The 144,179-nt window shown below is 38.2% G+C and overlaps 5 protein-coding genes and 1 long non-coding RNA gene across 9 annotated transcripts in view; 5 read left to right on the forward strand and 1 right to left on the reverse strand.

Moving 5' to 3' along the window:
• Positions 1-138, forward strand: part of LOC130469924 (uncharacterized) — a 780-nt gene extending 642 nt beyond the window's left edge. The window contains exon 1 of the mRNA XM_056839453.1: positions 1-138. This exon is cut by the window's left edge and continues 642 nt beyond it. Within this exon, the coding sequence (XP_056695431.1) occupies positions 1-138 (138 nt within the window).
• LOC130469925 (uncharacterized) lies at positions 135-803 on the forward strand. Its single transcript, XM_056839454.1, has one exon. It carries the CDS (start codon positions 135-137, stop codon positions 801-803), a length of 669 nt encoding a protein of 222 aa, XP_056695432.1.
• Positions 804-38,432: 37,629 nt separating this feature from the next.
• LOC110794224 (serine/threonine-protein phosphatase 2A 65 kDa regulatory subunit A beta isoform) lies at positions 38,433-56,921 on the forward strand. Of its 3 annotated transcripts, none has more exons than XM_021999175.2 (13): positions 38,433-38,574; positions 39,094-39,490; positions 40,134-40,380; positions 43,520-43,632; positions 44,811-44,890; positions 47,599-47,740; positions 47,851-47,931; positions 48,248-48,352; positions 55,000-55,182; positions 55,417-55,509; positions 56,120-56,259; positions 56,341-56,407; positions 56,502-56,921. In XM_021999175.2, exons 2-13 carry the CDS (start codon positions 39,107-39,109, stop codon positions 56,619-56,621), a joined length of 1,755 nt encoding a protein of 584 aa, XP_021854867.1. In that variant the 5' UTR covers positions 38,433-38,574; positions 39,094-39,106; the 3' UTR covers positions 56,622-56,921. The 3 variants fall into 3 exon arrangements, with proteins under 3 accessions (XP_021854867.1, XP_021854868.1, XP_056696589.1); XM_021999176.2 differs by lacking the exon at positions 38,433-38,574 and adding an exon at positions 38,591-38,741; XM_056840611.1 differs by lacking the exon at positions 38,433-38,574 and adding an exon at positions 38,746-38,876.
• A 9,235-nt stretch (positions 56,922-66,156) lies between these two features.
• On the reverse strand, positions 66,157-67,938 carry LOC110794225 (uncharacterized). The gene is made up of 2 exons (XM_021999177.2): positions 67,418-67,938; positions 66,157-67,276 (listed from the first exon to the last, which is right to left on the reverse strand). Exons 1-2 carry the CDS (start codon positions 67,936-67,938, stop codon positions 66,157-66,159), a joined length of 1,641 nt encoding a protein of 546 aa, XP_021854869.2.
• A 3,041-nt stretch (positions 67,939-70,979) lies between these two features.
• LOC110794223 (alpha/beta hydrolase domain-containing protein VTE7) lies at positions 70,980-90,361 on the forward strand. 2 transcript variants are annotated; one of them, XR_008930804.1, is made up of 11 exons: positions 70,980-71,273; positions 83,101-83,198; positions 83,280-83,377; positions 83,504-83,553; positions 83,794-83,889; positions 84,026-84,115; positions 84,327-84,419; positions 84,508-84,603; positions 86,294-86,864; positions 89,592-89,657; positions 90,067-90,233. XR_008930804.1 is itself a non-coding variant. In XM_021999174.2 (10 exons), exons 1-10 carry the CDS (start codon positions 71,085-71,087, stop codon positions 90,208-90,210), a joined length of 1,020 nt encoding a protein of 339 aa, XP_021854866.2. In that variant the 5' UTR covers positions 70,982-71,084; the 3' UTR covers positions 90,211-90,361. The 2 variants fall into 2 exon arrangements, 1 of the variants encoding a protein (XP_021854866.2); XM_021999174.2 differs by lacking the exon at positions 86,294-86,864 and having other exon boundaries at positions 70,982-71,273; positions 90,067-90,361.
• A 21,448-nt stretch (positions 90,362-111,809) lies between these two features.
• Positions 111,810-116,622, forward strand: LOC130469212 (uncharacterized). The gene is made up of 3 exons (XR_008929614.1): positions 111,810-112,079; positions 116,078-116,170; positions 116,257-116,622. It is a non-coding gene; the product is annotated as an uncharacterized lncRNA (long non-coding RNA).
• Positions 116,623-144,179: the final 27,557 nt, after the last annotated feature.

A 144,179-nucleotide genomic window follows, 5' to 3' on the forward strand; every position in this document is an offset into this window, starting at 1 on the left:
CAGAGAAATGCTCACGGCTCCGAAAAGAGCCAATACAAGAAGAACAAGTCCCCTGTCTCACCTACAGAGGGAAACCACAGCGAAGGAGGATTTGTAGCCGTCATTTCTGGGGGGCCAGCTGCTGGGGGGGCACTATGAGGGGACAGAAAGACTACGCCCGCCGCCTAGGACAAGTGATGATGTTAGGAAAGTCACCTGTAGACCAGTTCCCTCGGATTGAGATATGCGAGTCGGATGGCGGACGAGTAGCCACCCCACATGATGATCCTCTGATAGTCAAAATTAAAATCTCCAATATGAGAGTCAAGCGTATCCTGATAGATACAGGGAGTTCGTCCGACATAATGAGCATGGAGTGCCTCAGCCGTCTAGCTCACGATCCAAAGACCATTGAAAGCATACACTACCCCATCATCGGTTTTGGAGGAAGCATAATACATCCCGTGGGCGTCATCAACTTGCCGGTTCGGATTGGGGATCGAAAAGATGGACGAAAGATGGGAGTAAAATTTTTAATTGTCAAGGACTTGACAGCATACAATGTCATCTTGGGACGTCCCACCCTGAACAAGATTAAAGCAGTAGTTGTCACCCACCTCATGCTCCTGAAGTTTGTGTGTGATGATGGGGCAATAGGAACTATACATGGAGACCAACAGCAAGCAAGAGACTGCTACCTCACAACCCTCAATCCGTCAGCATGGATGAAAGATTTGGCCGAAGCAAGAGGCAAAAGAAAGCATGAGGAGGAGCTACCTACTGCCAAAGAGAGTATCCCAGCCAAGATAGAAAAAAGTGGCTAACAAATAGAATGTCATTAGATTAGCATAAATTATGTAACTCGAGCCTACTAAACGACCTAACAACCGTGCCAGGGCCTATAAAACGGCCTGTAATGCCTGCCTACAAAGAGGCCAATTTAGTTTTGCTACTTAGTGAAATGATAATCTCTATGATAATGTTTCCTTAACTGATGAACCAATGACTCAATAAAGTCACTCAAAAACTAAGGGGTGAAACACCCCCACATTGAACAAACCCTAAAGGGGTGACGTCACTAGTGGCCAAAATAAATGACGGCCTGAAAAGTGACCTGTATTAACAAAGACGTAAAAAGCGCAAAACAAAGCTCAAACAAGAGCAAAAGACACCTTCTCCTTTGAAGGCGTCTCAAAGAGACTAATCGGTTGACGGCCTGAGAAGTGGCCTAGATTAGCGCCCCAAATTAGGTTGATCGCCTAAAACACTGGGGTAACCGTCCACAAATGGACCAAAAAGCATGTTCCTGAAATATCAGTAATAAACTGAACTAGAATAAAAAGCAAAGTGCACAAGAGGCACTAAATATTCTTACATGCGCACAAGGCGCAACAAAACCAAATAAATAATGCCCAAAAGGCATCAATGTTATTACAAGCGCTCACGGCGCCACTCAACACCAACTAAAAATCCCCTATGAGTGAGGAGCTGTGGAGCTCCGTCATGGACATCCTGGCCTTCCGGGGAATTCACCTCCTCTTCCTCCGCGTCCTCATCCTCCCCCTCACTAAAGAACTCGGGAGGATCTAGGCCAAGGCGTCTAGCATTCGAGACGGCCATCTGATACGAGATGCGACGTTTAAACCAGGAGAAGTCCTTCCCATCCATTGATTAGTCCCATGCCCGACGAGCATTCTCCAAGATGGACTCTTCCTAAAGCTTGAAAGAGCTAGCGGCTTCCCCCCGCACGGTCTCAATCTCTTCCTGGGTAGCCTTGAGTTTTTTTCTCTAAGGCGTCCACTTTGGAGGAGAAGTTGGTTACTCGCTCCGAGACTGAGGAATAGCCCTTCCTCAACGCAGCCAACCTCCCCTCATGCTCCATCAACTTTCTCTCAAACTCCTGGGCGTCTTCCTCAGCTTTCTTCAGAGCATCCGTCTCCGACTTGATCTTAATATCCGCATCTTCATTGATATGTCTAGCCTTTTTCCCAGCATACCTCTCATGATTCTCAATCTGGTTCTTGTGCTTCAACATCTCCTTATGCATATCAAAGCGATAATGCCGACTCTCGGCGCAACGGATGAAGAGCTGCCATAGCCAAAAATGAACTTAGTCCCACACAAAAAAAAAAAAAAAAAAGAAGAGAAGAGGAAAACAGTAAAGTATATCTTACATCAAGAACGAGGGACTGCATGGCCCCAAAATACCCCAGATCAATCCCAGGAAGCGAGCTCACATACTCCTCAGGAATTGCGGCGTAGACGTCCGAAAGGATTTTGTCCTTTTCTTCTGAACTATATCTACCTGATGAAGGAACGTTCGCCACTTCAGCACGCCGCATCCGCTTGAACATGTCAACTAAACAAACATCAAAATGTCAAATGTAGTACTAAAACTACCAATCATGACACCTGAAGTACTAGACTACTAACCAATCGAGGGAGATGGTGGAGGAATGGGGGCGTCCCCGGCAAAAGGACCTTGAGACCCCTTGCCCTCCTCCTCTCTGGATGAGGACGAAGAAGCCCCTCCAACCTTCGCAGCAGCGCCAGAGGCGGCAACCTGGTCAGCGACCCCTTCGTCCACGGCCACTTTGAACGCGGAGTCTTCCTCAGCGGCCGCATGGGGAGATGCTTCTTTGTGCTTAGGAGGAGGGCTGGATGCCTGAGGAAGAGGGACTCCTTTTTCAGCCAATGGGGCAGACGGCTTCACAAGTGACGATTTCGCTGCAACATCAGCAGTCCCCAGTTTCTTGAAAAAGGGGCGCTTGGGCTTAGGCCGCCGTCGAGGACGCAGGACGTTTCCTCGCAGCCGACGAAGTGGGCTCCTATAAAATGCAACAGGTGAACAACCGAACATAGGCCTTAGAGCAATGCAGAAGAATATCAAAGAACAAACAGAACATACCTTGGTAGCGTCACCAGAGGCACCCTCGTCTGACTTCTTCGAGGAGTCCTTCTTCTTAGCCTCCACGGCCTTGAGAATATCATCTGTATACACCTGGGACAACTAGGTAGGCACGTCCACCAAACCCTTGTCTTCAGGGGATAGACGATCCATGGCGGAATCTACACAGAACTAAGAAGGTTAGTGAAAGAAAAGAAAATAAGGTTTTGGTAAAAAGTCTATAAAAACTACCTCTACTCAGATAAGGACAGAGACCGACGGCCGCGAGAAAAACCATGTTGGTAAATTGACCCATATGGGGAAGCCAAGTATTGGGAACCCACGCGTGACTCTTCGAAGACAGCCGATACATTTCGGCCTGAAATAAAGGCTTTATGAGCCTCCAATCCCTCGACAAAAGACGAAGGTAGGCGTCACCTCCAGACAAATAACGGGGACGACAATTCCACCGGGAAAGACGCCCTGAAAGGGAGTGGTCCTCCATTCGGATAACAGACCACTTCTTCCTCCACCAAACCCAGCTAGAGGTCTTACCCACCACCGTTTTATATCCCCGCCGGCTATATAGCGTGAACCACCCCTGGGGAGAATGAGAGAAGGGGGCAATATCTACAAGCCTAATGAAAGCAGGAAAAGAAGGAGTGATGCTGCTCAATGCACACTTGGCAATGAACCCAAAGATGTTTGCCCAAGAGTTAGGGGTCAGCTGAGCAAGACCAGTGTCATACCCCTCCAAGACGTCCATCACAAAGGGATGCAGAGGAAACCTAAGACCCAATCTAAAAGCAGTTGTGTAGACAGTGACCTCACCCAGAGAGAGTTTGTCTACAGAATGATGAGGACGTGGGCATCTAAAACTAAATCCTTGAGGCATGAGTTGAAGGAAATAATGCCCTTGGTCCAAGTATGCATTCAATGTTAAAGTCTAATAAATGCGGTTCAGTATTAATTAACAAGTTAATAATTCAGTGAGATCAAGTGAGCTGAATGCCTAGCTAGAGGCCGCTTCAGTTCAAGTGGAATTAATGATATTAATCCACAGCTTACTCTTGACTGAACCCGTAGGGTCACACAAATAGTACGTAAACGGATCAAGTATTTAATGGCGTTAAATACTCCATCCATGGATATTCGGAATCGACGGATCTTGGTTTCAGTGGGAGCTGAGATCGTCACAGGCAAGAAAAGAATACTCCGGAAACGATGATATTGCCGGAAACGGAAATATGGATCGTATCGGAAATATAAATATTATCTAAGACGTAGATGTTGCCGGAAACGGAAACATGGTACGTATCGGAAAATATTATCGGAAATGGAAATATTGCCGGAATCGGAAATATTGCTGGAAACGGAAATATTGTCAGAATCGGAAATATTATCGGAATCGGAAAATAATTCCGGAAACGGAAATATTAAATAATTGTTCGAAACGGAAATTAATTCCGGAATCGGAAATATTAAATATTGTTCGTATCGGAAATGAATTCCGGAATCGAGAATTTAAACGGAAGCGTATTGTACGAATTAGCATCGGACGAGGCCTGCCAGACGAAGGCCCAGCACGAAGCCGGGCCATCGCCCAGCAAGCCAAGCGCAACAACCACACGCCAAGCATACGACCAGGCCCAGCGCAAAAGCCAGGCCCAGCCGTAGCTTGGGCGCGCGCGCGGACAAGGCTGCGACAGTGGGCCTTGCGCTGTGCGCTCGGCGTGGGCCGCAAGGCCTGCGTGCAGGCGTGCGGTGCTTGTGCGCCACTCGTGTGTGTTACTCGGAATCCTAAGGCTACCGGGATTCGTAAAATGATTAAATCTAATCCTAATAGATAAACTTTGTTTAATTAGAATCCTAGTAGGGTTATAATTAAATAGATTTGTATTCTAATAGGATTATAATTCCTTTCCATAAACTCTATAAATAAGTGCCTAGGGTCACATATTTACGACGAGTTTTCAAGTATTCAAAGTGAGTTTTTGAGAGAAAAATTCAGTCACACATCTTGCCTAAAAGTGCCGAAAATTAATAGTACCTTAAGGGCGATTCTAGTTGGTCAATCTTAAGGCGGATCCGGACGTGCTGTGGACTATCTACGGAGGGACGACACTTGGAGTCCTAAAGACTTGTTCTTGTTCGGTTCAGGCGCAGCTAGGGAAGGCACGCAACAAAGAGTATGCATCTAAACTATGCTATATGATTATGTGTAAATAATATGTATTCCTGGCTTAATGGTTGTTTCCGCATAATTTATGAATTGTCATATGTATCATAACCTAACAGTGGTATCACGAGCCTCTTATTATTTACATAATCTAAATTGCATGAACATGGTTAAATATTACAAATTTGCAAGAATTAAAAGGGGTGATTAATTTTCGTAATTGTTAATTAATTGCAAATTGCGTTTATTTAATTATACGTACGCAGTTTTTCGGCAGTTTCTTCGTTACTCATCCAAATCGAGTGATTTTTGTGTCAATTCCGCATGTAAAAGGCATTCTAAAATGTTGACAAAATTAGTATTTTTCGGCCGAACCCAGAATTCTCAAATTCGAAGCCTAACTATGACTTTTCGAAGGTTTTAGTTTTTCGAATGCAAAATTTCGTAAATTTAAGATGTTAAATTAAATATTTGCGATTCTTGTTGATAAATCTTGAATTTTTGATTGACCTACTGTATATGTTTAACAAGTTTGAATGCCTAGCCTTGTTAATTATGCAATCTAATTTGTAATTATGATTAATTTGTTGAAAATTAGAATAATTTAGAATTAATTTGATTTTCATAATTAATTATAATTTAATTAGATACCTATGATTAAAAACCACCATAAAAATTGTAAATTTATGATAAATTTTAAACTTTTATGACCTAGACTTGAATCCATGTTAATCAGAAATCAATTGAATAATAAATTTTCGATTTTTCGCCCTAAAATTATGAAATTATTATTATTTATTAATTTGTCATTAATTTTAAATATAAAATTTTAAATTTTATGCGATTCGTTCGTATAACTTGCACGCACAAAGCAATGGACGCTACGTGTTACCCTTAAGGGGTGTTGTATAGTGCGGGCATGTGACGACGAGCAAGGGAGCTCGTCGCCCATGCGGCACGAATGCAATGAGCAAGGCCATGGTGCACGAGCACAAGGCAGCAGCCCTGCCTTGCGTCGTGGGCTATGAGCAATGGACGAATGGGCATGGGCGAAGGCAAGGCACGGCAGTCGCGTGTGGGCAGCAAGCGAGCTGCGCCACAACGCGCACTGCCTCGCGCAAGCGCGCGCAGCCTCGCGCGCAGCGAGCGCAAGCTCGCGTGCCACGAGTGCTGCGCCCAGCGTCGATGCCGCGCGCAGCGAGCGCTGGCTCGCATCAAGCGAGCGCTGGCGAGCGCGCACAGCGAGCGCTGGCAAGCGCGCGCAGCGAGCGCTAGCTCGCGTGCATCGAGCGCTGGCGCGCGCGCACCTAGCACCAGCTCGCGCGATGGCTTGCGAAGGATAGCAGCAGCAGCTATGCGACGCAGCGCATGGGCTGCGCGCACATGGCCAGCGATGGTTGTGTGCGTGTGGCCCATGGGCGTGCGATGCGTGAGGTGTTTGCGTTGCGATTAGATCGTTTTGAAATTTTAATTTGAAATTTTCAGTTTACGTAATTTTAATTAATTTTAAAATTAATAATTTAAATTATTTTCTTGGATTTTAATTTTGAATATTGTAATTATAATAAATTTTATTTATTCTAATTATTTTACTAAAATTAAAATCATGAATTAATTTAAATACGACTGAAATTAAATTAAACTTTTTGGATTCAATTATAAATTTATATGAGCTTTAACTTTTAATTAAATTTGTATGTTTCCGGTTAGACTAGAAATACATTTTTATGTTTAAAATTAGTAAAGCATATGAATTTATTGGTTTAAGTGGTAGCGCTTTTAGTCATAAACTCTTGATTAGGTCTACAAATCCTTAAGGTTAAAACAACTTGATTAGAATTAATAAGGACTGAATAATTGGTAGATTATTGGTGCCCTTGATTAATTGCTGCAAATGTTTACGTGATGCATAATGTGTTTTACTAACCAGCTATGTGGGCCATTCATGATAATGAATGGGTGAATGGTATATATTGTATATGTACTGTTTTGCAGGTTATGAAGTGACTAGTATGGCCCAAATAGGATAGAAAATATGGTCTGCGTACCATTAATTTGAATGTAATTGGTCTAAAGTACCAAAGTTGTTTTTCAATTCAAATATGGTCTGCGTACCATCAAATAGTTGTAATTAGTTTTAATTATAGCTTATCCTATTTGAAGAAAATGGTGCCTCCCACGGAGATTTTCAAGACGGACTTTGAAGTTAAAGCTTCAAGATGAAATCGGGCCATACTAGATCACATTTATCTTATGCATGTTTTAAGTTATTTATTGCTTTTAAATATGTCTTAAAATGCATGAGATCAAAAGCTTGATTATGTTGCATGATTATGGATTTTAGTTCACTTAAAATCTAACCAACATAGTAAGAGCCTTAAGTTCCAAACTTAAAAATTGAGTTAAAAGGTGCCATGCCAAAATATACACTTGCTTGGATATCCTTTACATCAATCTAGTAATAGTTTTCGCTCAGCGAGGTGTTACTTATTGGTCCTAAAGGGGCAAGGTACACAAATAATTGTGAGTACATGTTAGTTTTGGTGAAACTCAACGATATAAGTAAGGAGTCCTTTTATGTCGTGGCAAAATCGATAGGTTTACCTAATAAGTTCTTAGACGTACCTATCAACCAAGAATAGTTTCTAGACTATTAGCAAAAGGCTTTTGCTTACCTAAGATGTTTTAGGATTAAGTCGACAAACTGTGCTTAGTTCTTCAATGATTTTAGGATCTTGGAATCATTTTATTCACACCTGCCGGAACACATAACTTGAATAAAATGTTAAAAAACATTGAATTATGCATGTATGCTAGAATTTAAGTTTATTAAGATAAACTGTGAATGGTTATTTATTTGTTTATTCTTTTCAATTGTATTTTTTAATATGGCAAACAACAATTCATTCAACATTCGATCAATTCTCGAAAAGGAGAAGTTGAACGGGAAAAACTTCCTTGACTGGCAAAGGAACTTGCAAATAGTTCTTATGCAGGAAGAAAAGGAGTATGTCCTAGAAGAGGCGATGCCCTAAGCCGCAGGCGACGGGGTCACTCAGGCAGCCCTCAATCGTTGGATTGATGCCAACAAGGATGTGAAATGTCTAATGCTCGCCACCATGAGTGCGGATCTGCAGAAAACGTTCATCAACTCAGATGCTTTCACAATCATCAGTGAGTTGAAGAACATGTTCCAAGATCTGGCTCGAGTCGAAAGATTCGAGACTCATAGGCAAATTCTTGAGACCAAGCTTAAGAAAGGCGAGCCCGTAAGTCCACATGTTCTCAAAATGATTGGACTCATTGAGAATATGAGTCGGCTGGATCAGCAATTTTCTCAGGAAATGGCTATAGACACCATCCTCCATTCTCTTCATACCGGGTATGATCAGTTCAAACTGAACTACAGTATGAATAGTCTGGACAAAACGCTCACTGAGCTTCACGGTATGCTGAAGACCGCTGAAAAGACGCTCAAAAGTGATAAGCAGGATGTGCTTATGGTGCGTGGGGGCAAGTTCAAGAAATCTGGAAAGAAGAGGAATGCTAAGAAAGGTGGCAACAAGGCCAGCCCAACTAAGCAAACTGGTGCCAAATCTGTAAAGAGGAAGGTCAGTCAACCCACTTCTGAATCCGAATGCTTCTACTGCAAGAAGAAGGGGCATTGGAAGAGAGATTGCTTGAAGCTAAAGGAAGATCAGAAGAACGGAACAGTCGTTCCATCTTCAGGTATTTTCGTTATAGACTGTATACTTGCTAATTCAACTTCTTGGGTATTAGATACAGGTTGTGGCTCACACTTATGTTCCAATCCACAGGGACTAAGAAGAAGTAGAAAGTTAAGCAAGGGTGAAGTCGACCTACGAGTGGGAAATGGAGCACGGATTGCTGCATTAGCTGTAGGAACTTACTATTTGTCGTTGCCCTCCGGGCTAGTTTTGGAACTGGAAGAGTGTTTCCATGTTCCAAGTCTTACTAAAAACATCATTTCAGTTTCTTGCTTAGATGCTAAGGGATTTTCCTTTTTAATAAAAGACAATAGTTGTTCGTTTTATTTTAAAGAGATGTTTTATGGATCTGTTAGATTAGTCAATGGACTTTATTTATTAGATCACGACAAGCAAGTATATAACATAAATACCAAAAAGGCCAAAAAGGATGATTCAGATCTTACCTATCTGTGGCATTGTCGATTAGGCCATATAAACTTGAAACGCTTAGAAAAACTTCAAAAGGAAGGAATTCTAGAACCATTTGACTTAGAGGATTATGGTAAATGCGAATCATGTTTACTTGGCAAAATGACAAAGCAACCTTTCTCTAAAGTTGGAGAAAGAGCAAATGAACTATTGGGTTTAATCCATACAGATGTATGTGGACCAATGAGTACAAAGGCTAGAGGTGGTTTCAGCTACTTTATCACTTTCACTGATGACTTCAGTAGATATGGTTATGTTTACCTAATGAAGCATAAGTCTGAATCCTTTGACAAATTCAAGGAATTTCAGAGTGAAGTAGAGAATCAATTAGGCAAGAAGATTAAGGCACTGCGGTCTGATAGAGGCGGTGAATATCTGAGCTATGAATTTGATGACCATCTGAAAGAATGTGGAATTCTATCAGAATTGACTCCTCCTGGAACACCACAATGGAACGGTGTGTCGGAACGGAGGAACAGAACCTTGCTAGACATGGTCAGGTCAATGATGGGTCAGGCCAAACTTCCATTAGAATTTTGGGGACATGCACTAAATACAGCTGCACTCACTATAAATAGAGCTCCGTCTAAAGCTGTCGAAAAGACTCCATACGAATTATGGTTTGGAAAGCCTCCAAATGTGTCTTTTCTGAAGATTTGGGGATGTGAAGTATACGTCAAACGATTAATTTCAGACAAACTTCATCCAAAATCTGACAAATGTATCCTTGTGGGCTATCCAAAGGAGACAAAGGGGTATTACTTCTACAATACATCTGAGAACAAAGTGTTTGTTGCTCGAGATGGTGTCTTTTTGGAGAAAGATCACATTTCCAAAATGACAAGTGGGAGAAAAGTAGACCTCGAAGAAATTCGAGACGAACAACAAACTCTAGAGAATGCTCAAGATGACATTCAGGATGAAACTCAGAGATCTTTAGAAGAATCTGGTGAGAATCATGGTCAATCTAGAAATGTTACCCCGCGTAGATCGCAAAGATATAGATCTCAACCGGAAAGGTACTTAGGTATTTTGACGAACGAGAGCTATGACGTTCTATTACTTGAAAGTGATGAACCTGCGACTTACAAACAAGCTATGACGAGCCCTAGCTCCAAGCAATGGCAAGAAGCCATGCAATCTGAATTAGACTCCATGTCTGAAAACCAAGTATGGGATTTGGTCGATTTGCCAGATGGCTACCAGGCCATTGGAAGCAAATGGGTTTTCAAACTGAAAAAGGACAAGGATGGGAAACTTGAAGTTTTCAAAGCTAGATTGGTTGCAAAAGGTTACAGGCAAGTCCACGGTGTGGATTACGATGAAACCTTTTCACCAGTTGCAATGCTAAAGTCTATTCGGATAATGTTAGCAATCGCTGCATATTACGATTACGAAATATGGCAGATGGATGTCAAAACTGCTTTCTTAAACGGCGTTTTAACAGAAACTGTGTTTATGACACAGCCTGAAGGTTTTGAGGATCCAAAGAATGCTAAAAAGGTATGCAAGCTAAAGAAGTCAATCTACGGATTGAAGCAGGCATCCAGGAGCTGGAATATACGTTTTGATGAAGCAGTCAGAGACTTTGGTTTCATCAAGAACGCAGACGAATCTTGTGTATACAAGAAGGTCAGTGGGAGCAAAATTGCTTTCCTAGTATTATATGTCGACGACATATTACTTATCGGAAATGACATTCATATGTTGAACTCTGTCAAGATTTGGCTTGGGAAATGTTTTTCGATGAAAGATCTAGAAGAAGCACAGTACATATTGGGCATCAAGATTTACAGAGATAGATCTAAAAAGATGATTGGACTTAGTCAAAGCACTTATATCAATAAGGTGCTTGATAGGTTCAAGATGGCGGACTCCAAGCGAGGCTATCTACCCATGTCTCATGGAATGACTCTAAGCAAGAATTAGTGCCCAAAAACACTTGATGAGCGTAGACGAATGAATGGGATTCCATATGCATCATTGATTGGTTCAATAATGTATGCTATGATATGTACACGCCCGGATGTTGCGTATGCACTCAGTGCTACGAGCAGATACCAGTCAGACCCAGGAGAGGCGCATTGGACTGCTGCCAAGAATATTCTGAAGTACCTGAAAAGGCACAAAGATGACTTCCTGGTCTATGGTGGAGATGATGAATTAATTGTTAAAGGCTATACAGACGCAAGTTTCCAAACCGACAAAGATGATTTCAGATCACAGTCTGGGTTTGTCTTCTGCCTCAACGGAGGAGCAGTAAGCTGGAAAAGTGCTAAGCAAAGCACCATTGCGGATTCTACAACTGAAGCGGAGTACATTGCTGCACATGAAGCAGCAAAGGAAGCTATATGGCTAAGGAAGTTCATAGGTGAACTTGGTGTAGTCCCCTCCATTAAAGGACCAATAGCCCTGTATTGTGATAATAACGGAGCTATTGCACAGGCAAAGGAGCCTAGACACCACCAGAGAGTCAAGCATGTACTTCGTAGATTTCACCTTCTATGAGAGTTCGTTGAAAGAAAAGAAGTCGAGATAAGCAAAATTGGAACTGATGACAACATATCAGATCCATTGACTAAACCTCTGCCGTAGGCGAAGCACAACTCGCACACTGCAGCAATGGGAATCAAGCATATTGGAGAATGGCTTTGATGTCTCTGTTTAATGTTTTAAAGTTTTAGAGTTTAAATCTTTGTAAAACATTATTGGTTAATCATTCACAATAAATGAAAAGAATTCATTTTTCCATTTAATTTGTGGTTTATTAAATGATGAGTCCCTTCAATTTGACAATATATTCAAGATAGACTGTCAGGACTAGTCCTGTGACTAAGAAATGTCTATCAAGTGAACTTGAATGTCAAAAGATGAAAATGGTCCCTAGTCGGAGTTTTCTATAAAATTGGACGCATAGAAAACGTTAGACGATTAGAATGCAAGATGACTAGTAGTTCTGTTTCTTGAACTATGTGGACATGGCAATGTCATAATCATTTGCATAGATACTTACTTTGTGAAGACTAGTATCGGACAAGACCTATGAAACTTTACTGTAAGAGATGAAAATCTGTCATAAGTAAATTTCATTAAAATTATTAGACACTAAATCCTCAATACCTGAGTGATTTGAGATTACTTGTTTGAGAACTGGTTACTTTGACGTTGACCAACTGTCGCACCGTAAAAGGAGGCTATAAAGGCAACGCTCAGGTAATCACCTATCAAACGAAGTCTAATCTCAAGATCGCAAGATTGGGATTGTCCTCCCATAAATCGGGATGAGATGCTTAAAAGTTGTACAAGGCCACTCGGAGAGCTAGAAACTGTGAAATGCATGGCCGTGCTCGGATGAATCATAGGCTATGATTATCTGTTTATTTGATCTGTTGAACTCTGAAACCGAGGAACACCTCTGGACATAATAAGAATGACAACTCTTACCTTATGTTCAAGAGCAAGCATCGAGCGACAAAGGAATTAGGAAATGCACACTTGTCCCTAAGGACAAGTGGGAGACTGAAGGAAATAATGCCCTTGGTCCAAGTATGCATTCAATGTTAAAGTCTAATAAATGCGGTTCAGTATTAATTAACAAGTTAATAATTCAGTGAGATCAAGTGAGCTGAATGCCTAGCTAGAGGCCGCTTCAGTTCAAGTGGAATTAATGATATTAATCCACAGCTTACTCTTGACTGAACCCGTAGGGTCACACAAATAGTACGTAAACGGATCAAGTATTTAATGGCATTAAATACTCCATCTATGGATATTCGGAATCGACGGATCTTGGTTTCAGTGGGAGCTGAGATCGTCACAGGCAAGAAAAGAATACTCCGGAAACGATGATATTGCCGGAAACGGAAATATGGATCGTATCGGAAATATAAATATTATCCAAGACGTAGATGTTGCCGGAAACGGAAACATGGTACGTATCGGAAAATATTATCGGAAATGGAAATATTGCCGGAATCGGAAATATTGCCGGAAACGGAAATATTGTCAGAATCGGAAATATTATCGGAATCGGAAAATAATTCTAGAAACGGAAATATTAAATATTTGTTCGAAACGGAAATTAATTCCGGAATCGGAAATATTAAATATTGTTCGTATCGGAAATGAATTCCGGAATCGAGAATTTAATCGGAAGCGTATCGTACGAATTAGCATCGGACGAGGCCTGCCAGACGAAGGCCCAGCACGAAGCCGGGCCATCGCCCAGCAAGCCAAGCGCAACAACCACACGCCAAGCATACGACCAGGCCCAGCGCAAAAGCCAGGCCCAGCCGTAGCTTGGGCGCGCGCGCGGACAAGGCTGCGACAGTGGGCCTTGCGCTGTGCGCTCGGCGTGGGCCGCAAGGCCTGCGTGCAGGCGTGCGGTGCTTGTGCGCCACTCGTGTGTGTTACTCGGAATCCTAAGGCTACCGGGATTCGTAAAATGATTAAATCTAATCCTAATAGATAAGCTTTGTTTAATTAGAATCCTAGTAGGGTTATAATTAAAAAGATTTGTATTCTAATAGGATTATAATTCCTTTCCATAAACTCTATAAATAAGTGCCTAGGGTCACATATTTACGACGAGTTTTCAAGTATTCAAAGTGAGTTTTTGAGAGAAAAATTCAGTCACACATCTTGCCTAAAAGTGCCGAAAATTAATAGTACCTTAAGGGCGATTCTAGTTGGTCAATCTTAAGGCGGATCCGGACGTGTTGTGGACTATCTACGGAGGGACGACACTTGGAGTCCTAAAGACTTGTTCTTGTTCGGTTCGGGCGCAGCTAGGGAAGGCACGTAACAAAGAGTATGCATCTAAACTATGCTATATGATTATGTGTAAATAATATGTATTCCTGGCTTAATGGTTGTTTCCGCATGATTTATGAATTGTCATATGTATCATAACCTAACAGGAGTAAGAAGCACTCGAAGTCACGTCCCTGGTCTCTCAGATACCTCAGCCATTTCATGCCGGGAAAGATGTCAGAAGGAAGCAAATCTACATCTTCTTTTCCCCGAACCATAGGAGGAAGGTTTTTTTGCAAACTCCTCGTCAGAAGAACTAGAGGAGTCATCCTCAAAATCCTCACGAGGAACACGAGGACGGCGAGCCACGCTCTTCCTTCTCCTTGAAGAACGTGCCACCCTTACAGCCCCGTCTCCCGAATGATGGGAGGAGCTGACTCCCCCCCTATTTCCCTGGGACGGGCTCGAAAAAGGAACCATGTTGTCCCTCTCTCGTGGTGCTGCCCATGCACCCACATTGGTTGTTTGCCTAATTCGAGCCATGCCGTCCTGCATAAGGAACAGGACGTCTGACTTTAGCAAAAAGAAAGAAAAAAGAGTGCCGCAACTAACCGGACGCCTCCCCAAGAAATCGTAAACGTAAAGGAAAATCCATAAACATGTAGAAACAAGAAGTCGATAAAAATGCTTACCAAAGAGTGATCAAACTGACAGAAAGGCTAAATAAAATCGTCCAAGCTCCAAGAACGCTGAATGAAGAATCCAAGAACACCAAATGAAAGCACAAAAAATCTTTGACAAAGAATTCGCTTTCTCTCTCTACAAAATCACTTTGAAATAACAAAAGGAAAATGAGAGATTTCTGAAGGTTTAAAAGGGGGAAGTTAAGCTCTGAAAAACAAACCACACGTGGCACTCCACCATGTCAAGCAGCCTACCCCACATAGGCGAGGGGCACCCTCCTTGAGGGGCAAATGATGTGGCCTGGAGAGCGCCACCTGGCCGTACTATGATAGCCTAGAAAGAAGGCCCAAAGGCCCACCACGAACCGTCTCATAAACTCACATACACCTCCAGGTCAAAGGCCCATCAGTAGGTCATGAGACCCATCTGCTCAGGAAGATCCTGATCAGCTATACCCAAAAAGCCCAAACGCTCAAGAGGCCCACCAGGCCTAAACCAAGTCTCCAATATAGCGGACACGTGTCCCAATTTAGATTATGAAAATAATAAGAGGCTCGTGATACCACTGTTAGGTTATGATACATATGACAATTCATAAATCATGCGGAAAAACCATAAAGCCAGGAAAACATATTATTTACACATAATCATTTAGCATAGTTTAGATGCATACTCTTTGTTGCGTGCCTTCCCTAGCTGCGCCCGAACCGAACAAGAACAAGTCTTTAGGACTCCAAGTGTCGTCCCTCCGTAGATAGTCCACAGCACGTCCAGATCCGCCTTAAGATTGACCAACTAGAATCGCCCTTAAGGTACTACTTATTTTCGGCTAAATGGGCAAGAGTTATGGCCGATTTTTCTGCTTAAAAATCCTAGCTTTGAATACTTGAAAACTTGTATATAAATTTATGACCCTAGGCATATATTTATAGAACCTTGGAAAGGATTTCGAATCCTGTTAGAATACTAATTAATTAATTAGAATCCTATTAGAACTCTAAATAATTAATTTAATCTTTTAGGATTAGGATTTAATCTATGCACGAATCCCGATAGCTTTAGGATTCGTATAGCACGTACACACGCACCGCACGAGCATCGCACGCCCATGCGCAAGCCTTGCGGCCCACGTTGTGCGCACGGCGCACAGGCCCACTGCCCGCAGCCCATTTGTGCGCGCGCGCCAGCCTTGGCTGGGACTGGCCTTGCGCTGGGCCTGGTCGAGGCATTGGCGTGTTGTTGGATGCGTGTGGCTTGCTGGGCGATGGCCTGGCTTCGTGCTGGGCCCTCGTCCGGCAGGCCTCGTCCGATGCTTATTCGTACGATACGCTTCCGATTAAATTCCCGGTTCCGGAATTCATTTCCGATACGAACAATATTTAATATTTCCGATTCTGGAATTAATTTCCGTTTCGAACAAATATTTAATATTTCCGTTTCCGGAATTATTTTCCGATTCCGATAATATTTCCGATTTTGACAATATTTCCGTTTCCGACAATATTTCCGTTTCCGACAATATTTCCGATTCCGGCAATATTTCCATTTCCGATAATATTTTCCGATACGTACCATGTTTCCGTTTCCGGCAACATCTACGACTTGGATAATATTTACATTTCCGATACGATCCATATTTCCGTTTCCGGCAATATCATCCTTTCCGGAGTATTCATTTCTTGCCTGTGACGATCTCAGCTCCCACTGAAACCAAGATCCGTCGATTCCGAATATCCATAGATGGAGTATTTAATGCCATTAAATACTTGATCCGTTTACGTACTATTTGTGTGACCCTACGGGTTCAGTCAAGAGTAAGCTGTGGATTAATATCATTAATTCCACTTGAATTGAAGCGGCCTCTAGCTAGGCATTCAGCTCACTTGATCTCACTGAATTATTAACTTGTTAATTAATACTGAACCGCACATATTAGACTTAACATAGAATGCATACTTGGACCAAGGGCATTATTTCCTTCAGTCTCCCACTTGTCCTTAGGGACAAGTGTGCATTTCCTAATTCCTTTGTCGCTTGATGCTTGCTCTTGAACATAAGGTAAGAGTTGTCATCCTTATTATGTCCAGAGGTGTTCCTCGGTTTCAGAGTTCAACTGATCAAATAAACAGATAATCATAGCCTATGATTCATCCGAGCACGGCCATGCATTTCACAGTTTCTAGCTCTCCGAGTGGCCTTGTACAACTTTTAAGCATCTCATCACGATTTATGGGAGGACAATCCCAATCTTGCGATCTTGAGATTAGACTTCGTTTGATAGGTGATTACCTGAGCGTTGCCTTTATAGCCTCCTTTTACGGTGCGACGGTTGGTCAACGTCAAAGCAACCCGTTCTCAAACAAGTAATCTCAAATCACTCAGGTACTGTGGATTTAGTGTCTAATAATTTTTATGAAATTTACTTATGAAAGATTTTCATCTCTTACAGTAAAGTTTCATAGGTCTTGTCCGATACTAGTCTTCCCAAAGTAAGTATCTATGCAAATGATTATGACATTGCCATGTCCACATAGTTCAAGAAACAGAACTACTAGTCATCTTGCATTCTAATCGTCTAACGTTTTCTATGCGTCCAATTTTATAGAAAACTCCGACTAGGGACCATTTTCAACCTTTGACATTCAAGTTCACTTGATAGACATTTCTTAGTCACAGGACTGGTCCTGACAGTCTATCTTGAATATATCGTCAATTTGAAGGGACTCATCATTTAATACTAAACCAAGATTAAATGGAATATGAAAATACATTTCATATATGATAAATGTTCAACCCCAATGTTTTATAACCATGGGCCTCAAACCCATCTTTAAAATAGTTCATGGAATTCAAAGCTATGCTTGATTTCCAGTGCCACAATGTGAGTGTTGTTTCTCACTTGTTGCATAGGTTTAGTTATCATGTTTTGCCAATCTTAATATCCTTTTCATCGAATGTTCTTCGAGATATGATGATAAGAACTTTTGAGTATGTTTATTTTGTGATCTAGTCTTTCTTGCTACAATAGTGGTTCTACGCATTTTGCAATGAAGAACCATTAAGTCAACAGACATGTGATCTTCCCAAGTTCAATGAAGAACTCATATAAACAACTCTATTTTATTGCTTCTTAGGCAATAATTACTTTTACTTCAACTGTATAGGTTGCTAGTGATGCTTTGTTTGGATCTACTTATCCAAGCAGTTCACAGATATGTGGAAGACTCTCCAACTATATCTTAGAACATAGAAATTATTATTTTAATTTCCCACGCAACAACTCATGGTCTTCAATCCATGTTGCCATTTCAAAACACGATGCTCTTTAGCTCGTCCTTGTCAATGGTTAACTCCAAAGGTCAATCAAAAATTCAAGATTTATCAACAAGAATCGCAAATATTTAATTTAACATCTTAAATTTACGAAATTTTGCATTCGAAAAACTAAAACCTCCGAAAAGTCATAGTTAGGCTTCGAATTTGAGAATTCTGGATTCTGGGTTCGAATTAGAATGCCTTTTACATGCGGAATTGACACAAAAATCACTCGATTTGGATGAGTAACGAAGAAACTGCCGAAAAACTTCGTACGTATAATTAAATAAACGCAATTTGCAATTAATTAACAATTATGAAAATTAATCATCCCTTTTAATTCTTGCAAATTTGTAATATTTAACCATGTTCATGCAAATTAGGTTATGAAAATAATAAGAGGCTCGTGATACCACTGTAAGGTTATGATACATATGACAATTCATAAATCATGCGGAAAAACCATTTAGCCAGGAATACATATTATTTACACATAATCATATAGCATAGTTTAGATGCATACTCTTTGTTGCGTGCCTTCCCTAGCTGCGCCCGAACCGAACAAGAACAAGTCTTTAGGACTCCAAGTGTCGTCCCTCCGTAGATAGATAACAGCACGTCCGGATCCGCCTTAAGATTGACCAACTAGAATCGCCCTTAAGGTACTATTATTTTCGGCACTTTTAGGCAAATGTGTGACTGAATTTTTCTCTCAAAAACTCACTTTGAATACTTGAAAACTCGTTGTAAATATGTGACCCTAGGCACCTATTTATAGAGTTATGGAAAAGGATTTGGAATCCTATTAGGATACTAATTTATTTAATTATAATCCTACTAGAACTCTAATTAAATAATCATTATCTAATAGTTTTAGGATTTAATCATATTTCGAATCCCGATTGCTTTAGGATTCCCGCACAAGCATTGCACGAGCACCGTACACCCGCGCAAGCCTTGCGGCCCACGCTAGGCGCACAGTGCTCGGCCCACTGTTGTTGTGCTCTCGCGCGTGCGCCCCAGGCCTTGGCTGGGCCTGGCCTTGCGCTGGGCCTGGTCGAGGCTTGGCACGCGATGGTGCGTGTTGGCTCGCTGGGCGATGGCCTGGCTTCGTGCTGGGCCTTCGTCTAGCGGGCCTCGTCCGATGCTAATTCGTACGATACGTTTCCGATTAAATTCCCGATTCCGAAATTCATTTCCGATATGAACAATATTTAATATTTCCGATTCCGGAATCAATTTCCGTTTCGAACAAATATTTAATATTTCCGTTTCCGGAATTATTTTCCGATTCCGATAATATTTCCGATTCTGACAATATTTCCGTTTCCGGCAATATTTCCGATTCCGGCAATATTTCCATTTCCGATAATATTTTCCGATACGTACCATGTTTCCGTTTCCGGCAACATCTACGACTTGGATAATATTTATATTTCCGATACGATCCATATTTTCGTTTCCGGCAATATCATCGTTTCCGGAGTATTTTTTTTTTGCCTGTGACGATCTCAGCTCCCACTGAAACCAAGATCCGTCGATTCCGAATATCCATAGATGGAGTATTTAATGCCATTAAATACTTGATCCGTTTACGTACTATTTGTGTGACCCTACGGGTTCAGTCAAGAGTAAGCTGTGGATTAATATCATTAATTCCACTTGAATTGAAGCGGCCTCTAGCTAGGCATTCAGCTCACTTGATCTCACTGAATTATTAACTTGTTAATTAATACTGAACCGCATTTATTAGACTTAACATTGAATGCATACTTGGACCAAGGGCATTATTTCCTTCAGTCTCCCACTTGTCCTTAGGGACAAGTGTGCATTTCCTAATTCCTTTGTCGCTCGATGCTTGCTCTTGAACATAAGGTAAGAGTTGTCATCCTTATTATGTTCAGAGGTGTTTCTCGGTTTCAGAGTTCAACTGATCAAATAAAAGGATAATCATAGCCTATGATTCATCCGAGCACGGCCATGCATTTCACAGTTTCTAGCTCTCCGAGTGGCCTTGTACAACTTTTAAGCATCTCATCCCGATTTATGGGAGGACAATCCCAATCTTGCGATCTTGAGATTAGACTTCGTTTGATAGGTGATTACCTGAGCGTTGCCTTTATAGCCTCCTTTTACGGTGCGACGGTTGGTCAACGTCAAAGCAACCAGTTCTCAAACAAGTAATCTCAAATCACTCAGGTATTGAGGATTTAGTGTCTAATAATTTTAATGAAATTTACTTATGACAGACTTTCATCTCTTACATTAAAGTTTCATAGGTCTTGTCCGATACTAGTCTTCCCAAAGTAAGTATCTATGCAAATGATTATGACATTGCCATGTCCACATAGTTCAAGAAACAGAACTACTAGTCATCTTGCATTCTAGTCGTCTAACGTTTTCTATGCGTCCAATTTTATAGAAAACTCCGACTAGGGACCATTTTCAACCTTTGACATTCAAGTTCACTTGATAGACATTTCTTAGTCACAGGACTGGTCCTGACAGTCTATCTTGAATGTATCGTCAAATTGAAGGGACTCATCATTTAATACTAAACCAAGATTAAATGGAATATGAAAATTCATTTCATATATGATAAATGTTCAACCCCTAATGTTTTACAACCATGGGCCTCGATCCCATCTTTAAAACATTTCATGGAATTCAAAGCTATGCTTGATTTCCAGTGCTACAATGTGAGTGTTGCTTCTCACTTGTTGCATAGGTTTAGTTATCATGCTTTGCCAATCTTAATATCTTTTTCATCGAATGTTCTTCGAGATATGATGATAAGAACTTTTGAGTATGTTTATTTTGTGATCTAGTCTTTCTTGCTACATTAGTGGTTCTACACATTTTGCAATGAAGAACCATTAAGTCAACAGACATGTGATCTTCCCAAGTTCAATGAAGAACTCATATAAACAACTCTATTTTATTGCTTCTTAGGCAATAAGTACTTTTACTTCAACTTTATAGGTTGCTAGTGATGCTTTGTTTGGAATTACTTATCCAAGCAGTTCACAGATATGTGGAATACTTTCCAGCTGTATCTTAGAACATAGAAATTAATATTTTAATTTCCCATGCAACAACTCATGGTCTCCAATCCATGTTGCCATTTCGAAACACGATGCTCTTTAGCTCGTCCTTGTCAATGGTTAACTCCAAAGGGTCTTTGCTTGATCCTTTGCCAGTATTTATGCGTGTAGCATCAATATTTAGCATATCTTTATTTCCTTGAATCAAGAACTATTCCTATGTACCTTTTCAAGTACCATAAGTATTCTTGATCTCAATCTAGTTGATCTTCACTTAGATCAATAGAGACTGGTATATGTTCGTCATGCCTAAAGTCATACGATACGTTTTTGGCGATCCTCATATTATATCATACATGATAAATTCTTTTGCAGAATAATTCTCAATTGAATTGTATTCATGTAACTTTAACTCATTCAATTTCAGTAGATACTGAATCCAGCTAAATTCTTTGACATATAATATAGGTTAAGAATCTCACTTAGATCCTTTGATGTTTTAACTTAGTAAATGCTTATACATAGTTCAAACATTCTTTACTTAGATTTATTCACATGAGTCTAATATCTCCAATGGAGTATTTCGTGTTTGATTTAGTAAATGCCATTACTTAATCCAAAACAATATTCTAAGATCTTTGTAAATGGATCTTAGTACCCAGTATGTACTAAGTTTCGCCTTGGTCCGTCATTGATGAATAATTTCAAATCTAAGTCATTAGCATTTGAATGTTATTTCACAATAGAGAGATATGTGTGTAATACACATAGGACCAATTAAGTTTTATGTACTCCCACTAAACTTCTTATATATCTATAAGAATCATGTACATTTTATGAAACTAAAATACTTATTAGCTTCACTAAAATACATTTCTAATTCCCAATTGCTTGCTTAAATCTGTACTTAGATTTTATAAGCTAGCTTTCCTTTTCAAGCATTTATTTGGATCCACAAATCCTATGACATACCATGTACATAGTTTCTTCCAACATTTGACTGAGGAAGATGTTTTGTCATCCAATTTCCATATGTACCAATATGCAATCATTTCTTGAATTATAGACTTAAGCATTACGATTTTGCATGAGGTTTCAACACAATCCACATCGTGAATTTGCTTGTAACCTTTAGCAACTAATCTAGCTTTGTGTGTGAACACAATTTCATGTTTGATGGTTTTTATCCTTAAAACAAACTTTGCAACCAATAGGTGTGAAACTATTCTTGCAAATCAACAAAATTTCAATTTTGTCATCAAAACATTGAGTATGTTTTATGGCCTCTAACCATTTAAAACATTTGAGTCTATATATGGCCTCTAACCATTTTAGGGAATCTGGGTTTCGTCATAGCTTTCTTACAAGTCACAAACTCATTAATCTACATGATAATAGTTTGACTGCAAGTTGTAGGTTTCTTCACTATCTAATGGAAGAATCGCATAGCTTCAATGACCTGAACTCCATGTTTCTTCACTATCTAATAGAAGATTCTCATAGTTCCAGTGACTTGAACTCTATGCCTACTAGGGTATAGAACATCAAACAATAGAATATCAATAGCCACTTGAAAGTCCTTTGAATATTCTGTTCTCCTTGAAGCACTTGTAAAGTCTTCTAAGAGATGTTTATTCTTTAAAGCCACTTCTAAAGTCCTTAAAGAATAAGTTCGGATTTTCTGAAGCACTTCGAAAAGCCTCCGGAATGTCCGTTTATGTTTGTTGTTCGCCTCGAAGACTTTCGAGGTCTATTTTCTCCCACTTGTCATTTTGGAAACGAATCTCCAAAAGGACATTATTTCGAGCAAACAAACATTATGTTCTCAAAAATTCGTGGTAGAAACAATACCCTTGTGTCTCATTTGAATAAATCACAATGAAACATATATCTATACTTGGGCCTTAGTTTGTCGAATGACAAACACTAAGCTCCCACTGAGTTTAGGAACTCTCTAGATATATTTTATGAAAAGTTATTCTGAAATTACTTTTCAATAGCTTTGACGAATTTGGTTTAGTTTGGTGGTAGTTGAGCATTTTGTTTTAGAAATTATAGGAAAAGTCTTTATGATCCATCATTGATCGAATCAAGTACTAATTGACTTCGATTATTCCAACGTAGATATGCCATATCTTATGGAGCTAGATTGTGAAATTACAACACACAATCATTGATGATCATATTTGGTCTCAAGTAATCATCAACATGATCTAACCTAGATCTTTATGATTTCTTGCCAAGTGGATTTTATACTTCTGAATCTTTGAACTAGCCAAACAGATTCAAACTTATATCACATTGAGTAAATAAACCTATATTCACTCAAATCTGTGTGAAATAATAAAGTCATAAAACCTTTCATTAGCTTTGAACTCTATTGTCTAGGCGTTCTAACAATAGTTCATATCTTTTGTTACTTTCAACAAGTAAGACTAGTTGTCTTAAATTGATCTAGAAATCAATGAACTTTCAAAAGTCCATCAAAATAGAGCTTTTGAATATTAATTTGTTGATATGGTCTAAGCAACAATGTCAAATGTTAGTGGAACTCAAATCAAGGGGTTGATTTGAACCTAGTAAAGTTCTTTAAAGAGTTGTTTGTTTTAATCAAGCATATTGACTCAACCTGTAATTGACAATTTCATTCAAATAAACAAACAAACAAGCATTGTTTTTGTTCTTCTGAATGTGAGTCTTTCTGTGTTTGAAGCAGAAATTTAGGTATGCTGATTATGGAACAAAATAGCCATTTAGTTCCAGCCTTTAAAACAAACTAGATGACCCTACAACTAATGTAGCATTGCCATGCTTCATTTCCCACTTGTAGGCCATTTGTGTAGCCTAGCTTCCATTATTTGAGTTATTACCGAAGTAAGAACCTCAAGCGGTATATGATACCAAGGAAGTTTGATTCCTAGGTCACTTCTCTTTAAACATAAACTTATAGGTAGAAACGGAATTATAAATTCCTTTCATTTGTTCCTTTGTTTTCCTATTTCTTGTACCCTTTCTTATAGCCTTCAGAATTGAATTCTTTAGTGTTGACTTTTATACTTTGTTAGACATGTCCAATGTCACCAACAAGGTTCTTTCCATTTAATTTATGTTGAACATTCTGTTTCAACTAGATGATCTTACCAGAAGCTTCTAAAGTTCTCTAAGCATCGATCTATTCGAATGTCTAGGGACTAGACTCATTCGAGAATTAAATGGACAAAGATGTTTAGGTTGTTAACCATTGGTAAAGCTGAGCGTTTAAGCTCAATGCTTTATGAACTCAAAACTACAGTGTATTTTGAATTCACAAGCACCAATTGGTTTTCCATTCGATTTAGATACTCGAAAACAACCATAAAAGTCGCTATAAGAAACGTACATTTTAAATTGCTCATTTTCTCTCATTTCCGTGAATCGTTCTTGGATTCACTACCAATCGAGGAAATTTACTGTTACCTTTCTAAAAGGATTTATTGCAGTGCAAGATATTTAATTATAAACAATAATTAAAACATACATTGAAGCATGCAAAGTCTAAACATTTATCATGAATAATAACTTGAAAATTAAAGCAATCATGCAATTTAAACAAGTCATTAGCATTTTATTCGAATTATGTGTTCCGGCAGGTGTGAATAAAATAATTCCAAGACCCTAAAACCATTGAAGAATTAAGCACAGTTTGTCGACTCAATTCTAAAACATTTTAGGTAAGCAAAAGCCTTTTGCTAATAGTCTAGAAACTATTCTTGGTTGATAGGTACGTCTAAGAACTTATTAGGTAAACCTATCGATTTTGCCACGACATAAAAGGACTTTACTTATATCGTTGAGTTTCAACAAAACTAACATGTACTCACAATTATTTGTGTACCTTGCCCCTTTAGGACCAATAAGTAACACCTCGCTGAGCGAAAACTATTACTAGATTGATGTAAAGGATATCCAAGCAAGTGTATATTTTGGCATGGCACCTTTTAACTCAATTTTTAAGTTTGGAACTTAAGGCTCTTACTATGTTGGTTAGATTTTAAGTAAACTAAAATCCTTGATCATGCAACATAATCAAGCTTTTGATCTCATGCATTTCAAGACATATTTAAAAGCAATAAATAACTTAAAACATGCATAAGATAAATGTGATCTAGTATGGCCCGACTTCATCTTGAAGCTTCAACTTCAAAGTCCGTCTCAAAAATCTCCGTGGGAGGCACCATTTTCTTCAAATAGGATAAGCTATAATTAAAACTAATTACAACTATTTGATGGTACGCTGACCATATTTGAATTGAAAAACAACTTTGGTACTTCAGACCAATTACATTCAAATTAATGGTACGCAGACCATATTTTCTACCCTATTTGGGCCATACTAGTCACTTCATAACCTGCAAAACAGTACATATACAATATATACCATTCACCCATTCATTATCATGAATGGCCCACATAGCTGGTTAGTAAAACACATTATGCATCACATAAACATTTGCAGCAATTAATCAAGGGCACCAATAATCTACCAATTATTCAGTCCTTATTAATTCTAATCAAGTTGTTTTAACCTTAAGGGTTTGTAGACCTAATCAAGAGTTTATGACTAAAAAGGGCTCCCACTTAAACCAATAAATTCATATGCTTTACTAATTTTAAACATAAAAATGTATTTCTAGTCTAACCGGAAACATACAAATTTAATTAAAATTTAAAGCTCATATAAATTTATAATTGAATCCAAAAGTTTAATTCAATTTCAGTCGTATTTAAATTAATTCATGATTTTAATTTTAGTAAAATAATTAGAATAAATAAAATTTATTATAATTACAATATTCAAAATTAAAATCCAAGAAAATAATTTAAATTATTAATTTTAAAATTAATTAAAATTACGTAAACTGAAAATTTCAAATTAAAATTTCAAAACGATCTAATCGCAACGCAAACACCTCACGCATTGCACGCCCATGGGCCACACGCATACAGCCGCCGCTGGCCAAGTGCGCGCAGCCCATGCGCTGCGTCGCATAGCTGCTGCTGCTTTCCTTCGCAAGGCCTCATGCGAGCTGGTGCTCGCTGCGCGCGAGCCATCGCTCGCTGCTCTCGCTCGCCAGCGCTTGCTTCATGCGAGCCAGCGCTCGCTGCGCGCGCTCGCCAGCGCTCGCTTTATACGGGCCATTGCTCGCTGCGCGCGCTTGCCAGCGCTCGATCCTGCGAGCCTCGCTTGCTGCGCAAGGCATCGACGCTGGGCATAGCACTCGAGGCACGCGAGCTTGCGCTCGCTGCGCGCGAGGCTCCGCACGCTTGCGCGAGGCAGTGCGCGCTGTGGCGCAGCTCGCTTGCTGCCCACACGCGACTGCTGTGCCTTGCTTTCGCCCTCGCCCATTCGTCCATTGCTCAGAGCCCACGACACAAGGCAGGGCTGCTGCCTTGTGCTCGTGCACCATGGCCTTGCTCATTGCATTCGTGCCGCATGGGCGACGAGCTCCCTTGCTCGTCGTCACATGCCCGCACTATACAGCACCCCTTAAGGGTAACACGTAGCGTCCATTGCTTTGTGCGTGCAAGTTATACGAACGAATCGCATAAAATTTAAAAAATTTATATTTAAAATTAATGACAAATTAATAAATAATATTAATTTCATAATTTTAGGGCGAAAAATCGAAAATTTATTATTCAATTGATTTCCGATTAACATGGATTCAAGCCTAGGTCATAAAAATTTAAAATTTAACATAAATTTACAATTTTCATGGTGGTTTTTAATCATAGGTATCTAATTAAATTATAATTAATTATGAAAATCAAACTAATTCTAAATTATTCAAATTTTCAACAAATTAATCATAATTACAAATTAGATTGCATAATTAACAAGGCTAGGCATTCAAACTTGTTAAACATATACAGTAGGTCAATCAAAAATTCAAGATTTATCAACAAGAATCGCAAATATTTAATTTAACATCTTAAATTTACGAAATTTTGCATTCGAAAAACTAAAACCTCCGAAAAGTCATAGTTAGGCTTCGAATTTGAGAATTCTGGGTTCGGCAGAAAAAAATTATTTTTGTCAAAATTTTAGAATGCCTTTTACATGCGGAATTGACACAAAAATCACTCGATTTGGATGAGTAACGAAGAAACTGCCAAAAAACTGCGTACGTATAATTAAATAAACGCAATTTGCAATTAATTAACAATTACGAAAATTAATCACCCCTTTTAATTCTTGCAAATTTGTAATATTTAACCATGTTCATGCAATTTAGATTATGAAAATAATAAGAGGCTCGTGATACCACTGTAAGGTTATGATACATATGACAATTCATAAATCATGCGGAAAAACCATTTAGCCAGGAATACATATTATTTACACATAATCATATAGCATAGTTTAGATGCATACTCTTTGTTGCGTGCCTTCCCTAGCTGCGCCCGAACCGAACAAGAACAATTCTTTAGGACTCCAAGTGTCGTCCCTCCGTAGATAGTCCACAGCACGTCCGGATCCGCCTTAAGATTGACCAACTAGAATCGCCCTTAAGGTACTATTATTTTCGGCACTTTTAGGCAAATGTGTGACTGAATTTTTCTCTCAAAAACTCACTTTGAATACTTGAAAACTCGTTGTAAATATGTGACCCTAGGCACCTATTTATAGAGTTATGGAAAAGGATTTGGAATCCTATTAGGATACTAATTTATTTAATTATAATCCTACTAGGACTCTAATTAAATAATCATTATCTAATAGTTTTAGGATTTAATCATATTTCGAATCCCGATTGCTTTAGGATTCCCGCACAAGCATTGCACGAGCACCGTACACCCGCGCAAGCCTTGCGGCCCACGCTAGGCGCACAGCGCTCGGCCCACTGTTGCTGTGCTCTCGCGCGCGCGCCCTTGGCCTTGGCTGGGCCTGGCCTTGCGCTGGGCCTGGTCGAGGCTTGGCACGCGATGGTGCGTGTTGGCTCGCTGGGCGATGGCCTGGCTTCGTGCTGGGCCTTCGTCTAGCGGGCCTCGTCCGATGCTAATTCGTACGATACGCTTCCGATTAAATTTCCGATTCCGGAATTCATTTCCGATACGAACAATATTTAATATTTCCGATTCCGGAATCAATTTCCGTTTCGAACAAATATTTAATATTTCCGTTTCCGGAATTATTTTCCGATTCCGATAATATTTCCGATTCTGACAATATTTCCGTTTCCGGCAATATTTCCGATTCCGGCAATATTTCCATTTCCGATAATATTTTCCGATACGTGCCATGTTTCCGTTTCCGGCAACATCTACGACTTGGATAATATTTATATTTCCGATACGATCCATATTTCCGTTTCCGGCAATATCATCGTTTCCGGAGTATTTTTTTCTTGCCTGTGACGATCTCAGCTCCCACTGAAACCAAGATCTGTCGATTCCGAATATCCATAGATGGAGTATTTAATGCCATTAAATACTTGATCCGTTTACGTACTATTTGTGTGACCCTACGGGTTCAGTCAAGAGTAAGCTGTGGATTAATATCATTAATTCCACTTGAACTGAAGCGGCCTCTAGCTAGGCATTCAGCTCACTTGATCTCACTGAATTATTAACTTGTTAATTAATACTGAACCGCATTTATTAGACTTAACATTGAATGCATACTTGGACCAAGGGCATTATTTCCTTCATAAGAATCATGTACATTTTATGAAACTAAAATGCTTATTAGCTTCACTAAAATACAGTTCCGATTCCCAATTGCTTGCTTAAATCTGTACTTAGATTTCTTTAGCTAGCATTCATTTCAAGCATTATTTGGATCCACAAATCCTATGACATGTCATGTACATAGTTTTCTTCCAACATTTGACTGAGGAATACGTTTTGTTATCCAATTGTCATATGTACCAATATGTAATTATTGCTTGATTTACAGACTTGAGCATTAAGATTATGCATAAGGTTTCAACACAATCCACGCCATGAATTTGCTTGTAACCTTTAGCAACTAATCTAGCTTTGTGTGTGAACACAATTTCATGTTTGATGGATTTTATCCTTAAAACAAACTTGCAACCAATAGGTGTGAAACTATTCTTGCAAATCAACAAAATTTCAATTTTGTCATCAAAACATTGAGTATGTTTTATGGCCTCTAACCATTTAAAACATTTGAGTCTATATAAGGCCTCTAACCATTTTAGGGAATCTGGGTTTCGTCAAAGGTTTCTTACAAGTCACAAACTCATTAATCTACATGATAATAGTTTGACTACAAGTTGTAGGTTTCTTCACTATCTAATAGAAGAATTGCATAGCTTTAGTGACCTGAACTCCATGTTTCTTCACTATCCAATAGAAGAATATCATAGTTCCAGTGACTTGAACTCTATGCCTACTTTGGGTATAGAACATCAAACAACAGAATATCAATAGCCACTTAAAAGTCCTTTGAATATTCTGTTCTCCTTGAAGCACTTGTAAAGTCTTCTAAGAGGTGTCTATTCTTTAAAGCCACTTATAAAGTCCTTAAAGAATACGTGTTCGGATTTTCTAAAGAACTTCGGAAAGCCTCCGGAATGTCCGTTTATGTTTGTTGTTCGCCTCGAAGACTTTCGAGGTCTATTTTCTCCCACTTGTCATTTTGGAAACGAATCTCCAAAAGGACATTATTTCGAGCAAACAAACATTATGTTCTCAAAAATTCGTGGTAGAAACAATACCCTTGTGTCTCATTTGAATAAATCATAATGAAACATATATCTATACTTGGGCCTTAGTTTGTCGAATGACAAACACTAAGCTCCCACTGAGTTTTGCAACTCTCTAGATATATTTTATGAAAAGTTATTCTGAAATTACTTTTCAATAGCTTTGACGAATTTGGTTTAGTTTGGTGGTAGTTGAGCATTTTGTTTAGAAATTATAGGAAAAGTCTTTATGATTCATCATTAATCGAATCAAGTACTAATTGACTTCGATTATTCCAACTAAGATATGCCATATCTTATGGACCTAGATTGTGAAATTACAACACACAATCATTGATGATCATATTTGGTCTCAAGTAATCATCAACATGATCTAACCTAGATCTTTATGATTTCTTGCCAAGTGGATTTTATACTTCTGAATCTTTGAACTAGCCAAACAGATTCAACTTATATCACATTTAAGTAAATAAACCTATATTCACTCAAATCCATGTGAAATAATAAAGTCATAAAACCTTTCTTTAGCTTTGAACTCTATCGTCTAGGCGTTCTAACAATAGTTCATATTCTTTGTTACTTTCAACAAGTAAGACTAGCTTGTCTTAAGTTGATCTAGAAATCAACCAACTTTCAAAAGTCCATTAAAATAGAGCTTGTGAATGTTAACTTGTTGATATGGTCTAAGCAACAATGCCAAAGATTAATGGAACTCAAATCAAGGGTTTGATTTGAACCTAGTAAAGTTTTTATTTAAAGAGTTGTTTGTTTTAATCAAGCATATTGACTCAAACCGTAAATGACCATTTCATTCAAATAAACAAACAAACAAGCATTGTTTTCGTTCTTCTGAATGTGAGTCTTTCTGTGTTTGAAGCAGAAATTTAGGTATGCTGATTATGGAACAAAATAGCCATTAAGTTCCAGCCTTTGAAAGGACTTAAAACAAACTAGATGACCCTACAACTAATGTAGCATTGCCATGCTTCATTTCCCACTTGTAGGTCATTAGTGTATCCTAGCTTCCATTGTTTGAGTTATTACCGAAGTAAGAACCTCAAGCGGTATATGATACCAAGGAAGTTTGATTGCTAGGTCACTTCTCTTTAAACATAAACTTATAGGTAGAAACGGAATCGTAAATTCCTTTCATTTGTTCCTTGTTTTCCTATTTCTTGTACCCTTTCTTATAGTCTTAAGAATTGAATTCTTTAGTGTTGACTTTTATATTTTGTTAGACATGTCCAACGTCACTTCAACAAGGTTCTTACCATTTTATTTATGTTGAATATTCTGTTTCAACTAGATGATCTTACCAGAAGCTTGTAAAGTTCTCTAAGCATCAATCTATTCGAATGTCTAGGGACTAGACTGATTCGAGAAATAAATGGACAAAGATATTAGGTTGTTAACCATTGGTAAGGCTGAGCGTTTAAACTCAATGCTTTATGATCTCAAAACTACATTGTATTTTGAATTCACAAGCACCAATTGGTTTGCCATTCGATTTTGATACTCGAAAACAACCATAAAAGTGCTAAAAGAAACGTACATTTTAAATCGCTCATTTTCTCTCATTTCCGTGAATCGTTCTTGAATTCACTACCAATCGAGGAAATTTACTGTTACCTTTCTAAAAGGATTTATTGCAGTGCAAGATATTTAATTATAAACAATAATTAAAACATACATTGAAGCATGCAAAGTCTAAACATTTATCATGAATAATAACTTGAAAAGCAATCATGCAATTTAAACAAGTCATTAGCATTTTATTCGAATTATGTGTTCCGGCAGGTGTGAATAAAATGATTCCAAGACCCTAAAACCATTGAAGAACTAAGCACAGTTTGTCGACTTAATCCTAAAACATCTTAGGTAAGCAAAAGCCTTTTGCTAATAGTCTAGAAACTATTCTTGGTTGATAGGTACGTCTAAGAACTTATTAGGTAAACCTATCGATTTTGCCACGACATAAAAGGACTCCTTACTTATATCGTTGAGTTTCACCAAAACTAACATGTACTCACAATTATTTGTGTACCTTGCCCCTTTAGGACCAATAACTAACACCTCGCTGAGCGAAAACTATTACTAGATTGATGTAAAGGATATCCAAGCAAGTGTATATTTTGGCATGACACCTTTTAACTCAATTTTTAAGTTTGGAACTTAAGGCTCTTACTATGTTGGTTAGATTTTAAGTGAACTAAAATCCTTAATCATGCAACATAATCAAGCTTTTGATCTCATGCATTTTAAGACATATATTTAAAAGCAATAAATAACTTAAAACATGCATAAGATAAATGTGATCTAGTATGGCCCGACTTCATCTTGAAGCTTTAACTTCAAAGTCCGTCTTGAAAATCTCCGTGGGAGGCACCATTTTCTTCAAATAGGATAAGCTATAATTAAAACTAATTACAACTATTTGATGGTACGCAGACCATATTTGAATTGAAAAACAACTTTGGTACTTTAGACCAATTACATTCAAATTAATGGTACGCAGGCCATATTTTCTATCCTATTTGGGCCATACTAGTCACTTCATAACCTGCAAAACAGTACATATACAATATATACCATTCACCCATTCATTATCATGAATGGCCCACATAGCTGGTTAGTAAAACACATTATGCATCACATAAACATTTGCAGCAATTAATCAAGGGCACCAATAATCTACCAATTATTCAGTCCTTATTAATTCTAATCAAGTTGTTTTAACCTTAAGGATTTGTAGACCTAATCAAGAGTTTATGACTAAAAAGGGCTCCCACTTAAACCAATAAATTCATATGCTTTACTAATTTTAAACATAAAAATGTATTTCTAGTCTAACCGGAAACATACAAATTTAATTAAAATTTAAAGCTCATATAAATTTATAATTGAATCCAAAAAGTTTAATTTTAATTTCAGTCGTATTTAAATTAATTCATGATTTTAACTTTAGTAAAATAATTAGAATAAATAAAATTTATTATAATTACAATATTCAAAATTAAAATTCAAGAAATAATTTAAATTATTAATTTTAAAATTAATTAAAATTACGTAAACTGAAATTTTCAAATTAAAATTTCAAAACGATCTAATCGCAACGCAACAAACCCATGCAACGCACGCCCATGGGCCACACGCACACAGCCATCGCTGGCCATGTGCGCGCAGCCCATGCGCTGCGTCGCATCGTTGCTACTCACCATCGCAAGGCATCACGCGAGCTGGTGCTCGCTGCGCGCGCCAGCGCTCGATGCACGCGAGCCATCGCTCGCTGCGCTCGCTTGCCAGCGCTCGATCCATGCGAGCCATCGCTCGCTGCGCGCCTGCCTTTCCCGCACGCGAGCTTGCGCTCATCGCACGAGCCAGCAGTATGCGAGCTGGCGCTCGCTGCGCGCGAGCCATCGACGCTGTGCGTAGCGCTCGTGGCACGCGAGCTTGCGCTCGCTGCGCGCGAGGCTCCGCATGCTTGCGCGAGGCAGTGCGCGCTGTGGCGCAGCATGCTTGTTGCCCACACGCGACTGCTGTGCCTTGCTCTCGCCCTCGCCCATTCGCCCATTGCACACAGCCCACGACACAAGGCAGGGCTGCTGCCTTGTGCTCGTGCACCATGGCCTTGCTCATTGCATTCGTACCGCATGGGCGACGAGCTCCCTTGCTCGTCGTCACATGCCCGCACTATACAACACCCCTTAAGGGTAACACGTAGCGTCCATTGCTTTGTGCGTGCAAGTTATATGAGCGAATCGCATAAAAATTTAAAATTTATATTCAAAATTAATGACAAATTAATAAATAATATTAATTTCATAATTTTAGGGCGAAAAATCGAAAATTTATTATTCAATTGATTTCCGATTAACATGGATTCAAGTCTAGGTCATAAAAATTTAAAATTTAATTTACAATTTTTATGGTGGTTTTTAATCATAGGTATCTAATTAAATTATAATTAATTATGAAAATCAAATTAATTCTAAATTATTCCAATTTTCAACAAATTAATCATAATTACAAATTAGATTGCATAATTAACAAGGTTAGGCATTCAAACTTGTTAAACATATACAGTAGGTCAATCAAAAATTCAAGATTTATCAACAAGAATCGCAAATATTTAATTTAACATCTTAAATTTACGAAATTTTGCATTCGAAAAACTAAAACCTCCGAAAAGTCATAGTTAGGCTTCGAATTTGAGAATTCTGGGTTCGGCCGAAAAAAATTGTTTTTGTCAAAATTTTAGAATGCCTTTTACATGCGGAATTTACACAAAAATCACTCGATTTGGATGAGTAACTAAGAAACTGCCGAAAAACTGCGTACGTATAATTAAATAAACGCAATTTGCAATTAATTAACAATTATGAAAATTAATCACCCCTTTTAATTCTTGCAAATTTGTAATATTTAACCATGTTCATGCAATTTAGATTATGAAAATAATAAGAGGCTCGTGATACCACTGTTAGGTTATGATACATATCACAATTCATAAATCATGCGGAAAAACCATAAAGCCAGGAAAACATATTATTTACACATAATCATTTAGCACAGTTTAGATGCATACTCTTTGTTGCGTGCCTTCCCTAGCTGCGCCCGAACCGAACAAGAACAAGTCTTTAGGACTCCAAGTGTCGTCCCTCCGTAGATAGTCCACAGCACGTCCGGATCCGCCTTAAGATTGACCAACTAGAATCGCCCTTAAGGTACTACTTATTTTCGGCTAAATGGGCAAGAGTTATGGCTGATTTTTCTGCTTAAAAATCCTAGCTTTGAATACTTGAAAACTTGTATATAAATTTATGACCCTAGGCATATATTTATAGAACCTTGGAAAGGATTTCGAATCCTGTTTGAATACTAATTAATTAATTAGAATCCTATTAGAACTCTAAATAATTAATTTAATCTTTTAGGATTAGGATTTAATCTATGCACGAATCCCGATAGCTTTAGGATTCGTATAGCACGTACACACGCACCGCACGAGCATCGCACGCCCATGCGCAAGCCTTGCGGCCCACGCTGTGCGCACGGCGCACAGGCCCACTGCCCGCAACCCATTTGTGCGCGCGCGCCAGCCTTGGCTGGGACTGGCCTTGCGCTGGGCCTGGTCGAGGCATTGGCGTGTTGTTGGATGCGTGTGGCTAGCTGGGCGATGGCCTGGCTCCGTGCTGGGCCCTCGTCCGGCAGGCCTCGTCCGATGCTTATTCGTACGATACGCTTCCGATTAAATTCCCGGTTCCGGAATTCATTTCCGATACGAACAATATTTAATATTTCCAATTCTGGAATTAATTTCCGTTTCGAACAAATATTTAATATTTCCGTTTCCGGAATTATTTTCCGATTCCGATAATATTTCCGATTTTGACAATATTTCCGTTTCCGGCAATATTTCCGATTCCGGCAATATTTCCATTTCCGATAATATTTTCCGATACGTGCCATGTTTCCGTTTCCGGCAACATCTACGACTTGGATAATATTTACATTTCCGATACGATCCATATTTCCGTTTCCGGCAATATCATCCTTTCCGGAGTATTCATTTCTTGCCTGTGACGATCTCAGCTCCCACTGAAACCAAGATCCGTCGATTCCGAATATCCATAGATGGAGTATTTAATGCCATTAAATACTTGATCCGTTTACGTACTATTTGTGTGACCCTACGGGTTCAGTCAAGAGTAAGCTGTGGATTAATATCATTAATTCCACTTGAATTGAAGCGGCCTCTAGCTAGGCATTCAGCTCACTTGATCTCACTGAATTATTAACTTGTTAATTAATACTGAACCGCACATATTAGACTTAACATAGAATGCATACTTGGACCAAGGGCATTATTTCCTTCAGTTGGATGAACGTGTTGAACATGGATTTTATTATGAGAATTATAACATGTTAGTATGGATGATTGATGCAAACATGTTGGTTGGGAACATTATATTATTTCATATATATTGGTTTAGATCGATTGATCGTTGTTCCCTTTTTAAGCATTTCACTACTTTATGAGGGTTGAGGACCTTGTTTCGTAAGTTGATCCTTTACACCTATATAGAGGTGGTTAACCATTGGTAAAGGAAAGGTTGAATTAATTGTAATGGGTTCTTGATTGATAACTTTGTGATCGCTTACCTAATTCCAAGATAAAAACAGTTGTGAATACTTGTTGAGTTTATGATTTATGTGATTATCGAGTCATAACAAAGTATTAATTGGTAAATCATGTAAAGTGAAACTGAATAGCAATAGCTTTAGACTGTGCACGTCTGAAGTGACGGACAAACAGGAGTTGGGGTTCATGGTGGTAGCCCATGGCCTTTTCTGGGACCGGATTGATCACCGTGTTCTATTTTATTTAAAAAGTTCCTCGATATCGCAGGTCACTGAGGTTACGGAGTCGCGCCCGTACCTCGTCTTCCTTAGTGAAGACTTTTGGGTTGGACAACTCGGTCCATTGACTATTTCAATTAAAATAATGTTATTAATACAAAGGTCTAGTCTAGTCAAATGTGGTTTTCAAGTTAATATGGTTGGGTCGTCCTCACTTATGTTTTGTTAGTATCATGTTAGGACTGTTCGTTTTATAGAATCATGTTGGGATTACTATTGATTTAGTATGTAGTACTCAGCTTTGCTGATTACGTGCTTTGTTTGTGTGTGTTGATCATGGCTATGCCTTATTGATCATGTGATGACCCATTTTGGTGAGCAATCTCTAAGGATCAATAAGCGTTGTCCATCTACAGGTTTGAAAATGATGCATCATTGTGATCGGGATTAGAGAGCTTGTATTTATTTTGTTTTGCTAAGTGATTTGGGTTTGTTAAATTGGACTTTAAACTTGTCGTACTATTTACATTTCTTTATTTTCGTTGCTTGGTTTTTGGGATTAAATCTGTAATCGATTATTTATAAACCTAAAGTTAGTTTTATTTTTTCCGCTGCAAAATTCTGAATAAGCCGTTACGTTTTCACACGGGCGATAATACTTTGATAATTCTCTATAGTAATATTTATAGAAAGGGTTATTTTAGAAAAAGGGAATTGTCGGGGTGTTACATACTTCGTATATATTAACTATTATAAGCGTGATTAATTTCTAAAATGCTAGTTTATCATGTTTTTTTTTTTCCTGAAATGGACTCTTCTAGGACCATGTAGGCATACCTTGGTTTCTACACTTAATAAATGCCCTTTAACTATTTAAATGCTTTTCTTACAAAACATACCCACAGTTCCTTTAAAAAAATATTAGCAATCAACACGCACGCGGTTATAGAGTTGACTTATGTAATATAGATTACCGATGCATTCTGTTCATTAAAAAAAAGTTTCAACTCAATAAATAAGTTCAGAAAAATTATAATTAGATCAATAAATTCCAATCAAGTTCCATAAATATCAATTAGGTTCTTTAAGTCTATAACTTGCGATCAGAGGTCAATCATACAACTAGTGTGTGGCCCGAGCGATGCTCTGCTTATTACTTTAAATAATTAAAATTTGAGATTCTTCTTCAGCTAAATATTTTGACCAAAATACATGTATTTCCATAGAAGTGGAAAGATTCATTAAATTCATCAACTACATATGTACATTACATCATTTATTATGCCAAGTAATATTTCAATTAGATCATCTTACAATTCATTTAATTATTTTCTTACGGAACTAAGTGCTTCAAATAAACACCAAATTAGATACATGCAACACATTTCTATAGTTGATGCTTATGAGACTTATGATAACATGTTTAATTCTATCGCTTTCTTAATACTTTAATTGTCGTTTTATTCCAATACAATCCATAAGAAATAAAAGCCAAGGGCCCGTTGGACATCATTTTTTGTTTCCAGTTTTCTATTTTTTACAAAACTAAAAATCAAAATATGAAAACCACAAAAGTAGTTTTCAGATTTTTGTTGTCAGTTTTCAAAACAACCCAATTACTATAGATATGACTATTTTTTGGTTCATGTTTTAATCTAAATCATATAACTTTTGAAATTCAAAAAACTGAAAACTGGCAGTAATATCGAACGAGTTCGTAGCATAACGATTTAGTTGTTTGAGACTTAATGTTAATTTATATAGTTATATCTATTACTTTATACTAAAACAGTCATCAGGAATGGCACATGTCACTTCCTGATGCAAAATTTTCCCTCTAAAAAATTTCCTAAAAATATCTTTACTTTATTTATATTTTTAATTTTCTATCATTTTTATCAACTATTTATGTATAGCAAAAAGAATATATATGTTTATGGAAATAATAGATACTTGGTTTATTTTGGCAATAATTTAGTCAAATCAATATGTTAATAATGGAAAATATGTTTACTTAATATTTTGGTCAAATTAGCGAATTAATATATCGAATATTTTGGTCTAATTAGCATATAAAATATGTAATATGTAATCAGACTGAAATTGCAAGATGGTTAAATAAGTAATGTTCAAGATTTATTAATTATGCAGTAACGTATGGGAGAGAAATATTTCAGTCAAATATACTATAAAAAAATGGTTAAATAGTTTTAGAAATTCAGTGCGTGCACGGGACCTAATCTAGTACATGGATAAATAACAGTTAATAATTAATTAAGATGATAATAAAATTTATTCTCTAGACTTGAGGTGGGAGAGTTCTATGTGGCATATATAAAGACTTTCGTGATTAGTGATTCGGTTCTCCACTTCCCCTCGATCACTAAACTCTGAAGTTGGGGAGCGCAACTTCAAGATCGCGCCTTCGGATCAGCCCGGCGGGAAGAACCCTTTCCAAACGGTTTTACCTCTTTCTCTCTCCTCCTAATCCTTTTATAACAAGTACAGTACATTTTATTTATTTTTGTTAAAAAAAACTTTCACATTTTCTTTTGAGAAATTAGGAAATAAATTGAGATTTGAAACCCTTCCCAAATTTATTTCTGTCGTCGATATTCCGATTCATAGGTATGTTGGCTTGGAAATGTTAGCTCAGATTTTTATGGTTTTGAGCTTCTTCCATTGTTCTCTATCTTTAATTGCATGCAATTCTCCTCAATTTTGTTGAGTCAGCACGCCTTTCGAGGGTGGTAAAGTTGAATTGTAGGGTTTTCTTTGGATCCCATTTGCCTATTTTAATTTTTTGAAGCTCAAACCTTTAGCAGGAGTCGAAAATTTAAACCTTCATGAGTCGAAAGATTTAATCTCAGCCTTGTTTTCCCTTTCTGGGTTATAGAATTTGGGGGAAATTGCTGGATTTGATTTCATCAAGTCTTTGTGAAGTTGTTGAATGATGTTTTTTTATTTTGATTTATTACAGGTGAATTTCTACAATGGATGAGCCATTGTACCCAATTGCGGTTTTGATAGACGAGTTGAAAAATGATGATATACAGCTACGGCTGAATTCAATCCGGAGGCTGTCTACAATTGCTCGTGCACTCGGGGAGGAACGAACCCGGAAAGAGTTGATTCCGTTCTTGAGTGAGAACAATGATGATGATGATGAGGTTCTTCTTGCAATGGCCGAGGAATTGGGTGTTTTTGTACCCTATGTTGGGGGTGTCGAACATGCCCATGTGTTGCTTCCACCCCTTGAAACACTTTGCACCGTGGAGGAGACTTGTGTGAGGGACAAAGCTGCTGAGTCGTTGTGTAGAATTGGATCCCAGATGAGGGAAACTGATTTGACTGATTATTTCATTCCTTTAGTGAAGGTATGTTTTCCTTGTCTATTCTATTGTTGCATATTTGGTTATTGCCGCTGGCTTCTGTTTTTCTTTGGATATCGAGGTTATTTGAAATAGAATTCTTTCATAGAATGAAGCTCTTAAAACTATTGTTGGGATTGGAATTGGATTAGACATGTACATGATTAGAAATTGAGGTTATTTGTTATAGAACTCTTTCATTGTTAGACTGAAGCTCTTGAAAACTATTGTTGGGATTGGATTAGATATGTACATGATTGGAGCGTTTTTAATGTTGAACTTGGTGCTGTGCTAGTTAGTCGTTACTTCTTCAGTTTTGCTGGTGCAAGATAATATCTCATATTCTCATTGCTATAACTATCCAATGATTATTAGTCTAGATTCTAGAATGCACCCTGTTAATGCCCAACTTTTTACTTAATAGGAGTGATTCAATTGATCCCACAGAATGTGCCGTCTGAATCTAATACACTTAAGTACTTTGAAAACTAATACTCCATAAAAAGTGCATCTCGACCAATGTTTTGGAATATATCTTGTTATACACAGATTATTTCCTTATTGGTCAATCGTGTTACCTTTGGCAGTAATGCATGGCCATGTGCTGTAGTTATGCTTTGAAATCTTACAAAGGGTTTCAACCTTACAGAGACTGGCAGCAGGAGAATGGTTTACAGCTCGAGTATCTTCTTGTGGACTTTTTCATATTGCTTATTCAAGTGCCCCGGATATGTTGAAGACGGAGCTAAGATCGATATACAACCAGTTGTGTCAAGATGACATGCCAATGGTGAGAAGATCTGCTGCCACAAATCTGGGGAAATTTGCTGCAACTGTTGAACCTACTCATCTGAAGACTGATGTTATGGCAATGTTCGAGGATCTGACACAAGATGGTTAGTGATGCTCACCTGCTCTTCCACTTCTCTGGTCCTTTTTTCTTTTATCATCTTGAGAAAATGATCTTCTGTCTGAATTCACTTTGATTTTGTAATGAGAGGAACTTTTTGTCGCATACTGAACTGATATTTTCTTTTATAAAAGAAAAGTGACAAAGTTAGGGCAACCTTCTCTCAACTATATCCTAACTTATCTAAGGAAATAAAGTAAGAAATTTAAATATCAATAAGAGGAACTATATCTCTGTAGGTCTGAATGTGGTTACCAATGGCTCCAAACATAGCGCGTTGCTCCTTCCTGATATACATGGAGCGGAGTATGAGTGTCAATATGTGTAAGCAGTTGTTTGATGTCGTCCATAAACAACTTAATTTTCCACGGGCAAGTTACACATTGCCGCAAAATCTAAATAATTAGTAAATTATCTCCTTCAATGAAAATATGCCTAATATTATTTTCAATTGCCAATAGTAACCCGTTTGCGGAGGGCAGTAACTTCTGTACGTAAAGGGGGCGTGTCTCCTAGATTGTAGGAGCAACTAGCGACATTATTTCCTAAATGATCCCTAATAACCACCCTCACTAAGCCATCAAAGTTGAGTTGAAGTGTGTTTAAAATAGTTGCATTTCTTGTAGTTGAGTTGAAGTGTGTTTAAAATAGTTGCATTTCTTGTTTTCCAGATGCTCCATAAAGAAGTTATAAATTTTATAATTGGTAAGCCAACATATTTTTCGTATACTACGGAGCAAAAAAAAAATAATTTTGCTCCAAGTTGAGTACCAAGGCCAAGAATCGTTAAAGCAGAGTTCCAAAAGTGTTTAGTGACAAGGCAATTTAAAAACAAGTGATCTTGGATTTCATTATGAGTGGCACAAAAAGGGAAACAACCGGGAATATCAATGTTACGGTAAATTAATTTGTTCCCTGTAAGAAGATCATTATGCAGATGTTGCCATAAAAAACTTTGGAGAAATATCTAGTTTCCAGATCCATTAGTATTCCCATTGTATAGGAGAAATCTCGTTATGAGCTAGCCGGGTGACAGATTAACAGTAAATTCCTCATTACTAGAAAATCCCCAGCATGGTTCATCTAGCAAATAAGTTAATAAGTAACAGGTAAGAGAATACCTTTGATAACATGAACTACTGAAGGGAAGAACCACCATTGAAAGGCCATGTTCGTTCCCTGTGAGTCGGAGTAATGATCGACCGCCATCAGAGGTATCTAAATTTAATAACGAGACTAAATTAGTGGAAAGATACCAATTGTCTAGCCAAAACGATTCCTATTTCAGATCGCATGCCTTTAAGAAACAGGGGTTGAAATTTGTAAGATCTTTTTCCATATCCATGAATCTTTAGTTTGAGGCTTACATTCAAAACACGAATGTTTATGTATTATTTGTCGTGGATTTTTTGAACACATAAGTTTGAATGATCAGATATATCTTTTCATCCTAGATCTGCCAAAAACGCGAAATTTACCGCATCGGTTTACGTAAACCGTGACCACTTTGACTCCTGGGTTGACAAATTTTATCCCAAAAAATAAAAGGTATACCTTTCTTTTCTGAAGATTGTTTGATCTAGGGAATTAGAGATGATCTTTCAAAGATAAGTCGTCATTGTAAAGGAAGAGCCTCCAAATGACTTTGTATCAAAACTGTTTTTCCAGCTTTGAGACCCAGTATGAAGACCAACTATTCATTTTTTGTTCCGCATTTGTTATAAAATGCTGAATGTTCTGTTTAGTGAAGGTCTTAGAGTTAAAAAATACTCCTAATTAATGCCCAAGGAAAGATTTTGGAGTGATTTGAAGTACCTAGCCAAATGGTGTTGGCCACAAATTTTGAAAAGGAACTGAAGACTTATGGAAGTTAACCATTTGTCCTGACATATTTGAAATTCATTTAAAATGTCTAAGAGTAGTACAATCTGTCGATTTACACATAATGAACTGATTACTTGTCTTGAACTGTTTCCTCTCATCCTATTTTTTTTTTCTATTGGAGACTGTAGCTGAAGTGTAATATGGCATGACTTGCTAGTTTGGGCATAAAGTTGGTGGGACCTGATGGCTCAGTTTGTGAAGCTATTAAAGCTGAATAAGTTTTTAGTAGTATGTAGATAACAAAAGATAGGTGTGAAACCATGGTAGTTCATAGGCATTGATTAGAAGATCATTAAGGTGAAACTTTTTTATATGATTAGGTGGTATAGCTAGCTTTCCTTGATTTGCTAAATGCTAGGAATAAATTTGGTCAGTAGGACGCAGATTTTGTTTTCCTTTTGGGGGGTACGCTGGTGGGGGGAACCAAATAATAAGAAACTGATGTTTTTTTGGTAAACAAAAGTTTAGGTGTAAAATTTGAACCTATATTATACAATTATATCCTTTGGTTGTGCCTTGACACGAATTTTTTATGCATGTACGTGCCATTAATACTGAACAGTGAACAGAACCCAATTGTGAAAAGAACAAAAGCACTGAACAAAACGTAGTTCATTGGAGTTGATAGCTCGGTATTTTCTTATGATCCAAAATTGAATTGTCAATCATTCAATGATGATAAAAGTTTCTGTTTAGAAAAATGTAGTAATTGTGACAGGGAGGGAGGAAGTGCAGGAGCAAGAGTTGGTGATGATTTGAGGAACTTCCTATATGAAGGGAACACTTGATTGTTTCAGAAGATGAGGATAATGTCAAGACCGAATCCAAGCATGGGATGAACCTCTATAATATAACACATTTAGAAATATAAATCCATCTTCTATAATTCTCTGAACGGATGGAGGGGTTTTTCTTTTAGAAATTTGTTAGCAGTGAATCTGTTAGTTGTATTTGAGAAGTCGAAGGAAAATGTTTTTTCACTGCAAGCTTATCCAATATAGAAGTAAAGCCAATTTACATTACATGCGCCTTTTTGAACACAACCCTTATCTTGTTTTTATAGAGGGAGAAAAGTGTTAGGGTTGAGGCTATGAGATTAAATTCAACAACCTTTTGATCCGGGCAGAAAATTTTATCTTCTTTTGTCTTATGCAAATCCTTTTATTCCCCTTTCCATATTTTACAACATTTTAAAAAAAGTTCTTGATGGTAGTGATCATTTGAAACTTTTTCGACTCTAGATCAGGATTCTGTACGCTTATTAGCTGTCGAGGGCTGTGCTGCACTTGGAAAGTTGTTGGAGCCGCAGGACTGTGTTGCACATATACTTCCAGTTATTGTTAATTTTTCTCAGGTACTTTTCTTTCAATTAGTTTATTGTTCTATATCCTTTCCATCATCCCAGTAGCAAATTTATTCAACTGTGAGTTAATCACGGTCTTAATTGTGGTATGTGGCTATTACTTTCACTGAGTTGTTGCTTCTGCTACCCATTATTACCTTTTTGGAGAAGATGCAGTGGAACTTATTATTATTCATTAACCTTTGATATGGAATGACAACAAATTATTTCAGAAGTTTTATGGAATTTGCTTAACTTTTTAATTAAAACAATTGTTCTTTTTTCATGTAAAATCTGTTTATTTTTTTGTAAAATTGTACATTCAGGTTAAAATAATACGATACACTCTTCTGAGCTCCAATTTCCTTCTATAGTTTTTCGGTTCATAGTGAGATGAAAGACATATGCATGCTATCGAAATGGCCGGGGGAGTTTGAAAACTGTGCTTTGGAGTATCTTGAGTTTCTTTTCCCCATTAATGCTGTTGTTTGTTTTGGAGTTTGTTGGTTCTTAATTTCTTATGCTATATGTATATTGTATGAACTTATTATACTCTTCTATCACAGACACATAATCATGTGATGTGTAAACTTGTTATTGTATGGCTAATCTTTTAATTATTACATAATATGCATTGGAATATTGGTGAGATGGGAGATTTTCATTTAGTGCTTGTCTAAAGTCATCGTTTTTCTTGAATAATTGGCAGCTGATGTTGATCTACATACTTCCGTGGTTCTGGAGCTTTTTTTTCTTGCTGTGCTTGTAGTTTAAAAGCTGCTAGCTTGTGCAAGTATTTATTTTCTCTTATTCCTATGGTTGTTGTTAGAAGGAGAAGGATGTAAAAATTTCATATACAGTTACTGTTTTATTCTAGACTTCTATTAAAATGGTTAGAGCACATTTTCATTTTTTTTAGTCCTATAATTGTTATTTGAAGGAGAAGGATGTAAAGATTTCATATACAGTTACTGTGTTATTCTAGACTTTTATTAGAATTGTTGCAGGATGTAATGCTGCATTAAATGTCAGGTATTTCCCCTCCTTCATGTCATGAAAATTTTCTTGCTTTTCAAAAGCTTTCTGTATGGTCACTATGGTGTGTATGGATTCTGTGTGGGAAGAACTTTTGGAAACTTTAGTTTTTTTTTTTAAAGTTCAACTTTTTCTGCCTTTTGGTATTGGTGCAGGATAAGTCTTGGCGTGTGCGGTACATGGTTGCCAATCAACTGTATGAACTTTGTGAAGCTGTTGGCCCTGAGCCCACCAGGTGATTATTGGATCTCAGCTGCTCTTTATTGCTTTTCTTGGAATCTTCACTTTCAAATGAAGGCTTATCTTATATGTAGTAGAATTGAAAGAAATTTGTATTGTTTGTTTCGGACTTTCTGGTTTTGACCCCTGCACTTTAGTGCTTTTCTTGGGTTAATGAAAGGTTGCAGGATCGATCTCTGGGGAGTTTGTATCCTTCTTTATTTTATTCCTGCCCCATGCTGTGTTTGAAGTTTATATCTTTACTAGTACTGCCTTCACTAGGAATATGCCTTTGATATGAATCATACCAATTATTTTCTATTTTTCTGAAAGGCATTAGGCCCAACTAAATATGTCTTTATGTTTTTGTTGTGTTAACAAGACTTATCTACTGTTGAATTCATCATGTGACGCTCAGCAATTATGAAGATTGTTTGGGGGAAAATTAAATTCAGAAACTTCCAATTAAATTCAGGTGCAGTATAGAGGAAGTTGCATTGTAAAACTTTTCTGGTGTTTGTGTGGTATATCTGGACAGATCTGGCACTATCAGATCTTCCATGAGAAGCCGTTTCATGTTGCCCATCTTTTGGACTGAGAGCTCTTTTTAAACTTCTGGGACCATTTTGAGTGAGCTGGCTTCTTTATTTGGGATCTTTAATCTCTTACTCCTTTTATTCCGTTTTCTTTAAGTGTTACCCTGGCCTAACATTTTGAGTGAGCTGGCTTCTTTATTTGGGATCTTTAATCTCTTACTCCTCTTATTCCATTTTCTGTAAGTGTTACCTTGGCCTAAATCAACCGCTTTTATTTAAGTGTTACACTTCCATATTTGGAAACTTACTCCACTATTAATTATATCTCTCCCCTCATATCCCCACTCTCAATTATATTAATATTTATATCTCTCACATCCACTCCACACATCCTTGCACCATCTTTTCTTACAATAAAACAATAATCCACTATTAATTTTATACATCAAAGAATTAACTACTTACCCCACTTGCATATTATTTTAACAAAGTCAACTCAAATCCTCCTAAAACTATGTGCTAGTCAAAGTGTAACAATTAGGGTTCGTTTGTTTCAACTTATTTTAACTTCAGCAAAAATTAGTTCCTATAAGTTCCTTAAAGTTCAGTTTAGATAAGTTCAGCTAATAAGTTTGTTTTCAGACAATTTAGCACACTCTTTTCGACGAAAATAAGTTCAAATAAGACTAGATAAGCTCGGATCATATAAGTTCAGATAAACTTGGATAAGTTAGTTTCAGCAAAATTCAGTTGAACCAAACAAAGCCTTAAATAAAACCTGCAGGAGAATTCTCTATGTCTTGGTATTTTTGATTTAAGTAGCATTTTTCCCATCTTAATTGTGACTTCAACGTCTTGTTGGTACTTATTGTTATTCCCTCCAGTTCAAAGATTATTGACCTTAAATTTGCATGACCCAAGAACCAAGTCATAGCCTGCCAAGTCTAACAAAAATTTGCATGACCCAAGAACCAAGTCATAGCCTGCCAAAAACTCCAAGGTCTTAAAACCAAATTCTCGACCCACAATTTGAAAAAATGAAATTTGATTTGAACCTAAAGCGACCCGAAATCTGATCTGCACGGAACTCTATTTTACAGGACCTGAGTCCCTGACAGACTCATTTGGATGCTTTTTTGTAAGTTTATGCACATATTTAGAGAGTTTTTAGTTAATGCCTTTAATGGCATGTATTGTTGACAAGTATAGTTGGGAAGTATTAAGTAATAAAAGATTGATGTTTCTAGTGATTAATAATAAAACGTAATGCCCAAAAAGAATAATTAATACAACATAAAAATAGTTTGGCTATTTGAACAGATAAAAGTATGTCTTAGGGTATTGCTTGAAGATGTCTTAGGGTATTGCTTGAAGATGGACTATCACTCGGAAGCGGTGCTAGGACACATTGGACATGGGTTGTATGCTAGTTAACTTCATCTTTTTGCATTTCTTTGTCTTATACAATGCTGGTTCCCGTTTTATGTTTTGGCTGGGAGGTATTTTATTGGCAACTCCACTTTTGTGAACATTTTCTACTATCTCCAAAATGGAAAACTTTTGTTAGCTGATTCGGTAATGGCTCAGGAGGCTTAAAGCTAAAAAATAAGAATAATTTAGACTTTCAATTAGAACTTAGAGGGCGTAATGGCATATGGTGGATATATAGATGCTTCTTCGAGGATGAAGGAGCAAAATTCTTCAAAATTAGAATGACGAAGGAGCTTTAAGTATCTCGAACTTGTGAAAAGTATGCCTTTTTAGAAAAGGGAGAAATCTTAGCGAATACGTGACTGTTGGTCATTGTCATCATTTCTCCATAGCAGGTTTTGTATTGGTTATCTTAGATTCTTAGGCATGAGAATAGCTTGTTAAAGTTTCAAGAGTTATCATATTTGGTGCTTGGGTACTTCTGCCTTGGTCTTGGGTGTTTAATGGGATACAAGGGACTTGTGTTTTCGGGGAGTCATCTGCTTCGCCTTTGTCTACAACTCTTGAGTTATATTAATATTTTATTTGGTTTGAACATTATGTGTTGATAAACAATGGGTTTTCTATTTCCTTGTGTATATCTATTTATTTAATCTATAATATGTTGATCTTGGACTCCCCATAGGTTAAATTAACAAATTTCTGTTATCTAGAGGATAATTCTTAATTTAGCCTTTTTACTTGTCTTTTGTCTTAGGACGGATCTAGTTCCTGCATATGTGCGACTACTTCGAGATAATGAAGCTGAAGTACGTATTGCAGCTGCTGGAAAAGTAACTAAGTTTTGTCGGATTTTGAGTCCTGAGCTGGCAATCCAACACATTCTGCCTTGTGTTAAGGTGTGTTTATTTAACTTATTTAACTATATTGTCTGTAGATTTTGGTAATTTGTGAACATTTTTATTACAGTAGGTATGAATTCTCAATTTCTTATTGTGATATTGTACAGGACTTGTCATCCGATTCTTCTCAGCATGTTCGCTCTGCTTTGGCATCTGTGATCATGGGAATGGCTCCTGTTTTAGGAAAGGTAAAAAATATTAATAGTGTTAACTTGTGATGAATTGTATATGCTATAGAAGGGCATTAATCTGCTTACTATTCATTTCCTTCAGTAATGATGGCAGACTTCAGGAGTGTGCTCCTTTGTTTCATTTTAATACTTTCAGTTACTCCGTATATTTTTAGTACTCTATATGCACTGCAATTTTGTCTCTTTTATTGCTTAGCTTTCCGTTATGAATTTCTACATCTATGAATTAGGAAATTTTACTTTATTATTCTTCACCTGAGTGCTACTTACTTTTACCACGTTCTGATTTGGATTTGTTTGGTCCTAAATGCAGGATTCTACAATTGAACAACTTCTTCCAATCTTTCTTTCCCTCTTAAAGGATGAATTTCCAGATGTCCGCCTTAATATTATCAGCAAGCTAGATCAAGTAAATCAGGTCTGTTTAATAGTGTGTTTTTCTTTGTTCCTTCCCTCGCATCCTCTTATGTTTATGTTTATACAGTCTCTAGATTGTAAGTGTTGCAAACTTGCAAATGTAGAATTGGTGATGGGTTGTCCTGGTGCTTTACCAGCAGGCCTAGCACGGTCCATTCTCTGTGCACCATGGCAAGGGCCAGAATAAGGCATGTCATGGCTTACGTATCCGGCGGGCGGAGCCTGTGCTTGCTCAAGGGCCTTACATGCTTGCAATATACTTCCTCCATTATTTTTAGTCGACACGCTTTATCACATCTTAAGAAAAGGTGACAAAGGAAGGTAATAGACAACAATATCCCTACCCACTAACACACTAACCATGGACCCACATACCCACATACCTATGTAAGGGTAAAATAGGAATTTTACTTCACAAAACTTACCCAAAAAAGAAGTGTGTCAACTAAACATAACTTTTTCAAAAAGGAAAGTGTATAGGGTAGTATTTTCAAAAAGGTGAATAGGGTACAAATCTATACCTAGTATTTAAAAAGCAAAACCATAGATGTTTAGATGACATGTGGTATCCCCTTTTCTCATTCATCCTTTGACATGTGGCATCCCTTTTTTTCATCCATCATTTATTTTTTCAATTGTTTCTCATGTTTATATTTTACAACTCTAGCACCTCTTTCACTTCATCTTCTCCATTCAATTTTAATTCATATAACATTATTCAATCTTTTCCACTTCATCTCTTTCTTTAACACTATTATTAATTCATCTATAATTTAATTTTATATATTCTTTTAACCTTCAAATTTCTCACCTCTAGTAAATCATGTATTTCTACTCAAATACAAGCCCTCCAAAAATTAGAATTTTAAAAGACAGTTCAATAACCACTAATTGCCCGTTCTTGGAACGGGCTCAAGAGCTAGTTTATTTTTAGGAAAATTGACCGGAAAACCACCCGTTGCTCTCTCTGTCCCTATTTATTGCCTCAAGACTGAAATGTAAAGATAAAATAGAGAGAAAGAGAGTGGCGGCTGTTCTTATTAACTTGAATAGGGAGCCGTCATGCAACCTATTGTGTACTTCCTCCGTCTCTTTTTACTTACAACACTTTGTTTTTGCACTATTCACATACTCTACTTTGTTTATTTTTCATCTATATTTAAAGAAAAACGTATTCATGTGGGATCTTGTTAGATTCGTCTTAATGTATATTTTCCGAATATATATTTTTTATAATTTTTACTTATTAAAGATATTAGTTATTCAAGTTATCCATTGACAAACGTGAAATGCAAAGTGTGGCAACTAAAAAGAAACGGTGGACGTACTAGGATGAGAATGTCACCAACCTTAACATGTCATCAAGGCATGATTGTGACAGCTGTCTTATCAGCACATGATCCCAATTAGATCATGGCAGAAAAAGGTAACTACCAAAAAAGTCCCTAGAGGTTTTATTTGCTAATGTTGCTTGTTGATGCTTGCTTGAATTTCCTCGTTACTCCCCCTCAAGCTGAGTGAAGGCTTGCTGTAACTCCAAGCTTGGAAAGAAGTAGTTGATGTTGTGAGACTGATATAAGTTTTGTGAAGATATCAATCTCCTTTTCAGAGCTAGGAACATGATTAGGAATTAGTTTGCGTTCTTTGACCATATCTATGACATAGTGACAGGCAATCTCTATATGTTTGGTTCTTTCACGCAGCACCGGATTTTAGGACAGTAAGTGTAAGTGAGTGCAATACCATCTCCTTCAGAAGACCATTTAACCAAGTGACTTCACAGACAGTCATAGCCCTGTATTCTGCTTCTGCAGTTGATCTTGCTACAACTGATTGTTTCTTTGCCGTCCATGAGACATGAGACTTGCCTAGGAACACACAATAGCGAGTTGTAGACCTTTTAGTGGTAGTACAACTAGCCCAGTCACTGTCACAGAATGCATATGCACAATTGTAGGTTTTCGCATGAATTGAGTTAAAATCTGAACTGTAAAGGCTATATCAGGCCTTGTTACAGTGATATAGATCAATTTTCCCATGAGAATCAGGTAAGATATCTCCCTTATCTGGAGTTAGTTTTGTGTGACTGTCAAGTCGCAATTTGAGAGATCTAGCATTCCAAATTGCTTCAACAGATCATATAAGTACTTCCTTTGTTACACAAAGAAGCCATCAACAGACCACTTCAAGGCCTAGAAAGTAGGAAACTGGACCCAAATCTTTCATGTGGAAGTATTTTGATAGTATGGATTTGAGACTTGCAATGTCATCCTTACAATTTCCTGTAATGAGCAAATCATCAACATATATTAAGACAATTGTAAGGTTTGTGTCTGTTCCTTTTGAGAACATACTGTAATCTGCTTTGGATTGAACAAACCCGAAGCCTTGAAGTGTTGTTGACAGTTTTGAGAACCACTGTCTAGGTGCTTGTTTCAGTCCATACAAGGACTTTTGCAGTTTGCAAACCACAGCTCTAGCAGTAGTTTGTTTCTACAACTCCCCCTGGCTCACTACAATTCTACTTCCCATTTTTGTGTAGCCTTTAGGCATGCTCATGTAGACTGTTTCTTCCAAGTCACCACGGAGAAAGGCATTGGTGACATCCATTTCACAAGTTTCTCAGTTGAACATTGCAGCTACAGCCAATAGAGTTCTAACGGTTGCCATTTGTGCTACAGGAGCAAATGTAGCATGCTAGTCTTCTCCAAAGATTTGCCTGTAACCTAGGATTACAATTCTTGCTTTATATCTGTCAATGCACCCATTTCATTTGTATTTTGTTTTTAATATCCATTTACAACCAGTTGCCTTTTTTTTTTTCTTCCAAATGGCAACTTAGTGATTATCGAAGTGTTATTCAGCTCTAGTGCATCCAGTTCCTTGTTCATTGCATCCACCCAATGAACATGAGAGACTGCTTGATTGAAGGTAACTTGATTGATGGTAACTGGATCTGTAGAGTACACAATTGTTGCTGCAAAGGCATGAAACTCTGATTCAGCCAAAGTAAAGGCTAGGTTGGAAATGGGAAGAGTAGGCATGTCATAGTCTTTGCCCAGCTAGGTGGTTTTCTACTTTTCTCAGTCTAGTAGACTGTCTTACAGGTACATGTTCAGTTGAATTTATCTATGTATCTCTATCTGTACCTGTTGTTGTTCCTCCTCAACACGTAGTCTAGCACCTGCAGAGTTTTATAGGAAGTCATCTCAAATGAGTCAACACCAAGAGTTGAGGGACTAGACATCTCCGTAGGCATAGAAGTCGTATAGGAGGAATCACTGTTGTTGTTGAAGGGGAACAAATGCTCATGAAACACAACATCTCTTGACACAATGACATTCTTACGTCTTAAGTTCTTAGTGAGAAGGTTAGGCAATCTGTATCGTTTCTGAGTGGAGGGATATCCTAAGAACACCGAAGGAACCCCTCTTGGTGTCGGCTTATCTTGGTAATTGTCGGGATTGGTAATAAAATCTAGGCAGCCATAGACCTTGAGATGGTCATATTTAGGTGGTTTGAGACAACATCTCAAATGGAGTTTTGTTGTGCAAGACTTCTGTCGAAAGTCTATTAATTATGTGGACCTAGGTCATTACACAATCTCCCCCAAAATTGCAAACCCAAACCAACCTGAAACATGTCTATGACTCTTGCATTCTGTTGTGGCCTTTTAACATAAGAGGTCTGATGTACAATTCCATTTTCTGCAAAATAAGCTTGGCAAGGACCATTATCAAACTCAAAGGCATTGTCTTTTCTTAGAGTTTTTATTTTCTTTTGAAAGTGAGTTTCTGCATAGTTGAGAAAGGTCTTCAGTGTTGACAAGGAGTTGCAACAAACAAACCCAAGCATGTCTTGTGTGATCATCAACAATTGTCATGAAAAATCCGCACTTTCCTGTAGTTATGACTTTTTATGGACCCCATATGTCCATAACTCCATATGCACAAGCACAAATGATTCTACAGCATGAGAATCACTCAATTGAAAGGGCAACTTACTTTGTGAACTTTGCCATGGACATATGAGGCATACTTATGTGTTTGATTCAGCATATGGTTTCACAGTCTACATATCTCAGTCTCGAATGAGAGGCATGGCCTAGTCTCTTGTGCACAAACTATACTTGTTCTGAGTGTTTTGTTGAGTGTTTCAACTGAGATCTTGCGCCTCATTTGGAGGAATGTTGAGCAAATAATACGTGCCATCTTTGGCTTTTCCCAGGCCCTTTATCACCTTAGATTCACAGTCAATAATTACACAATGATCAGGATATAGGATGCTGACAATTGTTGTCTTTCATCAACTTATTCACTGAAAGAAGGTTGTGTTGAAAACTGGGAACACATAGGACATTGTCCAGTACTATATTGTTTCACAGATTAACTGAGCGAATGTGAGATATGCTTGTTATTGCACCTGTTGGCAAGTTTATTTTCAGTTTCTTCGAGACAGGTACAGAGTGAATCATGGCTCAGTCTAGGTGTCATATGATCACTAGCTCCCGAGTCACTGATCCACTCATAGACTACAGTCTTGGCGGACAAACTAGTTACCATTTTTGGGAAGTGACTATCAATCTCATCATCAGATTTTGTTCCCTTTGAACAGGATTAGATGTTGTTGGTAACATCTTTAGTATTTTGTTCAATCTATTGCTGAGTGAATCACACTTGCTGTCATTTTCCACTTAGAATTGCCTCCTCTGCGTCCTTGTTTATGGTGCCATTTTGGATTTATCCAATGACATTCCAGCATCTATCTGCAGTGTGTCCTCTACCAGAACATACCAATGATTTTTCATAGCCGCCTTTGTCACCACTTCCTTTGCTATACATAGCAATCGCTTCATTATCAAACTTTTAACCACTAAGAATGTCTTTTGAGATTCTTCTTGAAAGAAAGAGTTCTATTTTTTCCCCTACTTTTTGGAGTGTTGTTGTGTAATTGCATAAAGGAGTTTATGCTGCATCAACAACAACCACCAAGCCTTAGTCCCAAATGATTGAGGTCGGCCAACATGAACAGTCATAAGGCACCGTATGCGGAACGTGAAGTAAGAAAAATAAAAGGTTACTTTAAAGAGAGTAAATACAGGGCACGAAAACGATGGAACAAGAAAACAAGATAGGCCAGTTTAAAGAAGAGACGAAAATATGTTTTGAAAAATAATAAATAGAAAAATAGACAACGAGAGAAGTTTGCAAAGAAAATAGAAAAAAAAAGAGGGAGAGAGGAAAAGAAGTCATGTTAAGTCGTTAGTATTTATTATCTCTCTCCGCTCCGCCCTATGTAACGCTATATATAGTATGCAATAATGTAAAAAAAATGTAAACATAATAGTATTTTATAATGTTTTTGTTAGATTTAGTTTCTTTTATTTCATATTACAATATTCCACATTTGCTCCAATTAGTATTTAAGGGAGTCAATTGCACATTTATTACATGCCTTGGGGGCTAATGCGGCACATTGCAGGCAGAACCATTTCGAACAATATTTATAGGAAGCCATGCACAAGTAATTGCTGCCTTCAATAATCATAATACCAACTTTTCGCCCATTGGAAATTTTTGTGCATGATTTCCCACATTTGCCCTTTATTATTACCGCTATTATTTGGAGATGGAAGGTTTTTTGGGGGTGGGTTTATATAGTTATTCCATTTAAGATGGTTTTGGTTCTTTTGGATTTTGGAATAAGTTGTGCACTAAGACGACTTGTTTTGGGATTTTAATTTTTCTCTTCAAGTATAGTTTTCTTCTTCTTGAGGAGTTGTGGCGTTATCTAGGGGTAAAGCTACGTATGGGCCCAAAGAGGCCCCCTGACTCTCGTCACATATCATGAAGTTTCTATATAGCCTACATTACTTGTAAGAGTAGAAAATGAAACAAGGTTTGTTGTATTGGTTGAGAACATGAGTCTCTTTAGAAGGTCAGTGGTTCGACTCCCAATTTTGCTTTACTTCTTTTCTTCTTTCTTGCAAATTTTATTTCCTTCGTAACTTCTTTCACAAAGAATACTTATAAAATTTACATATCTTAAAATCATTTCTTAATTTCTTCATTATTTTTACTTACGAAGTACTCCCTCCGTCGCTTAATACTCACCCCGGATTGACCGACACATAGTTGTAAGCATTTAATTGACTTATTAATTTATTAGGTGGTAGTTAATAGTGGAGTATTTTATTAATATAGTTAGTGGAAAATGTGGGGATGGGGTAGGGGTGGCCTGGTGGGTGGGGGTTTTTTAATGTTTTTTTAGGAAGTAAGGAATATATGTGGATCCATTTTTAAGTGAGAAATGATATAGTATTAGTAAAAATATGCCATTTATAGAAACGGGGCGAGTATTAAGGGACGGCTTTATAAGGAAAGCAGAAAGTATTAAGGGGACGGAGGGAGTATATTTTGAATATTTTTGGTTTACCATTTCTATTTTTTTTTATGGTTGTGATAATTTGACTATTTTTACAAAATAGTTAATAATACAAAAAAGTGAATGAAATTGTTCGTCCCCCGCTTCGTCCCTGTCTGTATCTGTGAATCATATGCTTTTCGAAAGTTCTGCTCATTTTCTGTTCACTCTACTTACTATAGTTTTCATACTGCCTCTAATCATGTTGTTAAATCCATTCTGTAGGTTATTGGCATTGATCTATTGTCTCAATCCTTATTGCCTGCCATTGTGGAGCTAGCTGAGGATAGACATTGGAGAGTTCGACTTGCAATTATAGAGTACATACCCTTACTTGCAAGCCAACTGGGTGTTGGATTTTTTGATGATAAACTTGGTGCCCTATGCATGCAATGGTTGCAGGATAAGGTTAGAACTAACTTTCTTGATCCAGTCTCTAATTTTCTTTTGATCTCATTCATTAGTTGTATTTACTGAGATTGTCTCCTTCCATTTACTCCAAGAAAATGATAAATCATCAAAACTTCTGCATGTCTCAAAAATTTCTTTGCACAATCGTAGTTATCTGAAAATGCTATTTGTGATGATAATTTTAGTTTCTTCTCAATTATTGAATGATAATGGACAAGGCTCATATTATAGGTGTACTCTATTCGTGATGCCGCTGCTAATAATGTGAAGCGCCTTGCAGAAGAATTTGGTCCTGAGTGGGCCATGCAGCATATAGTTCCACAGGTAATGGTTCTGAAGTTTATACTATTTCTACGTGTTTGTTTCTTTTTTAGTTGCAATACTTTAACTTTTGCACTACTTTGACTATATTTTTTTTACTAATATTTAAAAACAAATACTATTATGAAAAAGTTGTTTGATTAGGGAGATGTCTCTGTCAAAGATAATTGAAATAGAATTTTTTTTGTCAAAAACAAAAAACTAACTACTCCCTCCGTTTCCGAAGACTCGCAACACTTGTGTTTGCATGTAGTTTTAAGAATGTTTATGGACATTATACGGAAATAAATAAATTAATGTGCAAGTGAGGTTAATGATGATGTTTTTTATTGTTTATACGAGAGAGAAATAATAATAAAAAATAGGTGCAAGAGGGGTAAAAAGGAGAGAGGAAATATCAAGAATTAATGGTCTCATTCCAAAGAAAGAAAGTATTGCAAGTATTTAGGACTGTCGAAAGAGCAAGTGTTGCAAGTATTCAGAAATGGAAGTATTTGTTATGAGATTTAAATGTCCAACTATAAGCGACCCTGCAGTCTATGAGGTTTTCAAAATATATTTTCATATTTTGCTGAGATTTTCTCTTCAATGTTATGAAATGTGAACCTGACAGGTTTTGGAGATGATGAATAATTCACACTATCTGTATCGGATGACAATTTTGCATGCAATTTCTCTACTTGCTCCTGTCATGGGTTCTGAAATTACCTGCACAAAACTACTGCCAGTTGTGATTACTGCTTCAAAAGACAGGTAATAACTCTTTTAACAGTAAAATAATCTCAGATTTTTTAGGTGTTGGACTCCTGACCAATTCCTGTAATATTTGTATAGGGTTCCCAACATAAAGTTCAATGTAGCAAAGGTTCTGCAATCCCTTGTACCAATTGTAGATCAGTCTGTAAGTAGATGCATATCATACTTTTAATACATTTAGTCTTTATCCTATTGACCTGCATACCTAATTATACATGATCCCGTTACTTTAAATTCAGGTGGTAGAGAAAACAATTCGTCCCTGTCTAGTGGAGTTGAATGAGGACCCTGATGTGGATGTTCGTTTCTTTGCAAACCAAGCGCTCCGATCCATTGATCATGTGATGATGTCTAGTTAAGGCAAACTAGCTGAATGATGGTTCTTAAGGTTGGTATACTTGAGACTGCAGAACCGCACTGTGGTTTCTTATAGCTTTCAGATGAACCATATCTTGTAATCTTGAGTTTTAGGTTCTGCTAGTTGCTTGTATAATGAGTATGACAACCTTAGAGAGCCTTCTGAGTGCACTCATATATTAATTGTACCATTTCTTTCTTCTATGTATCTTTTACCAAGCTATAATTATAATACTCCTAGATGAATTTGGTTCTCATTTGTTCCTTGTAAATTCTTTTTTGAGACAATTCCATTTGGTTAAGATGGTGTATAGTGTATTATTAGAAGTACCATGGTTTTTCTTAAACAGTTCAGTCAGCACAAATGCACCTTTTAAAATTTTAATTAACTTTTGGCAAAACCTATCTTATGGTACGCCATGGAGTCATTGAATATAATGGTACCCATATGTGATGTTACCTCGATGGAAATGTATTTTTTTTCTACTTGTATCATCCAAGGTAGAGGTGGCGAAAGTGTGGAAAATTATGGATAGACTCACTTCAATGAACATTTTTTTTTTTTTTTGAGGGGGGGTCCACTTCAATGAACATAAGATAATGAAATGGAATTGTCAAATAAGGTAATCCGTATCGCAATTAATTTAACTTAAACGACAAGTTTGCAGAAGAAAAGGAGTAAAGAAGTTGACCAACGGCCATAACAAAACCAGTAGACTTTTACTTTCTTTTAGTTTGTCCAAATTTCCGATTTTATTTGAGATTTTATTGGTTAATAGTGGGTAAGTATAACCCGTTCAGTCTCTAAATTGTTTATTACTCCCTCTATACCTAAAAGATAGTCATATATCTTTTCTGTTTGTAATAGAGGGGCCTGCTTGTCTTGATTTTTCTGTTTGGTTGGGGGAGCCGACTGACAAGAGGCGTAGAGATGTTGTTGAGCAGGTTGCTGTGCTTGCTTGGTTCATATGGTTTGAGAGAAATAAAGTGAGGTTGGGTGGCGAAGCGAGAAAGTCATGTGAGGTGGTGTCTAGTGCTATGGGACTGCTGCAAACATATCATGAAATGGAAGGGACGCATATCAGGTCAAGTAGCACCGTCATGAAGCGCGACTCGGTAAAGTGGCATCCACCAGATGAAGGGTGGCTGAAAATAAACTCTGATGCTGCACTGTATGGGGACGAGGGATGTGGAATGGGTGTGGTTGTGCGTGATCATGAAGGTGGAGTAAGAAGAGCAGCATGTCAACAAGTAAAGCACCAATGGCCTGTTGATATTGTAGAAGCAAAAGCTATAATTTTGGGCTTGCAAATTGCTTTACAATGCCATGAAAAAGCTGTGATAGTGGAGAGTGACAACTTGCCAATCATTACAAAGTTGAAGGCTGGAAACCCCGAAGGCTCGTACTTGGGTGTTACTTTGCGCGAGATATTACGGTTATGTTCTTTGTTTGATTTTATTAGTTTTTTCCATGTTTATAGAGAAGCTAATTAGGCGGCACATATAATGGCTCACTATAACCCTCTACACTACTAAAGTGTGGGTTGGAAGTGTTCCTAGTGCCATAGAGAATGTAATTGCTTCGGACTTTTGTCTTGCGTTTAATGAAAGCTAATGCCTCTTTGGTGTTCTTCTCAGAAGAAAAAAAAAGTCATATATTTCACAAACAATAGCGGATCCAAATTTAATGTATAGGGTATGCAGAATTATGTAAGTTGACTGGTTGAAGTAAACGAATAAGGGATAAAAAAACGGATTTTTCATGAAATGACCCCGAGGTTTGCGTTAATGCACCAAATGCCCCTAATGTTTCCAGAATGCACCAAATACCCCCGAGGTATGGGATAATAACAAAAAGTGCCCATTAGGCTAACGGACGTTAACGCCGTTAGTCATTAACGCCTAATCAATTTATTATTGATTCAATTTAACCCTAATTAACAATTTAACCTACCTTTAATAAAGTCTTACTTTTTATTTTTTTTACTCTCCTCCTCCTTATCTCATCTCCTCTTCCATTTTACATCTCCACTCATCATCATCAACAACATCATTATCTCCTTTGAACAACAAAAATCATCAAACTAGATGCAGAAATCAATGGAAGCCCATATGTGAATTCTAAATTTCATCCCCAATTCGATCTCACTCTCTTTCACTCACTCCCACTCTCAATTCTCAAATCCTGCTACTGTATTTCTATCCCCTCAATTTCATTCAATGACCATCTTTGGTCCCTCATCTTTTCTTCCCCTTTCTCTCTCCTCCAATACCAAATTCCACTACCAAATTCAACTTTTACACCAGATCTAGAGTTCAATTTTTACAAAAGCATTGATGAAAAAATCAGTAATAGGCGGAAAATTGGAAAGTCGAACTGTGCTAGAGCGATGATGGAGGTGGCTGGGAGGAGAGAGGGCGGGGTGGTGGTGGAGATGGCGGTTGGGAGGAGAGAGGGTGGAGTGGTGGTAGAGATGGCCGAACTGTGGGTAAGTGATGGAGGTGGGTAAGTGATGGATCAGAGAAAGAGGAAAGAGAAAGGAGGTTTGGATTTTAATGGTAAAGAAGAAGCGTAGCATAAGGAAGAAGAAGAAGGTTTGGGGTTTGTTTTTTTTTTTCCAGTAAAATTTGGGTTTTAATTAGGGAAGAGCCCAAACAAAGACACCCCATCAACATCCTTTGATTATCTCTCCTCCAAATTCAATTTGTTTGAGGTTGAAGATTTATAATTTGGGTTGAAATCAACTGGGTTTGAGGGATAATTTGGGTTTGAATTAACAATCTGGTTGAGGAATAATCTGGGTTTGAGGAAATAATTTGGGTTTCAATAATTTGGGTTTGAGGAAAGAGAATGACAAGGTGGAAGAAAGATTGTAGAGATGATGATGGTGGAAGAAGAAAAAAAAGAAGATGATGATTGATGATGATGATGAATGTTGGCGTGAAGGGAAGAGTGTGAAGTGAAGAAGAGCAAGTGAAAGAAAGCCCCAAAAAAAGTTTTGTGTTTTTTTAAAATAATAGTAGTTAATTCTTTTTTTGGGTTTAATTAATATAATTAAGGGTTAATATTAGGATTAGTAAAGAAAATGGTTGAGTAAGGGCAAAAAAGTAAATTCATGCTAACGGAGACTTAACGGAATGGACGGGAAATGGTCAACAAGGGTATTTTGTGATATTATTGCATACGTCAGGGGTATTTCGTGCATTCGGAAAACATTAGGGGTATTTGGTGCATTAACGCAAACCTCGGGGTCATTTCATGAAAAATCCGATAAAAAAATGCAAGTGCTTAAAAACGTATGTAAACAGATTTGAACACCAAGCCCTCAAAACCAACACACTACCACACTAAAGTACCAACTTCCCGCACCCATTTATTTGGTGTAAAGTTGCTTCAAATACCTTTAACTAATGCCAGGCTATGCAACTGCCTGCATACTTTTGTACATGTTGCATCGGCCTCTGATCACAAATAGATGTCCCTATATGTTAAAGCCATATATTATCATTGTGGTTCTCACATGTCTTTTCTCACACACTACTATTTAATTTTAGTAATAACCTATCTACTGATTTGGTTTTGAGTAAACTCAATTCTTAATCAAGTGAATAAAAACATTCGGTATAATCTTTTAGGGACCGAGAGAGTACAATATTTGCAGCAGCCAATCAATGTTAAATATTCTTTTGTCCCAAATTCTTAATTACATCCGGACCCCGGAACAAAATAAATATTTTAAAGAAAATTTAAAGTTACCCCAAAATTTAAGTTACCATGATATAATATACAAAATATTTATTTATTAGTGATAAATTATTTATTATCAATAAAAATTATCCCTTCAAGATTGTGGTAAAATGACTCTAAGAAACTTCGAATTTGGATCCAACTCCCTGGATTGGAAGTGAAGTATTAGGGTGAGAAGAGTTTGATCAAAATAGCAGGTGATGTTGGGTTTGTGATCAAATTTAAACAAGCAACATTGTATACCGACAAGTTCATGTTTGCAATAGTCCTAGTTGAGCTCAAAATTAGTCAGGAATTCCCTGAATACATGCACTTCTTGAATGAGAATGACACCAAAGTTGACCAAAAAGTCAACCATAACTGGCTACCTATCTCATGTATTGTCCGTAAAGGATAAGGACATGGCCAACTAAATGCAAAGAGAACCACTGGGGGAAGCAACAAAATGTGGTCTAGGAAGGCTATAAAAAAGCCAGCTAATCATAAACTTGCAGGGGAGATTGTGCCCCCAACCCAAACCATTGATGGGCTAGTTTAAGAAGCTAGCTTCAACCTGAGCAAAGGTCAACAACTTAAGCCCATTATTACCACCATCAAGTTCCAAACTTTGAGTGAAATTCATTCTGATGAGGAAGAGGTAATGGAGGATAATATGTTGGTGTACACAAAAGAAGGAGAGACAACATTAAGCAAGGGGGACAACCCCTAGTCCTAATGGGTAGTGTGCTTTGTTGGAATGTTAGGGGGTTGAACATAAAAGATAAGCAGGGAGTGGTGAGAAAGATGATTTATTCCCACCTAATAAAAGTTTCCAACCTCCTTGAAAACAAGGGTGAAGACACCTATGATGGGAGACTTGTACCTCAATGTTTGTCCAGCAGCCAATTTGGTGCTTCACTACAAACCTGAGTTGTCGCAAAAATGGTAGACCGGTGCTTCCTTAGGATCTTGATGCATTCATAGTTGACACGGTTCATATGGAAAGTCAACTTATTTATTGTTGGGTTACTCCTAGCGGAACATTAACAATTTCTTGGGCTCTTTTATTTATGGTACATTTTTTAACACTACAAAAGAGAGAGGGGCTCTCTGGTCCACTCTTAAAAAATATTCAATCATGTGTAAAGCATCTTGGTTATAATGGGAGACTTCAATGCAATCATGGATATTGAGGATAGGATTTGTTGTGGGATCTTTTCCGGTGATGACGTGTCACGCGTTCCTCGGAGGTATCAAATATGAGTTGGCACGAACCTCTGGCAACCTGCAAAACAAGAATATTCCCGTAGGAATATTCCCTCCAATGCCTAAGTAAGTATAGGCTAGAGAGAGAAGTAATTTAGAGAGAAGGCAGAGCAAAGATAGTTTTTGGGTAGGTGAGAATGAATTGATTGCCCCCTTACCTTGGGATCTGAGCTATTTATAGGGCTAGGGTTTCTTGGGAATTGATCCCTCAACCCTAGCTGCCAGATGTGTTACTTTCTTGGGATTTGGGACACGTCTCCAGGGGTAAGAATGGATGGACCCTTTGTAATTTGGGCCGGGCCACAAAGAAAGTGGGCTTTTAGACATGTTTTGACCAGGATTTTCCAATGGGCTCAGCATGTGTTGTGGCGATCCATGAAAGGATCTTTTGTCTTCTTGATTTGGCCATTGAAGCAAAGCCAGGTGGCAGTCCACTAGTTTTGGCCACATCATTTTCCCCTCAAGGAGGGTTCCCCTTGTCCATGTGGGGGAGCCTCCTTGTTATGGTGCCACGTGTGATTGCTTTTTTGGGAGTCTGGTTTTTGCCTTTAAAATGTTTCAGAAATCGTTGTTTTTCCTTCATTTGCCTTTTGTTAATTTTTCCAAGAGACTTTTAGAGAGAGAAAGAGCAATTTTCTTTTGACAATTCTCTTGTGTTTGTGTTGAGTGTTCTTGGATTCTTCGTTCATTGTTCTTGGGGTTTAGTCAACTTGCCTGATCATTTCAGCAATTTGATCATTTGTTGGTAAGTATTTTCGATAACTTCTTATTTCTGCATGTTTCTGAAATTTCCTTACTTTTGATGTTTTAATTTCTTGGGGAGGCGTCTTGTTAATTAGTTGCCACGTTTTTCTCTTGTCTAAAGTCAGACGTCCTGTTCCTTATGCAAGACGGCATGGCTCGTATTAAGCAGACACCCAATGTAGGTGCATGGGGAGCACCGCGAGAGAGGGACAACAAGGTTCCTTTTTCGAGCCCGTCCCAAGGAAATAGGGGTGGAGTTAGCTCTTCCCATCATTCAGGAGACGGGGCTTCTAAGGCGGCACGTTCTTCAAGGAGAAGAAAAAGTGTGGTTCGCCGTCCTCGTGTCCCGCGTGAGTATTTTGAGGATGATTCCTCCAGTTCTTCTGACGAGGAGTTTGGAAAAAATCTCCCTCCTATGGTTCGCGGGAAAGAGGATGTGGACTTGCTCCCTTCTGACATCCTCCCCAACATGAAATGGTTGAGGTATCTGAGGGAGCAGGGACATGACTTTGAGCGTTTCTTACTCTTGCCTCGTGGTTTTAGTTTTAGGTGCCCTCGTCCCCATAATACTGTAGACCGACTCTCCTTGGGTGAGGTTGCCGTCTATACGGCCGCCTTCAGACTGGGTCTTAGGTTTCCTTTGCACCCTTTTGTAATGGACGTTTTGGAGGGTTATGACATTGGCCTAGCCCAGCTGACTCCTAACTCTTGGGCAAACGTCTTTGGGTATATTGCTAAGTGTGCATTGAGTGACGTCGCTCCTTCCTTTCATGCTTTCGTTAGGCTTGTAGATATTGCCCCCTCCTCTCGTTCTCCCCAGGGATGGTTCACCCTGTATAGCCGGCGGGGTTATAAGACGATAGTGGGTAAGACCTCAAACTGGGTATGGTGGAGAAAAATGTGGTCTATCGTTCGAATAGAAGACCTCCCTCTTTCAGAGCGTCTTTCGCGCTGGAATTTCCGGCCTCGCTACTTGTCTAGGGGTGACGCCTATCCTCGTCTTTTGTCAAGGGATTGGAGGCTCATAAAGCCTTTATTTCAGGCCGAAATGTATCGGCTGTCTACGAAGAGTCACGTGTGGGTGCCCAATAATTGGCTTCCCCATGTGGGTCAGTTCACCAGCATGGTCTTTCTTGCGGCCGTTGATCTCTGCCCTTACTTGGATAGAGGTAGTTTTGCATTGACTTTCCACTAAAGCCTTGTTTTCTTATCTTTCACTAATCCCTTTGGTTTGTGTAGATTCCGCCATGAGTCGTCTGTCCCCTGAAGACAAGGTTTTGGTGGACGTACCTACCTGGTTATTGCAGGTATATACAGATGACATCCTCAAGGCCGTGGAGGTTGAGAAGGAAGATTCCTCGAAGAATTCCGACGAGGTTGCCTCTGGTGACGCTGCTAAGGTATATTTTGTTTAATTTGGACATACTTTTGTATTCTTTTAAGATCTATGTGTGGTTGTTCATCCTTTTCATTTTCAGGAGCCTACCTCGTCGACCACGAAGAAGCGTCCTGCCTCTTCAGCGGCGGCCCCTAAGCCCAAGCGTCCCTTCTTCAAGAAGTTGGGCACTGCTGATGTTGTAGCGAAGCCGTCGGTGGCGAAGCCGTCAGCCCCTCTGGCTGGAGAGGGAGCCCCTATTCCTCAGGCGACCAACCTTCCTCCTGAGTCAAAGGAGACGTCTCCACAAGTGGCTGTCGATGGTGATTCCACGGCCAAAGCGGTCATTACTGAGGCGGCCACTGATAAGGTTGATGCCCCTGGCGCTGCTGCAAATGTTGGCCAGGCTACGGCTTCTTCGTCGAGAGAGGGGAAGGGTAAGGAGTCTGAAGGTCCTTCTGTTGGGGATGCCTCTATGCCTCCTCCAGCTCCATTGGCTGGTTAGTTGTTTAATACTTATGACATCGTGGTAACTTAGTATATTAATTGACATATTGATACTGATTCAGGTGACATGTTCAAACGGATGTGGCGTGCTGAAGTGGCGAACATTCCACCATCAGGCGGGTTTAGTTTAGAGGAAAAGGATAAGATCCTTTCAGCCATCTACGAGGCAATTCATGAGGAGTATATAAGCTCGCTTCCTGGGATTGACCTGGGGTACTTTGGGGCCATGCAGTCCCTCATACTTGATGTAAGTTTTTTTTCTTTTTTTTTTTGAAAAAATTAAGTCTATTTTTGGTCCTGGAAGCTCTTCATCCGTTGTGCCGAGGCTAGGCATTGCCGCTTTGATATGCATAAGGAGATGCTAAAGCATAAGGACCAGATTGAGAATCATGAGAAGTATGCTGAGAAGAAGGCTAGGCTGATCAATGAGGATGCGGATATCAAGATCAAGTCGAAGACGGACGCTCTGAGGAAGGCTGAGGAGGACGCCCAGGACTATGAGAGGAAGTTGCTGGAGCATGAGGAGAGGTTGGCCGCGCTAAGAAAGGGGTATTCCGCTGTCTCAGAGCGGGTTACCAATTTTTCCTCCAAGGTGGACGTCTTGGAGAAGAAACTTAAGGCTACCCAGGACGAGATTGAAGCCGTGCGGGGGGAGGCCGCTAGCTCTTTCAAGCTAGGGGAGGAGTCTATTTTGGAGAATGCTTGGCGGGCCTGGAATCAGTCGATGGATGGGAAGGATTTCTCCTGGTTTAAGCGTCGGATCTCGTACCAGATGGTCGTCTCGACGGCTCGACGCCTTGGTCTGGATCCTTCTGAGTTTTTTAGCGAGGGGGAGGACGAGGACGCAGAAGAAGAGGAGGTGAATTCCCCCGAAAATCAGGACGTCCAGGACGGAAGCTCTACGGCCCCTCATCCATAAACTGTTTTCCTTGTTTAGTTGGTTTTTGTGGCGCCATGGGCGCTTGTAATAACATTCATGCCTTTGGGCATTATTTTATTTGGTTTTTTTGCGCCTTGTGCGCATGTATGAATATTGTGTGCCTCCTGTGCAGTTGTATTTTATTCCATTTCAGCTTTTTACTGATTTTTCAGGAACATACTTTCTGGTCCATTTGTGGACGGTTACCCCAGTGTTTTAGGTGATCAGCCTAATTTGGGGCGCTAATCTAGACCACTTCTCAGGTCGTCAACCGATTAGTCTTTTGTGACGCCTTCAAAGGAGAGGGCGTCCTTTTCAATGACTGCTTTGTTGAGTCTCGTTTTGCGTATTTACGTCTTTGTCAGTTCAGGCCACTTCTGGGGCCGTCGTTTAGTTAACCACTCGTGGCGCCGCCTCTTGGGGCTCGTCAAAGTGGGGGTATTTTAGTTTTTGCTATGTAATTTCGAGTGGCTTTATTGAGCCAATTAATCAGATAAAGAAAAATTTTATCATGAAGCTTAACATTTTGCTAAGTAGCGAAGCTAAATTGGCCGTTTTGTAGGCAAGCATTACAGGCCGTTTTGTGGGCTCTTGTACAATTGTTAGGCCGTTTAGTAGGCTCGTATTACATAAAGTATCCTGACTAATCTAATGACATTCTATTTGATAGCCACTTTTTTCTATCTTGGCTGGGATACTCTCTTTGGCAGTAGGTAGCTCCTCCTCATGCTTTCTTTTGCCTCTTGCTTCGGCCAAATCTTTCTTCCATGCCGACGGATTGAGGGTCGTGAGGTAGCAGTCTCTTGCTTGCTGTTGGTCTCCATGTATAGTCCCTATCGCCCCATCGCCGCATACGAATTTCAGGAGCAAGAGATGGGTGACGACTACCACTTTAATTTTGTTCAGGGTGGGACGTCCGAAAATGACATTGTATGCTGTCAAGTCTTTGACGATTAGGAAATCCACTCCCATCTTTCGTCTATCTTTTCGATCTCCAATTCATACCGTCAAGTTGATGACGCCTACGGGATGTATGATGCTTCCTCCAAAACCAATGATGGGATAATGTATGCTTTCTATGGTTTTGGGATCGTGGGCTAGGCGGCTGAAGGACTCCATGCTCATTATGTCAGACGAACTTCCAGTGTCTATCAGGATACGCTTCACTCTCATGTTGGAGATTTTGATCTCGACCACGAGGGGGTCATCATGTCGAGTGGCTACCCATCCACCATCCGATTCACATATCTCTATCCGAGGAAATGGGTCCACCGGTGACTTCCCTGACAACATTACTTGACCTAGGCGGCGGGCATAGTCTTTCTGTCTCCTCATGGTGGGTCCCCCAGCGGCTGGCCCCCCGGATATGACGGCTACAAATTCCCCTCCGATGTGATTTCCCTCTGTAGGTGAGACAGGTGACTTGTTCTTTTTGTACTGGTTCTTCCCCGAGCCGTGAGTACTCCTTTGCAAGTATTTCTTTAGGTGCCCTTTGGAGGCTAGGCCGTCCAAGGCTCTCTTCAAGCTTCTGCAGTTCTTGGTGTCATGTCCTATGTCCTCGTGGAACTGGCAATACAGCTTAGGGTCTCGATTTTCAGCAGGAGACCTCATGGGGAAAGGTCGTTCAAGGTCGAACCTGGTCCCGACGTCTACCAGTATTGTGAGAAGGTCTGTGTTGTACTCGAAATATTCTCTTTCTTGTGGACGTTCTCTCTTGTGTCCAGGGAAATTGGTATCATGCTCTTTCGAAAGAGCCCAAGTACCATTTACTCGTGGGGCTTTTCGGTCTATCTTGTCTTTCTTCCCTGAGGAGTTTGTTGCCTCCCCACTCTTTCCCTCTTTGGACGCGCTGCATATCTCTGTTGCGTGGATAAATGTTTCAGCTTCATCTAATACTTCAGCCATAGTCCGAACACTCTTCTTAACTAAGTCAAACTTGAATGATCCTTTCTTCGGTCCCCTGATAAAATTATCGAAGGAGACGCCATCGGGAAGATCTGGAATCTGTCCAGCCTCTAGATTGAAACGCTTCACATAGCTTCTTAGTGACTCGTCTTTTCCTTGTTGAATGCGTCCTAAATGCATGCTTGTTTTCCTTTCTTCCTTGTGTGCCATGAACCTGGTTGAGAACAGGGTTTGTAGTTCGTTGAACGAGGCAATTGATCCTGGGGGCAGTCGTTCAAACCATTTTGACGCTACTCCTTTAAGAGTAGCAGGAAAGTATTTGCACCAGGTGGCTTCATTGGTTCCTTGAACATACATGTGGTGACGATATGCAACTAGGTGCATATCTGGATCGGTGGTACTATCATAGGCTTCAATGGTGGGAGTTTTAACTTTAGGTTCTTTCGGGGCATTCATTATGTCCTCAGAGAAGGGGGTGCTCATGTGCCTCAAAGTCAGGTTATTAAACCCTTGTTGGGTATGATAGGTTGGTTCTCGACGGCTGGAGACCATACGGGGACGCAGGCTCACTCTGTTAGGCGTCATCTGGGTCTTCCCTCGAGCGGAGGGGTAAAATGGGGGATCTCCCATTACTAGGGTGGATCCGGTGTCTGATAGTTCAGATTCAGCTTCATAGTGTTCCTGACGTCTCGAGGAGGGCCGCAAGATGGCCGATGGGTTTCCCCTGGATGGTGGTCGCGTAACCTGCTCTCGTTGAGGTCGAAAGGCTTGATGGCCGCGGTCAATCTCCGAGCGTTCTGCCACGGGACTGACTCCACGGCTGGCTTGTGGACGGGAGCTTTCTCCTGCTCTCCATACGTTGGATCTAAGTGGCATTCTGTTTATCCGATTGACACCCAAACTGAGGGGCCTCTGCGGTGCCGTCCTTTCAGTGCTGTATATTAACATGTTCCTTCGTATTTCATCCTGTAGTGTGGTACTCATCTGCTGTCGAAAGGTTTGATTCATTTGTTGTTGGGATCCTGCTAGGATCTCGCGCAGCGATCCCACCGAGACTGGCAAATCCAAAATCCAGCACGGCATCTCGAACACTGGGGCTTAGGTGGCCGCCTGGTGGAGGTGGTTCCAGGACTGGTTCTTCCTCTACAACCACTTCGACCTCCTGCACCCGACGTGGTGTGTATCCGGTATTTGCGAGTCGATTGGCTTCTTCTATATGGTGTTGACTCCTTTCACGAGGCCGTCTCTCCTTTCCTTCAACATTATACTCTCCCTCAGATTGCGATTCGGCCATGATACTATACCTCCTCACAGACGGCGCCAAATGTTGTGGGATCTTTTCCGGTGATGACGTGTCACGCGTTCCTCGGAGGTATCAAGTATGAGCTGGCACGAACCTCTGGCAACCTGCAAAACAAGAATATTCCCGTAGGAATATTCCCTCCGATGCTTAAGTAAGTACAGGCTAGAGAGAGAAGTAATTTAGAGAGAAGGCAGAGCAAAGATAGTTTTTGGGTAGGTGAGAATGAATTGATTGCCCCCTTACCTTGGGATCTGAGCTATTTATAAGGCTAGGGTTTCTTGGGAATTGATCCCTCAACCCTAGCTGCCAGATGTGTTACTTTCTTGGGATTTGGGACACGTGTCCAGGGGTAAGAATGGATGGACCCTTTGTAATTTGGGCCGGGCCACAAAGAAAGTGTGCTTTCAGACATGTTTTGACCAGGATTTTCCAATGGGCTCAGCATGTGTTGTGGCGATCCATGAAAGGATCTTTTGTCTTCTTGATTTGGCCATTGAAGCAAAGCCAGGTTGCCGTCCACTATTTCTGGCCACATCAGGATTGATTCCACTATAAGACGCTCTAAGATCCAACCTACGAGGAAATGCATGGCTTATTGTGTATTAACTGAGATTAAAACAATAGGAAGACATTTCACTTGGAATAATAAGCAGGATAGGGAGGATATAGACTATTGTTTATATTGTTCATAACCCAACATTTACATCCTAGGTAATTTGGATTCACTGTTTATGGTTTTTCCGCATGAATTATATTGTTTATATTGTTCATAACCCAACATTTACATCCTGGGTAATTTTAACAATTTCTCTAATTTTTATTCAATCGATTTGTTTTGCACTTCTTCAACAACTTGAATTAACAAATTCTTCCAACAAATTTGTTTAATTTCTAAACCAATTACTCTTCTGGGCTTCCTTAATTTCAACTAGGGTTTTGTAGATAATTTTATTTTATTCTAATTTTTGGGCTTAATATTCCTGGAATTTGCTGAAATAATTAATTTTTGGCATTGGAAATCGATGAACCCGAGCTAGTGCTTCCATTTCAGATTGAATTTGACAAACCGACGCCTTTTTAGGTTCTCTCTCTAATTTCATTTGTCAGCCTAAAAACCAAGGGGTTAGGCCTGCAGAAAATTGAAGTCGTTAACTCTGCTTTCTTGGCAAATTTAGGTTGGAAGATAATTTTAGATCATAATAATTAATGGGTTTAGACTATCCATGCCAAATATTTGCAACATAATACTTTTTTTGAATTTATACCTCGGCAAATGACTTTTGGACCTAGAAAAAAAATCCTCCAAATTTGACCCCTTCTTCCTAAGGGGCCCAGATGGAAAACACACTCGAGATCTAATGTTCTTTTCTGGCTTGACAATTGGTGTTTTTCTACCAATTTAGTCAACTATTTGAACTTAGATATTTCTGCAATTAAAAAAGTTGGATCTTACGGTTGATAATTTCATCACAAAGATCTCTCTTTGATCTTGCCACCTCCTATTGTGCAAAAGTAAATGATTTACCGGATGAACCTTGTTGGGTTCTTCTAATATTGGTGATTTTACGATTAAATTTGATACATGGCCAACACATAATTTTGATTCTACCATTAATTAAATTGAGAATTTTCTTTGATATGGAAGCAGGATATTGCTCCAATTTTTTTTTTTTGGCAATTACTGCATAACGGCCTCCCTACCTGGGATAATTTATCCTATCGTCATATTAACATTCATAAGACAATTTATTTTTGCATAGTCCTGTTGTTAGAGAATATTGGGATGCAGCCGCCACAATTAGATGGCTTGACACTCGTCTTAGATCTTCTATTATTATTCTTTTCCATGAACTCCGTAATAATATAACCTTACCGGCTAAAAAGATCATAACTTATTTTTGGAGTATTTGTAAGACACGCAATGCTCACATTTTCAGATAATCTCCTGTCACATCGGTGAGAATATACAGTAGAGCTTTCAAGATCTTTACAGAATGGAATATGCATACACGTCTTGATTCATTAGATATTAACATTAATGATAACGCTCCTTTGAAGTGTGCTCGTACTATACAAGTTGCTTGGACAACTCCGACCCCTGTTATTGTGAAAATTAACTTTGATGGCTCAGTTCGTACCAACACTGGAACAATTGGTGTAGTAATTAAGGACCACCTAGGAAATAACGTTGTTAGTCGAACCTATAATCTTGGAACCTCCACTCCACTTCTTGCTGAAACAATAGCTCTTCGTAATGGTCTTCTATTAGCCATCGAAAAAAAATATAAGACATGTTTTAATTGAGGGTGATAAATTATAAATTATCTTGCAGGAACAAACTCAATGCCCCTGGGAAAATAACGGGAGATGCAAGATGTCAAACAACTGTTGATAATTTTGATAGTATTTATTATTGCCACATTTATAGAGAAGCCAATCGTACAACATTATGTTGCCGTCTTAGGTCATCGCATACAAACCCACTAAGAAATTGATCCATACATAGATAGTAATTTTCTTATTTTATATCTTTAAATAAGTTAGGTACAAGCATGACAGAAGACTCTCTAACTTTTGTCGTATTTTCTTTTTAAAAAAATATTTTGTTTTTTATACAACCAGCTGATGAGCTGAGATTTGTCTAACACATATCCAACGTTAGCGGTAACTCATCTTAATTTCAGCCATACACTTGTACGCCGGTGCCGGTGACCATCCAATGTCAACACTAACACCGGGCAATTTATCTCCCTTTTCTCCGAAATCCTCCCCAAATCATGTCAAATTTAGGAGGAATTATAAGGTTTGCTCAAATGGGTTCCCTTCATTTCTTCCCAAAGAAGTCGAGAATATCAAAGATTCATTTGCCCGGAATTTGGCTCAGAGAATTGAGAGGCTCCCCGTTCAGGTGCTTCGTTTTTCTTTGTTCTGTTTTTATTTTTTGTAATTTCACTTCATTTCGTTTTGTTTGTGTTCATGCTTACAAGTTTTTGTCTTTGATGAACAATTATGCTTACCTATTGTCAATTCTTACTATTTCCGCAGAATGAATGGAATATTACCTGTTTTGGTTCCTCAATCTGATTTGCTTGATACCTTATACTTTGTTTGGTTGAAGGGATTGGGGAGGAAAGGGAAAGAAAAGAAATGGTTTATATTATCAATATTATGTTCCCATGTTTGGTTTGATAAATGAAATGGGATTTGATAGGAAAGGAAGGGGAACGAGAGAAAAACTTCTTTTACAAAATTTTGCACTTTTATTAAACCAAACCATTGGAAAACAAAATTTCATTATTTTCCATTCTTTTCACTAATATTGAACCAAATAAAACCTTAACCTACAATCAAACCCCCGCCTGGCATTAGACAATTTTGTAATGTACATGTACTAATGTTCCGTCTTTGTTTTTCATGAAACATTTCAATGATTGCTTAAGATATGATGGGAAGTTGGGATTGCCGAAAAAGACCGGTCGGTTTGGGCTGAGGCATGTATAGACTACCCAAGAATTAATTTCCTTACCCCTGTTGGGAAAGATTACAAATAATCTTGCAGCGGAAATAATATTCGTTTTCCCTTTCGTGTATAAACTAAATATGCTAACAATTATATCTCTATGATATAATAAAATAACTCACAAAGTATTTATAAAATATAAACTAATATTTGATGGTATTCTCTCAAAAAATGTAACGTGTTTCTCTATGTCTGAATTATGTTACAATGTTATATTTATTACTTCCTCCGTTCCACAATAGGTGCATCGTTTCTCTTTTGGACACTATTCATTAACTAACTTTGACAATTATTTTTTCACATTATGTAAAAACAAACATAGTCAAGTGAGATCTTGTTAAATTCGTATCAATGTGAAGATTTCAAATATCAAATTTTTATAATTTTTACTTACATGCAATTAGAGATATTAATGTTCAAAGAAGCATGTTGGGATACGTGAAAAAAAGAAATGATGCATCTATTGCGAAACGGAGGTAGTATATTTTAACTATCAATATGATTACATAATTATAACCATCCTATTACTAAGAAACTAATGATGCAAATTATCGCAGAATAATTTGCCAATAAATGTTTCTTTCTTTCTCACTTCTCTCCTTCTTTTTCTCTCCACATCTTCTCCAAATATGGAGGAATAACCAACAAATCTCCCCCTTCCGACTTTTCCTGTCATGGGAGATTTTCATGCCAAGTATTTGTTTTGCTGGTCCTAAGTCCTTCATAGCAAAGAACTTATTCGTCACCTTCTTCAAATTGGAGATTTTATTGGTATCATGACCAATAATTAACATGTCATCGACATAGAGTAGTAGAATGATAAAATCTCCATCTACAAATCTTTTAATGAACACACAATGATCTGATGTCGTCTTTTGATATTTATGATCTTTCATAAAAGACTCAAATTTTCGATACCATTGTCGCGGTGCTTGCTTTAAGCCATACAAGCTCTTATTCAAATGACATACCATGTGTTCCTTTCCCTTAACCTGAAATCCCTCAGGTTGTTCCATATATATTTCTTCTTCCAAATCACCATGTAGGAAGGCTGTTTTCACATCTAGTTGTTCAATTTCCAAATCCATGCATGCTGCCATGCCAAGAACAACTCCTATTGACGACATTTTCACAACTGGTGAAAATATTTCTTCAAAGTCAATACCTTTCTTTTGACTGAACCCCTTCACAACCAGCCTAGCTTTATATCTTGGTTGTGGATTATTTTCTTCAGTATTTAATCTAAACACCCACTTATTCTTGAGTGCTCGTCTCCCCTTTGGTAGCTGTACCAAATCAAATGTGTGATTCTCATGCAAGGATTTTATCTCATCTTGCATGGCTTCCATCCACTTTTCCTGATGTACATCTTTCAAAGCCTCTTTATAAGACTCTGGTTCTCCCCCTTCAGTAAGTAACTGATATTCACCTCCAGCCAATTTTGCTGGAAGTCGTCTTTCTCTAGTGGATCTTCTTAATTCTGCTTCATGAGATGCTTGATTTTCTTGTTGTGGAATATGTTCCACAATCCACATTCTCATCATCATGAGGTTGATCATCTTGGTGTACTTCTTCCCCGTGATCATCAATTGCATCCGGAGAAGGAACTGGATTCATGATTATAGGCAATTCTTCATGGGATGTTGTAGAATTTCCCAATTTTTGTATGTCTTCAATGGTTTGATCTTCAAAGAAAACATCTCCGCTTCTAACAATTTTTCTTTCAGCAGGACTCCATAACCTATAACCGAAGTCATCTTCAGGATAGCCAAGAAAAATACATTGTTTTGTCTTGCTATCATGTTTTGATCTTTCATCCCTCGGGATGTGAACAAAGGCTCTACATCCAAACACCTTCAAACTTTCATAGTTTAATCTTCTAGACCATATCATCTGTGGAACATCACCATCAAGTGGAACTGAAGGAGAAAGATTAATCAAATGAACATCAGTCTTTACTACCTCCCCCCAAAAAGATTTGGGTAACTTTGCATGTGATAACATCGAACGGACTTTCTCTGTGATCGTTCGATTCATTCTTTCAGCGAGACCATTTTGTTGAGGTGTTTTTGGGACAGTTTTCTCGAGCTTTATCCCATACTTCCTGCAATATTCTTCAAATGGACCTCTATACTCACCCGCATTATCGGATCGCACACATTTTAATTTCATGCCAAGTTCTCTTTCTACTTTTGCATGAAACTCCTTAAACGCGTCAAAAACTTGGTCTTTACTTTTTAAAAGAAAGACCCACACTTTCCTGGAATGGTCATCAATCAATGTAGCAAAATATGATACACCACCAAGAGATTTCTCTACCATAGAACAAACGTCTGTATGAACCAAATCTAGAACCTGAGATCTTCTAGATGGTGGATTTCTTCGAAATGAAACTCTGTGTTGTTTTCCTGCCAAACAATCAACACATGATTTCAAATTAACATCCTTCAAAGGAAGCAGTTGCTTTCGAGTGAGGATTTGCAATCCCTTCTCGCTCATATGCCCGAGTCGCTTATGCCATTGCCATAGCTCGGTTGAACATTCTTCAGCTACATTTATTTGTGAGCTGAGCTTTCCATTTGTGACATAAACGGTTTGTTTCTTTCCGTGAGCAACAATCATCGAGCCCTTTGACAATTTCCACTTTCCATTTGAAAAGTGATATGCATATCCTTCATCGTCAAGTTTACCAGCTGAAATCAAATTCAGCCGAATATCTGGAACATGTTTGACATCGTGTAGTGTAAGATTACAACCTGTATTGGTTTCCAAACAAACATCTCCAATACCAATAATTTTGGATGATCCATCATTTCCCATCCTTACAAAACCAAAATCCCCGGTAGTGTAAGATGTGAAATAATTTATATTTGCAGTTAGATGATACGAAGACGAAGCACCTGTATCAATTACACAACTACAATCATCACTTGTTAGGTTATAACACGCGTCATCACCTACAAAATAAATATCATCACCTACTGTTGTTGCCATGACAATTTTCTTATCTTCATTATCACTACTCCTGTCATTCTTAGATCGCATGTCCCGCTTCCATATTCTACATTCACTTTGCTTATGTCCTGGCTTATGACATTAAAAGCAAGTGAACCTCCTTTTGGATTTTGATCTGCCTCTAGATTTATCTTGACTTTGGGAACTTCTAAACATTGGTCTCCCGCGATTTTCAACAATATGTGCTTCAGTCTGATTTGTCGAGGAAAATTCTTTCCTTCTAGCTTCTTCATTGAATAAGCTGTCTTTCACCATATCAAGGGCGAGTTTACCACTAGGAGCCGAATTGCTCAATGAGATAACAAGAGTTTCCCAGCTACTCCCTCCGTATTTTTTTAAGAGATACACTTGGCCGGGCACGGGTATTAAGAAGAATAATTGAATGAAATAAAATAATAAAGCAAGTGGGGTTTGATAGATATTTTAATAATTAAATATGTGGGGACCATGTCATTTTGGTGGGTGGAGGGTGGGGTGGGTTTATGAAAATATTTGTTTAATAGGATGGTGGGTGATAGGGTATATTAGATGTATTATTTAATTAGATGGTGGGGTTGATAAGTTACTAAAAATGGCAAGTGTATCTCTTAAATAAATACGGCCGGAAAAGGCAAGTGTATCCCTTAAAAAAATACAGAGGGAGTATCAGGTAATGAGCTGAGGAGTAATAAGGCTTGGACTTCATCTTCAATGTCCATGCTGACATTTGTTAACTGATTAACAATGCCTTGAAATTCATTCATATGTTCTGCCATATTTTTACCTTCCTTGTATAGAAGACGAACCAACCTTCTCACTAATGTAGCTTTATTTAAAGTTGTCTTCCTCTCATACATTGACTCAAGCTTTTTCCAAAGCTTGTAGGCATCCGTGTCATTAGCAACATGTTGGAAAATGCTTTGATCAATATGTTCTCGTATCAGCCCGACCGCCGTACGATTCTCCAATTTCCATGCATCTTCAGTTTTATGTTCCGATTTATTTTCTTCCTCGATGGGCTTATACAAGTCCTTACAATAAAGGATATCCTCCATTAGAGACTTCCACATGGAATAGTTGGATGATGTCAATTTAATCATTCCTGATAGGCTTACCATTGAATCTTCCATTTGTTTATATACGATGACGTATATGTACGTATCCGGCTCTGATACCAGACTGTTGGGAAAGATTACAAATAATCTTGGAGCGGAAATAATATTCGTTTTCCCTTTCGTGTATAAACTAAATATGCTAACAATTATATCTCTATGATATAATAAAATAACTCACAAAGTATTTATAAAATATAAACTAATATACGATGGTATAATCTCAAAAAATGTAATGTGTTTCTCTATGTCTGAATTATGTTACAATGTTATATTTCTTATATTTTAACTATCAATATGATTACATATTTATAACCATCCTATTACTAAGAAACTAATGATGCGAATTATCGCAGAACAATTTGCCAATAAATGTTTCTTTCTTTCTCACTTCTCTTATTTTTCTCTCCTTTTATTTCTCTTTGTCTTTGCTAATTACATCTTCTCCAAATATGGAGGAATAACCAACACCCTTTTTCATCTTTTCAGGACATATTTGAGTTCTTTTTTTGAAGGTAAAAATTAGTTCATTAATAAAATAGTCATACGACATCTACAATAGAAATCAAAACAAACAAATACAAAAGAACTTGGATCAAATGAAATACTAATCCGTCAAAACCACGATCGTTGTAGATTAGATCTGACAATGATGAATACCTCTTTCACATCCCTGTTTGATACAGCCTTCAACGAGGGGGTCTTTCGATCTGTTGTAGCTTTGGTATTGAATTAAATTCAATTCAATTGATTGGAGACGTATGAATGACTTGGGTATACTTTGTGAGAGAAAAGTCACAAGTCTTCTCTATTTTCCTTAAATGGAAAATTCTTGTGGAGAATCAAAGTGGATATTCGCTAAAATCCATAAGAAGCGATAATGGCACGGAGGATACATCCAAAAATTTTGATAAGTTTTGCCAAGATGAAGGAGTTGAGCATCAACTTACAGTTACATATACACAACAAAATGGTGTTTCCGAAAGGGAAAATAGGACCGTAATGGAAATGGCTAGATGTTTGCTTGAAGAGAAAGGACTTCCAAAGAAGTTATGGGCTGAAGCAGTATACACCTCGGCTTATATACAAAATCGAGGAATGACCAAGGCTGTGAGAAGCATGACACCTTTAGAAGCTTGGTCTGGGTATAAGCCAATAATAAAACATTTCTGTGTGTTCGGGAGCATATGTTATTTTCACGTTCAAGATCAGAAACGGAGCAAGCTAGATGCTAAAGCTAAGAAAGGAATATTATTGGTTATAGTTCTCAATCAAAAGATTACAGAATTCTCAATCTAGAAAATGAGAAAGTTGTCATAAGTCGAGATGTTACTTTTGACGAGGATGCATTGTGGAATTGGGAAACAAAGAAAGAAGAAAAAAAACACATAAATATTTCAATAATAAGAACAACTTCCTTACAAAATGAAAGCGAAGTTGATTTACCTCATACACCATTAAGTTTACCTCGAGCACCACCCTCTTCCCAGATTACACCAGATAATATGAATGCCACTGGTCCTAGAGGAAAGAAGTCCATCACAGAGTTGTATGAAAGATTTCCGGAGATTAATGATATTGAAGATTCAGAATCTTGTCATGTAGCAATCATTGAGCCTACTCATTATAATGAAGCCGTTAAATTTTCAGAATGGAGGGCTGCCATGAAAGAAGAAATTCGAATGATTGAAAAATTTGAAACTTGGGAACTAGTTGAGAAACCTCCTCATAAGAAAGCCATTGGTGTCAAGTGGATTTACAAGATCAAATTCAATCCTGATGACACTATTTTAAAATATAAAGCAAGACTTGTAGTCAAGGGTTATTCTCAACAATTCGGCATCGATTACAATGAGACATTTGCGCCTGTTTCAAGATATGACACTATTCGAGTTGTTTTAGCCCTAGCTGCCTCAAAGAGTCAAAGGGATGGATGGTACATCAAATGGATGTCAAATCAGCATTACTCAATGGGTATTTGAATGAGGAGATATATGTTCAACAACCGCTTGGATTCGAAGTGAACGGGCAATTTGACAAAGTCTTGAAGCTCAAAAAGGCCTTATATGGTCTAAAGCAGCCTGGTACAACAGAATTGATGATTATTTCATTCAGGAAGGGTTCGAAAAAAGTATAAGTGAGCATACCCTTTATGTTAAGAAACATAAGAATGAAGAAATTCTTATCCTTTCCTTATATGTGGATGATCTAATCATCACAGGCAATAATCAGGAATTGATTATAAATTTCAAGAAGAAAATGATGCAAGAATTCGAGATGACTGATCTAGGACTTCTGAGTTATTTCCTCGGTATGGAAGTTAATCAGAGTTTAGAAGGAATTTTCATTTGCCAGAAGATGCAGAAGGTTTACTAAAGAAATTCATGTGGGAGAATTGCAATCCTGTGACAACTCCACTTCAAGTTAATGAGAAGTTGTCCAAGGATGATGGACACAAGAAGGCAGATGAGAGAATCTACATAAGCATAATTGGAACCTTACTCTATCTTACTGCAACTAGACCTGATATTATGTTTGCAGCAAGTTTCCTCTTTAGATTTATGGAGAATCCAAGCCAACTTCACTTAGGAGCTGCTAAAAGACTCTTAAGATACGTGAAGGGAACCACAGGCTATGGCATTCAATTTCAGACCTCTAACAATCCAAGAGTAGTTGGTTATACCGACAGTGATTGGGCAGGTTCTCAAGTTGATATGAGAAGCACCTCAGGTTACACATTTACACTAGGAAATGGTGTGCTTTCGTGGTTATCTCAGAAACAAGACACAATTCCCCAATCTACAGCTGAAGCAGAATATATTACAGCTTGTGCAGCTGTGAATCAAGCAATATGGCTAAGAAAGATTATGTCGGACCTCGGTGAATTTCGAGGAGCTACTATCATTCATTGTGATAATAAGTCAGCAATAGCCATTGCTAAAAATCCAGTCTTTCATCGAAAAACCAAACGTATAAAAGTGAAGTATCACTTCATAAGAGAAGCAGAGAATGAAGGTGAAGTTAAACTTGTTCATTGCAAGGGAGATGATCAAGTTGGAGACATTTTCACCAAACCCCTTCCAAAGGGTAGATTCGAGATACTAAGAAACATGCTTGGGATGAGAGAGAAGAGTTCCAAGGAGCAGCGTTAAAATAATGGCCTCTCCTCTCACTTAATAAGCATAGATTTATATTAATTTACTATATAATTCAAACTCTATTATTAGTGTTAAATTATCTATCATTTAAAAGAGGTGTAGAAGAGAAAATATTTCCCTACCTTTATTTCTTTAAGTAATTGATGTAGTATATATATATATATATATATATATATGTCGTAAGAGAGAATAAAAACATAACACATTTTTGTTCTTTAATATTTTCTCTCCAATTCTTTCTCCACATTCTTTGCCCAATTTAGCACAAAGCCTCTTACAAGGCTAACAGGATTTAATTTGACCATGGGCTTAGGTGTATGTGATTAGACTGATCTTGGAGACAATTGTATTTACTGTTATAGAGTTATAGCTGGACTATAACAGCAATATGTGCCTTTTCCCCTTTCTCTGTCTTATGACTAGGTGTTGTCTTATGACTAGGTGTTGACTGGTCTAACCTCACTACACATCATACTCTAATGTACTTTGCAAATTGACTGAAAAAGAATATAGTTCTCACTGCATGGCTATAGCCATGGCATGGATGTGCTGAATATAGACAATGTAATTGAAGAGGACTTGTTAACGTATTATCCAAAAGTACAAATGGAAAACATGGGCCATTGTTTTTTCGTTCAAGATTCACCATTATGACAATGGATAGGATTGAGTGAAGGAGAAGGATTCATGTGACCGACTCTGAGATGACGTCACGACTGTGTAGTCGACCCTTCCTTTTCGGATTACGTTCTAATATTGTTGTCTTTGGTGTTATAAGAATGAACTTAATTAGTTAAAAAATGTGTGTGTTAGAGTAAACATTTCTTCAATAAAGGCTGAATTACCCGTGTCTTGATTTTCAACCCAATTGCCCAAGATTTTGGATGTGCTTGAGGGCTTTGTATGAGATTCTTTATAAGAAAGTCAAAAACTTCCTTGCGTCTCCAACATAGAAGAAATGAAGATCATGGAAATAGCAGCAGTTGCCAAAGAGCGACATTATTCAAGCTTTACGTCATTAGTCACAGACTCACATCCATCATAACTTAAAAATCGCGTTTTGATCGGCTCAAAGTCCTATATGTACCCACCAGCTCATAATATGATATGGAATTAGTGTAACCATACCCAAAAAAAAACGCGGATGTGGCCACGTTCGCGGTAACGGTCACGTTGTCGTGGAAACAACTTGTAACGAATGAATAGAAAGAATTGCTAATGATACGGTTTGTCACATTAACATGTCTAAGCTTTTTTTTATTATATTTTAAGTCTAAAAAGTATTATTACAACACAATATAACCAAATATATCATAATATGTGAGGGTCATATATTTTTATGAACAAATAATCACTCGAAATATCATGTTTCATAAATTATATAACTAATTACTCCACTAAAATATTTTTGGCCATTTGTGCAAAAGGAAGGTGTAACAAGAAAAAAAGCGTCCTAACGCGGCTGGTCACAATTATGTATGTTAGAGTTATGGTATATCTAGGGTTCTAGTATGTGTAGGAAATAGAGTTGCGTTAGGTTAGGAATCTAATAGAGTCCTAAACCTAATATAGTTATGTTATGGTTTCCTATATACCAATGATGTAACCAAGTTATGATTAAGGTGTCGAGTTATATTATCGTCAATCAATATTTTAATATCTGTAGTTTAACATGGTATCGGAGCTTTCCATAATTTTGGATTGATCTTACGCTTCCGCAAAAGTCTCCGGCCGGTGGGTATGAGTAACCCACCGGTTGGATTTGTTAGCCTCTCAAAAGTTGAGATTTTTTAATGGACACGGTGTGTTGTTGACAGTGATAGTCTTGTTTATTGGTGCGTTTTTTTTCTTTGTCGTTGCTGGTCTGGTGGCTTGCTATTTGGCCGGATGAGTTAGTTTTTTGTGCACGTGCAAGAGTGTACTTGCAATCACGTGTGCATGAGTGTACCCGCGCTAGTGTGACTAATCGTTAATGTGGTGCACAAGTTTCAATCGGACAAGGAGTGTACCTGTTCGTTGGTTTTGCGCGGAATCAAAAACAGGAGTGTACCTGCGTTTGTGTTGGTGCTCAACGTGTCCTAGCATTGCCAAACTCTTCACCAGTTATTGCGGAGTGTATCGCACAAAGGAACAGGAGAGTACCGGTTTGTCTCGACATCAAATTGATAGTTTCGGTCGTCATGATTTTACACCCCAATCGTACCGTTCGTATTACTGTCGTTACGATTGCGGGGAGTGTTAGAGTTATGGTATATCTAGGGTTCTAGTATGTGTAGGAAAGTAGAGTTGTGTTAGTTTAGGAATCTAATAGAGTCCTAAACCTAATAGTTATGTTATGGTTTCCTATATATACCAATGATGTAACCAAGTTATGATTAAGCTGTTGAGTTATGTTATCGTCAATCAATATTTTATTATCTGTAGTTTAACAACGTAACAGGCGATGCGGGGAGAAAGATGTGGTTTTTGTTGCACCGTTATGTAACAGGGTTTGGCGGAACGAAAAATCCAAAACCTGTTATAGAACGGTCGTTACATAATGGAACGGCCAAGTTTGAATTTCATTAGTGTAACTATTTAAGGTCCATAAGGATATTTATAATAGAATAAGTATGGACCTTGAAACATCAAATACTTTGTGTTTGACGAATATTTGTTACACTCATATCCAACTAGAAACTGAATATGATGATTGTTTTTTCAATTAACTATTAATAAACTCTTCCATTTGAAAAATTAAATTTCCCTCTACTGCATGACAGTAGTTTTCTTATGTCGTAGATTCAAATTCTTCAATGCTCTCAATTTTTATCGTTAAGCTTCGTATGGAATGAAATAAGTGACAAATGGGCTACGGAGTATAACTCTATAAATACGTTGACAAGGGTGCCATGTTTTATTCATGGACTTCAGAAAAAATTGTAGAGTTCTATCCAAAGTGGCCTACATCAATGTAGCAACTTTCGAGGGATTTTAGGAATCAAATTACCCACAAAATTTGACATGGCAGAACACAAGGAATAGTTTGTATTTCTGAATTTGATATCACTAGCATAGTAGATAGTTTATATGTAGCGTATTTACATAACTGCCTGTGAAGAAGTGTCAAGTGTTTTTTAGCCATTGCTTATGAAGAAATGTGAGTTTAGAAATAAACACCTCAGCTTGACCAAAGAACTAAACCCTGATCCTGAAGTCCCTGATTACTTGTTAATCTAGTGAAAAAAAATTCTGTCTTACATCATGTAAAGTATTCTATTCAGGCTGTTACATTATTTCAGGAATATGAAGCTGTTTATACATAACCGCTGTTGTGATAGAGGAAGTTTTCCGGTTTAGGGTGAGGATAGTTTAAGATCCCTTCCTCTGAACGAATCCTTTTCTGAGAGGCACTTAATCAAAGTAATCTCTCTTTCAGGAAATGTTGGTCCTAAAAAGAGTAGCTTAGCGACTGAATTTCATTATATGTGAGATTGAAAGATGTGGTTTTCCAACTGTTAGAGAATAAGCCACTCTATATTTATTTTCTCAAAGCACTTAGTCCAATTACTTGAAGACCGACTCCAAACTTAGTTACTACTTACTAGGAGAAGATAGAAGCTCACTGAAAGCCTTATAACCTGACATAGAACACACTCACACAGTTATGCAAATGTGTCTTTCATCAGCTTCTTGTGACCTTCTTTTAAAGGCATTGGTTAAGAGGTATCACTTTGAATATAAAAGTGATTGAGGTTAGGGGTTCTTCTTGCTATTGCTTGGTCAATGTTGTAACATCCTTGAAAGTTCTATACTTCCACTGTTCTGTTTTTTCTCTCTGTTGAAATTCTAATATTGAAGATTTTCATTGAAATATTCATTAGTTGACAAGATCACTTACAGATCCTAAAGTGATGCCCATTTAATAGATATTGATAAAACACTAACAAATGCAACCTTGATGTATTCCAGTTGACATCTTCGGGGACTTCTGTCATGAGTAGTTGTGTAAGGCCTATGATGCAACGAAAGGAGGCTGATCCTATTTTTCTCCTGCATGGATTTGATAGGTAATCGCTATTTTTCACCAGATGTTGGTTTGGAAGCAATTTTTCAGAGCTTCTCTATAGTTCATTGCGTTCATTCTTCAGTTCTTGTTTAGAATGGCGATACACATACCCATTGCTTGAGGAGGCTGGCTTGGAGAGCTGGGCCTTTGATGTCCTTGGTTGGGGGTTTTCTGATTTAGGTATATGTCGTTGCTTTGGATTCGAACACCTACAATGTGGGTCTCTCTTTCTTGTTATTCCCCTCTACATATTTTTTCTCATTTGATTATGTTATACTTTTTCCAACTTCTGTTTTTTGGTACTAGAAAGGCTTCCACAGTGTGATGTAGCATCCAAGCGCGAACATTTGTACCAGGTCCTTTTCTTAAATTCCTCTTTGTTGTCCTTTCTTTTCTTTGATAGAGAAAAAATTGAAGAATTTTGCTGACTGTCTGAAGTGATTTAGAAACTTTTCTCCAAACAACTATTCAATAATATACTGAAGTTAATAATAATCAATGGAATAGTTGCTTTCCGCATAATTTTTCTTCTACATGGAGGCATCTTTCAAATTGCCAATCCTGTATGACCTCTTCGTGTTACTTGTCTATCACAGTTCTGGAAATCCTACATTAAAAGACCAATGATACTTGTTGGACCAAGTCTTGGGGCTGCTGTTGCAATTGATTTTGCAGTTAACCATCCAGAAACAGTAAGTAGTTCGGCACCGCACCTCTGTCACAGATATGACATATATACGTCTTTGCAGCTTGGAGTTTAATTGCTTATACAGCATAGAGATATGTGGCTACAATCGGAATTTAACTTTTTTTCTCCTGATGCATTAGGTCAGCAAACTGATTTTGATTGATGCAAGTGTATACACAGAAGGTACAGGCGACATGGCCAAACTGCCCCGTCTATTTGCTTATGCTGGTGTGAGTACTAGTCTTTAATGTAATTGATATCCTTCTGTATTCATGTATGTAAGTAGTACTTCTTTATTTCTTTGCTTTCAAAATATAGAAAGCTGGCCGCCATTCTTGTCTCAATTTAAACTAGCAGACTTTCTCTGTGTGGTTAAATATACGGACCAAAGTTAAATCTATACTGCAAATGTGTTAAATTCTTAATGTTCTGTTTGAATAGGTTGCTTTACTGAAAAGTGTTCCCCTACGACTCTATGTAAATCGTATAGCCTTCAATGACGTATCCTTCAGTACCAGTTTGGACTGGATGAATGTGAGAATCCTCTTTTATACAGTTTAAAATCTAAAATTGAAGGAATGACTTTGGGTTTTAAGTTACGTTTTATCATGTGCTCCAACAGATCGGTCGTTTGCATTGCCTTTTTCCTTGGTGGGAGGATGCAACTGTTGCTTTCATGAGAAGTGGAGGTTATATAGTTGTTCCCCTAATAAAGCAGGTATATGAAAATGCATATTTTTAAGGGTTTCACTAGTTACCTGTGTTATTGAATTCCATTGTTATCGCTCTCCGAAAAGTTGTTTGGGATATCTTTGAATAATATTTTGTTTGAATACTGATATGATTATGGCTTCTTTAGGATAAACTTTATCATTAATGTGCCTCAGATATAACTAATTACGGATTAAATAACAATTGGTGGGAGAAGGATTGTTAATCTCATGGAGTTTAAAGTCCTGAAAACTGGTGGCAGTAGATGAATTGACTCCATATATAATCCTACAGGTCTATTTGGTAGGCAGTAATAGGAATGCAATATATTGTGAGAAAAGACATATTATCATGAATATTATGATGTTATTATATGCTTAACAACCGTAGTTTTGATGAATGATACCTTTATTTGATTAAAGTTGTTGTGTTTTGTCACCTTGGCTTTGCCTGATTGTGTTTGGATAGAAGATGAGCAAGGTAAAATGATGAAACAGCAGGTTGTTTATGACTGGACTCCTCCCTTTTGCAAGTCTTGCAACAAGGTGGGACATGATTGTGCTAAGACAGCTCCTGTTAAACCTAAACAGGTTGTGAAGCCAAAGAGAGTCTGGGTGCCAAAGAAGGTTCAACCAGTGAATCCTGTTACTACTGCTGCTCAAGTTGCCACTCCTAGTAACCAAGGTCTTCCTACTCCAGACTCAAACACTGGATGGAAGGTTGTTACAAGGAAGACCCAGAGTAAGGGAGGTGGTACAGTTGTGGGAGTGGACAACTCCTTTGCTGTGTTGGAACAAGAGTCTGATGAGGACTTATCTGATGATGAGAGAGATGATGAGAATGATGGGAGTGGGGCAGTAGGTTCTGGAAAAGACCCACCTAATCCATGAATATCTGTACTTGGAACATAAGAGGGCTTAATGAGCCTCTTAAAGCTAATGAAGTTAGGAGGTTCCTTAATAATCATAGTATTCATGTAGTAGCTTTAGTAGAAACAAGAGTAAGGGTTGGAAATAAGGAGAAGGTTCAAAAGACATTTGGGGGTCTTGGACTTGGTTTTGTAACTATCCTCATTCTCCTAAAGGTAGAATTTGGGTTGGTTGGAAGACTGCTGATGTGGACCTTCAGATTCTTAGTAGTTCCTCTCAAAATGTTCACTGTTGGATTCACACTAAGGACCATAGATTTTCTTCTTTCTTTACTGCTGTTTATGGTTTGCATAGTGTAGGGCATAGGCAAGCTTTGTGGGATGAGCTGATCCAGATTAGCCTTAGCAATCATGCTAGCCCTTGGTTGGTTGCTGGTGATTTCAATTCTATTCTGTACTCAGGGGATAGAATTAATGGTTGTGAGTAATGCAGAAACCAGGGATTTTCTACAATGTATTTCAGAGTGTGATCTAAATGAACTGCATAGCACTGGTTGGTGGTTGGTTCTTTTCCTGGTCTAGTAAGGGTACAGATGATCCTAGAGTGTGGAGCAGGATTGACAGGGCATTTGGGAACATGAAATGGATGGACTCTTTTGCTGATTTGTCTACTAAGTATTTGAATCCTTCCTTGTCTGATCATTCCCCTATTATCATTCCTTGCATTACAAACTCTTCCTCTGGAGGGAGACCTTTCAAATTTATGAATTATTTGGCAGATCACTCCTCTTTTAAGGGCAGACCTAATTGTGGTTGATTGTTGGAACAGGGAAAATAGGGGTAGACCAATGGCTCAAATCTGGCTTAAGCTGAATAGAGTTAAACACAAGTTGAAGACATTACATAAGGAGGAGTTTTCTCACACTGTGGAGAAAATTGAGTATTACAGAAGTGAGTTAGACAATTTGCAGACTCAGATGAGGAGTGATAGTAGTCCTCACTTGCTCATTGCTGAAAAAGAGCTCATTTGCAATCTCAGAAAGTGGATGGCTATTGAAGAACAAGCTCTTAAGCAGAAGTCTAGGGTTCAGTGGGTTAAGGTGGGAGATTCTAACCACCAGTTCTTCTGCAATGAAAGAGAGAGATATTGTATTAATAAAGTGCATCTGCTACATGGAGATGGGGGAATGGAGATCACTGAGCCTGTTGAGATTCTGTCCATGATCATTGACTTCTACAAACAGCACCTGGGTTCAGCTCTTCTCTGCCTGGCTTGGATGTGCCCACTATCAGAAATGGAAATGGCTTATCTTCTGAAGCTAGATCTTTGCTATGCTTGCCTGTTACTGTAGATGAGATTGATGATGCACTGGCTAGCATTGACTCCTCCAAAGCCCCAGGTATGGATGGGTTTAACTCTTTCTTTTTTAAGAGGAGTTGGCCTATTATAAAACATGATGTGTATAGAGCAGTGATGGATTTCTTTGACTCTGGTTTTCTGTATGGCAAGTTTAATTGTACTGCAGTGACTCTGGTCCCTAAAGTCCCTTGCCCTACTTCTGTTGCTCAGTTTAGTAGTTTAGGCCCATTGCTTGTTGTTCTACCATGTACAAGATTATCTCTAAAATTTTGACTGCTAGGCTACAAAAGGTGGTGTCTGAAGTGGTTTCTGAATATCAAGCAGGGTTTGTGCCTGGCAGGAACATCTCTGATAATATTATTGTTGCAACTGAGTTGATAAGGGGGTATAATAGGGCTCACATGTCCCCTAGGTGTATGGTTAAGGTAGATTTGAGGAAGGCATATGATTCTGTTGAATGGCCATTTCTATTCATGGTGTTACAGGAGCTTGGCTTCCCTGGTCAGTTTATTCAGTGGGTGCACTCCTGTGTCACTTCTGTGAGCTATTCTATACTTGTTAATGGCAAACCTATGTTACCTTTTCCTGCAAAGAAGGGTCTTCGACAAGGGGATCCTCTTTCCCCTTTCTTGTTTGCCATATGCATGGAGTATCTAAGTAGATGTATGAAGAATCTGGCTTCCATTCCTGATTTCAATTTTCATCCTAAATGTGAGAAGGTGAAGCTCACTCATCTCATGTTTGCAGATGATTTATTGCTTTTTGCTAGAGGTTGCAGCTTATGTTTAAAGCTTTTTCCTGCTTCTCTCAAGCTTCTGGTTTGGAAGCTAATATGGAAAAGACTGAGATCTACTTTTCTGGTGTTCCTCAATGGGAACAAGATGCAATTATGGTATCTCTTGGTATTTCTAAAGGCAGCCTTCCTTTTAAATACTTAGGAGTCCCCCTGTCTAGCTCCAAACTAACCATAAACCAGTGCAAACCTCTCATTGACAAGTTCTATTCTAGAGTTTCTTCTTGGGTTGCTAAGAAATTGTCCTATGCTGGAAGGTTACAGTTGGTTAAGGTGATTCTGTTTAGCCTTCAAACCTACTGGAGCCAAATCTTTATGCTCCCAAAAAAGGTTATCAGAGAAATAAAGAGAATTTGTAGGACTTATTTGTGGACTGGTGACACTAAAACCTCTAGGAAAGCTCCCATTGCTTGGGATTCAGTGTGTAAGCCTAGAGTTGCTGGTGGGCAAAATGTTAAAAATTTCCATCTTTGGAATAAAGCTGCTATTCTGAAGCTCTTGTGGGCTTTGGCTTTCAAACCTGATGCATTATGGGTTAAGTGGGTCAATGCCTACTATATTAAGGGCAAGGACTTGTTCACCATGGCTTTGCCAGGTTCTGCTTCTTGGGTTCTTAAGAAGATTTGGGGGTGTAGAGACTTGCTGGATAGGGATCCTATGTGCAAGCAAATTTTCTTTGCAACTGGTGGTTACTCTATCAGGAAAATGTACCTGAGTTTGTTGGGTCAGTTTCCTAAAGTTCAGTGGAGGAGAGTTTTATGCAATAACTTTGCTAGTCCTAAAAGTCTATTCATTCTGTGGCTTGCTGTGCATGGGAGACTTCCTACCAAAGACAGACTCCTGCAGTGGGGTATAGTTACTGATGGTGTTTGCAGTTTGTGTGGAGTTGATTCTGAATCTGTGCAGCATCTGTTCTTTCAGTGTTCTTATTCAAGGCAAGTGTGGCAGAATTTCTTGCAGATTCTGAACATCAACAGGAATAGTCAAGTTTTTGATCAAGAGGTTCAGTTTGCTATTAGAATGAGTAAGAAATGTATTGCTGTGAGTAAACTTCTCCTTGCTGGTTTTGCTGAAGCAGTCTATAGCCTGTGGATACAAGGAATCAAAGAGTCTTTGCTGGTCATGTACAATCAGCTGAGCAGATTGTTAAAGAAATTGTTTTTAAGGTTGCCTGTAGATGTAGGGATTCAGACATAGATTTGCTGCTGTATTAGGCCTGTTTGTTGTCAGGCTCTAGTATTAGGTGGTTTTTGTTGTTCCTGTTGGGGAACTTGTGTGTCGTTGTTTTGGAGTTTGTAAAACTTTGAGCTGTTGCTCTTTCCTTTTGGTTTATAAATATTTTATTTGCCAAAAAAAAAAAGTTGTGTTTTCCATATTTGTGGGATTCAGGTTTCTTTGTAGATGTCATATGACTTTTTATTAATGAATTGATTTTGTTAAATTCATTCCTGTTTCTGTAGTTTATTACCCGCTACCGAACGGGACGCTAGTGGAATAAAGTATAGGTATACTTCTAAGATTGTTGTTCTGGTGTAGTATGTCTGAATTTAGAAGTGAATTAAAATTTTGACAAGCTCAGTTTGGACTAAATGATTTGAAAGAAACCAATCAACCATTTTCTTATGTGATCTTGCATATGTGATCTGTCTGTTTTAACTCTATAGTGATGTCCTTGGTTTTTAGATCACATTTTCAGTTAATGAGAAGTGTAGCTGTTTTCTTAGGATGCTCTGCCAAAGACCATGATGTCATAAAGTTGACATGCAAAATCTTGAGCTCTTGTTCTGAAACTATATGAACCTGCTGTAACTATAGTTGTAATTGTGTGTTCTGAACTCAAAAGGTGTTAGTTCTTTCCCCTGTCTTTCTATTAGAAAGATTGATGATTGGTTGTACTATTACTGAAATTTGTGCATGGAACGTTATAGACAGTGTTGCATTTACAATAATGTTTGCTGTAACACACTTTGACAGGTAAAGCAGCAGACGCTTATAATATGGGGTGAGGATGACCAGATAATCAGCTACAAGCTAGGATTGGTATGTCTCCGTGAATCTCGTTTTCTATTAATTACTTCACAAGTCAGTTTTTGCCATATTCGATCAGTTTCCTTTGATTCTTGGAAAATTGAGATGATTTTTAAGCGGATTGCATAGAATGACATTCCATAAGTGTTCATTTTGGTTGGCTCTCAAATATCTTCACTCTTCAGTTCTATCATTCTCTGTGCGAAGACAATGGCTTTGTATGTGTGTTAAGTCCACCCTTATCTTAGGGTGAAATAAACGAATTACAAAAATTTCAAATCACTTATGCACACTTGGGTTTAATTTTACAGCAGCAAAGTATTTATGGAATAAAAATGTTTGTAATCTTTTACCTAGGTGAAAATAGTGTGAAACTGAGGTGATTCTGACAAATATTTGTAATTTGGGGAATAACTTGCAGGAATTGCACGGGGAGCTGGAAGATGCAAAATTCCGTCAAATACCAGATTGTGGGCACATCCCGCATGTAGAAAAACCAAGTTTAGTTGCTGACTTGATTATCAAATTTGCTCAACAGAAGTGTAGTAAATTGTCAAGAGTATGATTTTATATGGTCATGATTCTGAATATAGTGACTCATTGGGGTGGTAATAATGCGTTTCATAGCTTACATGTAAGTAAACAAGTCTGTTCGTAACTTTTGTCTTGTGTAAAAATCATTTTTTTGTTTATTATGATTTACTTTTTTGTTTGTACTTTTTGTTCTTAGTAGGTTACTGGTTTCTCAAAAGAATTCCGAGCAGGCCATCATTTTCTTCTTTATTATGATAAGCTTAGATCAGAATCTCGGTGTCCAAATTTCAGCCTCCAGCAGTCCCAATATTTTATACCCCTACAATTGCTCATATTTAACAATGCCCTCCGACATTACTATAAATATGACCCACTAATTATTACTCAGGTATGCAATTTTTCCTAAACGGACTCTCTCTACTTTTTCTCTCTACAAGAACTGACTTGAGCGTCGGAAAAGGTTTTCTCGGGAACTGACATGAGCATCAGAAAAACAACAGCCAAATACTCAAAAACAACAGCCCGATTGAAGGAAACGGTTCGCCTGGTTGACGGAACTTCCCCTATTTTATACTTAGCATTTTCTTCACAGAAACAGTTGGCGCCGTCTGTAGGGAAGCCAACTACAAGCCATGGTTAATACACGACAAACTAGACAACACTCTTCAGCTGGAGAATCAAACCATTCTTTGTGCCCGGACAACAGCGAAAACCCCCCTCGCCTTTGGAACAGCAGGCCCGCAGGAACATCACCGTTCACCCGGGGCGATCTTATTGACATGGCAGCCAGTTCAACGATACACTTGAGAGAACAGTCGTGCAATAGTGATCAATCAAGATGGAGGTGAAGACACTTCTCGAAAGCCTCCCTCTCATAGCCCTGACATCCCACCAAGGAGGGAACGCTCAAGGACACATGTGAGTACCAGGGCGCAGCCCTCGGGAACACGACCAAGAGAGGGACCTCCCCCAACACAAGTGATGCTCGACGGATCATAGAGCGCATGATGCAGAGAGGAGATATGGACGCCCGAGAGGTGATCAATCAACAAAGATAGGATGAAGCACGCCTTGAAGTGAGGGAGGACATGAGGGAGATAAGAAGACGTCGAACAACACAAGGCCTACCAGCCGAGGATGACTATACCATGTCCGCCCAATCATCTCCACAAGAGTCATATAATAGGCCTACAAGCCACATGCCTCCTTCAAGAAGAGGAGAAGCCGATAAATATGTCACCCAAAAGCAACCAAGGCAAATAAACGCCCGAAGGGAACCGTCCCCCATGCCAAGGCAAAGGTTGAAGGAAATAATGCCCTTGGTCCAAGTATGCATTTAATGGTAAGTCTAATAAATGCGGTTCAGTATTAATTATACAAGTTAATAATTCAGTGAGATCAAGTGAATTGTATGCCTAGCTAGAGGCCGCTTCAGTTCAAGTGGATTAATGATATTAATCCACAACTTACTCTTGACTGATCCCGTAGGGTCACACAAATAGTACGTAAACGGATCAAGTATTTAATGGCATTAAATACTCCATCTATGGATATTCAGAATCGACGGATCTTGGTTTCAGTGGGAGCTGAGATCGTCAGAAGCAAATAAATGAATACTCCGGAAACGATGATATTGCCGGAAACGGAAATATGGATCGTATCGGATATATAAATATTATCCAAGTCGTAGATGTTGCCGGAAACGGAAACATGGTACGTATCGGAAAATTTTATCGGAAATGGAAATATTGCCGGAATCTGAAATATTGCCGGAAACGGAAATATTGTCGGAATCAGAAATATTATCGGAATCGGAAAATAATTCCGGAAACGGAAATATTAAATATTCGTTCGAAACGGAATTAATTCCGGAATCGAAAATGTTAAATATTGTTCGTATCGGAAATGAATTCCGGAATCGGGAAACTAATCGGAAGCGCGTCGTACGAATTAGCATTGGACGAGCTTGCTAGACGAAGGCATCCAGCAAGCATGACGCGCCACACAAACAGCCCAAGGCTACGCCAGGCCCACCGCAAGGCAGGCCCAGCGCGCGCCTAGGCTGCGGCAGCTTCGTGGGCTTCGTAGCTCCGTGGGTTTTGCGCGGGCATGGCCTGCGCGCATGCGGGTCATGCTTGTGTGAGTGTTTGTGCTTCCGTACGAAACCTAAATCGTGTAGGATTCGTTTAATGATTAAATTCCTATTCCTAATGGATAAATTAATTAATAGAGTTTTAATTAGATTCTAGTTAATTAATTCGTTTCCTAGTAGGATTCCAATACCTTTTCCATACCCTATAAATAGGTGATTAATGCTCACAATGTATAACGAGTTTTCTAAGTATCAAAAAGAGAGAATTTTTAAGCAAAAAATTTAGTCACTTATTTGCCTCACATTAGCCGAAAATTATAGTACCTTAAGGGCAATTCTAGTTAGTCAAACTTAAGGCGGATCCGGACGTGCTGTGGACTTTCTACGGAAGGAAGACACTTGGAGTCCTAAAGACTTGTTCTTGTTCGGTTCGGGCGCACCAAGGGAGGGCACGCTACAAACAGTATGCATCCTAATTATGCTAATTGTTATGTGGCAATTAATTTGGATTCCTGGCTTTAATGGTTTTTCCGCATGATTTATATTCAGTTATATGTATCATAACCTTACAGTATCAGAGCCTCTAATTAATTCCATAATAATTGCTTAACATGGTTAAATTTTATAAATTTGCAAGGAATTAAAAGGGGTGATTAATTTTCGTAGTTGTAATTAATTGCAAATTTGCGTTAATTTAATTTTATGTATGCAGTTTTCGGCAGTTTCTTCGTTACTCAACGAAATCGAGTGATTTTTGTGTCAATTCCGCATGTAAAAGGCATTCTAAAATTTTGACAAAAAACTATTTTTTCGGCCGAACCCAGAATTCCCAAATTCGAAGCCTAACTATGACTTTTCGGAGGTTTTAGTTTTTCGAACGCAAAACTTTGTAATTTTAAGATGTTAAAATAAATATTTGCACTTCTTGTTGTTAAATCTTGAATTTTTAATTGACCTACTGTATATGTTTAACAAATTTGAGTGCCTAAGCTTGTTAATTATACAACCTAATTTGTAATTGTAATTAATTTGTTGAAATTCGAATAATTTAGAATTGATTTGATTTTCATAATTAATTAACGATTTAATTAGGTATCCATGATATAAAACCACCATAAAAATTGTTAATTTATGATAAATTTTAAATTTTTATGACCTAGATTTGAATCCATGATACTCGGAAATTAATTAATTAATAAATTTTCGATTTTCACCCTAAATTTATGAAATTAATATGATTTATTAATTTGTCATTAATTTTGAATTAAAAAGTTTTAATTTTTATGAAATTCGCTCATGATTGTTGCACGCACAAAGCAAAGGACACTACGTGTTACCCTTAAGGGGTGTTGTATAGTGCGGGCATGCTAAGACGAGCAAAGGAGCTCATCGCCCATGCGGTACGAATGCAATGAGCAACAAGCAAGAGGCGCGCGCGCGAAGCAAGGGAGCTGGGCGTGTGTGGCTCGATGGGCAATGGTGCGAAGGGCAATGTGAAGGAAATAATGCCCTTGGTCCAAGTATGCATTCTATGATAAGTCTAATAAATGCGGTTCAGTATTAATTAGCAAGTTAATAATTCAGTGAGATCAAGTGAGCTGAATGCCTAGCTAGAGGCCGCTTCAGTTCAAGTGGAATTAATGATATTAATCCACAGCTTACTCTTGACTGAACCCGTAGGGTCACACAAATAGTACGTAAACGGATCAAGTATTTAATGGCATTAAATACTCCATCTATGGATATTCGGAATCGACGGATCTTGGTTTCAGTGGGAGCTGAGATCGTCACAGGCAAGAAATGAATACTCCGGAAACGATGATATTGCCGGAAACGGAAATATGGATCGTATCGGAAATATAAATATTATCCAAGTCGTAGATGTTGCCGGAAACGGAAACATGGTACGTATCGGAAAATATTATCGGAAATGGAAATATTGCCAGAATCGGAAATATTGCCGGAAACGGAAATATTGTCAGAATCGGAAATATTATCGGAATCGGAAAATAATTCCGGAAACGGAAATATTAAATATTTGTTCGAAACGGAAATTAATTCCGGAATCGGAAATGTTAAATATTGTTCGTATCGGAAATGAATTCCGGAATCGGAAATTTAATCGGAAGCGTATCGTACGAATAAGCATCGGACGAGGCCTGCCAGACGAGGGCCCAGCACGAAGCCAGGCCATCGCCCAGCAAGCCAAGCGCGCCACACGAACAGCCAAGGCCACGCCAGGCCCAGCGCAAGGCCAGGCCCAGCAGGCCGTGGCAGCGCGCACAGCGCGCGCAGCGCGCGCAGGTGCTTGCGTGGGCTTGTAGCTCGCGTAGGCCTCGCTGCGTGGGCTTGTAGCTCGCGTAGGCCTCGCTGCGTGGGCTGCTGCTCGCACGCACGCGCATGGGCGGCCCATCGTGGCTGCCGTGTGTGTGTGCGTAAGTGTTTGTGTTCATGCACGATTCCTAAAACGTGCAGAGTTCGGTTAATGATTAAATTCCTAATTCTATTTGATAAATTTATTAATTAGAGTTCTTGTAGGATTCTAGGTTTAATTAATTTGTATCTGAATAGGATTCCAATTCCCTTTCCATACCCCTATAAATATTTGGCCGGGGTTCACAATTTATAACGAGTTTTAAAGTATTCAAAGTGAGTTTTTGAGAGAAAAATTCAGTCACACATCTTGCTCAAAAGTGCCGAAAATTCTAGTACCTTAAGGGCGATTCTAGTTGGTCAATCTTAAGGCGGATCCGGACGTGCTGTGGACTATCTACGGAGGGACGACACTTGGAGTCCTAAAGACTTGTTCTTGTTCGGTTCGGGCGCAGCTAGGGAGGGCACGCAACAAAGAGTATGCATCTAAATTATGCTATATGATTATGTGTAAATAATATGTATTCCTGGGTTAATGGTTGTTTCCGCATGATTTATGTAATATCATATGTATCATAACCTAACAGTGGTATCACGAGCCCCTTATTATTTTCATAATCTAATTTGCATGAACATGGTTAAATATTACAAATTTGCAAGAATTAAAAGGGGTGATTAATTTTCGTAATTGTTAATTAATTGCAAATTGCGTTTATTTAATTATACGTACGCAGTTTTTCGGCAGTTTCTTCGTTACTCATCCAAATCGAGTGATTTTTGTGTCAATTCCGCATGTAAAAGGCATTCTAAAATTTTGACAAAAATAGTAATTTTCTGCCGAACCCAGAATTCTCAAATTCGAAGCCTAACTATGACTTTTCGAAGGTTTTAGTTTTTCGAATGCAAAATTTCGTAAATTTAAGATGTTAAATTAAACATTTGCGATTCTTGTTGATAAATCTTGAATTTTTGATTGACCTACTGTATATGTTTAACAAGTTTGAATGCCTAGCCTTGTTAATTATGCAATCTAATTTGTAATTATGATTAATTTGTTGAAAATTAGAATAATTTAGAATTAATTTGATTTTCATAATTAATTATAATTTAATTAGAAACCTATGATTAAAAACCACCATAAAAATTGTAAATTTATGATAAAATTTAAATTTTTATGACCTAGACTTGAATCCATAACAATCGGAAATCAATTGAATAATAAATTTTCGATTTTTCGCCCTAAAATTATGAAATTAATATTATTTATTAATTTGTCATTAATTTTAAATATAAATTTTAAATTTTTATGCGATTCGTTCATATAATTTGCACGCACAAAGCAATGGACGCTTCGTGTTACCCTTAAGGGGTGTTGTATAGTGCGGGCATGCGACGACGAGCAAGGGAGCTCGTCGCCCGTGTGGCACCAATGCAATGAGCAAGGCATGGTGCACGAGCACAAGGCAGCAGCCCTGCCTTGTGTCGTGGGCCACGAGCTATGAACAAATGGGCATGGGCGAAAGGCAAGCCAAGGCAGTCGCGTGTGGGCAGCAAGCGAGCTGCGCCACAACGCGCACTGCCTCGCGCAAGAGCGCGCAGCCTCGCGCGCAGCGAGCGCAAGCTCGCGTGCCACGAGCGCTGCGCCCAGCATTGCTCGCGCGCACAGCGAGCGATGTCGCGCGCCCAGCGAGCGATGTCGCGCGCACAGCGAGAGATGGCTCGCGCGCACAGCGAGCAATGGCTCGCGCGCACAGCGAGCGCTGGCGAGCGCGCACTGCGAGCGATGGCTCGCGTGCACTGCGAGCGATGGCTCGCGTGCGACGAGCGCTGGCGCGCGCGCAGCGAGCACCACAGCGTGCGATGGGTTGCGATGGGAGATGCAGCAGCTATGCGACGAGCGCATGGGCTGCACGCACATGGCCAGCAATGGCTGTGTGCGTGCGGCCCATGGGCGTGCAATGCGTAGGGTGTTTGCGTTACGATTAGATCGCTTTGAATGTTTAATTTGAAAATTTCAGTTCACGTAATTTTAATTAATTTTAAAATTAATAATTTAAATTATTTTCTTGGATTTTAATTTTGAATATTGTAATTATAATAAATGTTATTTATTCTAATTATTTTACTAAAATTAAAATCATGAATTAATTTAAATAACGACTGAAATTAAATTAAACTTTTTGGATTCAATTATAAATTTATATGAGCTTTAAATTTTAATTAAAATTGTATGTTTCCGGTTAGACTAGAAATACATTTTTATGTTTAAAATTAGTAAAGCATATGAATTTATTGGTTTAAGTGGGAGCGCCTTTTAGTCATAAACTCTTGATTAGGTCTACAAATCCTTAAGGTTAAAACAACTTGATTAGAATTAATAAGGACTGAATAATTGGTAGATTATTGGTGCCCTTGATTAATTGCTGCAAATATTTACGTGATGCATAATGTGTTTTACTAACCAGCTAAGTGGGCCATTCATGATAATGAATGGGTGAATGGTATATATTGTATATGTACTGTTTTGCAGGTTATGAAGTGACTAGTATGGCCCAAATAGGATAGAAAATATGGTCTGCGTACCATTAATTTGAATGTAATTGGTCTAAAGTACCAAAGTTATTTTTCAATTCAAATATGGTCTGCGAACCATCAAATAGTTGTAATTAGTTATAGCTTATCCTATTTGAAGAAAATGGTGCCTCCCACGGAGATTTTCAAGACGGAATTTGAAGTCAAAGCTTCAAGATGAAGTCGGGCCATACTAGATCACATTTATCTTATGCATGTTTTAAGTTATTTATTGCTTTTAAATATGTCTTAAAATGCATGAGATCAAAAGCTTGATTATGTTGCATGATTAAGGATTTTAGTTCACTTAAAATCTAACCAACATAGTAAGAGCCTTAAGTTCCAAACTTAAAAATTGAATTAAAAGGTGCCATGCCAAAATATACACTTGCTTGGATATCCTTTACATCAATCTAGTAATAGTTTTCGCTCAGCGAGGTGTTACTTATTGGTCCTAAAGGGGCAAGGTACACAAATAATTGTGAGTACATGTTAGTTTTGGTGAAACTCAACGATATAAGTAAGGAGTCCTTTTATGTCGTGGCAAAATCGATAGGTTTACCTAATAAGTTCTTAGACGTACCTATCAACCAAGAGTAGTTTCTAGACTATTAGCAAAAGGCTTTTGCTTACCTAAAATGTTTTAGAATTGAGTCGACAAACTGTGCTTAATTCTTCAATGGTTTTAGGGTCTTGGAATCATTTTATTCACACCTGCCGGAACAATAAAATCGAATAAAATGCTAATAACTTGTTTTAATTGCATGGTTGCTTTAATTTCAAGTTATTATACATGATAAATGTTTAGACTTTGCATGCTTCAATGTATGTTTTAATTATTGTTTATAATTAAATATCTTGCACTGCAATAAATCCTTTTAGAAAGGTAACAGTAAATTTCCTCGATTGGTAGTGAATCCAAGAACGATTCACGGAAAGGAGAGAAAGTGAGCAATTTAAAATGTACGTTTCTTATATCGACTTTTATGGTTGTTTTCGAATATCAAAATCGAATGGCAAACCAATTGGTGCTTGTGAATTCAAAATACATTGTAGTTTTGAGATCATAAAGCATTGAGCTTAAACGCTCAGCTTTACCAATGGTTAACAACCTAATATCTTTGTCCATTTAATTCTCGAATGAGTCTAGTCCCTAGACATTCGAATAGATCGATGCTTAGAGAACTTTAGAAGCTTCTGGTAAGATCATCTAGTTGAAACTTAATATTCAACATAAATTAAATGTTAAGAACCTTGTTGGGGTGACATTGGACATGTCTAACAAAGTATAAAAGTCAACACTAAAGAATTCAATTCTTAAAACTATAAGAAAGGGTACAAGAAATAGGAAAACGAGGAACAAATGAAAGGAATTTACGATTCCGTTTCTACCTATAAGTTTATGTTTAAAGAGAAGTGACCTAGCAATCAAACTTCCTTGGTATCATATACCGCTTGAGGTTCTTACTTCGGTAATAACTCAAACAATGGAAGCTAGGATACACTAATGACCTACAAGTGGGAAATGAAGCATGACAATGCTACATTAATTGTAGGGTCATCTAAGTTTGTTTTAAGTCCTTTCAAAGGCTGGAACTTAATGGCTATTTTGTTCCATAATCAGCATACCTAAATTTCTACTTCAAACACAGAAAGACTCACATTCAAGAAAAACAAAAACAATGTTTGTTTGTTTATTTGAATGAAATGGTCAATTACAGGTTGAGTCAATATGCTTGATTAAAACAAACAACTCTTTAAAGAAATTTACTAGGTTCAAATCAACCCCTTGATTTGAGTTCCACTAATCTTTGCCATTGTTGCTTAGACCATATCAACAAGTTAACATTCATAAGCTCTATTTTGATGGACTTTTGAAAATTGATTGATTTCTAGATCATTTTAAGACAACTAGTCTTACTTGTTGAAAGTAACAAAAGATATGAAGTATTGTTAGAACGCCTGACAATAGAGTTCAAAGCTAAAGAAAGGTTTTATGACTTTATTGTTTCACACAGATTTGAGTGAATATAGGTTTATTTACTCAAATGTGATATAAGTTGAATCTGTTTGGCTAGTTCAAAGATTCAGAAGTATAAAATCCACTTGGCAAGAAATCATAAAGATCTAGGTTAGATCATGTTGATGATTACTTGAGACCAAATATGATCATCAATGATTGTGTGTTGTAATTTCACAATCTAGGTCCATAAGATATGGCATATCTTAGTTGGAATAATCGAAGTCAATTGGTACTTGATTCGATTAATGATGAATCATAAAAACTTTTCCTATAATTTCTAAAACAAAATGCTCAACTACCACCAAACTAAACCAAATTCGTCAAAGCTATTGAAAAGTAATTTCAGGATATCTTTTCAATTAAATATATCTAGAGAGTTGCTAAACTCAGTGGGAGCTTAGTATTTGTTATTCAACAAACTAAGGCCCAAGTATAGATATATGTTTCATTGTGATTTATTCAAATGAGACACAAGGGTATTGTTTCTACCACGAATTTTTGAGAACATAATGTTTGTTTGCTCGAAATGATGTCCTTTTGGAGATTCGTTTCCAAAATGACAAGTGGGAGAAAATAGACCTCGAAAGTCTTCGAGGCAAACAACAAACATAAACGGACATTCCGGAGACTTTTCGAAGTGCTTCAGAAAATCCGAACTTATTCTGTAAGGACTTTACAAGTGGATTTAAAGAATAGACATCTCTTAGAAGACTTTACAAGTGCTTCAAGGAGAACAGAATATTCAAAGGACTTTCAAGTGGCTATTGATATTCTATTGTTTGATATTCTATACCCAAGTAGGCATAGAATTCAAGTCACTGAAACTATGAGATTCTTCTATTAGATAGTGAAGAAACATAGAGATCAGGTCAATGAAACTATGAGATTCTTCTATTAAATAGTGAAGAAACCTACAACTTGCAGTCAAACTATTATCATATAGATTAATGAGTTTGTGACTTGTAAGAAAGCTATGACGAAATATAGATTCCCTAAAATGGTTAGAGGCCATATATAGACTATATGTATAAATGGTTAGAGGCCATAAAACATACTCAATGTTTTGATGACAAAATTGAAATTTTGTTGATTTGCAAAAATAGTTTCACACCTATTGGTTGCAAGTTTGTTTTAAGGATAAAAACCATCAAACATGGAATTGTGTTCACGCACAAAGCTAGATTAGTTGCTAAAAGGTTACAAGCAAATTCATGGCATGGATTGTGTTGAAACCTCATGCATAATCGTAATGCTCAAGTCTATAATTCAAGCAATGATTGCATATCGGTACATATAGCAATTGGATGACAAAACAATTCCTCAATAAAATGTTGGAATAAACTATGTACATGGTATGTCATAGGATTTGTGGATCCAAATAAATGCTTGAAAAAGAAAGCTAACTTATGAAATCTAAGTACAGATTTAAGCAAGCAATTGGGAATTGGAACTGTATTTTAGTGAAGCTAATAAGCATTTTAGTTTCATAAAATATACATGATTCTTATAGATATATAAAGTTTAGTGGGAGTACGTAAAACTTAATTGGTCCTATGTGTATTACACACATATCTCTCTATTGTGAAATAACATTCAAATGCTAATGACTTAGATTTGAAATTATTCATCAATGATGGACCAAGGCGAAACTTAGTACATACTGGGTATTGAGATCTATTTACAAAGATCTTATATTAATGTTTTGGATTAAGTAATGGCATTTACTAAATCAAACACGAAAGACTCCACTGGAGATATTCGACCCATATGAATAAATCTGAGTAAAGAATGTTTGAACTATGTATAAGCATTTACTAAGTTAAACATCAAAGGATCTGAGTAAGATTCTTCACCTATATTATATGTCAAAGAATTTAGTTGGATTCAGTATCTACTGTAACTGAATGAGCTAAAGTTACATGAATAGAATTCAATTGGCAATTATACTGCAAAAGAATTTATCATGTATACGATATAATATGAGGATCGCCAAAAACGTATCGTATGACTTTAGCCATGACGAACATATACCAATCTCTATTGATCTAAGTAAAGATCAACTAGATTGAGATCAAGAATACTTATGGTACTTGAAAAGGTACATAGGAATAGTTCTTGATTCAAGGAAATAAAGATATGCTAAATATTGATGCTACACGCATAAACACTGGCAAAGGATCAAGCAAGACCCTTTGGAGTTAACCATTGATAAGGACGAGCTATAGAGCATCGTGTTTTGAAAATGGCAACATGGATTGGAGACCATGAGTTGTTGCGTGGGAAATTAAAATATTAATTTCTATGTTCTAAGATACAGCTGGAAAGTCTTCCACATGTCTGTGAACTGCTTGGATAAGTAAATCCAAACAAAGCATCACTAGCAACCTAAACAGTTGAAGTAAAAGTACTTATTGCCTAAGAAGCAATAAAACAGGGTTGTTTAAAGTTCTTCACTGAACTTGGGTAGATCACCTATCTGCTGGCTTGATGGTTCTTCATTGAAAAATGCGTAGAACCACTCTTGAAGCAAGAAAAACGTCTGCTAACTTGATGGTTCTTCATTGCAAGATGAGTAAAACCACCATCGAAGTAAGAAAGACTAGATCACATAATAAACAAACTCGAAAAGATCTTATCATCATATCTCGAAGAACATTCGATGAAAAGGATATTAAGATTGGCAAAGCATGATAACTAAACCTATGCAACAAGTGAGAAACAACACTCACATTGTAGCACTGGAAATCAAGCATAGCTTTGAATTCCATGAAATGTTTTAAAGATGGGTTAGAGGCCCATGGTTATAAAACATTGGGGTTGAACATTTATCATATATAAAATGTATTTTCATATTCCATTTAATCTTGGTTTAGTATTAAATGATGAGTCCCTTCAAATTGACGATATATTCAAGGTAGACTGTCAGGACCAGTCCTGTGACTAAGAAATGTCTATCAAGTGAACTTGAATGTCAAAGGTTGAAAATGGTCCCTAGTCGGAGTTTTCTATAAAATTGGACGCATAGAAAACGTTAGACGACTAGAATGCAAGATGACTAGTAGTTCTGTTTCTTGAACTATGTGGACATGGCAATGTCATAATCATTTGCATAGATACTTACTTTGGGAAGACTAGTATCGGACAAGACCTATGAAACTTTATTGTAAGAGATGAAAATCTGTCACAAGTAAATTTCATTAAATTATTAGACACTAAATCCTCAATACCTGAGTGGTTTGAGATTACTTGTTTGAGAACTGGTTGCTTTGACGTTGACCAACCGTCGCACCGTAAAAGGAGGCTATAAAGGCAACGCTCAGGTAATCACCTATCAAACGAAGTCTAATCTCAAGATCGCAAGATTGGGATTGTCCTCCCATAAATCGGGATGAGATGCTTAAAAGTTGTACAAGGCCACTCGGAGAGCTAGAAACTGTGAAATGCATGGCCGTGCTCGGATGAATCATAGGCTATGATTATCTGTTTATTTGATCAGTTGAACTCTGAAACCGAGGAACACCTCTGGACATAATAAGGATGACAACTCTTACCTTATGTTCAAGAGCAAGCATTGAGCGACAAAGGAATTAGGAAATGCACACTTGTCCCTAAGGACAAGTGGGAGACTGAAGGAAATAATGCCCTTGGTCCAAGTATGCATTCTATGATAAGTCTAATAAATGCGGTTCAGTATTAATTAGCAAGTTAATAATTCAGTGAGATCAAGTGAGCTGAATGCCTAGCTAGAGGCCGCTTCAGTTCAAGTGGAATTAATGATATTAATCCACATCTTACTCTTGACTGAACCCGTACGGTCACACAAATAGTACGTAAACGGATCAAGTATTTAATGGCATTAAATACTCCATCTATGGATATTCGGAATCGACGGATCTTGGTTTCAGTGGGAGCTGAGATCGTCACAGGCAAGAAATGAATACTCCGGAAACGATGATATTGCCGGAAACATGGATCGTATCGGAAATATAAATATTATCCAAGTCGTAGATGTTGCCGGAAACGGAAACATGGTACGTATCGGAAAATATTATCGGAAATGGAAATATTGCCAGAATCGGAAATATTGCCGGAAACGGAAATATTGTCAGAATCGGAAATATTATCGGAATCGGAAAATAATTCCGGAAACGGAAATATTAAATATTTGTTCGAAACGGAAATTAATTCCGGAATCGGAAATGTTAAATATTGTTCGTATCGGAAATGAATTCCGGAATCGGAAATTTAATCGGAAGCGTATCGTACGAATAAGCATCGGACGAGGCCTGCCGGACGAGGGCCCAGCACGAAGCCAGGCCATCCCCCAACAAGCCAAGCGCGCCACACGAACAGCCAAGGCCACGCCAGGCCCAGCGCAAGGCCAGGCCCAGCAGGCCGTGGCAGCGCGCGCAGCGCGCGCAGGTGCTTGCGTGGGCTTGTAGCTCGCGTAGGCCTCGCTACGTGGGCTGCTGCTCGCACGCACGCGCATGGGCGGCCCATCGTGGCTGCCGTGTGTGTGTGCGTAAGTGTTTGTGTTAAATTCCTAATTCTATTTGATAAATTAATTAATTAGAGTTCTTGTAGGATTCTAGGTTTAATTAATTTGTATCTGAATAGGATTCCAATTCCCTTTCCATACCCCTATAAATATGTGGCCTGGGTTCACAATTTATAACGAGTTTTAAAGTATTCAAAGTGATTTTTTGAGAGAAAAATTCAGTCACACATCTTGCTCAAAAGTGCCGAAAATTCTAGTACCTTAAGGGCGATTCTAGTTGGTCAATCTTAAGGCGGATCCGGACGTGCTGTGGACTATCTACGGAGGGACGACACTTGGAGTCCTAAAGACTTGTTCTTGTTCGGTTCGGGCGCAGCTAGGGAGGGCACGCAACAAAGAGTATGCATCTAAATTATGCTATATGATTATGTGTAAATAATATGTATTCCTGGGTTAATGGTTGTTTCCGCATGATTTATGTAATATCATATGTATCATAACCTAACACAATGCGGGTGCCAGGCGAGCAGTCGCGTGTGGGCAGCGAGCGTGCTGCGCCACAGCGCGCGCTGCTTCGCCCAGCGAGCAAGGCAGTGGCGTTGTGCAATGCGGGCTGCGCGCAGCGTGGCCTCGCATGGCTGCGATGCGTTTGGCCTGCCCATACTTGCCTAGCGATCAGTCGATGGGGCGCGCATGCCTCATGACTCGATGGGGCTTGGGCACAAGCCCAAATGCCTCGTCGTGTTACGATTGATGCGTTTTGAATTTAATTTTGAATTTTCAGTTCGGAAACAATTTTAATTAATTTTGAAATTCGTAATTTAAATTTTTTTCTCGGAATTTAATTTTGAATAATCTAATTATTATAAATTCTAATTTATACTAATTATTTTACTAAAATTAAAACCTTGAATTAATTTAAATTTATTCAATTAATTCAAATGAAAATAAATTAAAAGGATTCAATTATAAATTTATATGAGCTTTAAATTTTAATTAAATTCCTATGTTTCCGGTTAGACTAGGAAATACATTTTTATGTTTAAAATTAGTATAGCATGTAAATTTATTGGTTTAAGTGGGAGCGTTTTAGTCATAAACTCTTGATTAGGTCTACATTCCTTTAAGGTTAAAACAACTTGATTAGAATTAATAAGGATTGAATAATTGGTTGATTATTGGAAGCCTTGATTAATTGTTGCAAATGTTTATGTGATGCATAATATGTTCTACTAACCAGGTATGTGGCTCATTCATGATAATGAATGGGTGAATGGTATATATTGTATATGTACTGTTTTGCAGGTTATTGAAAAGTGACTAGTATGGCCCAAATAGGATAGAAAATATGGTCCGCGTACCATTAATTTGAATGTAATATTGGTCTAATGCACCAAAGTTTTTTCAATTTAAATATGGTCTGCGTACCATCAAATAGTTGTAATTAGTTTAATTATAGCTGATCCTATTTGAAGAAAATGGCGCCTCCCATGGTGAAATTCAAGACGGAGTTTCCAATCTATTTTCAAGACGGACTTTGAAGTTGAAGCTTCAAGATGAAGTCGGGCCATACTAGATCATATTTATATCTTATGCATGTTTTAAAGTTATTTATTGCTTAAATATGTCTTAATTATGCATGAGATTGTGGCTTGATTATGTTGCATGATTAAGGATTTTAGTTCACTTAAAATCTAACCAACATAGTAAGAGCTTTAAGTTCCAAACTTTAAAATTGAGTTAAAAGGTGCCATGCAAAAATAACACTTACTTAGATAACCTTTACATCAATCTTAGTAATAGTTTTCCGCCATAGCGAGGTGTTACTTATTGATTCTAAAGGGGTAAGGTACACAAATAATTGTGAGTACATGTTAGTTTTGGTGTAACTCAACGATATAAGCAAGGAGTCCTTTTATGTCGTGGCAAATGAGATAGGTTTACCTAATAAGTTCTTAGATGTACCTATCAACCAAGAGTAGTTTCTAGACTATTAGCAAAGGCTTTGCTTACCGAAAATATTTTAGAATTGAGTCTAAATACATAATGTGCTTAATTCTTCAATGATTTAAGGATCTTGGAATCATTTTATTCACACCTGCCGGAACACATAACTTGAATAAAATGCTTAATAAATGATAAATTATGCATGTTTGCTAGAATTTAAAGTTTATTAAGAGAAACTGTGAATGGTTATTTATTTGTTTATTCTTTTCAATTGTATTTTTAACTATGGAAAACAACAATTCATTCAACATCCGATCAATTCTCGAAAAGGAGAAGTTGAACGGGAAAAACTTCCTTGACTGGCAAAGGAACTTGCAAATATGCAGGAAGAAAAGGAGTATGTCCTGGAAGAGGCGATGCCCGAAGCCGCTGGCGACGGGGTCACTCAGGCGGCCCTCAATCGTTGGATTGATGCCAACAAGGATGTGAAATGTCTAATGTTTGCAACCATGAGTGCAGATCTACAGAAAACGTTCATCAACTTAGATGCTTTCAAGATCATCAGTGAGTTAAAGAACATGTTCCAAGATCTGGCTCAAGTCGAAAGATTCGAGACTCATAGGAAAATTCTTGAGACCAAGCTTAAGAAAGGCGAGCCCGTAAGTCCACATGTTCTCAAAATGATTGGACTCATTGAGAATATGAGTCGGCTGGATCAGCAATTCTCTCAGGAAATGGCTGTAGACACCATCCTCCATTCTCTTCATAACGGGTGTGATCAGTTCAAGCTGAACTACAGTATGAATAGTCTGGACAAAACGCTCACTGAGCTTCATGGTATGCTGAAGACCGCTGAAAAGACGCTCAAAAGTTTTAAGCAAGATGTGCTTATGGTGCGTGGGGGCAAGTTCAAGAAATCTGGGAAGAAGAGGAATGCTAAGAAAGGTGGCAACAAGGCCAGCCAGACTAAGAAACCAGGCGACACCAAATCTGAAAAGAAGAAGGTGAGCCAACCCACTTCTGAATCTGAATGCTTCTACTGCAAGAAGAAGGGGTATTGGAAGAGAGATTGCTTGAAGCTTAAGGGAGATCAGAAGAACGGAACAGTCGTTCCATCTTCAGGTATTTTCGTTATAGACTGTATACTTGCTAATTCAACTTCTTGGGTATTAGATACAGGTTGTGGCTCACACTTATGTTCCAATTCGCAAGGACTAAGAAGAAGTAGAAGGTTAAGCAAGGGTGAAGTCGACCTACGAGTGGGAAATGGAGCACGGATTGCTGCATTAGCTGTAGGAACTTATTATTTGTCGTTGCCCTCTGGGCTAGTTTTGGAACTGGAAGATTGTTTCCATGTTCCAAGTCTTACTAAAAACATCATTTCTGTTTCTTGCATAGATGCTAAGGGATTTTCCTTTTCAATAAAAGACAATAGTTGTTTGTTTTATTTTAAAGAGATGTTTTATGGATCTGCTAGATTAGTCAATGGACTTTATTTATTAGATCGCGACAAACAAGTTTATAACATAAATACCAAAAAGGCCAAAAAGGATGATCCAGATCTCACTTATCTGTGGCATTGTCGATAAGGTCATATTAACTTGTAACGCATAGAAAGACTTCAAAAGGAAGGAATTCTAGAACCATTTGACTTAAAGGATTATGGTAAGTGCGAATCATGTTTACTTGGCAAAATGACAAAGCAACCTTTCTCTAAAGTTTGAGAAAGAGCAAATGAACTATTGGGTTTAATCCATACAGATGTAAGTGGACCAATGAGTACAAATGCTAGAGGTGGTTTCAGCTACTTTATCACTTTCACTGATGACTTCAGTAGATATGGTTATGTCTACCTAATGAAGCATAAGTCTAAATCCTTTGACAAATTCAAGGAATTTCAGAGTGAAGTAGAGAATCAATTAGGCAAGAAGATTAAGGTACTGCGGTCTGATAGAGGCGGTGAACATCTGAGCTATGAATTTGATGACCTCTGAAAGAATGTGGAATTTTATCAGAATTGACTCCTCCTGGAACACCACAATGGAACGGCGTGTCGGAACGGAGGAATAGAACCTTGCTAGACATGGTTAGATCAATGTGTTAGGTTATGATACATATGACAATTCATAAATCATGCGGAAAAACCATAAAGCCAGGAAAGCATATTTTTTACACATAATCATTTAGCATAGTTTAGATGCATACACTTTGTTGCGTGCCTTCCCTAGCTGCGCCCGAACCGAACAAGAACAAGTCTTTAGGACTCCAAATGTCGTCCCTCCGTAGATAGTCCACAGCACGTCCGGATCCGCCTTAAGCTTGACCAACTAGGATCACCCTTAAGGTACTTAGAATTTTCGGCTATTGTAGGCAATTATATGACTGAATTTTTGCTCTCAAAAATCACTTTGAATACTTGAATCGTATATACAAATAATGACCCTAGGCCCTTATTTATAGAGGTATGGAAAAGGAATTGTAATCCTACTAGGATGTGGATTTGTTAATTAGAACTTTATTAGGACTCTAAATAACAAAGCAAATCTAATAGGATTAGGATTTTAATCTTCGCACGAATCTTAATAGGATTACGATTTCCCGCACACGCATCGTACAAGCCGTGCACCTGCGCAGGCCTTGCAGCCCACGACAAGCGCACAGCCCATGTGCGGTGCTGCGCGCGCGCGCGCCCTTGGCTGGGCCTGGCCTTGCGCTGGGCCTGGTCGAGGCGTGCGTTGCTGCGTGCGGCTCGCTGGGCGATGGCCTGGCTTCGTGCTGGGCCTTCGTCTAGCGGGCCTCATCCGATGCTAATTCGTACGATACGCTTCCGATTAAATTCCCGATTCCGGAATTCATTTCCGATACGAACAACATTTAATATTTCCGATTACGGAATTAATTTCCGTTTCGAACAAATATTTAATATTTCCGTTTCCGGAATTATTTTCCGATTCCGATAATATTTCCGATTCTGACAATATTTCCGTTTCCGGCAATATTTCCGATTCCGGCAATATTTCCATTTCCGATAATATTTTCCGATACGTACCATGTTTCCGTTTCCGGCAACATCTACGACTTGGATAATATTTATATTTCCGATACGATCCATATTTCCGTTTCCGGTAATATCATCGTTTCTGGAGTATTCATTTCTTGCCTGTGACGATCTCAACTCCCACTGAAACCAAGATCCGTCGATTCCGAATATCCATAGATGGAGTATTTAATGCCATTAAATACTTGATCCGTTTACGTACTATTTGTGTGACCCTACGGGTTCAGTCAAGAGTAAGCTGTGGATTAATATCATTAATTCCACTTGAACTGAAGCGGCCTCTAGCTAGGCATTCAGCTCACTTGATCTCACTGAATTATTAACTTGTTAATTAATACTGAACCGCATTTATTAGACTTAATATTATATGCATACTTGGACCAAGGGCACTATTTCCATCACAATGATGGGTCAGGCCGAACTTCCAATAGAATTTTGGGGACATGCACTAAATACAGCTGCACTCTCTATAAATAGAGCTCCGTCTAAAGCTGTTGAAAAGACTCCATATGAGTTATGGTTTGGAAAGCCTCCAAAAGTGTCTTTTCTTAAGATTTGGGGATGTGAAGTATACGTCAAACGATTAATTTCAGACAAACTTCATCCAAAATCTGACAAATGTATCCTTGTGGGCTATCCAAAGGAAACAAAGGGGTATTACTTCTACAATACATCTAAGAACAAGGTGTTTGTTGCTCGAGATGGTATGTTTTTGGAAAGATATCACATTTCCAAAATGACAAATGGGAGAAAAGTAGACCTCGAAGAAATTCGAGTCGAACAACAAACTCTAGAGAATGCTCAAGATGACATTCAGGATGAACCTCAGAAATCTTTAGAAGCATCTGGTGAGAATCAAGGACCATCTAGAAATGTGACCCCGCGTAGATCGCATAGATATAGATCTCAACTGGAAAGGTACTTAGGTATTTTGACGAACGAGAGCTATGAAGTTCTATTACTTGAAAGTGATGAACCTGCGACATACAAACAAGCTATGACGAGCCCTAGCTCCAAGCAATGGCAAGAAGCCATGCAATATGAATTAGACTCCATGTCTGAAAACCAAGTTTGGGATTTGGTCGATTTGCCAGATGGCTACCAAGCCATAGGAAGTAAATAGGTTTTCAAACTGAAAAAGGACAAGGATGGGAAACTTGAAGTTTTCAAAGCTAGATTGGTTGCAAAAGGTTACAGGCAAGTCCCCGGTGTGGATTATGATGAAACCTTTTCACCAGTTGCAATGCTAAAGTCTATTCGTATAATGTTAGCAATCGCTGCATATTACGATTACGAAATATGGCAGATGGATGTCAAAACCGCTTTCTTAAACGACGTTTTAACAGAAACTGTGTTTATGACGCAACCTGAGGGTTTTGAGGATCCAAAGAATGCTAAAAAGGTATGCAAGATTAAGAAATCAATCTATGGATTGAAGCAAGCATCAAGGAGCTGGAATATACGTTTTGATGAAGCAGTCAGTGTCTTTGGTTTCATCAAGAACACAGACGAATCTTGTGTATACAAGAAGGTCAGTGGGAGAAAAATTGCTTTTCTAGTATTATATGTCGACGACATATTACTTATCGGAAATGACATTCCTATGTTGAATTCTGTCAAGATTTGGCTTGGGAAATGTTTTTTGATGAAGGATCTAGGAGAAGCACAGTACATACTGGGCATCAAGATTTACAGAGATAGATCTAAGAAGATGATTGGACTCAGTCAAAGCACTTATATCAATAAGGTGCTTGAAAGGTTCAATATGGCAGACTCCAAGCGAGGCTACCTACCCATGTCTCATGGAATGACTCTAAGCAAGACTCAGTGCCCAAAAACACTTGATGAGCGTAGACGAATAAGTGGGATTCCATATGCATCATTGATTGGTTCAATAATGTATGCTATGATATGTACACGCCCGGATGTTGCGTATGCACTCAGTGCTACACGCAGATACCAGTCAGACCCAGGAGAGGCACATTGGACTGCTGCCAAGAACATTATGAAGTACCTGAAAAGGCACAAAGATTATTTCCTGGTCTATGGTGGAGATGATGAATTAAATGTTAAAGGCTATAAAGACGCAAGTTTCCAAACCGACAAAGATGATTTCAGATCACAGTCTGGGTTTGTCTTCTGCCTCAACGGAGGTGCAGTAAGCTGGAAAAGTGCTAAGCAAAGCACCATTGCGGATTCTACAACTGAAGCGGAGTACATTGCTGCACATGAAGCAGCAAAGGAAGCTATATGGCTAAGGAAGTTCATAGGTGAACTTGGTGTAGTCCCCTCCATTGAAGGACCAATAGCTCTGTATTGTGATAATAATGGAGCTATTGCACAGGAAAAGGAGCTTAGACACCACCAGAGAGTCAAGCATGTACTTCGTAGATTTCACCTTCTACGAGAGTTCGTTGAAATAAAAGAAGTCGAGATAAGCAAGATTGGAATTGATGACAACATCTCAGATCCATTGACTAAACCTCTGCCGCAGGCGAAGCACAACTCGCACACTGCAGCTATGGGAATCAAGCATGTTGGAGAATGGCTTTGATGTCCTTATTTAATGTTTTAAAGTTTTAGAGTTTAATACTTCTTAAAACATTATTGGTTAATCATTCACATAAATGAATATAATTCATTTTTCCATTTAACTTGTGGTTTATTAAATGATGAGTCCCTTCAATTTGACAATATATTCAAGATAGACTGTCAAGATCAGTCCTGTGACTAAGAAATGTCTATCAAGTGAACTTGAAATGTCAAAAGTTGAAAATGGCACTACTACAAAATAGGCTTATAGCAACGCCCTTTTATGCAACAGTTTCACAGGCGTTGCTATATTAATTTAAGTAGAGTTTGACTTTGAAAAAGTGTTGCTATAAAGAACTATGGTAACAATTGTATATTAAGATCAATTTATTGCAACAATTTTATTTATTTATATTTTAATGAAATATTGCAAAGTTTTTTTTGTAAAAGTATTTAAAAAAAATTAAAAATTAAAATTTAAAACAACCCTTCGGGGCCTCAATCCCTTCTTCCCAACTTTTGGTTTCCCTCAAAAATTAAAAGCTTCATGAACCGCTGTTTTTTTTTGTTTCCCTCAATGACTCAATCCCTTCTTCCCAACCCTTCTGTTTCACCCCAAACCCTTTTTCTCTTTCATCTGCTTCGGGTCTTCTTCTCTCTGCTTCCTTCTTGTCTATCATATTCATCATCGTTTTTGAAGCAAATGCGAATTGGAGATTGGCGTTTCTTAATTGGAAATTGGGTGTATGAATTGGAGATAAGGAGAAATTGACAATTAGCGTTTCTGAATTGGCGAGAAGAACAAGGTTAGTTGGCATATATCTCTTCCAATTTGGTCTTAAGTTCCACAACGATGCTGTTTAATTAACCGGTTGCTATTTTTGTGTTATTTTTTAGGCTAAATTAGGGTTTCTTAATTAGGGAAGTCTGTTGATTTTTATTCATGTGTGTATTAGTTACTTAAGGATGAAGCATTGTATGATTCTGTTAATTAGGATGAAGCATCCTATGCTTTAGTTACAGATTTTTATTTGTTGAATATCAAAAATTTTTGTGATCGGTCGATGGGTTATTTTAGATGATTTAATTCTGATTTTTGGCACTTTCCGTGGAAATTTTGTATGTGTTGCTGGGTTTTTTTGGGTGTTCGGGTGTTGGTGGTTCATGGCAGCTGGTTTCGTTCTGTTCATGTGTTGGGGATGGCTCTGTTTTAATTAGTTGTTGTTGGTATACATGGTCTCATGGGGAGGTAGTTAACTGATGCGTGTTATGTTGTTGGTAATTGGGGTTCTGCTGCAGGTTTGTCTTGCTGCTTTTGCACATTGTGCTGATCCAATATAGGCTAAAATCATATGAGATATCATATATGTATGTGGCACTTCTATGCATTGAAACCTCACTTTGCCTCAAAAATAATGCTGATCCAAAATTGACCTGAGCTTTTGCTAATGGATGCCTCCTTGTGAGACTGATATTGAACTATTTCGCATTTAATCCACTAAAGTAAAAATTTTCAAGGGTGTGACTACAAACTATCCTTCAATTAAAATCGACATTAAATTAGTGATCACAAAATTTCAGCAGTATAGTTCTATGAACAAAAATTACAAAGGTTTTGTAACTTATTAATTCAATAGTGTTCCAAGTGTCAGGATACATACCGAGATAGGAATTTATTCCTGACCAAAAACAATTTTTCAAGTCCCTCGGCACCAAGATAGATAATTCCAGTAATTAGTGATGTTCCTCTCACTATATATCCAACACAGGTTTTAGAAAATCATTTAAAAGTTAAAAAAAATAAGGCGTCTTTTTTATGTCGATTAATGTAGTTTTGTAAGCTGTAAAGGGATAGATTGAAAAATGGAAATGCATTTGCATGCATTTCTTGATATTCTTGTAGGAGACTAATAGTGCACCATCTTGAATGCTACTCACATTATGCTAAATAACAATACTTCTATATATTACATAAAGTTCTTCTAGTACAAACTAAAGGTTTTACACTTAATACATAAAAAATTATCAGTATTTTTAGATCATGTTTCAAGGAGAGATAAAGTGGACAATGAAAAAAATCTCTGATTATTTCTTAATCCATCCCTAATCAACCTATATGAAGTATTACAGTAAGGCTTGGGAATACTAGCCGTCTAGCATATAATACTATGTTATACAGCTCATGAAAATTAGACGACGAGCTTCCTGATATGCCCTCAATCAATTCGGTGGCATCAGCATCTCAACTGATTTGAATTTATTCTGAAACTCAGAGAGGAGAGCTAGGTTTTCTTGTCGAAGGAGAATAGCCTTTTGCCTTAGCTTTTCATTCTGTTCCAAAGTACTTTGTTCTGTAAGTACAAGTTCAGGTCGTTAGCTCCATGCCTCCCTTCTTCGTTCAATTTATAAGATAGTGCTTGAGTAGCCTGTAGCCTTCAAGGAAAGTTCTCTGGTGGTCATATTTCAGATTTAACCAGGCCTGGAAATCTACTAGATCACTAACAAATAGAGAATCGCCAACTGATTTCAAAGTATAATCTCACAAATAACACAAACTATATGTGCACATGAAAACATACAAAACAGAAGAAATCACTAGATCGTCACTGAATATCAACATTCACTTATACTTTAGGGTATTGTAAGAATGTCAACATGTCTATCCCCACTCTAAACTTTAAGCCTGCCTCTGCAACTGTTGCTTTATGTTTTGTTGCTTATTCTGAGATCTGGGCTCTGTAGTGTTCATCAGGTCTGCCTGCTTTATGCCTGCTTCTAATGTACTGTTGGTCAGTTCTAATGTACTGATGTGTTTTGACACTACTACAGAAATGTCATTTAACAGCGTTAATTTAACAACGCTTTTTGCCCTTCTGCTATTAAAGATATAAAATATAGCATATTACAACGCTTATAATAAACGTGCTATCATAAATGCTCATTTGACAGCGCTTACCCGATTTGCGCTGTCATATTACATATGTATAACAACGCTCCAAAAACCAACGCTATCAAATAATATACGACAAACACCTAAAAACACACACTCTCTCATAATAATATAAATAAACCGCCTTCTTCCTCCCTCGCTTCTTCCTCTGCAAAACCCTTGTACTGTCAAGACTCTCAAATCTCAATCGATCACAACTGGAGCGGCAAAACCCACGACGGAGATTTCCTTCACGCTGCGGCGTTTTCCTCCACCTAGCGCTTCTCTTCACCTGGTGGCGCTTCCCTTCTCACGACGAGATTGAATAACCAATTTGAAGGTATACTCCATAAAATTCAAGGAAATTTGCTGATTTGTGTTTAGGTTGTTCTTAATTTTGCGGTTTAAGTGTGCGGTTATAGTTAATTAATTTTCTTGAATTGGTTTTGTGGGGAAGGGGGTTTGAATCAAATACGATTGTTTTAATTATTGGTTTTGGGTTTTGGTCCTCGAATTGTATATGTAGGTTGTGAGTATTATATGATTTCGTTATTGGGTTCATAAATTATCCAGATTTCTGCAGTTGTGATGGCTGATATGCCTTTTGGTTTTACATTACACTAGGAGGCGTATGGTTTTCCTACTTGTGTTTACTTATGTTCTCTTGTTCTAGATGTTTTAAGCTTAAGAGTTAAGAATTAAGATCTTTTATTTTTCAACAGAAACCAGTTACTAACACCCCCAACCCCTTCCAATGCTTCTTTCAAAGTAGTTGAGGTAATTGCCAGTCCAGATGCTCCTAAACAGTCGTTTGAAGAATTGTTTGGTGCTGTTAAGCAACAGTGATTTTTTTGCATTTATTAAGAATGGTGTGTCAATACTTGATAATAATGTACAAAAGTTCACCACTTTTACAATTGTCTTTATAGAAATTTAATAACTTCCTTAATTACCACTATATTCATTAGCTTACAATAATCAGTTGAGTTATACTACTTATATGCTCGTTTTTAAGCTATTCTTATACTTGGGAGTTGGGATATTGATTTTAACTTGCTGATGTTTAGAGTATATATGCTTGATTTTCACTTAAAATTTCAGATATTATCGCCTGCAAGGCCGAAGGTGTTTACACTCGGAAGTTATTAAATTCCAAATAGGGCCGGGGTTAGGGGGAGGGGTTGTGAGAAGGTTGTACTTACATTTTTCACAACTCTGATTCATGTTACATTGCTAAAGAAAAATCCAAAATAGGAAGATGAAAACAAAATCAACCAAATTATTATTGAATAGTCAGAGAAAAATAGTATGTTTAGATGAAAGAATCTTACACAAACATGCAATAAGATACACTGAAATAAACGGAGAACATTTAAATCAAAGATACTCTAAAACTCAAGAATTAAGGAGTAATTTAGAAGAGCAAAGCTGTTAAGGAAACAATAACAACAACCAAGCCCGATACCTGCAAGGATACACCACTACACCACTACACCATCACTCTACACTCTGATCTGAAATAAGAAGTTGTCTCTTCGTCACTTACTACTACTGATGTTCTGCTTTCCTTCTCCTGAAATGCTTGAACTAGGCATAGCCTGCAGAACTATGAATCACATATTTATCAAATTCCAACTAAAAAAATAAACCAGTTTATTGACAGCACGAATAAGGTATTGCTAAGTAACTAAAACAACAGACTTAGAACCTTGCATGTTTATTGTGCTTTTCATTGGTCTCATGTAAAAACCAGTACAAAATAGGAGACTTAGAATAGCAAACAACAGTAAGTTCCTGCATATATGTGCTTTTCATTTGTCTCATGCACGTCAAAAATTCATACTTGTAAAAAATAAAGTTTGCTCTGTTTATTAGAAGAAGAGTGATGCCGCAGAAAAGTCTACAGCGGGACTTCAATATCATCAAAAGCATGCTCGTAGAGGATATGCTCGACTTGAGAAAGATGTGGTAAATGCATTTTGAGTATGTCTATGTTGAAAAATGATAATAAAATGTATCCTATAAAGGTCATAGTTTAATTTGTCTTTGCACAGATCACAATTTACATCTATGTGTCATCAATTGGCCGAGCGCAACTGTGGAATTTTAATAAAGAACCGACTGAAGGAAATAATACCCTTGGTCCAAGTATGCATTTAATGGTAAGTCTAATAAATGCGGTTTAGTATTAATTATACAAGTTAAATAATTCAGTGAGATCAAGTGAACCGTATGCCTAGCTAGAGGCCGCTTCAGTTCAAGTGGATTAATGATATTAATCCACATCTTACTCTTGACTGAACTCGTAGGGTCACACAAACAGTACGTAAACGGATCAAGTATTTAATGGAATTAAATACTCCATCTATGGATATTCGGAATCGACGGACCTTGGTTTCAGTGGGAGCTGAGATCGTCACAGGCAAATAAATGAATACTCCGGAAACGATGATATTGCCGGAAACGGAAATATGGATCGTATCGGAAATATAAATATTATCCAAGTCGTAGATGTTGCCGGAAACGGAAACATGGTACGTATCGGGAAATATTATCGGAAATGGAAATATTGCCGGAATCTGAAATATTGTCGGAAATGGAAATATTGTCGGAATCAGAAATATTATCGGAATCGGAAAATAATTCCGGAATCGGAAATATTAAATATTTGTTCGAAACGGAAATTAATTTCGGAATCGAAAATGTTAAATATTTTTCGTATCGGAAATGAATTCCGGAATCGGGAAATTAATCGAAAGCGCGTCGTACGAATTAGCATTGGACAAGCTTGCTAGACGAAGGCCCAGCGCCAAGCCAGGCCCACGTCCAGCAAGCGTGGCGCGCCTCACAAACAGCCCAGGGCCACGCCAGGCCCAGTGCAAGGCAGGCCCAGCGCGCGCCTAGGCTGCGGCAGCTTCGTGGGCTTTTGCGCGGGCATGGCCTGCGCGCATGCGGGTCATGCTCGTGTGTATGTTTGTGCTTGTGTACGAAACCTAAATCGTGTAGGATTCGTTTAAAGATTAAATTCCTATATCTACTAGATAAATTAATTAATAGAGTTTAAATTAAATTCAAGTTAATTAATCCCTTTCCTAGTAGGATTCCAATACCTTTTCCATACCCTATAAATAGGTGATTAATTGTCACAATTTATATCGAGTTTTTTAAGTATTCGTAAGAGTTTTAGGCATAAAATTCAGTCACTTATTTGCCTCATAATAATCGAAAATACATAGTACCTTTGGGACGATTCGAGTTAATTAAACCTAAGGATGATCCGGACGTGCTGTGGACTTTCTACGGGGGGACGACACTTGGAGTCCTAAAGACTTGTTCTTGTTCGATTCGGGCTCAGCAAGGGAGGGCACGTTACAAAGAGTATGCATCCTAAATTATGCTAATTGTTATGTGGCAATTAATTTGGCATCCTAGCTTTTATGGTTTTTCCGCATGATTTATATTCATTTATATGTATCATAACCTCACAGTGGTATCACGAGCCTCTAATTAATTCCATAATAATTGCTTAACATGGTTAAATTTTACAAATTTGCAAGGAATTGAAAGGGGTGATTAATTTTCGTAATTGTAATTAATTGCAAATTTGCGTTTGTTTAATTATGTACGCAGTTTTTCGGAAGTTTCTTCGTTACTCAACGAAATCGAGTGATTTTTGTATCAATTCTGCATGTAAAAGGCATTCTAAATTTTTGACAAAAACACTCTTTTTCGGCCGAACCCAGAATTCCCAAATTCGAAGCCTAACTATGACTTTTCGGAGGTTTTAGTTTTTTCGAATGCAAAGTTTGTAATTTTAAGATGTTAAATTTAAATATTTGCGATTCTTGTTGTTAAATCTTGAATTTTGATTGACCTACTGTATATGTTTAACAAATTCGAATGCCTAAGCTTGTTAATTATACAAACCTAATTTGTAATTGTAATTAATTTGTTGACATTCGAATAATTTAGAATTGATTTGATTTTCATAATTAATTAACGATTTAATTAGGTATCCATGATTAAAAACCACCATAAAAATTGTTAATTTTCGATAAATTTTAAACTTTTATGACCTAGATTTGAATCCATGATAATTGGGAATTAATTGATTAATAAATTTTCGATTTTTCGCCCTAAATTTATGAAATTAATATGTTTTATTAATTTGTCAATAAATTTGAATTAAAAAGTTTTAATTTTTATGAAATTCGCTCATAATCGTTGCACGCAGAAAGCAAAGGACGCTATGTGTTACCCTTAAGGGGTGTTGTATAGTGCGGGCATGCGACGACGAGCAAAGGAGCTCGTCGCCCGTGCGATACGAATGCAACGAGCAACAAGCAAGAGGCGCGCGCGCGAAGCAAGGGAGCTGGGCGTGTGTGGATCAATGGGCGATGGGGCGATGGGCAATGCGGGTGCCAGGCGAGCAGTCGCGTGTGGGCAGCGAGCGTGCTGCGCCACAGCGCCCTGCCTCGCCCAGCGAGCAGGGCAGTAGCGTTGTGCAATGCGGGCTGCGCGCAGCGTTGCCTCGCATGGTTGCGATGCGTGTGGCCTGCTCGTGCGTGCCTAGCGATCAGTCGATGGGGCGCAGCTGCCTCATGACTCGATGGGGCTTGGGCGCAAGCCCAAGTGCCTCGTCGTGTTACGATTGATGCGTTTTGAATTTAATTTTGAATTTTCAGTTCGGAAACGATTTTAATTAACTTTAAAATTCGTAATTTAAATTGTTTTCTCGGAATTTAATTTTGAATAATCTAATTATTATAAATTCTAATTTATACTAATTATTTTACTAAAATTAAAACCTTGAATAAATTTAAATTCATTTATTTAATTCAACTGAAAATAAATTAAAGGATTCAATTATAAATTTATATGAGCTTTAAATTTTAATTAAATTTGTATGTTTCCGGTTAGACTAGAAATACAATTTTATGTTTAAAATTAGTAAATCATGTAAATTTATTGGTTTAAGTGGGAGCGTTTTAGTCATAAATTCTTGATTATGTCTAAATTCCTTTAAGGTTAAAACAACTTGATTAGAATTAATAAGGATTGTATAATTTGTAGATTATTGGAAGCCTTGATTAATTGTTGCAAATGTTTATGGGATGCATAATATGTTCTACTAACCAGCTATGTGGGCCATTCATGATAATGAATGGGTGAATGGTATATATTGTGTACTGTTTTGCAGGTTATTGAAAGTAACTAGTATAGCCCAAATAGGATAGTAAATATGGTCTGCGTACCATTAATTTGAATGTAAAATTGGTCTAATGCACCAAAGTTTTTAATTTTAAATATGGTCTTCATACCATCAAATAGTTGTAATTAGTTTCAATTATAGCATATCCTATTTGAAGAAAATGGCGCCTCCCGTGGTGAAATTCAAGGATGGAGTTTCCAATCCATTTTCAAAGACGGAGTTTGAAGTTGAAGCTTCAAGATGAAGTCGGGCCATACTAGATCACATTTATATCTTATGCATATATGCTTTAAGTTATTTATTGCTTTAAATATGTCTTAATTATGCATGAGATTGTGGCTTGATTATGTTGCATGATTAAGGACTTTAGTTCACTTAAAATCTAACCAACATAGTAAGAGCTTTAAGTTCCAAACTTTAAAATTGAGTTAAAAGGTGCCATGCCAAAATAACACTTACTTGGATAACCATTACATCAATCTTAGTAATAGTTTTCCGCCATAGCGAGGTGTTACTTATTGATTCTAAAGGGGTAAGGTACACAAATAAATTTTGACTACATGTTAGTTTTGGTGAAACTCTACGATATAAGTAAGGAGTCCTTTTATGTCGTGGCAAATGAGATAGGTTTACCTAATAAGTTCTTAGATGTACCTATCAACCAAGAGTAGTTTCTAGACTATTAGCAAAGGCTTTGCTTACCTAAAATATTTTAGAATTGAGTCTAAATACATAATGTGCTTAATTCTTCAATGATTTAAGGATCTTGGAATCATTTTATTCACACCTGCCGGAACACATAACTTGAATAAAATTCTTAATAAATAATAAATTATGCATGTATGCTAGAATTTAAAGTTTACTAAGAGAAACTGTGAATGGTTATTTATTTGTTTATTCTTTTTATTGTAGTTTTACTATGGTAAACAACAATCAAAACATCATCATGGGTTCTGAGCTTATGGTCAAGCTGAACCTAACAAATTTTCTTGAATGGGAAGCTAAGCTAGTTGAAGTAGTCAGACTCAATGGACTTGAGTATGTACTGTTCCATCCCATGCCAAGCTACTATGCCAGAGACATGACCCCTGAAAGATTTGCCGCTTGGGATGCAGATCTCAAAAAGGTTATGAGTCTCATGCTGAACAATATCCTTGATGAATGGGCTAGAAGGTTTGTAGCTTACGAACCTTTTACGCTCATCAAGAATCTGAGGGATATCTGTCGTGGAAACACGGAGGATAGGGACCTAAACGTCCATGAGTTTCTTGAATCAATGTCTAGTCTAATGGTTAGTTCTCCTAACATGTGTTTTAGGATGGAGGTCCAAGAAACACACGTTCATCTCCTTCGCACTAAACAGAGGGTAGGCGTCCCACTAAGGTTCCATGTAGAGCTTATGCTTTCATATTTTGATCGCCTAAGTCTTCTAGGAACACCAATAAGCGAAAGGATGGTCAATTCACTGCACAGTGGGTTTGGTCGCTTCAAGCAACTATACCTAAGTGAACAAAGAGAAGAAACAGTTGCAGAGTTTGTTCACCTTGTCAGAAAGGCTGAGATAATACTCGACTGTGAAGCCAAAGATTTACTCAAGGATAAAGGGAGACCCTTCAAGAAAGGTGGAAAGTCAATGCTGAGTCAAGAAAGAAGACAAAGCAGGACAAGTCCACATCAAGCTGTCTTTATTGTGATGGAATAGGCCATTACAATAGAGAATGTCCAAAGCTTAAGGAAGATCAGAAGAACGGAACAGTCGTTCCATCTTCAGGTATTTTCGTTATAGACTATATACTTGCTAATTAAACTTCTTGGGTATTAGATACAGGTTGTGGCTCACACTTATGTTCCAATTCGCAGGGACTAAGAAGAAGTGGAAGGTTAAGCAAGGGTGAAGTCGCCCTACGAGTGGGAAATGGAGCACGGATTGCTGCATTAGCTATAGGAACTTATTATTTGTCGTTGCCCTCTGGGCTAGTTTTGGAACTGGAAGATTGTTTCCATGTTCCAAGTCTTACTAAAAACATCATTTCTATTTCTTGCTTAGATGCTAAGGGATTTTCCTTTTTAATAAAAGACAATAGTAGTTCGTTTTATTTTAAAGAGATGTTTTATGGATCTGCTAGATTAGTCAATGGACTTTATTTATTAGATCACGACAAACAATTTTATAACATAAATACCAAAAAGGCCAAAAATAATGATTCAGATCTCACCTATCTGTAGCATTGTCGATTAGGCCATATTAACTTGAAACGCATAGAAAGACTTCAAAAGGAAGGAATTCTAGAACCATTTGACTTAAAGGATTATGGTAAGTGCGAATCATGTTTACTTGGCAAAATGACAAAGCAACCTTTCTCTAAAGTTGGAGAAAGAGCAAATGAACTATTGGGTTTAATCCATACAGATGTATGTGGACCAATGAGTACAAATGCTAGAGGTGGTTTCAGCTACTTTATCACTTTCAGTGATGTCTTCAGTAGATATGGTTATGTCTACCTAATGAAGCATAAGTCTGAATCCTTTGACAAATTCAAGGAATTTCAGAGTGAAGTAGAGAATCAATTAGGCAAGAAGATTAAGGCACTGCGGTCTGACAGAGGCGGTGAATATCTGAGCTATGAATTTGATGACCATCTGAAAGAATGTGGAATTCTATCAGAATTGACTCCTCCTGGAACACCACAATGGAACGGTGTGTCGGAACGGAGGAATAGAACCTTGCTAGACATGGTTAGATCAATGATGGGTCAGGCCGAACTTCCAATAGAATTTTGGGGACATGCACTAAATACAACTGCACTAACTATAAATAGAGCTCCGTCTAAAGCTATTGAAAAGACTCCATAATAGTTATGGTTTGGAAAGCCTCAAAAAGTGTCTTTTCTTAAGATTTGGGGATGTGAAGTATACGTCAAACGATTAATTTCAGACAAACTTCATCCAAAATCTGACAAATGTATCCTTGTGGGCTATCCAAAGGAAACAAAGGGGTATTGTGAGGGGGTCGAAAAAGCACGAGGCTAATGCATGACCTCGTCCCTCGTGGGCGTGACGTCGTCAGATCAAGTGTAGTTAGATTTCCTGTGAGTTTACACCCAATCGACTAGTAATATAGGAGTCGCCATTCAGTTTTTAACGACAATGAGAAAAACTGACAAAACCCGGTTATCGTGACATAAAGGGAGTGCAATTATGTTCGACCACGACGGCCATAGGTTCCCTTGTGATCCCTGGTGTGGGGATCGCTCAACGTACACCCGCAGGGCAGAGATTGAGAGTTCGGGGGACTGTAACTACCGAGAGGAGTGCTCATCGATAACTCCAGAGGCAGGTTATCCTTATTAGCTCAGCATAAATAATTGAAGGGACATGCGTTAACTATTAAACTATTCTGAATTGATTTTAGCAATATGCAACACATAATACTAAATCGATCGTGATTATCTTGTTTAGATTGATTAAGGTACCTAGCATGATAGTTCAATTGTCCAAGATATTATCTTTATTAGGCGTGATAGAACAATCAAATTAATAGTTTAACAGTTTTATAAAAGGGTGATGAAAACGATTAAATCATGCGAAGGGACACATTACAACGCACCCTTGAGAGGTGCGTTGTGGTTCTCAGAAAACTAACTACTTTGGCTTTGCTATTTCTCCTTTTATTTAACGAATCTCGAGTTTTCAAGCAAGGTTCCAGTATCCGGGCATAATTCTTCAGCTACAAGGGACATGATACGTTCTGTTCGACTTTAGGGTCGATTGCGACAGAACGCGGGATCAATTTCGCAGCGTGAGGCTTAGGCTTAGGGGTTGGAGTCAATACTCAGATTATGAATTGTGTGTTGTGTTGTGTGTTTTCACGTCGGCTTTAGGGGTCTATTTATAGGAAAAAGTGGCGTAGAAAGATAGATTTTCAGGAATATGAATACGAAACGGATTAGGAAAAGAATCCGTCCCAGGTATTTTCGGCGCCCAGCACTGGGCGTCAAAGATTTCGGCGCCCTGGGATGGGAGTTGAAAATAGGATCTGGGCAGAATTCTTTGTCAGATTGGACTCTAGAGTACGGAGTCCATTAAGAGACTTAATCCAAGTTATTTGGTGCGTATCAATTTACGACGGAATGCGTCTGGGCCCTTTACGAACTCTAGGTTCGTTATGAGTTTAATTAATACGTTAACTCTTTTATCGAATTGCGATAGGAATAGAATTCCTTTTACAATTTCTATCTCTTTTAGGATTTATGTTGGAGTGCAACACCTAATTCTGACAGGTTTCTATCTTTTTATTCTTACTACTTTTAGCAATTACCTTTTACGGCAGCTACTATTTTTAGCAGGTTTCTATAAATGGAAGCTTTGGCTGAAATGAAAGGGGTGATTTGAGATTCGTTATTTTATAGGAGATGCGTTGCCAAGTGGAGATTTATATTCTCATCATCGAACCTTCCCTTTCGGGAATGGGGACAAAAGTAGGTGTCTACAGTTAGCCCCCACTTCGACTGAGTCTTGGAGTAAGACGATAGTCAAAGTATTAGACGGAGTGCGTCATACAAGCCATGGTGTATGTGACCTCTTTTGCGAGGGTCTCACGAGCCCCCGAGTGATAACATTTGACTTAAGGGTCATCATTTTGAAGTGTTAACACATTCCTCACGTGTCATTGGAATCTGTTAACCAATAGTATAGAAACTCCCTCACTTTGTCATTGGAAGTATCTAAAGATGTATAGAAACTCCCTCACTTTGTCATTGAAAGTATCTACAGATGTTTTAGAAATCAAAGCTATAAAATGTAACCAGGCCTGGCCAAGCCCAATCACGAGGTAAAAAATGTTTTTAAAGATTCTCATTTTCAGGGTTAGCTAAACGAGAAAACCCCCTTGTTTTTATAGGACGTAAAACGAAGGAAAATCCAGCACATCACTCTTTTTTGGAAAAGCGGAAAACCAATTTTTGATTTTTGAAAAGAGAAACGGTCCTTTGATTTTTGGAAAAGGGAAACCATCCTTTGATTTTTGGAAAAGGGAAACCATCTTTTGATTTTTGGAAAAGGGAAACCATCCTTTGATTTTTGTAAAAGGGAAACCATCTTTTGATTTTTGGAAAAAGATAAACCATCTTTTGATTTTTGGAAAAAGATAAACCATCTTTTGATTTTTGGAAAAAGATAAACCAGGAAAAGTTATCGCTGCAGCGACTAAGGACCTGCGCGGTTAGTGGCGCAGACCCCGCCCACTGAAGGTGGGCGAGCCTGTCCGCTGAGGGTGGACGCCCTGTCCGATAGAAGTGGACGAATCTGTTTTGATGTTTTGAAAATAAGGACCTACGCGGTTTGTGACGTAGACCCCGCCGGCTGAAGATGGCGAGCCTATTTTTTGAAGATTTTATTTTCGAAAACTGAGGACCTGCGCGGTTAGTGACGCAGACCCGCCGGCCGAAGATGGCGAGCCTGTTTTTGTTTTTTGAAGAATTTGTTTTCTTTCGAGGGATGCTCGGATTTAGTTGCAACCTGAATGTGGGTTGACAACGTGCTTAGACGGACCATTGTCTCGTGGTCATCATCTTTCATGGTTTTGAGCTAGTCTTTACGGCTCAATTTTGCCACTACCTGGGTCCTTGATTAGGGGACTATGTATAAGTATCAACGGCGACCTTTGTCTTGAAGTCGTAATCCGGTTTTTTTTTAAGATTATCCAAACATGGGACTTCGTACAGCGTAGTCTGGGAATATTGTTTTAACCTTGCATACTTGAAGGAAATAATGCCCTTGGTCCAAGTATGCATTCAATGTTAAGTCTAATAAATGCGGTTCAGTATTAATTAACAAGTTAATAATTCAGTGAGATCAAGTGAGCTGAATGCCTAGCTAGGGGCCGCTTCAGTTCAAGTGGAATTAATGATATTAATCCACAACTTACTCTTGACTGAACCCGTAGGGTCACACAAATAGTACGTAAACGGATCAAGTATTTAATGGCATTAAATACTCCATCTATGGATATTCGGAATCGACGGATCTTGGTTTCAGTGGGAGCTGAGATCGTCACAGGCAAGAAATGAATACTCCGGAAACGATGATATTGCCGGAAACGGAAATATGGATCGTATCGGAAATATAAATATTATCCAAGTCGTAGATGTTGCCGGAAACGGAAACATGGTACGTATTGGAAAATATTATCGGAAATGGAAATATTGCCGGAATCAGAAATATTGCCGGAAACGGAAATATTATCGGAATCGGAAAATAATTCCGGAAACGGAAATATTAAATATTTGTTTGAAACGGAAATTGATTCCGGAATCGGAAATATTGAATATTGTTCGTATCGGAAATGAATTCCGGAATCGGGAAATTAATCGGAAGCGTATCGTACGAATTAGCATCGGACGAGGCCTGCCAGACTAAGGCCCAGCACGAAGCCGGGCCATCGCCCAGCAAGCCAGCGCGCCACAAACGCACCAGCCAAGGCTGCGCCAGGCCCACCGCAAGGCAGGCCCAACGCGCGCCAAGGCTACGGCAGCGTGTGGGCTTGCGGCAGTGGGCTGCGAGCTCGCGGGCTGCGCGCGCGCGCATGACGCCCCTCGTGGGCTGCTGTGCGTGCGTGTGTGTTTGTGTGCTACTCGAATCCTAAAGCTACCGGGATTTGTCATATGATTAAATCTAATCCTAAAAGATTTAGTTTATTTAATTAGAGTCCTAGTAGGATTATAATTAAATAAATTAGTATCCTAATAGGATTCCAAATCCTTTTCCATAACTCTATAAATAGGTGCCTAGGGTCACATATTTATATCGAGCATTCAAGTATTCAAAGTGAGTTTTTGAGAGCAAAATTCAGTCATACAATTGCCTATAAAGTGCCGAAAATTCTAAGTACCTTAAGGGCGATTCTAGTTGGTCAATCTTAAGACGGATCCGGACGTGCTGTGGACTATATACGGAGGGACGACACTTGGAGTCCTAAAGACTTGTTCTTGTTCGGTTCGGGCGCAGCTAGGGAAGGCACGCAACAAAGAGTATGCATCTAAACTATGCTAAATGATTATGTGTAAATAATATGTTTTCCTGGCTTTATGGTTTTTCCGCATGATTTATGAATTGTCATATGTATCATAACCTAACAGTGGTATCACGAGCCTCTTATTATTTTCATAATCTAAAATTGCATGAAGATGGTTAAATATTACAAATTTGCAAGAATTAAAAGGGGTGATTAATTTTCGTAATTGTTAATTAATTGCAAATTGCGTTTATTTAATTATACGTACGCAGTTTTTCGGCAGTTTCTTCGTTACTCATCCAAATCGAGTGATTTTTGTGTCAATTCCGCATGTAAAAGGCATTCTAAAATTTTGACAAAAGTAGTTTTTTTCTGCCGAACCCAGAATTCTCAAATTCGAAGCCTAATTATGACTTTTCGGAGGTTTTAGTTTTTCGAATGCAAAATTTCGTAAATTTAAGATGTTAAATTAAATATTTGCGATTCTTGTTGATAAATCTTGAATTTTTGATTGACCTACTGTATATGTTTAACAAGTTTGAATGCCTAGCCTTGTTAATTATGCAATCTAATTTGTAATTATGATTAATTTTTTGAAAATTAGAATAATTTAGAATTAATTTGATTTTCATAATTAATTATAATTTAATTAGATACCTATGATTAAAAACCACCATAAAAATTGTAAATTTATGCTAAATTTTAAATTTTTATGACCTAGACTTGAATCCATGTTAATCGGAAATCAATTGAATAATAAATTTTCGATTTTTCGCCCTAAAATTATGAAATTAATATTATTTATTAATTTGTCATTAATTTTAAATATAAATTTTTAAAATTTTATGCGATTCGCTCATATAACTTGCACGCACAAAGCAACGGACGCTATGTGTTACCCTTAAGGGGTGTTGTATAGTGCGGGCATGTGACGACGAGCAAGGGAGCTCGTCGCCCATGCGGCACGAATGCAATGAGCAAGGCCATGGTGCACGAGCACAAGGCAGCAGCCCTGCCTTGTGTCGTGGGCTGTGAGCAATGGGCGAATGGGCGAGGGCGAAAGCAAGGTACAGCAGTCGCGTGTGGGCAGCAAGCGAGCTGCGCCACAGCGCGCACTGCCTCGCGCAAGCGTGCGGAGCCTCGCGCGCAGCGAGCGCAAGCTCGCGTGCCACGAGTGCTACGCCCAGCGTCGATGCCTCGCGCAGCGAGCGATGGCTCGCAGGATCGAGCGCTGGCAAGCGCGCGCAGCGAGCGCTGGCTCGCATGAAGCGAGCGCTGGCAAGCGAGCACAGCGAGCGATGGCTCGCGTGCATCGAGTGCTGGCGCGCGCAGCGAGCACCTGCTCGCCTGATGCCTTGCAAAGGAGAGCAGCAGCAGCGATGCGACGCAGCGCATGGGCTGCGCGCAAATGGCCAGCGATGGCTGTGTGCGTATGGCCCCATGGTCGTGCGTTGCGTGGGGTTGTTGCGTTACGATTAGATCGTTTTGAAATTTTAATTTGAAAATTTCAGTTTACGTAATTTTAATTAATTTTAAAATTAATAATTTAAATTATTTTCTTGGATTTTAATTTTGAATATTGTAATTATAATAAATTTTATTTATTCTAATTATTTTACTAAAATTAAAATCATGAATTAATTTAAATACGACTGAAATTAAATTAAACTTTTTGGATTCAATTATAAATTTATATGGGCTTTAAATTTTAATTAAATTTGTATGTTTCCGGTTAGACTAGAAATACATTTTTATGTTTAAAATTAGTAAAGCATATGAATTTATTGGTTTAAGAGGGAGCCCTTTTAGTCATAAACTCTTGATTAGGTCTACAAATCCTTAAGTTAATACAACTTGATTAGAATTAATAAGGACTGAATAATTGGTAGATTATTGGTGCCCTTGATTAATTGCTGCAAATGTTTACATGATGCATAATGTGTTTTACTAACCAGCTATGTGGGCCATTCATGATAATGAATGGGTGAATGGTATATATTGTATATGTATTGTTTTGCAGGTTATGAAGTGACTAGTATGGCCCAAATAGGATAGAAAATATGGTATGCGTACCATTAATTTGAATGTAATTGGTCTAAAGTACCAAAGTTGTTTTTCAATTCAAATATGGTCTGCGTACCATCAAATAGTTGTAATTAGTTTTAATTATAGCTTATCCTATTTGAAGAAAATGGTGCCTCCCACGGAGATTTTCAAGACGGACTTTGAAGTTAAAGCTTCAAGATGAAGTCGGGCCATACTAGATCACATTTATCTTATGCATGTTTTAAGTTATTTATTGCTTTTAAATATGTCTTAAAATGCATGAGATCAAAAGCTTGATTATGTTGCATGATTAAGGATTTAAGTTCACTTAAAATCTAACCAACATAGTAAGAGCCTTAAGTTCCAAACTTAAAAATTGAGTTAAAAGGTGCCATGCCAAAATATACACTTGCTTGGATATCCTTTACATCAATCTAGTAATAGTTTTCGCTCAGCGAGGTGTTACTTATTGGTCCTAAAGGGGCAAGGTACACAAATAATTGTGAGTACATGTTAGTTTTGGTGAAACTCAACGATATAAGGAGTCCTTTTATGTCGTGGCAAAATCGATAGGTTTACCTAATAAGTTCTTAGACGTACCTATCAACCAAGAATAGTTTCTAGACTATTAGCAAAAGGCTTTTGCTTACCTAAGATGTTTTAGGATTAAGTCGACAAACTGTGCTTAGTTCTTCAATGATTTTAGGATCTTGGAATCATTTTATTCACACCTGCCGGAACACATAACTTGAATAAAATGCTTAATAAACATTGAATTATGCATGTATGCTAGAATTTAAGTTTATTAAGAGAAACTGTGAATGGTTATTTATTTGTTTATTCTTTTCAATTGTAGTTTTAAATATGGCAAACAACAATTCATTCAACATTCGATCAATTCTCGAAAAGGAGAAGTTGAACGGGAAGAACTTCCTTGACTGGCAAAGGAACTTGCAAATAGTTCTTATGCAGGAAGAAAAGGAGTATGTCCTAGAAGAGGCGATGCCCGAAGCCGCAGGCGACGGGGTCACTCAGGCAGCCCTCAATCGTTGGATTGATGTTAACAAGGATGTGAAATGTCTAATGCTCGCCACCATGAGTGCGGATCTGCAGAAAACGTTCATCAACTCAGATGCTTTCACAATCATCAGTGAGTTGAAGAACATGTTCCAAGATCTGGCTCGAGTCGAAAGATTCGAGACTCATAGGCAAATTCTTGAGACCAAGCTTAAGAAAGGCGAGCCCGTAAGTCCACATGTTCTCAAAATGATTGGACTCATTGAGAATATGAGTCGGCTGGATCAGCAATTTTCTCAGGAAATGGCTATAGACACCATCCTCCATTCTCTTCATAGCGGGTATGATCAGTTCAAACTGAACTACAGTATGAATAGTCTGGACAAAACTCTTAATGAGCTTCACGGTATGCTGAAGACCGCTGAAAAGACGCTCAAAAGTTATAAGCAGGATGTGCTTATGGTGCGTGGGGGCAAGTTCAAGAAATCTGGAAAGAAGAGGAATCCTAAGAAAGGTGGCAACAAGGCCAGCCCAACTAAGCAAACTGGTGCCAAATCTGTAAAGAGGAAGGTCAGTCCACCCACTTCTGAATCCTAATGCTTCTACTGCAAGAAGAAGGGGCATTGGAAGAGAGATTGCTTGAAGCTAAAGGAAGATCAGAAGAACGGAACAGTCGTTCCATCTTCAGGTATTTTCGTTATAGACTGTATACTTGCTAATTCAACTTCTTGGGTATTAGATACAGGTTGTGGCTCACACTTATGTTCCAATCCACAGGGACTAAGAAGAAGTAGAAAGTTAAGCAAGGGTGAAGTCGACCTACGAGTGGGAAATGGAGCACGGATTGCTGCATTAGCTGTAGGAACTTACTATTTGTCGTTGCCCTCCGGGCTAGTTTTGGAACTGGAAGAATGTTTCCATGTTCCAAGTCTTACTAAAAACATCATTTCAGTTTCTTGCTTAGATGCTAAGGGATTTTCCTTTTTAATAAAAGACAATAGTTGTTCGTTTTATTTTAAAGAGATGTTTTATGGATCTGCTAGATTAGTCAATGGACTTTATTTATTAGATCACGACAAACAAGTTTATAACATAACCAAAAAGGCAAAAAAGGATGATTCAGATCTCACCTATCTGTGGCATTGTCGATTAGGCCATATAAACTTGAAACGCTTAGAAAGACTTCAAAAGGAAGGAATTCTAGAACCATTTGACTTAGAGGATTATGGTAAATGCGAATCATGTTTACTTGGCAAAATGACAAAGCAACCTTTCTCTAAAGTTGGAGAAAGAGCAAATGAACTATTGGGTTTAATCCATACAGATGTATGTGGACCAATGAGTACAAATGCTAGAGGTGGTTTTCAGCTACTTTATCACTTTCACTGATGACTTCAGTAGATATGGTTATGTCTACCTAATGAAGCATAAGTCTGAATCCTTTGACAAATTCAAGGAATTTCAGAGTGAAGTAGAGAATCAATTAAGCAAGAAGATTAAGGCACTGCGGTCTGATAGAGGCGGTGAATATCTGAGCTATGAATTTGATGACCATCTGAAAGAATGTGGAATTCTATCAGAATTGACTCCTCCTGGAGCACCACAATGGAACGGTGTGTCGGAACGGAGGAACAGAACCTTGCTAGACATGGTCAGGTCAATGATGGGTCAGGCCAAACTTCCATTAGAATTTTGGGGACATGCACTAAATACAGCTGCACTCACTATAAATAGAGCTCCGTCTAAAGCTGTCGAAAAGACTCCATATGAATTATGGTTTGGAAAGCCTCCAAATGTGTCTTTTCTGAAGATTTGGGGATGTGAAGTATACGACAAACGATTAATTTCAGACAAACTTCATCCAAAATCTGACAAATGTATCCTTGTGGGCTATCCAAAGGAAACAAAGGGGTATTACTTCTACAATACATCTGAGAACAAGGTGTTTGTTGCTCGAGATGGTGTCTTTTTGGAGAAAGATCACATTTCCAAAATGACAAGTGGGAGAAAAGTAGACCTCGAAGAAATTCGAGTCGAACAACAAACTCTAGAGAATGCTCAAGATAACATTCAGGATGAAACTCAGAGATCTTTAGAAGAATCTGGTGAGAATCATGGTCAATCTAGAAATGTTACCCCGCGTAGATCGCAAAGATATAGATCTCAACCGGAAAGGTACTTAGGTATTTTGACGAACGAGAGCTATGACGTTCTATTACTTGAAAGTGATGAACCTGCGACTTACAAACAAGCTATGACGAGCCCTAGCTCCAAGCAATGGCAAGAAGCCATGCAATCTGAATTAGACTCCATGTCTGAAAACCAAGTATGGGATTTGGTCGATTTTCCAGATGGCTACCAAGCCATTGGAAGCAAATGGGTTTTCAAACTGAAAAAGGACAAAGATGGGAAACTTGAAGTTTTCAAAGCTAGATTGGTTGCAAAAGGTTACAGGCAAGTCCACGGTGTGGATTACGATGAAACCTTTTCACCAGTTGCAATGCTAAAGTCTATTCGGATAATGTTAGCAATCGCTGCATATTACGATTACGAAATATGGCAGATGGATGTCAAAACTGCTTTCTTAAACGGCGTTTTAACAGAAACTGTGTTTATGACACAGCCTGAAGGTTTTGAGGATCCAAAGAATGCTAAAAAGGTATGCAAGCTAAAGAAGTCAAATCTACGGATTGAAGCAGGTATGCAGGAGCTGGAATATACGTTTTGATGAAGCAGTCAGTGACTTTGGTTTCATCAAGAACGCAGACGAATCTTGTGTATACAAGAAGGTCAGTGGGAGCAAAATTGCTTTCCTAGTATTATATGTCGACGACATATTACTTATCGGAAATGACATTCCTATGTTGAACTCTGTCAAGATTTGGTTTGGAAATGTTTTTCGATGAAAGATCTAGGAGAAGCACAATACATATTGGGCATCAAGATTTACAGAGATAGATCTAAAAGGATGATTGGACTTAGTCAAAGCACTTATATTAATAAGGTGCTTGATAGGTTCAAGATGGCGGACTCCAAGCGAGGCTACCTACGCATGTCTCATGGAATGACTCTAAGCAAGAATCAGTGCCCAAAAACACTTGATGAGCGTAGACGAATGAATGGGATTCCATATGTATCATTGATTGGTTCAATAATGTATGCTATGATATGTACACGCCCGGATGTTGCGTACGCACTCAGTGCTACGAGCAGATACCAGTCAGACCCAGGAGAGGCGCATTGGACTGCTGCCAAGAATATTCTGAAGTACCTGAAAAGGCACAAAGATGACTTCCTGGTCTATGGTGGAGATGATGAATTAATTGTTAAAGGCTATACGGACGCAAGTTTCCAAACCGACAAAGATGATTTCAGATCACAGTCTGGGTTTGTCTTCTACCTCAACGGAGGTGCAGTAAGCTGGAAAAGTGCTAAGCAAAGCACCATTGCGGATTCTACAACTGAAGCGGAGTACATTGCTGCACATGAAGCAGCAAAGGAAGCTATATGGCTAAGGAAGTTCATAGGTGAACTTGGTGTAGTCCCCTCCATTAAAGGACCAATAGCCCTGTATTGTGATAATAACGGAGCTATTGCACAGGCAAAGGAGCCTAGACACCACCAGAGAGTCAAGCATGTACTTCGTAGATTTCACCTTCTACGAGAGTTCGTTGAAAGAAAAGAAGTCGAGATAAACAAGATTGGAACTGATGACAACATATCAGATCCATTGACTAAACCTCTGCCGCAGGCGAAGCACAACTCGCACACTGCAGCTATGGGAATCAAGCATATTGGAGAATGGCTTTGATGACCCTGTTTAATGTTTTAAAGTTTTAGAGTTTAAATCTTTGTAAAACATTATTGGTTAATCATTCACAATAAATGAAAAGAATTCATTTCTCCATTTAATTTGTGGTTTATTAAATGATGAGTCCCTTCAATTTGACGATATATTCAAGATAGACTGTCAGGACCAGTCCTGTGACTAAGAAATGTCTATCAAGTGAACTTGAATGTCAAAAGTTGAAAATGGTCCCTAGTCGGAGTTTTCTATAAAATTGGACGCATAGAAAACGTTAGACGATTATAATGCAAGATGACTAGTAGTTCTGTTTCTTGAACTATGTGGACATGGCAATGTCATAATCATTTGCATAGATACTTACTTTGGGAAGACTAGTATCGGACAAGACCTATGAAACTTTACTGTAAGAGATGAAAATCTGTCATAAGTAAATTTCATTAAAATTATTAGACACTAAATCCTCAATACCTTAGTGATTTGAGATTACTTGTTTGAGAACTGGTTGCTTTGACGTTGACCAACCGTCGCACCGTAAAAGGAGGCTATAAAGGCAAAGCTCAGGTAATCACCTATCAAAGGAAGTCTAATCTCAAGATCGCAAGATTGGGATTGTCCTCCCATAAATCGGGATGAGATGCTTAAAAGTTATACAAGGCCACTCGGAGAGCTAGAAACTGTGAAATGCATGGCCGTGCTCGGATGAATCATAGGCTATGATTATCTGTTTATTTGATCAGTTGAACTCTGAAACCGAGAAACACTTCTGGACATAATAAGGATGACAACTCTTACCTTATATTCAAGAGCAAGCATCGAGCGACAAAGGAATTAGGAAATGCACACTTGTCCCTAAGGACAAGTGGGAGACTGAAGGAAATAATGCCCTTGGTCCAAGTATGCATTCAATGTTAAGTCTAATAAATGCGGTTCAGTATTAATTAACAAGTTAATAATTCAGTGAGATCAAGTGAGCTGAATGCCTAGCTAGAGGCCGCTTCAGTTCAAGTGGAATTAATGATATTAATCCACAGCTTACGCTTGACTGAACCCGTAGGGTCACACAAATAGTACGTAAACGGATCAAGTATTTAATGACATTAAATACTCCATCTATGGATATTCGGAATCGACGGATCTTGGTTTCAGTGGGAGCTGAGATCGTCACAGGCAAGAAATGAATACTCCGGAAACGATGATATTGCCGGAAACGGAAATATGGATCGTATCGGAAATATAAATATTTTCCAAGTCGTAGATGTTGCCGGAAACGGAAACATGGTACGTATCGGAAAATATTATCGGAAATGGAAATATTGCCGGAATCGGAAATATTGCCGGAAACGGAAATATTATCGGAATCGGAAAATAATTCCGGAAACGAAAATATTAAATATTTGTTCGAAACGGAAATTGATTCCGGAATCGGAAATATTGAATATTGTTCGTATCGGAAATGAATTCCGGAATCGGGAAATTAATCGGAAGCGTATCGTACGAATTAGCATCGGACGAGGCCTGCCAGACGAAGGCCCAACACGAAGCCGGGCCATCGCCCAGCAAGCCAGCGCGCCACAAACGCACCAGCCAAGGCTGCGCCAGGCCCACCGCAAGGCAGGCCCAGCGCGCGCCAAGGCTACGACAGCGTGTGGGCTTGCGGCAGTGGGCTGCGAGCTCGCAGGCTGCGCGCGCGCGCATGGCGCCCCTCGTGGGCTGCTGTGCGTGCGTGTGTGTTTGTGTGCTACTGGAATCCTAAAGCTACCGGGATTTGTCATATGATTAAATCTAATCCTAAAAGATTTAGTTTATTTAATTAGAGTCCTAGTAGGATTATAATTAAATAAATTAGTATCCTAATAGGATTCCAAATCCTTTTCCATAACTCTATAAATAGGTGCCTAGGGTCACATATTTATATCGAGCATTCAAGTATTCAAAGTGAGTTTTTGAGAGCAAAATTCAGTCATACAATTGCCTATAAAGTGCTGAAAATTCTAAGTACCTTAAGGGCGATTCTAGTTGGTCAATCTTAAGGCGGATCCGGACGTGCTGTGGACTATCTACGGAGGGACGACACTTGGAGTCCTAAAGACTTGTTCTTGTTCGGTTCGGGCGCAGCTAGGGAAGGCACGCAACAAAGAGTATGCATCTAAACTATGCTAAATGATTATGTGTAAATAATATGTTTTCCTGGCTTTATGGTTTTTCCGCATGATTTATGAATTTTCATATGTATCATAACCTAACAATACTCTCCTTTGAGATATATATTTTCTTTCGAGCCCCCAAGCACTCGTGCTTGACGGTCAGTTCTTGTCAAAGAGATTCTTTGGGGATACGCATTTTGTAATGTCCCTGATTGTGTTTAGGATCGTGCTCGTAAGTGCGAGCGATCTTTGAAGTGGTGTGCTTCTCTTAACAAAGCCGTGAGGTGCGACTTTCAGTAAAGAAATCGGCAATTTTCGAGTCGAATGGATACGGCAGGGCCCTATAGAAGTTAGGGCCTTTTTTTGAGCCTGGGTTCATTATCGGCGCCCAGGCCTGGGCGTTGAAATAATTCACGCCCTAGGTTGGGCATTGAAAATGTTGTTTGGGCTGGTCTTTTGATGACACAGTTGGCCTCTTGTTCGTTCGTTTATTTCACTTGGAATTTCTACGTATTCTCTTTTCTTTTGTTTTTCTTTAGTTTTTTGGAACGTAGAATTTTATTAGAAATCCCAATGAGTTGAGTTGATTTTCGGCGCCTGGATCTGGGCGTCGGAATATCTGGCGCCTGGTCCTTGGCGTTGAAAGTGCGTCCCAGGCAGGACTTTCTCGTGATGACTTCTCGAGAAGCCGTAGCCGATTGGTGGACTACAGTGTTTGTCGCTTTGGGGCGATTATTTTAAGGCGTACAGTTATTGCAATAGTCGGGCGAGTCCATATGGCCCGAGGAACATACTTTGAGGCGTAAGACTTTGATCGCTCTTGTTGTTATTTTGAACGTATATTTTTTTTTTCTTGAACGTGTTCGTGAATGTTCGATACTTAGAATGTATGTGCGAACGAGCGTTCATAGAATGGCCGTTGCGTGCGGTCCATCAATCAGTTCGCTTGAATCATTTTTTTTGAGCAATGACTGATTTTGAATAGTTTGCTTAGAAGCTTGATAGGGTTCAGGCCCATTCTTGAAGTGGGCTCAAACATCGTGCCCTTTTTGATCGTTCAATCATTTGCTTTAAGACCCTTTATTTTTTATTTTTCTATGGTCGTTTCGCAGCTTGGAGCCCCCAAGTATGCATGTCGGGATGCTTCCTTTTAGCGTACGATTTTTGTAGGTTCTTTCGAGAAAGATGCCTTGGGGTTCCGCTCGTGTAGGTGCAAGCTATCCCTTCCGTGGTAGGTAATGTTTTGCTACCTGATGAGCGACATTTATGTCGCTCTTAGCTTAGGTTTTTAGTTCATTTTATTAGCTTTTTATTCTTATTTTCTCTTAGTTTTATCGTTTTTAGTTCGTTTGTTACATTTTTGCATTAATCGTATCATTCTCTCGTCTTGCGTGTATTCTAGCCGTTTTCGCTCTAAATATGTCTTTTATGCTCAATCTTGTAGCGTGGGGGTCATTTGGAGTGTTAACGTGCTAAATAATACGACTTTTGGCTTAGACGATGATTTAAATGGCTTTACGATTTGCGAAAATCTTAAACGAATTGAATATGTGATTTTCCGATTCAATAATGCGTTTTCCGATTTTAATAATGTGCTATACGATTTTTGAGCGTGCTAGACGATTTTAGAATATGTTTTACGATTTTATTGATATGCTATACGATTTTGTTCAATGTGCAGCGACGAAGCAAGGCATGGCACTATCGTAGCACTCACAGCAAGGCATAGCTGCTGCCCATGGCATCATCGCAGCAGGCACTCGAGCAGCCAAAGTCATGCTTGCAGCTAGCTTTGTGCTCACCTTGAGAGCCTTCACAGCATGCTATCACAGCAACAAGGCACAACAACAAGCCGTAGTAGATAGCAGCAGCTATAGCTCACAGCAACAAGCGAAGCCCACGCAGCAACAACACCACAGTAGCTCGCAGCAGTAGCTCGTAGCCAGCAGGATGTGCGAGCGCAGCAACTGATCAGTGCGAGCACACTGCAGTTCTGTGCGAGCACACTGCAGTTCTGTGCGAGCACACTGCAGTTCTATGCGAGCACACTGCAGACCTGTGCGACCACACGGATTGGCAAAAATGATGCAGTAACTCCTTGCTGTTTGGTGAGAACGCACGGCCTGTTTCGTGCGAACACACGGTTACGCGGGGCTGCTATAAATACGAGAAATCGCGGAGGCTTAGTTAGGCTTAATTAGGCTTTCATTACGTAATTTTCATTTCTCTTAGGCTTAGCTTAGAATTTTCTCTCTAGAATTAGTTTAGGGCCTAGATTAGAGATAAGGATTAAGGATTCTTAGCCTCAAATTCTTGATTCTAAATTCAATTCAATCATCATTTTCAGATTACCTTTTCTCTTTGCTTTGAGTTTTGTTCTTCAATTTTGTGCTTCAAGTTTGATGAAATTTCTTCATTCCAAGGTATAATTCTAATTCTTCTTTTGATTTTGTTTTTCAATTCTTTAATTGCTTTGTTAATTTCGTTATGCTTTGATTTCATGCTTGAATTCTAGAATTAGTTTGATATTTTGAATTTGCTTGATTTTTCCCCAATTTTTGTAGTTTGAATTTTCTGATTTTCTTTGTTTCAATTAGCTTCATTAATTCAATAAGTTTCATGATTAGGATTAATGTTAGTTTAATGTTGATGTTAATCATGCTAATTGAGTAGTTTAGTGTAGAGGTTAGGGATGAAGCTTTGGGATTGAATTTGGAGAAGTTTTGGGGAAATTCATGATTGATGTTGTGATTAAATGTGATTTAGTGATAGGATTTCCATGACTAGTTGAGTAGTAGTCGCGAATGCTATTCGATTGGATTAGATTGGAATGTATGATTAGGTTTGGCAAGACATTGTGAGCCTAATTGGTGCAAGTGAATGATAGTTCCTATTATATGCTAGTTAGTTTAATCTAGGATTAGGCGAAAGCTCTTCTGTGGGTTAGACGCTTAGCGTTCCCTATCTGAGAGGTGGCGGGTTCATCATTAGTTTTCATTCCCCTATTTGCTATGTCGTTGCATATTCATGAATGTCTTGACCTTGTGCTTCCTTTGATTCGATTTCCATATTCGATTCCCGAAATCTCTAGAATCTCTTTATTTGCTTGCATTTCTAGCTTTCATTAGATTAATTCAAAAACTCAAATTTGATCCGAACTAGCTTGTGAACGCATAGATTGAATAGTCAAACATATCCATTCCTATGGGACGATCCCTATGCTTGCCGCTATAGCCAATATAGCCGGTAGTTTAGGTGTTTTATAAATTTTGTTTGGTGAGGTGTATTTCTATTCAACGACGGAAAAACACCCTATCAAAATGGCGCCGTTTCCGGGGAATGGCATCATTGTTTGATCCTTCATTCTAGTTCGCTAGTCTAGTTCTTTTTTTTTTTTCATTTTCTTTTTCTTTGAAATCGAAAAAATGGCAAATTCTTTTGTTTCTCAAGATGATGAGTCGATTTCATTTGATGATCTTCTCTTTCTCCATGATAATTTCCTAAGCTCTTTGAATTTTGAACCTCCAAAATCATTAATTATGAGGCTTGCTTTCATAAAATATCTTGAAATTCAAGAAGAGCTAAGAATAGGATCTTGTTTGAGTTCATTTGAAGTCATGCCCCAACAAATTGTAAAAGGTTTTTTGGGACTTTCTAACCTATTTCAAGAATCTATTAAGGAAGTTTCATGGAGAAGAGATGAGTTTGAGGCTACATTGCCACCTATGATGCATGAAATTGAGGAGTTGGGTATTGGAGAGTTTGTTCCTACTCGTTCCTCTTTGAGTGAATGCCTCGATGATGGTGATGAAAATCTATTTGCTCCATTTTGCCTTGAAGTGCTTAAATCGATTCAAATTGAGGAAAAAAGTGAATGTGCCAACCAAAAAGATTTTAAAGTGAATGAAGGATCTTATGTTGAGATTTCTTGTGCTTTATGTGATGTGAGTGAAGTTGTTTGTGAATCTTTTGTTCCCACTCCCTTCCCTCATTCCCCTTTCCGAAAGAATAAACTCAACATTTATCCTTCATTTCCCATTTCTTTTCCCTTTTTGTCAAAACTCCCGCCGTTTGAGGATTCCTTTTCCTCTATTGATCCTAATGATTCTCCTTTACCAAAGGAGCAAAAAGAAGGGAGTATTTCTTTTATTTTTCTTTTTGATTTTTCTTCTTTTTGGCTCCCCGCACCTTGTAGGCATAGAGTTGCATTCTACTTTGTGCTTGCATCTCATTTGACTCTTGCCTACTTGTTACTATTGGATATGTTTGCCATTGCATATGACAAACTATTGCGATTGTTGTCGAGGTATTTACTAGAGGTAAGAAGCGTCAAGCTAATGACGTAAAAAGAGCGCTTCTCGGGAGGCAACCCGTGGGTGTTGGCCATTTGGCCCATGTATACTAATTTTTCTTGATTTTTGAAGTTTTTTGTGGCTCAAGCTTTCTTGATGTGGAAATCTTTGCATCCATCTTTGCCATGTCCGGCTATTCCTATTGGTGAGTTCGTTCGTTATTACGGTTCTTTGTTGGACTTGCTCCCACGTCATCACCGGTAATATCCTTCTAACTCACATGCATTCTTTGGGTTGGGCATTTTTATTGCGGGGCATTGGTTGGATGGGTAGCTGTGCCCCTCCTAGTTTCATTTTAGGCCTTGAGGACATGGCCTAATTCGAGCTTGGGGGGAGATTCTATTGTTTGCTACTTTGATCTCCGTGTGATGGATTGCTTGATTTTGTGAATATTTTGGATTTTGTGCATATTTCTTGATTAGTTTCATTGATTTTGTGAATATTTTCTTTATTTTTCTTTCTTTCTTTTTCTTGTTTTCCTTTTTCATTCTTTTTCTTTCTTTTTCCTTTTCGATCTTTGTCAAGGCAAGCTTTTCTAGATTTTTTAGGCATCATTCTTGATTTGCGCAAATAAAATTGGAACTTGTAGACTAGAATGCTTTTATTCCTAATTGGTAGATGTTTGCACGGTCTTCAATGTCTTGGGTCGAATCTAGGATTTAGGTGTTAAGAAAGTTGGTTGGACTTTGGGTAGCATGCGTCTTGAACCCTTGGCTTGTGGTTAGATGGTGTCGATCTCTCTAGTGTCTGAAACCGGAGAGAGTGGTATTTTCTCCCTTGTGAGGTTCATGTTCAAACAAGCCCAAAAACATTTTCATATATTGAGTGGCATGGATCCTTAGCATTGACTTTCTTGTCTCCCGAGTTTGACCATTTCTTTCCCGAGACTGCGACCGAACTACTTTAGGGGACGATAGAGGCATTTCTTTCGGTGGCTATTTTCTTTTTAGTTTAGGACTTTATTTTCTATTTCTCTCATATGTTTTTGTTTGCATTTGCCCCCTTGCTAGCCATTTGAGCCTTGACCCTTCATTTCTTATGAGCACATTACAAGCCTAATAGCCTTTGTTTTGTTTTCACCCTTAGAAGTGATAGTGAAGCTTTGTGTTATGATGCTAGAGGTTTTGAATGAATATGCAAAGTTGAGGAATGATTGTTATTGGCATGAATGGCAAAGTTTGGGAAGTATGTTGTATATAGTGAATAAATGATGCAAAAGCAAAAATGAGAAATAAAAGTTTTGAAAAAAAGCCAAAAATAGAGAAAAACAAGGCATGAGAAAAGTTTCAATTGAAACACAAAAAAAAGAGAAAATCAAATCAAGAAAAGTGCAAAAAGAGTTGTAGTTTAGAATAGTTGTTGAATAAGCTTGGGGGTACCCCAAATAAGTGGTATGAGTTTGTTATGGTTCGATTGCTTGAGTTGAGTTCATTGATTGCGCTTCACTTTAGGTATGAGCACCACATCCCAAATTTGTTCCACACCTTACCCCTAGCCTACGTTTCACCCTAAAAAGTCCTCTTGACCCTTTTGAGTTGAGTCATTGCCGGTGGAGGGAGGATTTGGTCAAGCTTAAGGAACAAGGTTGTCATGCTAAGATGTCGGGTAGCCTAATATTGATTTTCTGGCGCCTTCGCGGTGTTTTGAGACGCTATTCTCAAGGGTGGATAAGATCTAGAGATTTGACGTGGTATGCTTGGTTGTAGGGGAATTGATAATTGCTTACCCTTAGTTCACTTTGCTTGGCATTTGAATCTTTCACGAGATCTAGGACATTGTTTAGCGTGCTTGCGTCTATTTAGTTAGTAATATTAGCATTCTTTTTGTGCTCGTTCCATAATAAATGCCCTTATCTTGAGTTTTGTAGTTTCAATTTTCAATTTTCTTTTTCTTTCTTTTCTTTTCTTTCTTTTCTTTTCTTTTTCTTTTCATTTCTTTCTTTTTCTTAGTTTGTTTTCCATTTTAGTTCTTGCCTTGATTCAAATTTTTGGAAGAGTTATGGGTGTCTTTCTTTGGAAACCCTTGCGAGATCCCACTCGCCCTCATGAGCGATTGTGGGGTTCAAAGAGCTTGTTGCATGCACTTAAATGCAACCGTAATTCCTACGAAAGTGAGTTAGTGTGCATTCTTGTAGATCTTATTTTCGTAATTTTGATTTTAATAAATAAGCTCATTCTCCTCCCCGTTTCTCATTCTAGCTTTGCTTGAGGACAAGCAAAGGGTTAGCTTGGGGGAGTTTGATGAGCGACATTTATGTCGCTCTTAGCTTAGGTTTTTAGTTCATTTTATTAGCTTTTTATTCTTATTTCCTCTTAGGGTTCAGGCCCATTCTTGAAGTGGGCTCAAACATCGTGCCCTTTTTGATCGTTCAATCATTTGCTTTAAGACCCTTTATTTTTTATTTTTCTATGGTCGTTTCGCAGCTTGGAGCCCCCAAGTATGCATGTCGGGATGCTTCCTTTTGGCGTACGATTTTTGTAGGTTCTTTCAAGAAAGATGCCTTGGGGTTCCGCTCGTGTAGGTGCAAGCTATCCCTTCCGTGGTAGGTAATGTTTTGCTACCTGATGAGCGACATTTATGTCGCTCTTAGCTTAGGTTTTTAGTTCATTTTATTAGCTTTTTATTCTTATTTTCTCTTAGTTTTATCGTTTTTAGTTCGTTTGTTACATTTTTGCATTAACCGTATCATTCTCTCGTCTTGCGTGTATTCTAGCCGTTTTCGCTCTAAATATGTCTTTTATGCTCAATCTTGTAGCGTGGGGGTCATTTGGAGTGTTAACGTGCTAAATAATACGACTTTTGGCTTAGACGATGATTTAAATGGCTTTACGATTTGCGAAAATATTAAACGAATTAAATATGTGATTTTCCGATTCAATAATGCATTTTCCGATTTTAATAATGTGCTATACGATTTTTGAGCGTGCTAGACGATTTTAGAATATGTTTTACGATTTTATTGATATGCTATACGATTTTGTTCAATGTGCAGCGACGAAGCAAGGCATGGCACTATCGTAGCACTCACAGCAAGGCATAGCTGCTGCCCAAGGCATCATCGCAGCAGGCACTCGAGCAGCCAAAGTCATGCTTGCAGCTAGCTTTGTGCTCACCTTGAGAGCCTTCACAGCATGCTATCACAGCAACAAGGCACAACAACAAGCCATAGTAGATAGCAGCAGCTACAGCTCACAGCAACAAGCGAAGCCTACGCAGCAACAACACCACAGTAGCTCGCAGCAGTAGCTCGTAGCCAGCAGGATGTGCGAGCGCAGCAACTGATCAGTGCGAGCACACTGCAGTTCTGTGCGAGCACACTGCAGTTCTGTGCGAGCACACTGCAGACCTGTGCGACCACACGGATTGGCAAAAATGATGCAGTAACTCCTTGCTGTTTGGTGAGAACGCACGGCCTGTTTCGTGCGAACACACGGTTACGCGGGGCTGCTATAAATACGAGAAATCGCGGAGGCTTAGTTAGGCTTAATTAGGCTTTCATTACGTAATTTTCATTTCTCTTAGGCTTAGCTTAGAATTTTCTCTCTAGAATTAGTTTAGGGCCTAGATTAGAGATTAGGATTAAGGATTCTTAGCCTCAAATTCTTGATTCTAAATTCAATTCAATCATCATTTTCAGATTACCTTTTCTCTTTGCTTTGAGTTTTGTTCTTCAATTTTGTGCTTCAAGTTTGATGAAATTTCTTCATTCCAAGGTATAATTCTAATTCTTCTTTTGATTTTGTTCTTCAGTTCTTTAATTGCTTTGTTAATTTCGTTATGCTTTGATTTCATGCTTGAATTCTAGAATTAGTTTGATATTTTGAATTTGCTTGATTTTTCCCCAATTTTTGTAGTTTGAATTTTCTGATTTTCTTTGTTTCAATTAGCTTCATTAATTCAATAAGTTTCATGATTAGGATTAATGTTAGTTTAATGTTGATGTTAATCATGCTAATTGAGTAGTTTAGTGTAGAGGTTAGGGATGAAGCTTTGGGATTGAATTTGGAGAAGTTTTGGGGAAATTCATGATTGATGTTGTGATTAAATGTGATTTAGTGATAGGATTTCCATGACTAGTTGAGTAGTAGTCGCGAATGCTATTCGATTGGATTAGATTGGAATGTATGATTAGGTTTGGCAAGACATTGTGAGCCTAATTGGTGCAAGTGAATGATAGTTCCTATTATATGCTAGTTAGTTTAATATAGGATTAGGCGAAAGCTCTTCCGTGGGTTAGACGCTTAGCGTTCCCTATCTGAGAGGTGGCGGGTTCGTCATTAGTTTTCATTCCCCTATTTGCTATGTCGTTGCATATTCATGAATGTCTTGACCTTGTGCTTCCTTTGATTCGATTTCCATATTCGATTCCCGAAATCTCTAGAATCT

The sequence above is a fragment of the Spinacia oleracea genome, chromosome 3 (genome assembly GCF_020520425.1).
Source record: "Spinacia oleracea cultivar Varoflay chromosome 3, BTI_SOV_V1, whole genome shotgun sequence".
In the NCBI taxonomy this organism is placed as follows: Eukaryota; Viridiplantae; Streptophyta; class Magnoliopsida; order Caryophyllales; family Amaranthaceae; genus Spinacia; species Spinacia oleracea.

Coding starts and splice junctions, on each gene's coding strand:
- LOC130469925 (XM_056839454.1), top strand. CDS start 135: ATGAGGGGACAGAAAGACTACGCCCGCCGCCTAGGACAAGTGATGATG.
- LOC110794225 (XM_021999177.2), bottom strand. CDS start 67,938: ATGCCACTTAGATCCAACGTATGGAGAGCAGGAGAAAGCTCCCGTCCA. Junction 67,277..67,417: donor GTTGCATATCGTCACCACAT/GTATGTTCAAGG, acceptor GTTCTCAACCAG/GTTCATGGCACACAAGGAAG.
- LOC110794223 (XM_021999174.2), top strand. CDS start 71,085: ATGTCAACACTAACACCGGGCAATTTATCTCCCTTTTCTCCGAAATCC. Junction 84,420..84,507: donor CCAGTTTGGACTGGATGAAT/GTGAGAATCCTC, acceptor GTGCTCCAACAG/ATCGGTCGTTTGCATTGCCT. Junction 89,658..90,066: donor TCAGCTACAAGCTAGGATTG/GTATGTCTCCGT, acceptor AATAACTTGCAG/GAATTGCACGGGGAGCTGGA.
- LOC110794224 (XM_021999175.2), top strand. CDS start 39,107: ATGGATGAGCCATTGTACCCAATTGCGGTTTTGATAGACGAGTTGAAA. Junction 55,183..55,416: donor TGCAATGGTTGCAGGATAAG/GTTAGAACTAAC, acceptor CTCATATTATAG/GTGTACTCTATTCGTGATGC. Junction 56,408..56,501: donor TACCAATTGTAGATCAGTCT/GTAAGTAGATGC, acceptor CTTTAAATTCAG/GTGGTAGAGAAAACAATTCG.